General features: G+C 30.7%; 11 protein-coding genes and 1 non-coding gene across 13 annotated transcripts; 6 read left to right on the top strand and 6 right to left on the bottom strand.

The window, feature by feature from the left end:
* The first annotated feature begins 9,451 nt into the window (after positions 1 to 9,451).
* On the top strand, positions 9,452 to 14,615 carry LOC124925542 (pyruvate dehydrogenase E1 component subunit alpha-1, mitochondrial-like). The gene is made up of 8 exons (XM_047465577.1): positions 9,452 to 10,221; positions 10,303 to 10,382; positions 10,898 to 10,975; positions 13,241 to 13,336; positions 13,423 to 13,494; positions 13,966 to 14,019; positions 14,119 to 14,184; positions 14,269 to 14,615. The coding sequence occupies exons 1-8, from the start codon at positions 9,531 to 9,533 to the stop codon at positions 14,311 to 14,313; spliced, it is 1,182 nt and encodes a 393-aa protein (XP_047321533.1). The 5' UTR covers positions 9,452 to 9,530; the 3' UTR covers positions 14,314 to 14,615.
* A 6,624-nt stretch (positions 14,616 to 21,239) lies between these two features.
* On the top strand, positions 21,240 to 22,793 carry LOC124925909 (probable galacturonosyltransferase-like 9). Its single transcript, XM_047466036.1, has one exon. It carries the CDS (start codon positions 21,386 to 21,388, stop codon positions 22,523 to 22,525), a length of 1,140 nt encoding a protein of 379 aa, XP_047321992.1. The 5' UTR covers positions 21,240 to 21,385; the 3' UTR covers positions 22,526 to 22,793.
* A 2,657-nt stretch (positions 22,794 to 25,450) lies between these two features.
* TRNAR-ACG lies at positions 25,451 to 25,523 on the bottom strand. The gene has a single exon. It is a non-coding gene; the product is annotated as a tRNA-Arg (tRNA).
* A 9,532-nt stretch (positions 25,524 to 35,055) lies between these two features.
* On the top strand, positions 35,056 to 36,419 carry LOC124927155 (protein JINGUBANG). Its single transcript, XM_047467516.1, has one exon. It carries the CDS (start codon positions 35,091 to 35,093, stop codon positions 36,381 to 36,383), a length of 1,293 nt encoding a protein of 430 aa, XP_047323472.1. The 5' UTR covers positions 35,056 to 35,090; the 3' UTR covers positions 36,384 to 36,419.
* A 34-nt stretch (positions 36,420 to 36,453) lies between these two features.
* LOC124927156 (gibberellin-regulated protein 1-like) lies at positions 36,454 to 37,413 on the top strand. Its single transcript, XM_047467517.1, has 4 exons — positions 36,454 to 36,693; positions 36,774 to 36,830; positions 36,942 to 36,984; positions 37,065 to 37,413. Exons 1-4 carry the CDS (start codon positions 36,616 to 36,618, stop codon positions 37,250 to 37,252), a joined length of 366 nt encoding a protein of 121 aa, XP_047323473.1. The 5' UTR covers positions 36,454 to 36,615; the 3' UTR covers positions 37,253 to 37,413.
* Positions 37,414 to 38,021: 608 nt separating this feature from the next.
* On the top strand, positions 38,022 to 39,157 carry LOC124926631 (protein PLASTID REDOX INSENSITIVE 2, chloroplastic). Its single transcript, XM_047466895.1, has 3 exons — positions 38,022 to 38,415; positions 38,497 to 38,592; positions 38,668 to 39,157. The coding sequence occupies exons 1-3, from the start codon at positions 38,122 to 38,124 to the stop codon at positions 38,863 to 38,865; spliced, it is 588 nt and encodes a 195-aa protein (XP_047322851.1). The 5' UTR covers positions 38,022 to 38,121; the 3' UTR covers positions 38,866 to 39,157.
* Positions 39,158 to 41,355: 2,198 nt separating this feature from the next.
* LOC124926702 (uncharacterized protein YuxK) lies at positions 41,356 to 42,442 on the bottom strand. The gene is made up of 3 exons (XM_047466982.1): positions 42,099 to 42,442; positions 41,747 to 41,914; positions 41,356 to 41,668 (listed from the first exon to the last, which is right to left on the bottom strand). Exons 1-3 carry the CDS (start codon positions 42,358 to 42,360, stop codon positions 41,445 to 41,447), a joined length of 654 nt encoding a protein of 217 aa, XP_047322938.1. The 5' UTR covers positions 42,361 to 42,442; the 3' UTR covers positions 41,356 to 41,444.
* A 14,565-nt stretch (positions 42,443 to 57,007) lies between these two features.
* On the top strand, positions 57,008 to 61,314 carry LOC124927600 (cyclin-D1-1). Of its 2 annotated transcripts, XR_007098415.1 has the most exons (7): positions 57,009 to 57,485; positions 57,996 to 58,082; positions 59,483 to 59,581; positions 59,697 to 59,898; positions 59,996 to 60,126; positions 60,221 to 60,551; positions 60,601 to 61,314. XR_007098415.1 is itself a non-coding variant. In XM_047468042.1 (6 exons), exons 1-6 carry the CDS (start codon positions 57,231 to 57,233, stop codon positions 60,473 to 60,475), a joined length of 1,029 nt encoding a protein of 342 aa, XP_047323998.1. In that variant the 5' UTR covers positions 57,008 to 57,230; the 3' UTR covers positions 60,476 to 61,314. The 2 variants fall into 2 exon arrangements, 1 of the variants encoding a protein (XP_047323998.1); XM_047468042.1 differs by having other exon boundaries at positions 57,008 to 57,485; positions 60,221 to 61,314.
* Positions 61,315 to 67,006: 5,692 nt separating this feature from the next.
* Positions 67,007 to 73,359, bottom strand: LOC124926260 (AP-1 complex subunit gamma-2-like). Its single transcript, XM_047466455.1, has 18 exons — positions 73,139 to 73,359; positions 72,728 to 73,030; positions 72,473 to 72,614; positions 72,214 to 72,387; positions 71,889 to 72,068; positions 71,108 to 71,262; positions 70,208 to 70,298; positions 69,716 to 69,879; positions 69,571 to 69,625; positions 69,307 to 69,429; positions 68,893 to 68,988; positions 68,690 to 68,817; positions 68,505 to 68,609; positions 68,191 to 68,441; positions 67,896 to 68,057; positions 67,643 to 67,818; positions 67,458 to 67,556; positions 67,007 to 67,387 (listed from the first exon to the last, which is right to left on the bottom strand). The coding sequence occupies exons 1-18, from the start codon at positions 73,180 to 73,182 to the stop codon at positions 67,292 to 67,294; spliced, it is 2,544 nt and encodes an 847-aa protein (XP_047322411.1). The 5' UTR covers positions 73,183 to 73,359; the 3' UTR covers positions 67,007 to 67,291.
* A 432-nt stretch (positions 73,360 to 73,791) lies between these two features.
* On the bottom strand, positions 73,792 to 77,971 carry LOC124927057 (probable alpha,alpha-trehalose-phosphate synthase [UDP-forming] 8). Its single transcript, XM_047467398.1, has 4 exons — positions 77,815 to 77,971; positions 74,970 to 76,992; positions 74,344 to 74,617; positions 73,792 to 74,238 (listed from the first exon to the last, which is right to left on the bottom strand). Exons 2-4 carry the CDS (start codon positions 76,925 to 76,927, stop codon positions 73,912 to 73,914), a joined length of 2,559 nt encoding a protein of 852 aa, XP_047323354.1. The 5' UTR covers positions 76,928 to 76,992; positions 77,815 to 77,971; the 3' UTR covers positions 73,792 to 73,911.
* Positions 77,972 to 86,803: 8,832 nt separating this feature from the next.
* On the bottom strand, positions 86,804 to 88,482 carry LOC124926270 (glucan endo-1,3-beta-glucosidase 13-like). Its single transcript, XM_047466464.1, has 2 exons — positions 87,086 to 88,482; positions 86,804 to 87,004 (listed from the first exon to the last, which is right to left on the bottom strand). Exons 1-2 carry the CDS (start codon positions 88,458 to 88,460, stop codon positions 86,970 to 86,972), a joined length of 1,410 nt encoding a protein of 469 aa, XP_047322420.1. The 5' UTR covers positions 88,461 to 88,482; the 3' UTR covers positions 86,804 to 86,969.
* Positions 88,483 to 95,778: 7,296 nt separating this feature from the next.
* On the bottom strand, positions 95,779 to 99,522 carry LOC124925733 (potassium transporter 6-like). Its single transcript, XM_047465810.1, has 8 exons — positions 99,075 to 99,522; positions 98,514 to 98,997; positions 98,392 to 98,445; positions 97,718 to 97,978; positions 97,554 to 97,606; positions 97,298 to 97,421; positions 96,971 to 97,225; positions 95,779 to 96,892 (listed from the first exon to the last, which is right to left on the bottom strand). Exons 1-8 carry the CDS (start codon positions 99,111 to 99,113, stop codon positions 95,796 to 95,798), a joined length of 2,367 nt encoding a protein of 788 aa, XP_047321766.1. The 5' UTR covers positions 99,114 to 99,522; the 3' UTR covers positions 95,779 to 95,795.
* Between the last annotated feature and the right edge of the window lie 1,513 nt (positions 99,523 to 101,035).

The raw sequence follows: 101,035 nt of genomic DNA on the forward strand, positions 1-101,035 counted from the left end.
GCGTCAACTCGGATGCGTCAAGTAGGATGCGTCAACTCGGATGCGTCAACTCGGATGCGTCAACTCCGATGCGTCAACTCGGATGCGTCAAGTAGGAGACGATGCGTCACATTTATTTTTATTTTATATAAAAACCCAAATAAGCCTCGACCACTATTCATGCTCTCTCTCTCTCTCTCGCACCCGACGACGCACCTGCCTCGACGACGCACCTGCCTCGACGTCTCTTCCTGCTCGTCTTCGTCTTCATCTTCTCGTTCATTCATTGACTTCTTGAGGTTAGTTTTAGTTATGTTTGTTTATGTTCATGTTAGGTTTTAGGGTTGGTTGCTTCTTGTTTGCAAATGGTTCATTCATGGTTTATGTTAGGGTTTTAGGGTTGGTTGCTTCTTGCTTGCAAATGCTTCATGCATGTTTTATGTTATGTTTTTAGGGTTGCTTCTTGCTTTCAAAAAGTTCATGCATGTTTTATGTTAGGGTTTTAGGGTAGGTTGCTTCCTGCTTTCAAACGGTTCATGCATGTTTTATGTTAGGAATTAGGGTAGGATGCTTCTTGATTTCAAATGGTTCATGCACGGTTTATGGGTTGGGTTGCGTCAAGCAGCTGCGTCAAGCAGCTGCGTCAAGCAGCTGCGTCAAGCAGCTGCGTCAAGCAGCTGCGTCAAGCAGCTGCGTCAAGCAGCTGCGTCAAGCAGCTGCGTCAAGCAGCTGCGTCAAGCATCTGCGTCAAGCAGCTGCTTGACGCAGCTGCTTGACGCATCTGACAGTTGTTTCTAGCTATTTTGTCGGTTGCTTTTCTTCTCGTTTGTTTATATTTGTTGTGAAATGTTTTCTCAAACATTGTTGTTTTTCTTTTCCCTTTTGTAGATGGCAGACTTCACGGTTCATGATTTTCCTGGTAGGATTTCATTGAAATCTGTCCTAGCCTTGAAAAAAGTATCTGATAGGTTTGAAGCGCTGGGTCTTATGGAGAGGGCTCTAAATTCTCAATTTCAGTATTTATTGAGAGGAGTCCCAGACTTGTTGTTCTCAGGGACCATTTTACATCAGTTGCTGGTTCGGAAGGTGAAGGCCAATTTGAATAGGATGATTTTCAACTTTAATGGGGAGGAATATACTTTTGGTCTGAAAGAGTACGCATTGATTACAGGCCTCAACTTCGACAGATTGCCTGAATACAAAGATGAATGCCGAGGTTGTCCACCCTTGCTGATAAAATATTTCAAAAGGAATACGTCAATTCGAATGATGGATTTGGAATCTATATTCATGAAATGCACCGATAAGGAAGATGCATGGAAGATCGGGTTGATCTGCTTGATTAACCAGTACCTCTTCTCATATGACCCAAAACGGCTTTTAAATCTCAAAATCATCCATATGGTTGAAGATGTTGAAGACTTCCTCCGATTTCCATGGGGGAAGGTGTCCTTTAGATTCACCATGAGGGGTCTTGACCAGGACATGAAACACCACAGGTCCGTATATATGTCCAGGAAAGGGAGTGGAGTTACTAATTCCTTTGCTTATAACGTGTATGGGTTTGTACTAGCACTACAAGTGTGGAGTTATGAGATCATTCAAAACTTGGTCCCTAAATTCGCCACAAGGAAAGACGTTGATGGCCCTTTTCGCCCAAGGATACTGTTGTATCAATCGAAAAGGAAGAATACATTTCAGGAGATGCAATCTGCCTTTAACAGCGCTGTGTTTTCTAAGATGCAAGAGTCCTCCGAGGAGACGAGTTTGTACAGTGGGGAGGATTTTGAACACATTAACAATTCATACGATGATTTGTTTGAGGGAGTTACTAATGGGGGAAAAAAGAGAAAGGCTGATGAAGATGTTGCTGAAGATGATGATGATGAAGATGTTGATGAAGAACCTACTACTGTCCAACCTTCCAAGAGGAAGAGAAATGTTGAATATGATGATATATCCCCCCCCAGCAAAGCAGCCATCAAGCGTCGTAGCCTGCGTAACATGACTCCCCCATCCGCAACTTCAACACCTCCATCATCACCTCCACGTGAACCTGCACCGGCATCTCATGTTCAGATAAAGGATGCCGAAGTGATAAAGAAGGATGTCGAGGAGATAAAGAAAGATGTCGAAGAAATCAAGAGAGACATAAGAGACATCAAATTGAATCAACAAATCTACTTTACGAGGTTTGAAAAGATGATTCTCAGTTTAAGCAGCCAGTTCGCCAGCCATGTCACCAACCAGGTAATTCTGTTAGAGCTTTCTGTTTTTTACTACTTTATGTATTTGACGCGGCTGCTTGACGCAGCTGCTTGCTTGACGCAGCTGCTTGCTTGACGCAGCTGCTTGCTTGACGCAGTTGCTTGACGCAGCTGCTTGACGCAGCTGCTTGACGCAGCTGCTTGACGCATCCTTAATTTAAATTCTTTTCACTTTTGTAGCAGGAGCAGAAGGAGAATGACATCGGTCTGAATGACAATCGTGACAATGAAGAGGAAGAAAAGCAGAATCATATTCGTGTTGAAGAAGAGGAAGAAAAGCAGATTGACATTCGTGACGAAGAAGATGAGAATGCCATTGGTCTGAATGACATTCTCGATGAAGAAGAGGAGCAAAAGGAGAATGAGAAGGTTAATAATGTTGAATTGGAGCAAGACAATGTTGAATTACCAGGGGAGAAAGAGGATGTTGAGGCTGTTCAACCGATAGAGAATGTTGAGGCTGTTGTCGAGAAAGAGGCCGTTGTCGAGAAAGAGGTCGTTGTTGAAGAAGGGGAGAAGAAAGAAGAAGGGGAGATTGAAGAAGAAGGGGAGAAGAAAGAAGAAGTGGAGAAGAAAGAAGAAGGGGAGAAGAAAGAAGAAGGGGAGAAGAAAGAAGAAGTGAAGAGAAAACCGATTCAAAAGACTTTTAAGAAGAAGGTTGGGAAGAAGAAAGACCAAAATGACGAAGATGAACTGGAAATAGTGAATACTCCTCCTCCTCTTCCTAAGAAAGTCGTATTGGTCACGCGAAGGAATAGGAGGCCGAAGAATGATCCAGATTTCACCGACCCCAATCTGAAACAGCCCAAGTTGAAAGATCCTATCACCGTCAATCCACTTCTAAAATATGACGATCAACTTCTTCATCAATTGCAAACATGGCTTAAAGATCCAAACACTGACAACAACAAAATTGAGCTCCATACTATATTAGGTGATAAGGCATTATTTCGCAGAATGCTAAAAAGGTTCACCTGGCTGACTGATGATGTAAGTAATATTTATGTTAGAATAATTTTAGATTTGCAGATTGTATTTTAAATGTGTTTCTCTTGTGTAGGAAATCGATGCAGGTTGCTTCATTCTGAGAAGAAGAGCTTGGGTATATCCAAAGACATATAAGAAGAACTTCTTTATTGGAGATTGTTGGCTCCACACCAGGTTCACTGCTGAGTACGCTGCGTTTAACAAAAGTCGTATTGAGTTTGACATTGACAACTTTTTCGAATACTTCTTGGGCGATGAAAGCAAGTATAGGAATAGTTGGAAAGTATGCGATGATATATATATTCCTTTGAACATCAAAGACGTCCACTGGGTACTTTGTGTTGTCCGTCTACAGCAATGGCGCGTAGACGTATATGACTGCGATCCTGGATGTTATGCTAATCTTGATGAGTTTGTGCTACCGATGTGCCAAATGATTCCGGTTATATTTGACAAGGCATTGCCTCTTGAAGATAAACAACGATTTCCAATGCTCAACCCTGATTCCGTTTTGCCATACACAAGACGTCCAGAGTCAGAAGTTCCCAAAGCAACAAAGAGTGGAGATTGTGGTGTATTTGTACTTATGTATATTGAGTACTTGACTGCAGGTCTGAATCTATCAGAAGTGACCTCAAATGAGATGAAAGCTTGGAGAGAAAAGTGGGCAGTGAGGTTATTTCATGGTATTGTAGATCCATAGGTTATTTATGAAACTTTTGTACTGTACTGATATCAAATTTGGGGTTATTAATGTTAATCTCAAACCTTTGTAATATGGTTGATTTAATGATATAAAATGTTGTTTATGATATATATGTTATTGTAATTAATTAAATGCCTGAAGTACACAGTTATATAAATCATGTCTAATGTAATAGGTTCTGCACTAATGTAAACCATGTTTCGTCAAGCAGTTTCGTCAAGCAGCTGCGTCAAGCAGTTTCGTCAAGCAGCTGCGTCAAGCAGTTTCGTCAAGCAGCTGCGTCAAGCAGTTTCGTCAAGCAGCTGCGTCAAGCAGTTTCGTCAAGCAGCTGCGTCAAGCAGCTGCGTCAAGCAGCTGCGTCTAGAAAAACACTTGGTAGAAAAACCCTGTCCCTGTATTACATTCACCAGAAAATACCAGAAAACAACATTAACACCATTAACAATACAATACACTTTACTGAATCCTTGAATCTTGAATCCTTGATGCAAAAACAACATTAACACCTCCACACAAGACATTTGGTAATAAGTCTAGAAAAACAACATTAACACCACAACACAACACTAACAAGTTCATTCTAAGCTAATGGCTCGTAAGATTGAGTTGATGGCTCGTAGAGCTGAGATGAGGGCTCGTACAGTTGAGATGATGATGGCTCATTCTGCTGAGATGATGAGGGCACATGCTGCTGAGATGATGAGGGCTCATGCTGCTGAGATGATGCTCTTGCTCTTGCGGTAGACGGTGCAGGCATCACTGCTTTGCATGTTGCTCTATTATGTCCTAGACCTCCACATGAACTGCATCGTCTCGGGACCTTACGGACCTCACCTTGGGATGTCCTACGTTTAGTTTGTGGCCGACCTTTCTTAACCTTCACAGGTGGTTTTAGACACACGCGTTGTTTGATAATATCGGGAAGATCCCAATTCTCTTCATCACCAACCGGATAACATGTCTCCGCATATGCATTCAACCAAGATACAGTTGTATAATACCTATGAGAAGGAAAATAAAACGATTAAAAATAGGTTAAATAAATAAGTTCAAAACGATTAAATACCTTGAGCATAAGTCGTAAGGAACCACATTCCTGTGACGGGCAGCAGCCAGTGCATGTGTACAAGGAAGACCGGAGACTTCAAATACCCTACAAGTGCAGTCCTTGTCCTTCAAATTGACTTTATAATGTGCCTCATTATCATGCACATACAACTCAAATCGGTTAAGGGATGATACGGTATAGAATCTTGCTTTCTCAAAACCATCACATAATAACTTTTCATACGTTGGAGATAAAAATTCTTGGTGGTTGGACGCTTTTTCTCTTCTATCATTAAACCACCCTTGTAATGTTGTTCTTAAAAACTCAAGCATTGCTGAAATTGGATACTTTCTGGCTTCCCTGCACTGACTATTCAAACTCTCTGCATAATTGCTTGTGAGTTGATTGTATCGTTTACCGGGGAAATATGCTCTACTCCATCTTTGAAACCCAATCTCTTCCAAATAGGCAGCAATCCTATGATCTTTAACCCTGATCTTGTCAAAAAACCGATTAAATTGGGGGATAGTGTACGCACGAGAAGCCAAATCAAACTCGACATGACAATTATCAGTTTTGAATTTGGCATTAATATTCATCTTTATGTGATATGTGCACGCACCGTGGTCTGCTTCTGGAAAAACAGCACACAAGGCATTGGCTATACTTGGGTGTCTATCGGATACGAAGACGAGATCATCAACTAATCCAATTGCTTCTCTAAGTTTTTGCATGAAATAAGTCCACGAGTTATTATTCTCTGAATCAACAACGCCAAATGCAACAGGATACAGTTGCTCATTGGCATCCAATGCAACAGCCACCAATAGTTGACCTCCCACCTTGTGCTTGAGAAAACTTGCATCAACACACAATACGGGACGACAGAAGGCTTTGAAACCCCTAATTGAGAGGCCTAGAGACATGAACATATATTTGAAGTACCCGTGCTCGTCTGTCTGAATATCTGTTATGGTACCCGGATTATTCTTCTCCAACATGTATAGGTATGAAGGCAATTTTCCATAGGAATCCTCTACCGTTCCTCGCACCGCCGTTAAAGCCGTTTCCCTTGCCCTCCAAGCCTTATTATAAGTCAAAAACATCCCATAATCTGACTGCATGTCTTCAATTATTTTTTTAGGCAAGTGGTTATGATGATGGTCCATGTACTTACCCTTCATGCACTGCCCAATAACCCATGCCGGTGTTTGCATTTTTTTTTCCGGCCTCGACAAAACTGAGCATGAGTGTTGTCGATTGAATTTCCGAATCTCAAACATCTCGGAAAACTTACCTTTCACAGCACGTAAGCTCCACTTGCATGTCTCATCCATACATTTCACAAACCAAAGATGTTTTCGAGACTTTTTCACTTTGAATTCAAAATGATAAGTCATCGCATATTTATATAGCGTCAGTTGAAGTTCTTTTTTAGTATCAAATAACGTACCGACTTCCAATACGGTTTCACTAGTTAACGCCAATGCAAATGAAGGGTCTGTCGGTGATACGTCTGTAGGGTCTGTCGATGGTGTACCCATTGACGCTCTTGCACTAGATGGTGTACCCATTGACGCTCTTGCACTAGATGGTGTACCCATTGACGCTCTTGCACTAGATGGTGTACCCATTGACGCTCTTGCACTAGATGGTGTACCCATTGCTCTTGCACTAGATGGTGTACCCATTGGTGTAGGTATTGACCGGTGCGGCGTGCGTGCAACTGCTGATGCAGGACTAGTAGTAGCTTGGAAATCACTAACCCGTTCATAATTAAAGTCAATAACGCGTTCATGATTAATCAGTTCATGATGAGCCCGTTCATCTTCTTCTCCTCCTCCTTCATTATCACTTTCAAATAAAATCTGTTGAGAAACAACTCGAGAAACTACGCCGGGTATACTTTTTTGAGTAATGATTGGTAGTGTAGTATCCTGACTTGGGTACTTCTCTACTAATGAGACACAAAGTGGTGACGAAGACGACGAACTTCGACCCGATATCAACCGTGATAAATACATGCCCACATCTTTATCTCCCTCAATAACAACAGGGGGAAGTTTTGCAGAAGGATCATACATGACTTTAATCACTAAATCATATGCAGACTTTTGCACGTTAATCGTCTCATAGATTGTATCAACTAATTGAGCAAATGTAGTACATTGAGGTATATCCATGGTTTTGCATGATTGTGCGGAGAAAGACCTGGTACCATTGGCTGCAATTTGCCACTCTCCATTGTACACAACAAATACGTCAGCAAATACTTCAGCTGCAATTGAAAAAATTATAGTATCAATCGAGAGACACCGTAACAATGAAATGCAAGTAATAGTTATAAATGGTCTGGGGTGCGTTACGCAGATGCGTAACGCAACTACGTGACGCAACTGCGTTACGCAACTACGTGACGCAACTGCGTTACGCACCCGGTTTCCGCCGCGACGGTGGCATTCCACCTGCTCATTCCCTAATCACTACAACCTAACAACCAAAGCAATCCAAGCGATAAATGAAGAAGGAGAAGAATACCTGTAGCAGCAGAAAGAGACATGGTGAAGGAAGAGAGGATTCAGCCGTCGTCTTCGTCGGTCGGTGGTTGGGTTTTTTAGAGAGAAGGAGGAGAAGGGAAGTGAAGAAAGAGAAGAAGAAAGAAAGAATGAAAAGAACTGATATTTTTTTCCTTATATAGTAAGGGCATTGTGGACTTTTCACAATGCCCTCAGGTGCGTCACGCAACGGGAGGGTGCGTGACGCAACGGGGGTATTTTCGGCAGAAAAATGTTTGGGGGTCACCAGCGCTATAAAAATCTTGGGCCCGCACCATCGGCTATTTGACCCTATTTTGGGGTCATTTCCTCAAATTTCCCTAATCTATTAGCACAACAGTCCGGGATTAAATTAGTCCTTCAACTTATGAAATATTGTCAATTATCCCCTACAATTCTCAATTACCGAAATATCCAAATGAGTCTCCAACTTTAACCACATTTGACATAGAGACTTGCACATTTATTTTGAAATATCAAAATTTTGTTTACACAACATAAAACAACATAAAATGTATTTTTAAATAAAATTTTTGATATGCATGAGCATCAATGCTCTCATTATAAGGTTTATCTCAAAATAAATCCTTCAAAAATAAAAAAAAAAACGTTAACATCGGAGGATGTCTTGTTTTTATTTTCATCGCTCAGATTTGAGTTGGTGTTTTATTTTGTTCGATTTTACATCTTGTTTAGTCGGACCGGATTTTCATTCTGAATTTTTATAATCTGAATAATATTCTCAACGGTTGCTCATACGTTCCGATTGTCTTGGTAATCATTTATCGAGTATGTGTTTATCCCTTTTTTACCAACAAAGGATATGAAATTACCTGATTTTAAACTCTCTTACATGTATCTTTCTATTGTTTTTATGGGTTTCTCACTCTTTTGACCATATGACATAATTTTTTCGGCGTTATTTACCAATCCACAGTCAATGAAATTTTTTATTACCGTTCAAAAAATTTGGTAGAAATTATTCCGACATCGTTTGATTGATTAATTTGGTTTTCTCTATTTCATTACACTACAAATACTAGGAAGATCCCCGTGCGATGCATACGGATAAAAATATATTGTTACAACGTCCCGCGTTCATCAAATTTTGTGTTGAATTAAAAATATAAAGTGTTATTAGTCTAGTTGGTTAAAAAGTTATACTTGTTTTTGTTAGGTTGCGAGTTCGAAACATATATATAACATTTTTAATTTTATATTTGTAACTCTTTGTTTTAATTAATAAAAATTTATTTATTTTAAAAAAATAAAATAATATTCAATATTTAAGAGGTGAAATTGTCAAATTGAGATCATATTTTGAGTCAATTGAGATTTCGAACATTATTTTTCAACCCTAGAAATTTAGGAATTTGGGGATTGATATTGTTAAAATTATTCAAAATGATAATTTACATTAATTGTTTTAAATGACATTAACTTATTATCTCCATGATATTTATAAATAAATAAAATATCTATGTAACTAATTTAAATGTCGAATTTAACGTATTAAGAGTTTTTGACTAAAAAGATTTTAAAATTCGATAATCAAAACCACCTTTAATTTGCTGAAATTTAATAGTTAAATTAATAATATAAATATTTTATTTATTTATGAATGTTCCTTGTACCATTTTAATAATACAAAGTTTAACTTTTTCATGTTTGAAAAAAAAATATTTGAACTTTCAATTGACCAATAATTAATTTAATATGACAATTTGGCCCATCTTTAAGAAAAGATCATTGGGCAAAATAGTAGTTAACCTAAAAATAACCCAACTAGGCATCTACGATTACGATTGCGTTGTGCTGGTCCATAATTATCACCGTCGCGTCACTTTAATTTATCCCAATATGCCCTTGCCCCCTCGTGCTTTCATTTGGTCAGCTATACACTCTCACCAAACCCTTATACTTTTATAAGGAGACGCCAGTTTGGGAGAGATCAGAAAGAGAGGGTTTTTTACATCGATCCAACCAAAATGGCTCTCATGAATTACCGATCGGCGCTGATCAAGCCTATTGGTTCCTTGATTTCATACTCTTCGTCTCTCAGCCGACAATTTTCATCGGCTTCTGACGACACGATCATAATCGAGACGAGCATCCCCTTTACCAGCCACAAATGCGAGCCTCCGTCGCGCTCTGTCGAGACCTCACCGAAGGAGCTCATGAAATTCTTCCAGGATATGGCACTTATGCGTCGGATGGAGATAGCTGCCGATTCTCTATACAAAGGCAAGCTGATCCGTGGTTTCTGTCATCTCTACGACGGTCAGGAAGCTGTGGTTATTGGGATGGAAGCCGCGATTACTAAGAAGGATGCTATTATCACCTCATATCGTGATCATTGCATCTTCCTCAGCCGCGGAGGAACCTTACTGGAGGCATTTGCCGAGTTAATGGGACGACAAGGAGGTTGTTCCAAGGGAAAAGGTGGATCCATGCACTTTTACAAGAAGGAAAATGGCTTCTTTGGAGGACATGGAATTGTTGGGGCTCAGGTACCACTGGGATGTGGTCTGGCATTTGCTCAGAAATATCTCAAGGAAGGGACTGTGAGTTTTGCCATGTATGGTGATGGCGCGGCAAATCAAGGACAGTTGTTTGAGGCGCTTAACATATCCGCCCTTTTGGATTTGCCTGCAATTTTAGTTTGTGAAAACAATCACTGTAAGTGACTAGGAAATTAATTTTGTAGAGTATTCTATTTATTTTGTAATTCTTACAAACCTATCATGTATGCTATTGCAGATGGAATGGGGACAGCTGAATGGAGAGCTGCTAAGAGTCCGTCTTATTACAAGAGAGGTGATTATGTGCCTGGTTTAAAGGTGAGGACAATCCCTAAGTTTCTCAATGTCATTTCCTTTTCCTGTCAAGTTCGAAATTTAGGGATATTTGTTATATGCTGTCTACAAATAGTCAAAATTTTATGTTAGTTTTGGAGTGAAAAGTCCATTTGATTGGTGCCCATTGCTTCACTTTTATTATAATCAACCATATATCATTTTTGTCTGTACATGAGATGCAACTGCAATTGGTTGTTTATTTTTCCTGCCATGTCTAGTAATCCAAACATTTCTAAATCCACTAGCAAAACTCCTATGCCTTGATCCTGTAGATTCTTTTGAATTTGCTAGGGTGCTATGCATGTTGGCAGGTAGTGGGTAATTATTACTAGTGGTAAACCAATTCTTTTTTCTCCTATGCATTGTGGTAAACCAATTCTTTTTAAGGTTCCTTTTAAGGAGATGAGTATTTTCTGTGATATCATTTTCATGTACCCCTGTTGCTTTTCAGTGTTCCTTTCTATCTATCTTGTCATTTACAATCCATATTCAAACAGGTTGATGGTATGGATGCCCTTGCTGTGAAACAAGCTTGCAAGTTTGCAAAGGAGCATGCTTTGAAGAATGGACCCATTGTAAGTGCATTCATCTGCATCTGCTCAGTTTTTCTTGATTTGTTTCCAATAAACATTTCAAACCTTCCATACCTACTTGGCCTGTGGTCTAAAGTGTTAATTTGTTTGATTTATGGATTATGGTTATTTAGTTATCGGTGAAGTGCATTCAAGCATTCTGTTCTAGGGTAAAAACTTGTGGATATTGTTTATAATATTCTCCACTATGGCATTCTTCAAGTCATCTAAACTTTCAAATTTCTACTAATGGTATTCCATTGAGCATGGAAATCATATATTGAAATGTTATATACGAGGAAGTCAATCAACTTGTTATAAATAGTGCTTTACTAGGCTCTGCAACTTTGCCAGTAGCTATTGAGATGGATAGCCACTTATATGAAGAGCTTGTTTGAAGTAGTTTTTTATTATTATTTAAATAGATCGGTTTTTTGGGAGGAAAAATAAACTTGCTTTGATGACAAAGTGGATCATAAACATTTGGGTTAAATGACTAAAATATCTTTTTGTTTAATATTAAATGTTATAAGAAATGAAGTAAGGGTAAATTGATATTTTAGTTGATGATTTTATTAATGAAGTGATTGATGGATAAAGATGATTTGGGTGAAATCCAAATCATCCTTCATCAAACAGACTAAGTTGGAACATCTAGTAGATGAATTAATCATATATTTTTAGGTATTTGAGATCTTCTTCTTCTACAAGCATGTAACTTGTATATATAGAATATTGAACAAGGCTGAAATCTTTCTGTTTTTTCGTTCTTTGTTTTTACATTTGGTTAAATAATGTCATGTTGTTGTCGTTAGTTCAAAAAAGAAAAAGAGGAGATGAGTGTCGTGTCCCACTTGGGATCACTGTATGAAATACTGTAGTAATGATTAGTAGAATAGAAATTGGGGAGAGAAATAGCAGATAGACTGGGTTGAAAAGAAAGTCGGAGAAGAGAAAGTACCAGGAACCCTTTGGCTCTAGTGATCTTATTAGAAAGAGACGGAATATTGTTTTTTCACCAATCAAGCATCCCTAACTCATTATTCTCATGGTCTTTATATTCTAATCCCAAGAGAGATTACAACAGACTTAGTAACTGTACCTTTAACCGCTTACAACAGATTATAACATCTCCTTACTCAACCGTTATTCATTTGTTAACTGATATTTCTAAGATATGATTCGCTACTGCCCCCATCATTAGAACTCGGTTGACGACAATGAGATGAGATTAGACTTAGAGAATAAGTGATGATATAGAAGATAAGATAGACCACACCATCATTCTATGCATACTACATAATGTAAAGCTACCCTCCCTTTGAAGGCCTTGACATAACAACTTCTGCGTGCAGTTATCATTCTCATCACAACACTTGATCTACTTATGACAAGCATAACCATGGTTAAATTTGCTTCATGTTTCTTGCATTTGCATCTAAACAAAACAATTAGATTCTTGTTGTAGAATATTTCCTTGTAGATCAATGTTGATCGTTGTGTGCTGAATAATGCTTCAAAGTTCAGATACAATAGAAAGATAACCTTTGTGGACTTTGTTGCAGACTGAAATACTGAATATCTTTAGAAGATATATATGCCTTTGTGGACTTTGTAATTTGGCGTGTATTTCCCTTTTTCTGTAATACGAATATCCTTAATTTCTGAAAATAACTTGGTTTTTATCTAGTATTAATTTCATTTTCTTCTGAAGACTCCAATCATTGAAATGCACAAAAAGTGTATTTGCATGGAAGTTAAAGTAGTTTGTCATTGTTTTAACTATTATTTTCCATGTTGTTTGAATTATTACTATTACAAACATGGATATTAGTTACATAGCAAGGGAATAATGTATATGCATGGAAGTTAAAGTAGGTTGTCATGTTTTAACTATTATTATTATTATCCATGTTGTTTGAATCATTACTATAACAAACATGGATATTAGTCACATAGCAAGGGAATAATGAGCCAAAGATATGAAAGCAAAAAGCATATCCTTCTGTCTTAGGTCTTGAATCAACCAATGGATAGAAGTGAACTACACACCGTCCCTCTTCCCGAGCCTGAAAATAATTGTAATAATAATACAAACAGAGTTATACTAGAGTGCCTACATGGACTAAGGGTTTCTTATACTATGGGAATTGTATATTGTATCTAGTGGTGGTTGCTTTCAATTATTATTATCATTATTATTATCCTTATTTGTGTGTCTGACTTTGTCATCGTTATAACTAAGAAATGAATTGTCTTGGGTGTCAGATTCTTGAAATGGACACCTACAGGTACCATGGCCACTCTATGTCCGATCCTGGAAGCACATACCGTACGCGTGATGAGATTAGTGGTGTGAGACAGGTTGATAAATCGTTTGGTTCTGCAAATTTTGTTTAGTGTAACAGGAGTAGTTTGTATTGTATCTGATTTATATGCTGATTTTCTAGGAGCGTGACCCGATTGAACGAATAAGAAAACTGATATTGTCTCACGAGATCTCCACTGAAAAGGAGCTTAAGGTACATGATCAGTTCTACCTTTAGCCTTAAATAGTTTCTACAATGAGGAATATGTATAATTGTTATCATTCCCAAACTAGCCTTTCTGTGGATTTGACAGGAGATTTTGAAAGAGCTGGTTTGATGTTTGTTTTACTGGAGATTATAAATCCAATCTTCTATAATTAATTACATTGTTCAAATTATCAACCAAAATACCTTTACTTTTTTTTATTACATTTTAAAATATTGGATAGTAAAGATATTTCTGTGTCATTTTATCCTCTCTTTTTTTTAAATGGTACATGTATAATGGAAAATGATTATACTTGTTTCAGTAAAACGACACAAGCATAAGTTGGTCATTTTATCCTAATAATCTACTTTTATGTCAAACAATTTGTTTCCCCCAAATAACCCAAGATCAAACAAGGACCTAGGCTTTGATGCAGATTTATATAAACATTGAGTTTAAACTTTACTCTTTTGCAGGATATCGAGAAGGAAGTAAGGAAACAAGTGGACGAAGCCATTGCTCAGGCAAAGGTAGAAAAGCTGTCATGTTTTTTCTATCCTCATGGTTGTTGCATTGCAAGTGAAATTGAATAACCTTTGTATTAAAACAAAATTGTTTTCTTTGAACAGGAAAGCCCAATTCCTGAACCTTCTGCACTCTTTAGTGATATCTATGTTAAGGGCTTGGGAACTGAGGTAAAGAAATAGAGAATTATGATATTTTAAATAGATTTTTTTTTTCTACATATGATTCTTCAATTTGGATTATATTGTTGGCAGTCATTTGGAGCTGATAGGAAAGAGCTCAAAGCTGTGCTTCCATGAAGATATTGCGAGCCCCAACCAAATATATGATTGGCATTTACCTTATGTTCTTCATCGTGAAATAAAAGACTTGACCTTCTTCCATTTATAACCTCCTTGTTGAGGTTCTTTTTTGTTGATTACATCTGGAAGATGTAATATATTCTTTTGTGTAAGGGGGAGAGAAAAAGTGATAAATTTATTTGTGAATTTCCACCGCACAGGTTTATTCTGGGTTAAATGATTTTAGACGAAATGCTGATTGATTTCGTAATAATAATAATAATAACAGTAAATGATACTTTGGTATGTCATTATTTATCTATGGTTGTACTAAATCTAATGTTCTAATTAAGAAGAGAATAGTGAAGTAGAAAGAAATACCAAAAACAAATTTTAGAAATTACAAAATGGTCCCGAATCTTTTGTAATAAAATCGTGTCTGGGTCGGGTGCAGAAAAAAGGAGAAAACTCATTTAAATGCTTTCAACCACCACACTTAAAAACTTCTGCTGCTGCTGCACTTTTTCTTACCACTTTGTCTTGTAGTGTTTGTGGGTCGGTCTGTCTGTCTCCCTTTCATTCATTTCATTCATTTAAAGCTGTGTTTGGAATACAAAGCCTGTCTGTGTGTGGGCTTCATTTGATTTGATATCAATTCAATTACTCTTCTTCTGATCAATTGAACATGTAAATTGTCAGATACATATACATAATAATAATAATGTCACAGAAGCAACTTGCTAATTTATTTATGCAGAACCGAGGTCTTGATCAATTCGTAGTTGCATAGGAGAGAATCTCGATACATAGTAATAAATCTATTGATCTCATTTAAAGGTCAAATAATCAATACCCCTCCAATCCTAGTTATTTCTCTTTTTCACATTGGCTGGCTGGCTCATCAGTAGTCAGTCATGGCTGCTGCCTGTGGAAGAATAAATATGACTTTATTGCAATAAATTAAATTATATATATATATATATATATATATATATATATATATATATGTCTTCTCTGACACATATTACTCCAATTTCCACATAGAAATGGTAATTCCTAAACTTTACTGTGGTAATAAATGAAACCAAATTAATTGTGGTTGTTGAAAACTTCAAATGGATGGGAGGAGGGGATGCACGTGTTCACAACTCACATGTATAGAGGCCTGGCCACGATTGGAAGTTGGAATAGAATTATGAATTGACTTGTTACTATTTCAAATCTATTATTGTTTGAGTTTCAAATAAATCTTAATTATACAACAACATACTAGAAGATTTATTTCACTTCATTAATACTCCATCTGAATCTGAGTGAGTCTGAATGATAACTTATTGATAAGCAAATTAAATGAAAAATATATTTTAGACATAAATTCAAAATTTTAACTCAAATGAGTTTCAAAGTGTTTATTTTTGGGTCAATTTCAATATGTATTTTACTACAATAATTTGTTTGATTTTCAGTTTTTAGGCTTTTTATGTGTTTGTCTAAATATATTTGTTTGATAAAAAGTGGGTTCGGTTTGAGATTTGTTTAAGATAAATGATTAAATATAATATTTTGTATTTAAAATTTTAATTTAATAAAAATAAAGTAAGAGTATTTGAGATTTTTAGTTGATAATTTAAATAATTTAATAGTTAAAATGATATTGATGGGATATATATAGAAAGAATTTTGAACAAATTTAAAAAAATATTTAAGAAAAATAAAATAAAATCAAACAAGTTCAAAGATGTTTCATCCAAATTTGAGGAATAATCATTCTTTTTTTATGTTAACAAGTGAAAGTAAATATTATAATTATGAGTTCATCTTCATATTTAACTTATTTCAATTTATTTTATAAATGTAAACTAGTATTTATTAAATATATATAGAGAGCACACACAAAATTTAATCAAAAGATTAGAAATATATCTTTTTTTGAGTTGTTTTTTTAAAAGACTCGATATTACAGGTTCGATTATCATTTATAAAAATTTTGGTTAAAATTGAGGTCAATAAACACATAAAGTTTCTAAAAAACTGAAATTTCATCATTTTCAATTCATTGTTCTTATATGTTTTCACACCCCAACAAATGTACCAATTATTTATTTTAGGGACACGTTCAAGATTAGTCACTACAAAAAAAAAAAATTGCCTAAAAATGAGATATATTGACCCCAAGAAAACATCCATGTGCAAAAAAACAAATAATAATAATAATATTTATTGAGAAGAAGAAAAAAAGCAACTATTAATCATTTTTTTTTTGTTGCTTAACATTTCAAAATAAGATTATGTGGATGAAAACAGGCAAAATAAAATGATGTTCTAACAATCATCTCATTGTTTAATTTTTTTTTGTCAACTGTGCATAACAAAATGTGTTAGTTGAACACGTTTTGTATGCAAAAATTGATTTTTGAAAATTTTGAAGTCTATCTTTATTTTCTCTAAGTTTTGTATGCACAAATTGATTTTTGAAAATTTTGAAGTCTATCTTTATTTTCTCTAAGTTTTGTATGCACAAATTGATTTTTGAAAATTCTGAAGTCTATCTTTATTTTCTCTATCCTGTATTTGTAGAATAGCTTTGTTTTTTTTGTTGATAAAATTTAATTTCAAACAGCGACTTAGTTATTAGAATGGACTTTTAAATAAATAAATCGTTCCTTTGTGCTATTTTGTTAAATATAAAAAAGTGTTAGGGATTCATTTATTTTTTCTTTGATTTGATTTTGTATATAGATTGTCTTTCAAGAGAATAATGATTCATTTATCATTTTTTTCCTGTTTTATTAATATTTGTTCATCAAAATTAAAAACCTCCCGCTATGAGCTTGTTTGATGTTGGTTATTTAAAGTTTTATTCATCGTTTTATTTTAAATTTTATAAAAAAATGTTAATAAAATTTTAATTAATAAATTGATTGATTAATAACTAAAAATAAAAAAATATGATAAATAGATATTTATAAATAAATAAAAAAATCAAAAACCCAACATCAAACAAGCTCTTAGGATAGATGGCCATTATATGTATGAGCTCGTATCATATCTTAAGATTCTTTTGAGTTTATTTTTTAATTCTTTATATCATATCACATTATTATTTTATAAAACAAATCACTTAATTTATCAAAAATATATTTTTATTAAATTTTAATTTTAAATATAAATATATTTAATAATTTATCTTAAACAAATTTCAAATTAAACAAGATTTTTTTTAAAAAAAATTCAAAATCAAACAAGCTCTAAATGTTCTTATGCTAAAATCTCATGATCTCCATATCACTTTTATCATTATTGATGATGATAGAATTCATAATATCTTTAGTAATCTATTATTTGTTAATGGCTAGCTCTTAGACAGATTCTTAAACAGAAAATGGCAATCTTTTTAGACAAAAAAACTAAATACATTGACAGATTGACTTCCCTTTATTACTGGAAAATCTTAAACTAATTCTTGAAATTTATTAATGAGAATGCAATCCAAATTATAAAGATGGAAATGTAGCTAGGTTTATTTTCTTCTCTAAGGAAATCCTTATGGCTAAGTAAGCGTTACAATTTATAAGTTCAACATGCCATCATAGGATGATCCATTTGCTCTTCAAATCAGTTTTAAAAAACATAAAAAAAAAAAAAACTATTTTTAATTTATGGTAAATATCACAAACTAACCAAAAATAGTAATAATAATAAAACTAATAATACTATAGAGGTCTTGGGGTTATGTAACACTGGCATGAAAAATAAATGTTTATTCTCTGTCTTTTAGAATTTTAATGTATTTTTTTAAATGTTTATATATATTAAAAATGATAAAAATCGTTTAAGTATAACGACAAAACATGATATAAAATAAAAAACGTTACATAATAATTTATTGATCTCGTAAGTCCTCTAGAAGAAGATTAACTTCTCGATGAATTCTTCAATCTTCCTTTTCGGAACGAATCTCAGAAAACATCATAATAAAATGATTATGAATAATATGCATCGGACAACTACAATCATTGAAAGTTTGACGATTTCTCTTCAACTAGATAGTCCACCAAAAAATAATTTAGATGATAACCCAAATATGTAGGTCTGTCATATCAGGCACATCAATCCAAATTTTCCCAGCAACTACCCATAGACTTAAAAATCACTCAATGAATCTCAATAATACTCCACAAAATACTTCATATACTAGCAACCATTGAAAATATAAAATTCTACCGCGAATAATGTTACATCCAAAGAACGAGATTTTAGATGGAATATTTGACTTTCAAAATTTCTTCCAACAAAAATTATATGAAATCATCTTAGCAAACAACTTATAGCAATGTCTCACATGAAAACTATCAATATCTTGTCAACGCATAACGTCTTATTTAGACGTAAACACTTGTTTGCTATATCTAATTTGGCTAGTGAAACCACTAAACCGATAGCATATCCTTAATTGTTGTATTTTTACATATAACAATGGAAGCGAGCTCATGATACGTTGTAGCTAGACTTACACTATACCAAATATTGTCCCAAAAACTGATTGAATAATCATCCCCACAATAAATCTAGACTGTTCACGAAAACTTTTTTACATAGAATGAATTATTTTTTAATGCTACATACATTCAGTTGGATAATTGGAAATAAGATTTCAAATATTCAAAACTCCTAAATAATAATATTTTATTATATTTGTAATCTAGATATATTATAATATTTGTGAAATTAATTTTATTATATTTCATTCTTGATGTTATGTCTCTCTTTCTCATTCTTCATTATCTAAGGAAAGAAAAAATAATAATATCTTCTTCAAAGTTCTTAACAATAAATTCCCAAGATTGGAAATATATATGACTAGGCCTGTTTTAACATTAACCATTTATAGACTTATTAGCTGTTCCGTTAATAAAATTGTATTCAAAATATCAGCTAATATACTTATTAGCTGTGAATCTAATAAGGGAACAAATAATAATATTTCAATATTTGAGATGATAAAATTTAGAGAGATTATATTTTTTATGTCAAAATATATAAATGAAACAAAAATATTAATTATTATTTCGTTTCACTGTACATATTGGCCTTTTGCCCTTTTCTGATTAAAGTGAAGAACGACAAAAGGAAAAGAATATATACATATTATATATTTTTAAAGTAATACAGCTGGCAACACAACTGGAATTACACCACTGGAATAACCTCTTATATATATATATATATTTATTTAATTAATTAATTGTGAAATGTTACTACTTTTGTACTTTATTGATGATTAGACGGACCCATAGAGGCCTACTTTTACGTGGGGCAGCGTCACTTCTTTCGGAAACTCCATCAAATTCTTTTACACCTGCCATTTTTAATTAATCTAAAGAAATTTAGTATTAATATTGATCATCTCATTTAATTAATTAGTAGATAAAAATGATGTTTTCTTTTAAATGATTTAGTAAAGAAAAATCACACTCATGACTATATTCATAATTAGGTGGATACCAAAAACTATGTTAGTCTGTCTGATCTTAACCTTGTTTGATCTCATTTGATTTAAATGGTCATTTTTAAAATATCAACTTTAATTATTCCCTCGGAGGAACTAATGTGGTGAGTAATTGAGAAATATATGTATTTTTATGGGGGCATTATACTAGGATAAAATATCATAATTTGGTCACCTTCTTCGATGAGAGGAATAAGACCGTTACTGCTCACGTACGCTGAGAATGGTTCAAGAACCATATTTTGGTATGGCATTTAGATTAGGGACAGTTCTTTGTCATTACTATTCACCATGTTTAATCTTTATTTTAAATGTCAGAATGTGAATAGTGAATATTCAAACTTGTGCTCTTTACTACTGAGTTATGAGTTACACATTTACCATATTTAAATTATTGACTTAATATTATCGTACTTATTGAAAAAATGAAAATTCAAAGATTTTCTTTAACAGTCTATTACGACTTCAACAAAATCATGACCATTATGCATAGTGTTAGATTCAGATGGAATATTTACCGTTTTGCTTGGATTGAAACACAAGGTTAAAAGACAATTAATAATTGTTATGAGATTTGGAGTCGTGAAATACAAGTTTAAAGCCAAAAGATAAACATGCATATACCACAAGAAAAACATCATGTTCATTGAAAAATAGTGAGAATGGTCGAGATTATATTAATTTTTAGAATTCTAATTTGTTCTAAATGATCCACAAAATAATATTCAAGATTTAAAACCAATCATAAATTCAGCCACCAGTATACTTCGGTCAATTAAAATTGCAATACAAATCTATATTAATTTGTTTCACAAAATAATTAAATGAGACAATTAATCACACAAAAAATTATTTTTCAAACAACTCATTACTATTATTTATTTCGCATAATTATTAAACCATTTACCATAATGAGCACTGAAACCAAAAGTATCACATTCATATTCATGAATATTTTCTCAATGAATTATTAATATAAAAATGAGACAGGTCACCAACAACGGGTCAATTAATTAAAAAATTAAATTAGAGAAGGTATATATATATAAATACTTTCATAATTAAATCGTTATTGTTAAACGGAAAGCAACTAATGACTACCCAACCACATTAGGTATGTAATCATGCAATTTTATTAGTTTTTATGCTCTCTGAGTTGTCTTTATTCGGTTATTTATTTTATTATTTGTAATCCAATAAATAAATGTACAAAATCATTTCGTTATTCAGAAAAATCAATTATAATCCAACCAGAATTTTTAGTCAAATTGAAATCTACTGAATCTTAAAAAAGACATTATTAATATCCTAATAATCTAATTATAATTTTTAATTTTATTTTTTTATGGAATACCGCGTCATAAATTTACCAATTTTCAGACAAATACATATACGCGTTTGTTTATGTCCTTATCATCTCAGTTCTTGCTTTCTCTCTCTATAAGCATCCACGTCTCTTTCTTCTTCTTCTCTTCTTTCATTTTTCAATCACAATGCAATAGGTTTCAATCAATTACACTAACTGCCCGTAAGCGAGATCCAACAGATCGTCATTTTTCGAATCCAATAGAAGAAGCCGCCATGACCGGGCATCAATTGAAGCTCCGGTCAATTGCGGCCGTGACTTTGATCTGTTTTCTTGCTTTCTGGCCGATGATGAGTATCGGGATTCGCTTCTTCCCCAAATCTAGTTCCGATACGGATACGTATCTGACCCGGTTCAGAGAGGCGCCGGAGTACCGTAACGGAGGCGATTGTCCGGCGAGGTCTAACAATGAGCTGGTTTCTGGTTGCTATCCGAAACTTGTACACGTGGCGATGACCCTCGATTCAGAATATCTCCGGGGATCGGTGGCAGCAGTTCATTCCGTCCTCCGCCATGCGTCGTGCCCGGAAAATATATTCTTCCATTTTATTGCCGCCGAATTTGACTCTGAAAGTCCAAGGGATCTACACCGATTGGTTCAATCCACCTTCCCATCTCTGAATTTCAATGTGTACATTTTCCGGGAAGATACAGTAATCAACTTGATTTCAGCTTCGATTCGACAGGCATTGGAGAATCCGTTGAACTACGCTAGAAATTACCTCGGCGATATACTCGACCCGTGTGTGAAACGTGTAATTTATCTGGATTCCGATGTCGTCTTAGTTGACGACATTCATAAGCTATGGGAGATTAATTTAAGTGGGTCTCGAGTAATCGGAGCGCCGGAGTACTGTCACGCGAATTTCACAAAGTATTTCACGGATTCATTCTGGTCGGATCCAGATCTGTCGGATGTATTCGAGTCGCGGCAGCCTTGTTATTTCAACACGGGAGTGATGGTTATGGATCTGGATCGGTGGCGGGAGGGTAAACATCGGCGTAAGATAGAGAACTGGATGGAGATCCAACGGGGAAGAAGGATATACGAATTGGGTTCATTGCCTCCATTCCTTCTAGAGTTCGCCGGGGACGTGGAAGCGATAGACCACCGATGGAACCAGCACGGTCTTGGCGGCGATAACGTGCGTGGAAGTTGCCGGTCGCTTCATCCAGGTCCGGTGAGCTTGTTGCATTGGAGTGGAAAGGGGAAACCTTGGGTAAGGCTCGACGGTAAGAGACCTTGTCCGTTGGATTATCTCTGGCAGCCGTACGATCTTTACAAGGCTGATGATGATCATGATACTCATAAAGGGGGGAAGAGAAAGAATGTGGAATCGGCTTTGGATATGTAGAATCCGGTCCGGACCGGTCCGATCCGGTCCCGGGGTGTAACATTATTATTATTATTATTATTCAAATTCAATTTCCACCATGATGATCGGTATCTGATTCTTTGCAGCTTTGTACAGATTGAATTTGTTGTTTAAAATCCTCATAAAGAAACGAATATCTTTCCAAGTTCCTCTCTTGGAACAGTTTTGGGATATACACTTGATTAGAGTGTCGGTTGTTCATTCATTTTCAAAAATAATCTTTATTTATTTCATATATATTTATTGTGTTTTAATCATTCTTGCATTACTTAAATGGTTAGATACTTGTACACGAAATGTATTCATACCCATTTGAATTCATAATCAACTTAATTAGGACTTGAATTTATAATAATGCATATTGAAAGTAGTAAATATATATATTTTTTTTAGAATCTTCGAAGTACAATTAATAAACATATAACCCTCATATTTTCTCAATCAAATTAACCCGATAAATAAGAATTGTCGTTTTATGGATACGGAGGAATAAACATATAACCCGTCAATTTTCTCAATCAAATTAACCTGATAAATAAGAATTGTCGTTTTATAGACTCGAACTTAAGACTTTAGGAAAGGACGGAGATTAAAGAATTTACTTTTCTTTTACCAAGAGGAAAAATTAAAATAGTGATTTATAATAATAAAAGTTGTATTCAACTGTTTTAAAATAAAATAATAATATTGAATAAGACATTAATAATTAAAATAAATAAAAATATATACCAGCTAATTCCAGGCTTTATTTTCTTGTTCCTTAATTTGCAAGTTGTCTTCAACAAAGTAAGAGATGTATTAATTGGGATGTGGGGGTCGTGGATGGTGGACACGTGGAATTGTTATGAATAATATAAAAAAAAAATGAAGTGAAAAACTATGTGTCCTTGTTTGGTTGAGTTATTTGACATTAAATAATAATATCAATATTTTTCTAATTTTTTTCTTATATTCTTTTATTCAAATGATTTATAGCCAACACATGTATATGTAACGAATTTGTTAAATGTTAAATCCGTTTCAAATAAAAGAACTTGGTACTAAAAAGATTATTGCTTAAAAAAGATATGGAAAACAGCGGGGTTTGAGTTGAGAGTCACTTTTTAAAAAGGCAAATTAAAGCATATACACTTTTCATATCCCAAACCCATTTGTTAATTAATTGTTATTATAAATATATTTATCCACCGTCATTTAATTCAATGCTCTTTTCTGGTTGGTATGGCTCTATTGGTAAGTGGTAACAAAAGGTTCCTGTGAATCAAAGAAATGCAAGAAAAAGACTTGTGACCTAATATTTATCTTTCATCCCATGGACGGCGGCGAATATATATAGTGTTTTTCTCAATCTCCGGTCGGTAATAGTACTATATATAATTTATCTATAAGATAATTTAAAAAAAAATAAAAAAATTCTGAATACCAAACTGGCAATGGCAGGCATATTCCGCATCCACATAAAACCAAAATGTGGGTTGGCTCGCATGAGAAGACTATGAGAGAAGAAAGTGAGTGCCTTTTGGCTTTTACAACCAGCTGCTTTATTTTATCAACTTGTTTGGTCATTGGGTTCTTAGATTTAAAAAAAAAATACTTCAAATCTAACTAACATTAGAATCTTTAATCTAACTTTTTATTCTTTAAATAAGTAATCTTAATGCTTTAGGTAGATTAATTGTAGTTACGAAACATACTAACATTGTACCCTATTAAGTTAGCTAGGTGGTAAGAGTCGGATTAAGAAATCAAAAAGTTATAAGTTCGATTCCTTCTGAAAATGCAGGGACTATGATTCTGGTTGTCATACTAGTTCTCGTACCATATACAACTTTTCAGTATTTAAATTAATTATTTATCATGAATTATAAGCTTTTCTAAAGCTAAATACCTTTAACTAAATGGTCATATAATTAAGTAATCATACTTATGTACTAGATGAAACTACAGTTTGTTTCTAGTAAGACAATGTTAAATTTAAAAATATTTTTTTAAAGATTTCAAATAGTATAATATATTTCAAGATTTACATTGCAGTGTTTTTTATGCCCTTATAGTTATAAAATAACAAGCATGCATGCCTGCAATTGCATGTTGGTTTTTGGTGTTAATGGTAATTAATTAAGTAAAGTATAGTAGTAACCACGTTTGTTTGGTTGATTCAGTCAGGTTTTCAAATTTCAAAATTAGACTAGTCATGACGTGTATGAGTTTGTTTTTATTATTATTGTAAAAGAAGGTTTCTTTTATTTATAATTTATTTATTTTTTCAATAATATCTAAGGAATCAAATTAATATTTGGAAATATGAGCCAATACAATATAATATGTCATTGGATTCGGATTTACATCGATCATGGGTTACTTTGGGCAGGATAAACTAAAGAAGTAAACTGGACTGGAGGAACTTATTGACTGTCAGGCCCAATATCATTTAAGGTGTTTGTTTGATCAGTTTAATTTCTTTTACTATATTGCATTTACTGTTATTTATGTCTTACAAATTATTATCATATGAATAAATGAAAGAATCAATATGTTCATGAATATTGGATTATACTAAATGATGGTATTTACTTACCCCACCAAAAAAATTTAATACATTTCTCTAGATTATTGAGTAAGTACAGTCCAAAGTTTTTATAGATTTTGATGGCTTGTTATAATAATATCTTTGCATTTGAAAGTACAGTTATTCTATTTAGGTCGATATTATCAAAGCCAATAATTATAAGTTCATAATCCTCTTGTCTTGATGTTATCAATCAAATATATGTTAAAAACAGCTTCTTCGTGAATTATCAATTTCCTCCACTATAGTGAACTTTAAACACATTTTTATTGCATAAGATAATTACTAATAACCAAATGAAAATATCATGAGAAAAAAAAAATGAAAAATAAATACGACTCTGCTGGGGATCGAACCCAGAATCTCTGGTTTCGTAGACCAGCGCCTTATCCATTGGGCCACAGAGTCTTTTGTTCTTTGAATTTATAAATATTTTATATATAAAGAAGCATGTAAATTTTTATTTTTTAAAATTGTGTGTAAATATATATTTTTTAATTTGATATTTGAAGTTTAGCCTTCTCCAATCACAGTTTTATTATTATTATTATTATTATTATTTATTTCAAGTATACATTTTAATCAATTTGTTTTAATGAGAATCAAATTGAGATATTTGATTTACAATGTAAGATTTTTTTCAATTGAAATTTGTATATAAGAAAATTAATCAAGACAGCTCATGAAAGCATGCAAATGATAAACCAAAATGGATTAAAGATAAAAATATTACTTACTCAATGAATGAATGAATGAATGAATGCATCTTAATTAGTCAAGAAAAGAAGCCAAATTGTAATTAGATTGGCATGTTAATATTCAAGTAGGGATGAATATTATTATTAATTATTTCTTGGAGGTTAGGGTATTGTACTTGATCTTCATCCAATAGGCACTTGAGGAGGCACCTTCCTTGACCTTCTTCATGCTGGAGGAAGCCACCAACTTCGTCTTCTCGTATTTTTCGCTCAATTTCCTCGATAACTTCTTCTTCTCAGACGGTTTTCCCACCCCTTCTTCGACGCCCCATGGATTATATTGCTCCTCATCCTTAGTTGCTTCATTTGGCGCCATATATATTAATATTTAATATTCTTCTTCTCTAGCTAGCTAGCTATATATAACCTCCTCCGTCGCCCCCAAGAACAATTAATTAATTATAAATTAATGTTCTTGATCCTGTTGGATCGATCGAGAAAAGGAGAAAAGAGATTTATCGAGAAAATATTCTTGTAAATTTGGAACTAAAACAAGGGGTGGTATATATATTCCCATGCACGTTTTAAGGCTAAGAAAAAGTAAATGGTGCCATTTGCCTAATAATAGGCAGCCAGCCAAATAGATAGATTTTGGTTCTAAGATGTGAATGAATTGGTGGTCCTTATGTTGTTGGAGTTGGAGGAGGAATATTCTACTTTACTAAATTTTAATTACGTGCCTTAATAGTCTTTTCTATCACTTAATGTCTTAATTAATGGTGGGTACCTGGTTAGAGAGCCGTTTTTTATTTAATTTTCAATAAAATATTTACTTTCTAGCTATTTAAAATATGTTGTATTTACTTTCAACTAAATATATTATATATTTATTTAGTAAACTATTGGAGACATGGTTCTCACCTCAATTGAATCCAGAACCATTGAAACCAAAGCACGATTCTTTAAGTAATCAAATCACGATTCTTATCACTTAAATTAGTATCATAATTCGTAATACTGTAGGTTAAAATATTATGTTTGTATTTACAAATTTAACCAAATATGTAAGTAATAATTCTGTTGATAACCAATCTATTCAATTAACGAAAACAGTAATAACTCTGTTAATTTTTACACTACTTGAAAACAATTCATAAAATACAGCCAACCATCGATTGACCGCTACTGTTGATGAATATGAAAGATATCTATAGTTTCTTGAGTACAAAGATAAAATAATAGATAAGGTTGACTGATTCCAATAATATAAAATAACTTATATTTAAAACTATTTAAGTTAAATCTTAATTTGAATTAGATATTATGATATTGGGTTCAGCTAATTTCAACATTAACCAAAATAAAATAAAAATAAAATAATAAAAAGTCAAGAAGCTCAAACCCCAAAACTCTTTTTATGTTAAATAAGGACATGATTGTTTAATGGAAAAAAGAGTTTTGAGTTATCCTCGTTCCTGCTATAAAATTCGGAGAAAGTCGCTTTATCAAATCACATGTAAAATCATGTATTATACACTTGTAGAAATATATTGACATCTCTTCAATTATAGTAAAACTTCTTTAAATAGTCTGGACTTTTTATTATATAGTTGGAAACTCAGACAAATAACTCAACATGGCTTATCCCGTATATTTTTGATGGACTATTTATCTCGAAAAGAATGATAAAACGTTCAGTGATCGGGATCGACTAATGCATTTAATCCACAACGCGCGCTATTATTATGACGATATGAGAGATCTCTTTTAAAAACTGGTGGAGACGGTTGGTGAACTAATTTATATTCTTAAAAATTTTCGTGTTCTTTAAGGTTAGAGTTTATGTTTTGACTTTTTCGTTGGTGAACATTTTTTTTTTATGTTTTCATTGTATCTTAAATAGTTAATCTCGTTGTATTTTGGGTGTATTTGATGACTAGTTAAACACTCATTTTTATATTGTTTTTATCATTATGTTTAAACAACTATCATTTATATCATATTGAATTAACTTTTTCAAAAAATTAAATTAAAATAAGATAATTTTGTTGTTAGAAAATGATAATATTACATTGGAATTTTATCCCAAGGTTCAACTAGATTTTAAGACTATTTTTTTCAGGCCGTGAAATTCTCTTAGGCAAACTTATTCTCTTATAGCATTGAGATGTTTACTTACCGGATAAACAACTTGTCTTAAACAATTTGATAAAATAGTTAACATTGAGCAAAATTTATTATTCATGATATAACTATATTTTTTTCTGCTTGTGATATATATATATATATCAGTTATTTGTAAGATGATTGTGTTGAAGGAGACAAATTTTGAATTTTACAAATAATTTATTTGACTTGATCACCCAAATCACACCCAATTGTTGCCACTTTGAGATTTACTAGTATTAAAACAATTTGTCTGAAACGCAATAAATTAACCTTTTCCTGGCTTATTTGAGTAAAGGAAAGACAACACACAAAATGGTAATGTTTCAATACTAATTCTAGAGCCAATGTTGATGAGCCTTAATAAAAAAAATGTAACAACAAAATGAGACCACATGATAACTTGTATGAAGAATTGTGTGATCCTGGTAGTTCCATAGTTAATTTGGCAATGGTGTAATTAAGTGAAGAATTGCAGTTTAGTTTAATGATGATTATGATTGAAGTGAAGAAACTAAATATATATGACTGATCAATTACTTGAAGCCTGGAGATAAAAGTACTAATAATATTGCTATGGATCTTATAATTAAATTGTTGATGTTTGAAGCAGAAAAATGATTTTTTTAATGGTCTAACTTTTAAATAATCTACTGATCAAAATGTCTTTTGAATTTTTGAATTTGTAAGGTGGACAACTTGGAATATGAAACTCGTAAAATTTGAAACTAACATTGCAAAATAGAGGAGGAAAAAGCGAAAATGTTTATTGAAAATTAGTTATACCCGCACAAAGTTAATGTAAAAACGTCGCTTTATGTGGACAAATAGTTTGGCTTTTGTGTTCTACAAAGGGACAACAAAATAATTTTCTAGAAAGAATCATTGGAATATTAGAGAGAATTATATAACAAGTTGGGAGGATTTAAATTTAAATTTAAATTTTAATATATATATATATATATGGATATAGATGAATGATGATAATAACTTTACAGTTGTGGAAGCATGACTTTGGCCGATGTTGATTTTCATATGCCAAAGTATTAATTATGTAGTACTTTCTTCAATTCATTGTCGGTTTTACAGATATTTTTTCAATGGATGTGAAAATCTATCAAGAGAAGGGTGTAGGTTTTCATTATGAATTGGGACCAGATAGAGTTGATTTAATGTCCAAGGTAGAAAATAATAATGTAACATCTGAGTGTGACTATATATATATATATATATATATATATATATATATATATATATAAAGAATTTTCCAAGTTGACGTTAATGTCTAAAGCATATCACATAATTTCACATTCGGCCAGGGCAGCATAGTACCCCCAACCCAATTGTGGGTCTTTATTGTTTCTCCGCCAATTATTATTACTATTTTTTTACCATCACAAGAAAATCTTAATTATAAAAAAAATAACATATAAATAATATAATGAATTACAATAAATACAATAATATTATAAACACACAAAAATGGACAATGAAAAGTTAAATTATCACCACTTTTACATCATCTTCAAACATTTATTCATAAATACGTTTTTATTCTCTATGTGAGATATTTTGAACTTACCGTGATATTAAATAGTGACAAATTGTCTAATCTTGAATGTGTTATTTTCACTTGATGAGTTGTTATGTCTACCTGAGTTGCTTTGGTATTTATTTTTTGAATTGTTTAGTATGTTGAGCAAGGTGAGATTCATAGATTAGAATCACCAAAAATATAGTCACATTATCTTTGGAAAAATACATATTTATTAAATACTTAATTCAAGGTATCAAATTTTAAAATATTTTTATATAGTCACAAGATTTTTTTTAAATATCATACTTACATAGTAATTTATTAGCTTAGGTGTCAAATTTATTAAGTTAACAAAAAATAGTAACAAAATCATATATATAAATTAAAAAAAAAATTAATCTTATTAAAAAATTAAAAAATAAATCATTATTTAATTAACTTTAAATTAATTTCCATTAATTTTAAATTTTATAAATTAAAATTATTAATTATATTCAAAAATAATAAAAAAAACATTTTCAAATTATTTTATTTTATAATATAATAATTAAATTAAAATATTAAATATATATTAAAAACAATATTTTAATAAAAAAATATTAACTTTATTCAAAACCCTTAAGCTGGCTTGTTCAAAAATTATGAAAACTAACACATTTACTGTTCAAGTACATGTGACAAAAATAATTAGATGACAATTAAATTTTATAAATTGAACATATTCTTTCTGAATTTATATATGTATATATTGATCTTGATATATACATATCAGAAAACAAATTAAAAATATATATATGTGTAACATCTAAAAAATCTAAATAACAAATTACAAAAAAAAATCAGATGATAAATAATAATAAGAATAAGAATAATCACCAAAATTACATTTAAATCACATCATAATATATATACCTAATTAAATGCTCTGCATATGTAGGCAATTAGATGGTTCATGTATACGTACCTAATATTTAATTAGATTGGCCATAATAATTAGTACTCTTTAATGTCTTACTTCCAATCATATATATATATATATATATATATATATATATATATATATATATATATATATATACATGATTTTCATATGTGTACCACACATATAGCTTTACAAAGAAATAATAGATAGGGAAATTAAAAAGGAAATAAGAGAGGTATAATATGATGTAATTTGATTGGTTGAATATTATTTTATCTCATTTCTCTATTTTTTTCAAAAAAATCTTTTTTTCTTTTTTCATTTTATTTTCTTTTTTCGACTAATAACTTAATGTATATATAAATAAAGGCATTCTCTATAATACTTTATTACACAATAAATGTGATAAAGTTAAAGAAGAAAAACAGAAAAACCAGAAAAATTAGGAAGCAGAAAATAAAAAAAAAAGGAAACAGAGGAGACCAAACTCAAAGATCAATGTAGAAGAAAGTAAGAAAGATTCTAGGAAAAAGGAAGGAAATAAAATAAAAAGAAATCAAGGTGAAGAAGAAAAGAAAATTTTCTATAATACGAATGATCAAAATGGAAATGGAAGATGAACCTCAAGTTGTTGTTGATGAAACTCAAGAGGAAGACACCCACAATTTCAAAGCTGAAACAGAGAATTCAAAAGTCGATGAAGAAGATTCCAAAACCAATGTGGAGTCTGAAGCTGAAGCCGAAGATAAGGAAGACAAGAACACATAAATTTAAGTTGAAGATAACAAAGGTAAAAATTCTGAAATTCTCAGAAACACTTCTTTCTATCAAATCAGAACGGGCTCGTACAAAGAGATAATTCAAAATGAGAAACAACAATACTCATCATCCTCTTCAATACAATCTCCTTACATCGTCAGAGGAAGGGAAGAGGAAGAGGAAGAGGAAGGGGAAGAGGAAGAGGAAGGGAAAGAAGATATCTCAATTAAGATAGATGGCATGCGAAAATCCCAGACTGGGATAGTTAGATTTAAATGTAGTCTTTTCTATTTGTAATCTCTGTTTTTTTAGAATGTATGAATGCTACTAATCAGTTTTTTTATGATCTTTTAATTGTCATCCTTAATCATAGTTAGGGTTTGTCTAGTTTTGATTTTTGACCCTCCAATTTTTGAGATTTTAATGAAATGGTTTAACCGTTTACTCCAAAAAATAAAGGCATGCATATGTAATTGTTAGTATTATTGCATTTAAATTACATAAATATATATAAAAAATACAATATTACAAATAAATGAAATAAACTAAATGTACAAAGAACGAAATCCCTGATTTAAGAAGTTGATACGATGCATGTACGTGTCAAATACATTTCTTATAAAATAATTTATCGTCTGTGTTGAAGTTTATTGCAGATAACTGTCTCTCATGATATAACGTAGTGATTATGCCTTATAATCACTACGTATTGAACTTGACAATGTATTTAAACTATTACCAAGTTTAAAAGAAAGTGTAGAGATAATGATCATTTAAAGAGAAAATGATATAAATGATGTGGTAGATGGTGAAATGAATCCATGACAAAATTAGATAATTAAAGAGATTAGGATTTCAGATGACAACCAAGAATAAACAAAAATTATTAAATTAGCACTAATTTCCTATTTACAACTTCAACATTAAAAAAAAATACATCGGTGATCTTGTTATGGATCAAAACATCTTTTTTGATACATCCATTTCAAAAAAATCCACAAAATAATGATGAGAATTTTGAATGAACCTTTAATAACCCGGCCACAACACTCCAAAGAACCTAATATATAGTCTTTGGCATGACATGACCAGATGATCCCTCACAAAGGAGCAGCGAAGGAGCAGACCCATTTTTTTCTGTCTAGCTAGAAAGAATGACAAATTAAATTCACACCTGCGAACAATAATAAAATTAATTAATTGGTGTCTTTTGAATATATGATTCATGAGTTAAACCATGAACCATTTGCCAACATAGAAACATGCGGTAGGTTTGTTGTCATGGGTGCTAGTATTGACCGATTGATGTTCAAATTTATACATGTTGATTGATTACTCTAAATGTTACTGTATATGTTTATTAATATATAATAATAATAATAATAATAATATTCGTCATGTCATGTCCTACTGTCAAACAATCAAAAAAAAAAAAATCTGTGTGGAAGGCGCGTTTTAGACCGTCGGAGTTGGAATCGTGCGATTTTGGGTCCACAGTTATAGCCAAGCAAGCAGCTCATTCTTATTGTAGTGTTTTTATTATTAATACATTTCAACACTGCTACTTATGGGCCCATTTACTCCAAAGTCCAAACCACTTTTCCTCTACACCAACGATTGTTTTTTTTTTTCTACAAAGAAAATTAAAGAAAAAATATTATTTATATAAAATGTAAAAAAAAAAAAAAAACCATCCTATATTTATACTATTTAATATTATAATATTATAAAGTTTTAAAAAAATAATTCATCCCATATTTATATGATTTAATATTATAAAGTGTTACAAAAATAACCCATCCCATATTTATACTATTTAATATTATAATTTTATAAAGTGTTACAAAAATAACCCATCCCATATGTATAATATTTAATATTATAGTGTTACAAAAATAACCCATCCCATATATATACTATTTAATATTATAAAAAAATAAATGTAAGTAAATTTAAAATTCTTGTAGCTTCTTTGATGTGTGTTTTTTTAGATTTTTTTCCCTCATTTTATAAGGTCTTTTACAAATTATCTATGACATTATTATTATTATTATCATTATTATTATTATTGATAATTAAAATATTCTGACTTTATCTTTATAAAATGACTTATTTAGAAACATATATTATAATAAGTTGAGTTTGAATGAACCATGGTGGTTAAAATAACGTATAGTCAATGCATTGGTACGAATAATGATATAAAAATTAAAAAAAAAATCACGTTAAAAATGTGACTTTATAATTTAATTCAATATTTTTTTTATCTAATTATTAAAAAATATGACAAAACTTGCATTTATTCACTCATTTTATTTAAAATTATTTTGTTATTTTTTTAAACCTACCCAAAATCATAAAAATTGAAAACATTCCTTATATGAAAATAAAAGTAGTTTCAATAAAACAAATTTTTAAACATTAAATTTTAGATCAAATTACCAATCAAATATAAAGTTCTAATGAGTCTAATACTACTTATTATTATATCATAAATCCTAATATTGTTTTACTCTAAGCCAACATTTTCATTTCCGTTTCAACGGTTCACGCACTCACATATAATAATTACTTCTTTTTGTAGAGATTCAAACCCTAGTCACCAGTATGAAATGTTAACACTTTAACAGCTAAACCACTTATTATTGTTGAAATAATTTTATAATTTTATAATTTTGTGTAGGTATATATATTTTGTAAATTAAATTTTGAATAATTATATAAATTATCTACTGGAGTCTAATATTATTTATTACTAGGAAGATTCACGTGCGATGGACTCAGATAAAAATATAAATAAAATAAATTTAATAAAATAATAATAATATGTATTCAATGTTTAAAATTTTAATAAATCACGAGTAATATATTAATATAAAAAATAGAATGCTCTCATTCCACATTTTATTCATTTCGGTAAAACAATTTATCTTCTCACATATCTCATCACATATTTTTTCCTAATGAACCTCTCATCTCGTAACCTTACACTTTCACTTTGATCAATCAAATATTTGATTCATATTTTTTAATATTTAACATCGTGACCTCAAACTTTGGTAAATCAAATATTTGATTCATATTTTCTTAACCACTTTTAATTGTTACCAGTCTATTATGTCTCGACAAACCACATCACAATCACATTTGGTTTGTCCCGCGTTCGTCTAATTTGATGTTGAATTTAAAATATAAAGAGTTATTAGCCTAGTTAGTTAAGGATTGTACTTGTTTTTGTTAGGCTGCAAGTTCGACTTAAGTATCTATTTACTCTCACATATATATTCAAATTAACCACAACTCTCGACTCTTTTTTCTGGGAACATGGTTAACAATAAATTATTTAGTGAGCGATTCTTCATCTACCGATCCAGAAAATGCTCAAGTTTTCCATTCTCATATGAGGCCGGAAAGTTTATTGGCAAGAGGTCGGCACGAAGTAATTCGTCATGCTCAAACATGAGCCGATCGTTCGTTAAGGACGGTTTATAGATCATCAAATTCCCACAAATGGAATGAAAAGTGGGTCCATGTAAATGATCGAGACCTCGCAAACAACAACGCTCGACAATCCAAACACTTTAAAAAATAAGCACCATTATATATATGGTTAATATATACAAAATTAAAATATATTTTATTATTTAATTTAAATTAATATTCTAATAAAATATTTTTTTAAAATAATTATGAGCTTTATATATATTAATGTTTGAAAATTTCCAAATATTTTTTTTAAAATTATTTTCATTCCCCTTCCCCTCTGGATATGACGTCATGATGATATCATCTCATCATCCTCTATATTTTGAAGCTTGAACCCTTAAATCTAATGCAAAGTCGCAAGCAATTAAGCACCCACCATCATCTCCTCCATAGAGAATAAGAACAATATGGGTTTCCTGCCTTCTCCGTTTCCATCCCAGAAGTTATCACACGAAGATGATTCTGAATATGGATTCCAATCTAATCATTCTAATCCCAAACACTCAGATTCATCATCATCATCCACATCTTCAACTTATAATTCCTCTCTGCACTCTCAACCGAGCCTTCCTTCGGTTCCATCCCTTTCCCAACCTAATCCTCCATCCGCCGCTGCCCACCACAGCTGCATCGCCACCCTCAAAGGTCATACCTCTTACATCTTTTCTCTAACTATAGCCGACGACAAACATCTCTATAGTGGCTCATCCGAAGGAGAAATCCGTTTATGGTCCCGTCACAATACCAATGGAATCCACGACCCGATTCAAAACATCGAATCCCCCAGAAATGGCTCCGTGAAATCGCTGGCGGTCTCCGGAGGCAAGGTCTTCAGCGCCCACCATGACAGCAAGATCCGGGTTTGGAAAATGAAAAACGAAACAGGGGTTAATCGAAATTTCGAATGCGTTGCTACATTGCCGACTTTGAGCGACCGATTCTGCAGAATATTCTCATCAAAGAATTACGTGCAAGTCCGGCGACACCGAAAGTCGACATGGGTCCACCACGTGGACGCCGTCTCCGCCCTTACAATCTCACATGATGGCTCTCTACTTTACTCTGCCTCGTGGGACCGGACATTCAAAGTATGGCAGACCTCTGATTTCAGGTGTTTGGATTCGGTGTTGAACGCTCACGATGATGCAATAAATGCAATTGTAGTATCAGTTGATGGGTTCGTATACACTGGATCAGCCGACAAGAAAATCAAAGCGTGGAGATTTAAGAAAGAACAAAGTCAGCACGAGCTCGTAGCCACACTAGAGAAACACAAATCCGCAATCAACGCTCTTGCTTTAAGTACGGATGGGTCAATCCTATACTCCGGTGCCTGCGACCGTTCTATCATCGTATGGGAAAAAGACATGAACAAAACCGCTGATAACCACATGGTCGTAGCCGGGGCTTTGAGGGGACACACAAGGGCCATACTCTGTCTGTCTACGGTGGGATCCACCGATTTAGTATTTAGTGGGTCGGCTGATAAGACTATACGGATATGGAGGCGGGGTCTTTGGAGGGATTATTCTTGTGTGGCGGTTATGGCCGGTCATGGTGGTCCGGTTAAGTGTTTGGCGGCGTGCAAAGACAGCCTCCGGAGTAATAGTACTATTAGTGGTGGTGATAATTATGTGGTGTATAGTGGCAGCTTGGATTGTGATATTCGAGAGTGGAAAATTTGGCTACCCGTTATTTAATAATAATTAATTGTAATTGATTATTTATCTTTTAATGAAACGGCTTGGACCATCTTTTTAATAAAAGAAAAAGAAGGGCGGCGGTCAGGAAGACAGCTTGCAAAGATATAGATGAGTATAATAGTAGGTGTCGCCTGGGCATGTAGTGCCCTAGCAAGCAAAGGACACGTGTTCCCTAGCCTTAGCTTATAACCCAACAAACCCTAATTTGGATTTCTTGTAGATGTAAAAAATGGTAGGAAGAAGATTAATAACGGCGTTATGTTCATTTGCTATGGTGATGCTTTTGGTCTTCTCCCTTGCCCACCAGGTAGGTATATTCGATGATGATGATGATGCATATATGTTCTTCGATTAGTTTGTATTATGCCTAATTTATTCATGTTTCAGGTATCATCATCCGATGATCAGAAGAAGGTTGATAATGGAAATCAATATGCCACCCAGGTTCTAATTATAAATCCACTTCTTTTTCTTCTAATAATTAATTGTGTTAGCAATTGGGTCGATCGATCTTCTTTTCTAATTGATTGACAAGTCCTGTTTATTATTAATCAGGTCAATATTGGTGGAACCAACCGAAAGCTTCTGCCTTTACAGAGTATGTATATATTGTCTATTGTGTTTTGAAAAAGGTAATTAATTAGAAGAATATGAGTAATTAATGGTGGATGATTGCAGGTTCATGTGAAAGTCTCTGCGAGGTTCGATGCAGTTTGCATTCAAGACCAAACTTGTGCAAACGAGCTTGTGGAACGTGCTGTTACCGGTGTAAGTGCGTGCCTCCTGGAACCTATGGGAACAGGGAGATGTGCGGCAAGTGTTACACCGACATGAAAACCCATGGAAACAAGAACAAGTGTCCTTGATGAAACAAACCCTCATCATCTTATCTCATCCCATCCCATCCTGGATTCTGCATCATCAGTCCATCCATCCACTTATACTCTACTTAATAATAATAATGTAATAAAATCCCCTAGCCAGGACCCTGCCAATATCACCAGCATGCATACATATATATTATCAAATAAACTGTTTTTGACTTTCTTTTCTTTAAAAGAAGTTGGGTGTTAAAGAATTTTAGATTATATCCAAATATATATAGATGTGACATATATCTATAATAATCAGTCTGCAGATAGATGAGTTGCACCGACTCTTCCTCTTAACATTATTTAAGATTGTTAATTATATTTGTCTAATTAGATGACCTTTGGCTCCTCCAACCCTAAACAACCGCATTGAACATATTCACTTAATCCTTCTACTTCCACATCTATTATTAATTAATTATGAGATTGTCTCATTATTTTTATCACTAATTTCTTTTTATTAAACAAGCTTCACTAGCTTTGATTAGATAACTAAAATATTATTTGCGTTTATTATTTTAAATTATTTAATTAATATATAATAAGATAGATTATAATTTATGACCATTAGGGTTACATCTGTATTCGAACATCGTCGTATTATTATTTATTAATGATACACGTACGGATTTATCATCAAGACCTATTAGAGATTATTTAGTTGGGGATTATTTAAAAAATAAAAAAAATATATATATATATTTTAGTCGATATAATATAATAAATGGTGGAAATAGAAAAGAAATAATAAATAGAAATTCCGATTCAAGATTTATCGCATTATCGCTCTGTTCTCTGCAAGTTGTGCTGAGGAAGGGAGGAGGGTTTTGGTTGTGTGCCTCCACCGTGATAGAGAGAAAGAGATGGCCGCCACAATTGTGTCTTCGTTTCCATTTCACGCCTTTGTCTGCTGTTCTTCTTCCGCAGATGCTAGGGTTTCAGCTAATCCTCCCTACAGAATTAGTAACCGCCATTCGAGCAGGGGCAGCAGCAGAAGCAGCAGTACAAGTATCATCAGGTTCAGACCAAACTTAATAAACCCTTTGATGGGTAAGAAGAAGGCTAGCCTCTACCCATCTCGTCCCGACCCTTCTTCCAACATTTGCAGAGCAGCAGAATACAAGTTTCCGGACCCCATCCCTGAATTTGCTGTTCAAGTAAGTAGTATAAACCCTTTCTTCTCTACCCATCTATCTGGGAATCAACCACTCACTCTTTCCTTCTTCTTTCTTGCTTAGGAAACAGACAAGTTCAAGAATCATTTGGTAAACAAACTGTCAAAGAAAGATATTTTTGAGGATTCACTCGATGAAGTCTTAGGAATTTGTATTGAGGTAAATCATTAATCTCTTTCCTTGAATTTGTATTTAGGTTTATTTATTTACCTATGACACAGTAATTAATGGCAGATTTTCAGTACCTTCTTGCATAGTCATTACGGGGGTCCAGGGACTCTTCTGGTTCTACCATTTATTGACATGGCCGATGCTATCAACGAGAGGGGCTTGCCCGGAGGTCCACAAGCCGCTCGTGCAGCTGTCAAATGGGCAACAGATCATGTTGACAAGGATTGGAAAGAATGGAACAACAACAACAAGAAGAAATGATCAAATATTATTAAGGTTTGATACAAAAATCACTCATGACGATTGCAATGACATGAGTGAGTGTAGTAGATTGATTGGTAGTAGGAGGTGAGATCAAACAGTTTTGTTCTGAATTTACTTTGAAACTATATAAAAAAAGGATATTCTATGTTTAGAAATTTATGTTGTTTGCTGGCTGTGGCTAAACACAACAAATCCATTCAGCTGGAGTCTCAATTATGAAAAACTGAAATTGTATTTCTAATTGATTTTTGGTTGAAATGATGTACAAGCTTTAGTGTCAGCTTAAGCAAGCATACAACAGTAAAACAACAAGTGTGTTTTCAATTGATTCCATTTGTTGCTTTAAAACCTTAGACCCTGTTCTCATTGTTCAAAAGATCCTGAAATCTCATAAAGGAAGACAATAAGCATTTTGACCATCTTGGAATAATCATTACACCATTGGATATGCCTCTGAGGTTTTGAATTGAATAAGATTTGGCCGATGATTTATGAAAATGGAGCCTTTCTTTCAAAGGGGAAAGAAACAGATTCTCTGAATTTGACCATAATATGTTTTGTATTAATTCAGACTGATTTAACATCAGCTCATCTTGTGTTGTATCTTCTGGCCATTTCCTCTTTTAAATTAGGATTTAGTGGTATTGGGGTTTAGGGTTTTTCTTAAATTCTAAATTATCAATTTTTATTGGTTTTGTTTAGTTTATTTAACTTAAACCCTAAACACATAACTATCTTCACTTACTTAGGTTCTTACTTCTTACATCCATCCCCCTCCCATGACTTCCTCTTTGAATTAGGGTTCAAGTGATTTTGTTGTCAGTTAGGCTTTCTTCAATTCTTCTCATTGATTTAAAAGATTGACTTATTCAAAATTATATGAGTGAAATATTTTAAACGTTGCAACCAAAAAAAATTTAAAAATATATTAATTACGGTTAAAAATTGAGCTTATTTAAATTATTTATTTTATATTTGTTATAATATTTAAATATATTATTTTTTTCAAATATTAACCACTTTAATTTTTTAAACATTTTTTATAAATCATCAATAATAAATAATTTATTATTCAATTTTGTTTTTGTTATTTTAATAATTTTTACTCAAAATAATTTAAATTTTTTATTAATTTAATTTTAAATATTAATAGCTTACTTAAATTAAAAAATCATTTATGTTAAAATAAAATATATGGATATAATGGTTTTTATTAATTTTATTAAAATAAAAAATGTAATATATGGAGAGAAAAAAGTTTAAACACCAGTAGCAAAAGAATTGTAATTAAAACGAAATAATATGTTTTTTATTTTTATTTAAAAAGAAATCATATATATTAAAAATGATTTGAACCTCCGACAAAATATAACTAAATAATTGTGATTATTAAATTAGATAGATTAGTGTTGGTTTTCTAAACTTAAATATAAAATGAATAGGTTACTCCAAACTTTTTCTCTTTTAGAACCCTAAATCTCCCACGATTCGATTCTCATACTTTCCCTTCTTTCTTCATTATACAAGATGTCTAGAATCGCTATGATTGAGGAGATGGTGAAACTATTAGATGATTTTAACATGGATTTTCATTTTGGTGATGATGATGATTCTCCTCTTGAATATGATGGCCCTCCTGCCTATTTGGACTTCGACTCTGCTGCCATTATCTTGAAAGTGATGAATCTCATTAAGGTAGATAATAATCATAGTAAGGATCTTGAACTAATAATTATGTTTGGACACACCCGAGGTTTTGGATTGAAGAATACTAATTGGGGAATGATTTATGACACGACAAACCCTCAAGGGAGGAAGCGTCTGAGTGAAGCTATTGATTCCTTAGGGGTTTTAATTGGTAAGCAGCAGAATAGAAAAGATGCTCTGACTGTTCGTAGGCTGATGCTATCATTCCCTAAGGTATCTTGGAATATCCACTGCACCCTTCTGAAATCGGGTAAGGATAAAAAGTGGGTTCACTACAGCGGACCTCTGCCATCGTGCCTTTGCTATGTTGGTTCTCCAACGATCATGTCTTCTGAGGTATGGGACATGTATTCTACTGACTACTGTCATTTTACTAGGTTGTGTTTTCGGTCTCAAAGTATACAACTCATTAACAAGTTTGCCAAGCTGGAATACGAATCAACTGCTCTACCGTCAGCTCACAGGGTAACCTTGGCAATGGTTGAGGCCATGGAAAAGGAGATTATTGCACTCAATGCTCCTAAATACTCCACACAAGATCATACTACCCCTGACAATAGAGAGGATTAGAGATTGTTGTTGAGACAGACTTAATGGTTTTGTCATTTCTCTTTTGGATCTATCCATTTGAACTTAGTTTTTGTTGCATTCCAGTATACGTAATGACCTCAAAAACCCCTTTTGAATAGACCAGTTTGCTCTTTGGGTTTGATTCTATAGTTCTGTATTGTAAGTTGTAACACAATTGGATCAATTTAGTTGGCATCCTTTTCTTTAAAAGCAAATGCTGTCAATCTAGAATCCAAGTCCATGAATATTTACATATAGTAAGTAATATGTTTCAAAGTATGTTAATAGAACAAAAACATTCACAATTTCTTCCTACTTTTCTCCAAGATTTCATCCCTATCTATGAATCGATCAAGCAAGTCCTGTTCTCGTAGAACCATACATTCTTTCTCCCTTCCAAACCACTTGTAACGCCTCTTGGCTACATAATCATAGGCCGCATCCCTCAATGGTCTTGGAACAATCATCATACTGCTCATTGTGGAGTATGGGAAAGGCAGATAAGAAAATACTCTCAATGCAGCTGCAGCACCCAAACAAAATACATATGTTAATCATAAAATGACATAAAACAAAAGAATCAAATAATTCTAATTCTGACCAGTAGAACCTTGGTGATATACACCCAGGCCTTCAATGAATATGAAACGGCGAAGAACATCCTCTCTGTCAACACCACACGCACTCATGTATGGCTCAGCAGCCTTTGATTGAACACAACAGAATTTTATCTTCTTGTATTTGTCTGCCCTAATCACCCATTTTACACCTGATACCGATTTCACCATAATATATATATTAACAAATCTCAAGTATGGAGAAGAAAATACAAACAACTCGGATCGCTCACAATCAGCAAAATATATTCGAAAAGAAACAAAGCATATTCACAAAAACCTAATTTTGTCAAAAACGCATTTTTTGAAATATGCATTTCTACGACACACCACCACCTGTATGGCAAAGAGGACAAACTCCATCATAAACGACGACGCGAGGCTGAAGCAAAGAAGGAATGGAGGCTATGGTGGACGGAGGCGCTTGTTCCAGAAACAGATCCTCTCCAATAACATCGGCGGAGGTACTATTCGCCGCCACAATCCCAAACCTATGTGAAGCTGATGAAGATGATCGGAACGATTCGATCGGCGGCGAGAAGGCTCTGGTCCTGTCTCCCGCCGCATTCACCGTCCGACCAACGAATCTTCTCAACATTACTATTATTTGGAAGCGAGAATTCGCCGGAGTATTGTTCGAAGAAGAATCGTTTTGTCAAAACCTTAACCAACTTCTTGTCGGTTTCAATGGTGTGAATGAATCTTATTGATCACGTCAAGTTGGTTAGAACGAGGCCCAAGGCCCATATGTTAAAAGACTACCTTATTAAGCCCATGAATACATTAAAACATTAAATCTAGTAATAATTAAAAAGCCCAATGAGTAATTGGGCCAATAAATATTAATGTTGTGAGATTTGAAAAGAATTTAATTATTAAGAAGAAATATCGTTTTCAAATAATCACGTGGTGTGGAGACGAGACAATTGAGTGTGGATACAAAGAAAAAAACAACGTAGAGAAAGCGATATGAACCTAACAGAAAAAATAAAATAAAATAAAAATAAATTATAAATAAGAGATTGGGGAAGAAACAACTGGCAATAAGGAGCGGATTAAAGGGCCCATTAAGCCCATCAATTTGCGTCAAACTTAATTGTATGGGGTCATCTCTTATTCTAACTCCCCCTTAAGCTTTAGGTTAATAATCCCCATTGATTTAAGATTTAAATTGTATTTATTTATTTGTTTAAGATATTTATTTTCTGACGACGCATTTATATGAGATGAGACGTTAGACACTTGGGTCAATCTTCTTTAAGCTTCTCTTCATTTATTATCAGTGATGGTGGTGGTAGTGGTAGTGGTAGGAAGTTATTTCCTTACCAATCCCAATCTAATAATTATAACTATTTTTCTATAGTACAAATGGTTGTGACCTAACAACTGCATTATGTATTTCACTAATAAAAATATCCATAATATCTTTAAACTCACTATTAACTCAAAAGGGATTTATTTTTATTTAAAAGGATCTAAACCCTCCTATTCAAATTTTACTAAGTTGAGGTGGAGTTGCATGATGGTAACTGATATAAAAAGAAAAAAAAGAAAAAAAGGATGCGCTAATGTGTCAATGATTTATGACCAGTTCAAGTTAGGTGCATATAAAGAAAATAGAAGAGACTAGATCGATAGAATGGTTAGTTATATTATTTTGGCCAACTAACTTTATATTATTTATTTATTGTCACAATAGATAAGTACTAAGCTATATTCAAAGAAGATAATTAATTTGAGTGTCATTATTTTATTTGCGAAAATTGCCCACATGACTCCTTACGAAATAAGTTGTGGGATTTCAAATTTTATTCAAAAATTTCGTTTTTTCAATGGAGTGTCATGAATAGAAATATCTTGATGAATGAAAAAACGATGCATTATAATTAGTCGTTGTAGAATGTGTTGCGAAGATGTAGATATCGCACCTCGTTTGTTTTTGCATTGTAAAGGAGTGAACTGCGGATTGTAGTATATTTTGGAACATGAGTGATATTGAGTGACTGACATTTCAGTCAATCGTCGGTTGTTGGAATGTTTTGATAAAAATCGTGAGTTTGGTTGGATTGAGTCGATGGGTCTTTATCCCGATTATTTTTTGGTGGACTACTTGGCTCGAAAGAAACCGTAGGACGTTCATTGATCGTAGTCGACTAATGTGTTTACTACACAACACTATTATTATGACGATATGGAAGATCTCTTCTGGAAAATCGGTAGAGAAGGTCGGTGAACTCATTAATCTTTTCTTGAGGATCTTCGAGCTCATTAATGATAGATTTTATGTTATGTTATGTTTGTTTATATTATTATTATTGTTCTCAAATGATTATTCTCGTTGTGTTTTGGGTGTATTTGTCGTGTTTTTGTATTGTTTTTATCGTTATGTTTAAATAATTTTCATTTATATTATAATTAAACAATCAATTTGAGTATTTGCTTGATTAGAGAAAATGAAAAATTATTTGAAAAAAGACAATGTGAAAGGGGTATAAACTTCCCAACAATCAAAAACTCAGCCGTTTTGTCATTTGTATCAACTATAAGCCATAGTTATTCTCTTCATTTAGTCATAATATATATTTGGTCTGCTTTAAGAATTTGAAAGTCTTTTTATTAAGATTGAAGATTATGACCCACATATTGAAATGCCAATAGCTAGCTCTTAATTAATTAATATTATAAGAACACGATGTTGATATGACAATCATAGAATAATTTATTTTTGACTAAATACAAGAAACTTAATTACTTGTATTTCAAAATTCAACAAGTCTCAAAAGTTATTAACTGTCAATAAATAATACGACTATGAGTTGATCTGCTTGTCATAATTAACTTAGTTAATTATATTGATGATGATTGATTGTCTAATTGATTTATGTTCTCCTCATTCAATATATTGTGATTGATGAGATTTTGATGTAACTTGTATTTTTTTACTGTTAAAATAATCAAATTTCGTCGGTCAAAATTAAATTACAGTCAACAATTAACTGTACTTTAATAGTCAATTATCACAAACGTAAAAAACATTGAATAAATAAATTTTAATTAAGAAGGATAGTTACAATAAATATAGTTTAAGTAAATAAGGACAAAACATTATAAACATCTGACAATGAATGAAGCACAATTGAAAATAAAATAACATAAAATATTACCAACATCCCCATGAAAATAAACCCAGACACCAACAAAATAAAATAAAATAATATATATATATATATATAACATCACAAAGAGTTTCAAATATTTTATGGACGGTTGCATCTTTTTTTTTTTTACTTATTTTGATTTGTTTTTTATTCATTTAATTAAACTTTTTTTTGTAAATAGTTATTTGTTCAAATTTTTTTATTAATTTACTTAAAAAAATATTTAATCTCAAATGTTATGGAACTGTTTTCAAAATTTAATCCAAAAATAAGAATTTCATAGAATAAGAAAAAAAATTAGTTATGTAATTTAAAAAAAAAAACATTTAAATTGAGACATTGCATTTGATTTCATAAAATACTGATCCTGAATATATCTATATATTCTCAAGTTCTATGGACAAACCAATTCGACCCATTTGTCATATATCGTGTTTGTTTCATATAAATAAATAATAAATTTATATGAAACTCTAAATTAAGATATACTAACTACATTATTAGTATAGGCCCAAAAACAATCAAATGCACGTTAATTAACAATTGTTCTTACTAAACATCAAAACACAAGTTCTTATAGATATATTACAATTTAAATTTTATATGAGTTTTCATTATTTTAATTATATATAGATAGCTAGTCATCCATTGATAATGTTATTTCAATTACATTGTTACGAATTTAAATTCAAAATAAAATAATTTTATAGTATTGAATATTTTCATTGAGTTTTCAATTTTGTATGATTGTTCTATTTAGGATTTGGATTCTTGTTTGACTATTTAGACTTATTTATAAATTGTTTTTATGGTGTAACATTTTATTTGGATTGAATGATTTTTTGTAACATATGAATTAATTAGAGTATCCATTTCTAGCAGCTATACAAGTCAGGTAGATATTTGACCCGTTGGTGTTTTTTAGTGTTCCATAAACCTTGTTTTTTCCCTTAATTTATTTTGCTTGGATTATAATTAATTAAATGAAACAAACATCCAGTCAATAGAACAAGAAATCCATTGATCATTTTATTTATTTATTTTTGTGAATATAATAAAGTGACAAGCAAGAAGATCACAAATAAAACTAAAACTAAAAAACCAAAATGGTTAGAATACATTTGTTTCCAGCCATGGCGGCCGAAAGGTTGGAGTCTCTATCCAACTTGTTCTTTGTTTTAAAGTTTTTCTAACATTTTTTTAAAACATTTAAATTAACAAAAAAATGATTTAGTCTATTTGATTTGTTATCTTATTTATATGTTAGATTAATTACCACCAAAATAAATAAATAAAACATCTACATTGAAAAACTTGGTCGAACAAAGTGAAAATGATCATATCCAACTCTAAACAAAAAACAAGAAACTAATAATCCAACAAAAATCTCGAATTCCTAACACTCTATTGCTACACTTCCTTTAAGATGCAAAGATTATGATAGGATCCAAATGACAACTACTCTTTAGATTATAATTCAAAAGTTGAGAAATTTGTGACAAACTTGGTTTAATTCTTATATCATGAATACACAAGAAGAAGGTTACTTCTATTGTGTGATATTTGCAAATAAACTTCACATGTCCTGAAAGTGGACATGGGTATTCAATTTCATTTTTAAATTATTTATGGTACACAAATAAGGTAACAATTTCATGTAACAAGTGACAGTTCTAATATAACAATTTAAACCTCTTGTAAACTTTTTTTTTTATTTTTATGAAAGGCAATTTAATGAATTATAAATTTATAATATTTTTTGGGACAACGGAGTAAATATGTAGCCCGCAAACACACTTAACAATTTAACCAGACGCAGAACTTGTCATCTGACGGACTCGAACCTAAGAATTTATGATTTGTATTCCTCTCTTATTGTCGTTGACAAGAAGAATGGATATAAATTTATAATTTTATACCTTGTTAACAAGATAGATTGAAAGATCATATATATTAAGCTAGAGAAGTAAAAGAAATGAATAATTAAGTTTTGTAAGCTAAAAAATTCTCAATGTGTCAAAGTTACATATATTAATCATAATAATACAAGTTATAATATTATATATTATAAATTAATCAATATATATAATACACTTTTTTCTTTAATTAACACATAACTTTAACTTCAATTTAAAACATTTTAAGTTAAAATGTTTTTTTAATATTTTAGACATTTACAACTCTTATCCTTTCAACCACCTTATTAACCTAAATTAACAAAAAATACAATCAATAAAAAAAATTCTTAAAATATGCAAAACAAACCTCTGAGAATGTTCTAAATGGATATTATAAATTGACCAATTGGACTTAAATTTAATTTATGTGTGGTTCTTTATAAATAATTTTTAAAATAATTAAATATTATTTTATTCTCTTTTTATATATCATATCATTTAATTAATTAATTAAAATACTAAAATATTCTTTATTTTAAAATATTTTTGTTATTTATTTAAAAAAAACACTTACTTAAAATTACCACTCTTTTTATAATTCACAAAATATTTAAATAACTCATTGTGATTAGATAAAGCTAAACTGACCTATCATGGATATTTTTAAGCACTTTGTCATCCTTTTGTTGTTAAAAATATGATTTAAACTTTGAACTCAAACATGCAAACACACTGTCTTGAATAATTTTTGCTGAGGTGTTTTAAATAAAATTCAAACGTCAGATATTAATATTTCATGTCCAAGCACTTTCGACTTGAGCTGAAATGATGGTGGATAAAGTAAAATTTAAATTATTTGTAACGTTTTTATATATAGAAATGTCTATGAAATATTAAAAAAATAAAAATAGAGAAAAATAAGACAGTACGTCACGAACACCAAAACATTAACTTGCACTATGGTATTCAAAAAAGGTCAACGAGATTTCAGAACGAATTAACTTACACAATTGTATTCAAAAAGGGCGATGCAACGAGATTTGAAAACGAATTTAAGATAATGTCACAATAATTATGTTATGCATTATATGCATTTATCGAATACAATCACTTGATGTACGACGATTTTTTCCAGTCAAATTTATTGCTGTCATTTATTTTCATAAAGATTCATTAACTTCATTTTTTTTAATTAAATTTATAATAAATTAAATCTTTCATTCATCAATATCCTTTCTTGTTTCTGTTCTATCAAAACAGACACGGCGTCATGGACATGATAGTATCAAATCTTTATTGTATATATATTATCTGGCAAAATATTATATCTAGTGAAATAATATATATATATATATAATTATTTCTATCTCTTCTTCTTCGTATATCGACATTATTTGCAATAAATTGATTAATAAAAATATAATTATTCTTAAACTCAAAGAAATAAAAGAAACTAACTCCAAATAATATTTATAAATAAGCCATTAATTAATTACTCTATTATGGTTGGTTCACATAATCAATAAAAAAAGAGTCTTCAATGGGTCCTATACATTTATAACGTTAAGAATTGAACAAGCTAAAATAAAAAAATAAAAAATCGAATAGACGAAAGCTACCGGAATTACAAAATTCAAAGGTTTTGACTATCAAGTCTATAATTTATATTTTAACTTGCTTGTTATAAATTAATTGATTTTTTATCAACAAAGTACGATACTCACGTCTAATACTACTACACTTTCGCATCCATTTGTTTCTTCTCAATATAAAATTTTATTACCACCTGCCACAACTTTCTGATGTCAAAAACAAAAAAAAAAATAATTTTGCAAATATTTAATGTTAATTATATATTCTTATATAGGTAAATGGGAAAAAAATAAATAGATGGATATATATCTTAATTCGTAAATGGTAATGAATTAAATTTCAACTACTCAAAGAGTACTTGCTCTGCCAAACTTTATATATGGAACAACTTTATTAATTTCTTTGTCGCCTTACATTGCAATATTTACTAGCTACTTACTATCTAGTACTTTGGCTACATTTAAAAAATATATATATTTGTACGTCAAGTGTGGTTTAATTTTATTTATATATAATTTAATTATTAAAAGAAAAAAATATAATGCATGCAACTCGATCTATCTCACTTCTAAGTAGGGTTAGTTAATTAATATATATGTGCTAGCTGTGTATAGGTGTAACGACAAATATAGCAGGACAAACCACGAAACTTCGGATCATGATTATATATGTGTCTTTATATATATATATATATATATATATATATATATATATATATATATATTATATATTAAGTTGATCAGTTTGTAGAAAAATATCACATTTGTGTTTTTGTTAGGCTAGAATCAATAAAGTGCAATATCACTGAAAACGATTTGTAACTTGTGCCATATATCTATGTATATAATATTAATAAGATGTTTCAAATTGGTAAAATTTTATATCAAAATCTTAATTATTATATTTTGTTTTAAATCTTTAAGTGGCAAAGTATGTGCCTAAAAGAACAAGTATTATGTACATATTTAATTTTTACTTAAAATGTTTTAAATTAAGTGGAGCCAAGAGTAAAGTTTTTAAATATTATTTTGATTTTGCATTACATTAATAAAGAGGAATAGAGTAAAAATAATTAGATACTGATCTAAAGTAATCTTGTGCAATCAAGCAAAGTTAAAATGGTAATTAATCAATTTTTTCAATTAAAATAACATTTAATACTTTATTTTATATTTCCTTCCTAATTGATTTTCTAATTTGTATGATCTATATTTTTTTAAATATTACAAATTCTTATTTTAACACTGTTTATTGTCAAAGCCTGAATTTATAATCAAATACATGTACCATAACAAAGTCCAAAAGTAAAAACCCAAACTACCAAATCGAAGTTTAGAACCACTTGAACAACTACCAAAAAAAAGTCTCAAAAACATCTTTATTTTTTTTTATATGTATATATATATATATATATATATATATATATATATATTTTGTTTGTTTCAAATCATATTAAATGTGTTCGACTTATATTATATTGCGTACAAATTTCACCTAAATTAATATTTAAATTTTTAATAATAATAGAGGTTTAAAGGATTTTCAACTGATTGACTTTTACCAAAGTAAATAGTACGTGTAAAACCTTTGATCATTAAGTAGTGATTTTTAGAAAAAAGGATTGTATTAAAATTGCTTTTTAAATAAATTTGTTTATCATAACAAATATATATTTTTAGATCTTTTGATAAATCTGGATATCATATCTTCAAAAACAAATAGGTAAGTTAATAGTGAATTAGTATCACAATAATAATGTAGTATTTTTAATTATATTTATATTAATTTAAAATGAAAGATTTGAAAATAATAATAATAATAGTAATGAAGAAGAATGGTCAAGGATTGAAGAAAAAATCAATGCGACAATGGATGCAGTGGCCCCCTGGAAGGACAGTATCGAGTGGCAGAAGAAACATTATTATTATTTTTTTTATTATTATTATTTAATTAAATAGAGTAGGAAGCATCCCAACTCCAACACATCCCCCATTTCTCATCCTCGGGATGGGTTTCTTTGCCCCTTACTCTCTCTCCATAACATCTATATTCTTCACCATAATACATTATTTATTTATATATATATATATATATGATCATCCAATGCCAAATCACTACACATTTTCCAACAAATCCCACAATTACCTTGTCGATACAAAATATAAAAATTCAGATTAACTTGTTGATTCAATAACCTTCTTTTCTTTTGGTAAATTTAATTAATCGATTTCTTACAGTTAGTAATTAAATTAAGATTTTAATAAACGGGTAAACTTACCCTCGTTAACCTGACTAAAGCTGATAAGAGACATGCACAAAGATTGATGAGAGCGGTTTGCCGTGTGAAAATTAGGAAAGTAATGGGCAGATATTTGGGATGATGCCAATTATTTTATAAATGAAAAATGAAGAGGTGTTAATTATAAGAAAGTGTGATTTTTTTAATAAAAATACTTTAAAATATTAATAAATGATAATAAAATATAATATTTATTTTTAAATAAAAAATATTTTAATTAATAAACTAAATGATATAATGTAAGAGGGGTGTTAAATAATATTTAATTATATTAAAATTATTTAATTTCAACCTAACACTATATGCTTATTCGTACATTTTTTAATGAAAGTGAAAATTCAGTTATCCTGGCCTTAATTACAAAGCAAATGGTTCCAAAAAATACAGCCAATTATCCATTAATAATTCTAAGATTAATTGTGCGGATTTGTTACCCAAAGGTTCAACCAAATCTTGGCTTACCCCACTAATTTTGAAATATCTAATCACCCCCTCATCATTCATTACTGTTCTATCATCTCATTTCTTTTAAGTTTAACTAAAAAACAAAATCATGCACAAATCCACTTCCCTTTTTCATCTTTATTGTTATTTTTCTATTTTGTCCATAATTATTTCATTAGTACATATTTTTGCTGATAATTAATTGCAAAATTACTGTGAAAACTACACAACTCAAAAAATATTTATAATTTAACTATTCACGACGGTTATTTGCCATGAGTTATGATTTTTTTTCAAAATGCAATAAGGACATTAAACTTTCTGCCGAAGTAGGAGGGCACTTTCAATATCGTCACCACCCCACTTTCAATTTACTCTCCGACATCTTCTAAGACTATATCTTGAAGTGATGGACGTGCACCAAACTGCTTGTTATAAAATTTTATTCTAAATATTTTGTCCATATTTAAAAAAATTAAAATATTTAATATTATAATTAATAAATGATGTGATTTGTAGTTTAAAAAAAATAAGTAAAATATTTGTCTACTCTAATGTTTCCCATTTTTTAAGCAAGCTATATATTAAGATAAATTTGATATTTGGCTTTGACCAAAAAAAAAAAAAAAAAGTTATTTTTTATATTTTGTCGCATTAATTATATTCGCCCCCATTTTTTTTTTCTATATATTCAAGCACAACCTTGTCTGATTTTTACCCATAGACCATTATTGAAACCATTTGATTTTGCCTTGAACAAATAGATCATATCCTCATATGCTGTCATCCGATTTTTGAAATGCTAACTAGACACAAACTTGACCACGTAGCACTTGTACGACGTCATCAATTAGTGATCATGTGATCAATCAAATTCATTATTCAAATAAACTATTCCATTTCCTATATACACTCATTTCTAGACCTTTATCGTGATTTTAAATAATTTCAACATTAAGACTGAATTTATATGAAAATATCCACAAAGTTTTTTTATATTAGTTATTTAAAAAGACAGGGAAATTGCATTGCATAGGCAAGAGCTTCCACAAGAATGTAGTAAAATTTATTCCGTAAATCCAATGGTCATTTGCAACTTAACACTTTTTAATGACCAAACACCAATATTGTCTTTCCAGCTACTGCCACTTGGTGCATTCCGGAACCTTTGGATCGCGACGCCAATCTAATGACCCAGAGACGCGATCCGTGTGAAATATTGTTATTCAATGAGAAGGGCCAAGTGGCACCAAACCCAAATTTCTTCCGCAAAATATGTAATCTTGTTGTTTTGGTTGATGTTATTGTTGAACAGGGATTAGGAAGGATCCCGGATTTGAGGTTGGGGTGAACTTGAATTTTTTTTGAAAGTTTATGAATGAAATGGGTAAATTAACTAATGTTTTTACCTATTTTTAAGAAATGGAAAAAAATAATAAATTAAATTTTATAAAATCAAAAGATTACGGGGTTAAGTCACATTTTTAGTATATTTCGGGGTGGGCTTGAATCCACCTCAGTCTAACATAGTTCCGCCCCAAATAGAGATCATTCTCTTAACACATCGTCACCTCCTCCAATTGACCAGAGATAATTAGGATCCCATGAGTGATGAGACCCCAAAAGCATATCATAGGCTTTCTAAATTGGTAACCCCAAGTCATTACCAAAGGAAAAGAAGATCAATAGAGGCGACAATTTTCATGAATTTCCCCTAGGTAAAATACTATACCGTGACTATATATATAACTTAGGCAAAGTTAAAAAAAAATCTTTATTAGGTTATTTGAAAATAACATTGTTTGGTGCACGTACATCTAATTAATTATTTGGTATTCTTTATATCAAATGACCTCCTCAATATTTATATTATTACAAAATTAGAGTACTTATAAGGATAAGTGAGCCCTTAAAAGGCCCTACAGAGAAAATAATTAATAATTTTAGTAAAGAATTGATGATGTAATATTGAGTTATTTGATATTAATTTCAAATAAGGCCATATTAACTAAATTAACGATCTACAATAATACTATAAAACTTAAAATTAGTAATAATGTATTAGGAAGCATAGTTTTTTACCTAGCTCTGCTAATCAAAGGATTTTCATTGTTGGAGAGTCTTGACCAAAATTGAAAATTGAGTTTGAGAAATTGCTTACTAAAATTATAATATATTAGAATGACGTATTGGTGACGGCAGAGTTAGATCAAAATAGGTTACTGGATGAATAAGTGGTGAAAAAAGAGTAGTTATATATATATATATATATATATATATATATATATATATATATATATATATATATATATATATATATATATATATATATATATATATAATTATTAATTTATTGAAAGAAAGAAATGAAGGGAAAGCTGTGTACCTAGTCCCTACAGGCAACATGTACAGGAGGGAGCATTGTCTTCGTGGCCTGGTTAAGGATACATTTATACTCCACTTTAGTAGCTGTAATTCGCTTGGCTGGTTGGAAGGGCACATGTGTCTTCTTTCTACTTTCCCACTCAATAATAATTCTAATTAGCCCTATTCTTAAAAACAAACATTTCATTAATCATCACCATTAATAGAAAGGGACACTATTTTTGATCAAGATTCTCCTAAAAGACTTCCAACGACAATTCGCAACTCTCGAACAAGAAAACACGATATAGACACCGACATGGGGAGATGTAGATCGACCCGAGATGTCATGGTCATAGGGTATAAATACATATATAGTTTCTCCATGACCATGAGTGACCCTGTAATTGGATGACCATTTAAAAATATAAGAGGGTGTTTATAAGGTTGCAATTGAAAAAATGAGGGTGAAAATTGAAGAGAGCTTCTTATCTATCTATTGAAGTCTTGAAGATAAACAAAATTGAAAAATACTCTCAACTAATCTTCATATCCTTCTTTTTTATATATACTCAATTGGGAAAGGGTACTATAATGTTACAAATTTTGATAAATAATAATTATGTAAAATGTTATACCCTTATACAATTTAAACATGATATATACCATGTCAATATGAAACTTTTCTTATAACTTCATTTTTATTTTCAAATTATACATTTTATTAATATTATTAATATCTTAATAACTTATTTTATAATAAATAATATATTACATTCACTATATTTATCATTTTTATACTAATTTAAAATTTATTTTTATTGCAATATAATTACATAATATAATTTTACTATAGTATTAATATAATTTTATTATTAATAAAATAATACATATAAAAGACTGATCATTTAGCTTAATTGTGACAAAAAAAAACAATAATACATGTATTTAGTAGTGTACGTACAGATATTGATATACTATTGTTATTTTATGAAAAATATTATTAATAATCAATTAATAATATTTAACAAAATGAAGATAAATATACAAATATATTATACTATTAACTTTTATATATTAAATTAAAATCTAATTAATTATTTAAAATATAATAATCAAGAATATTAAATAATGATAACACATATATAAATACTTTCATTTAGAAATATTTTAAATAATAAAACAATCACTTATTAACAATCAATTTAAATGAAAGGTCAATTAATAATAATATTTTTATACCTGCAAAAAAACAAAATAATAATAATAATATTTTATCTTTTTATCTTATACAAAATATATTTGTTATTATATTTGAAAACAATAATAATATATATATATTTTGATTTTTTATTATAATTTACAATATTATAAATTTTAATTATGACTATAGTCTTATTAACTTAATGAAATAAACTTTAATTTAGAAAACTATTATAAATTTTATATCTTATATAACTCCTGATTTTTTAGACTATTTACTTGTTATCACTTTTAACAAAGAACAAACACATGCATGAGAGATTTTGACCAAAGTGAACTTGCATTCTGTCGATGACACACGGATTTCTAGTATAATTTACTTTTGAGAATTTGTTGAAGGGTTTAAATTTGTTTACTTTTAGCATAACCTTTAACTTTGGCTAGGTACATATTACATGCATGGTAAGGCTTTCCCTTTATATATTTTTAATCATCTCTCCTTTCTAGACGAACTTGTTTTTAATATACATTTAATGATATTTTTTTTCTTTTAAAAACAAATCTATATAATTGACTGAAACTCATTTTAAAATAATTTATTGATCTAGATTGAATTTATTAAGTTAATTTAAGTGATAATAATAGATATCTATCCGACTAATTAAAAATCACGTGTTTGATTCTTATTTAAAATAATTTAAGTTGAAATGAAAATTAAGAAGGTAAATACTAATTTTTGAAACTTCAATTTATTATTTTGCACATCTTTCAAACTTCAATTAACACATTATTTGACTAGGGTTATAAGAGATTATTTTTAAATATCTAATTATTCATTTTTGTTTAATCAAACTCATTAATTATTCAATCTATAAATAAATTTAATTTCATATCATTCGAACTATTAACTAAATTATTTTGTTTACAATATTTTAAAATATTAAAAAGTAATAACATATTGATTATTTTATTAATGTATAACTTATTTCTTGAAAACCAGTAAGTTATTCAAATAACCAAGATCAAACAAAGCCTAGGGCATATAGGTCTAATGGACACTGACACCGACGTTTTGATTCATCATCACTCTGAATTTTGAAATGATGGGTTGATAATTCACTTGTGATTGAAGTATATATTTATATATATGAGGCTATGGGCATATGAAAAGGCAAAATAAGTATGTTGGGATATAATTACATATATATAGTTGGGGGAAGGACATTATCATTCCCACTATTATGCTGTAAAAAAAAGTTAATACCTATTCAAATGTTTATATAAGAATGAACTAGTGGGTAAGAATTATCATCTTCTCATACCTAATCAGAATTGCAACCATTGGATCTTTGATTCAAATTAAACCTTAACGAATAGTTTATTACAAAAAAAAAAAAAATCAACATGTAATAAATAAATTAGATAATTTTGAACAAATAAAAAGAAAGTTGAAACGATTAATGGTATTAAACAAATTTAATATTAATATTTTGACTAAGTTGAATACTATTGTATCTATCTCAATGTTTATCAAAAAAGCAAATATGAGTGAGATTAAAAAGAATATATAAGTGAGGTCATATTTAGTGCAAATTTTGTTTTCATAAATGCTGTTGTGGTGGAATTTAGAATAGTACATCAAAGTTGGGGGGAGTTTGACAACTTTACACATATATCTCTTTACATTATCATTCTATTTCTACCCACTGCCACTGGCCACTTCTCCTTATAATAATGTGGATGACATGTATACATAAAGTTTATACTATTTGATATCCATACAATAATTCAAGTTGCTGGAAAAAAAAAAATACAAAATCGAAGATCCCAAATAAAAAACACATATAACAAATTTTATAATTGATTTTTAATAATGAGAAAATAGTAGGTGATTAAGAATTTTGAAGATGTAATGATTCTTCATAAACCTCCAAATGTGTTAGTGGGGAATGAAACAAAGGAAAACATCCAAATACACTTGTATGATGTATAATAATACAAATGGTCACAAAAAATAAAATAATATTTATTATTTACCCATCTCTCCCTTAAGGCCTAATAGTAGTAAATGAATTAAAGAGATTCCCGCCCAATTGAATTTTGACCCGATTAAAAGCCTAGTCATGTCACGTGCCCCAAAATTACTAACCTAATTAGATGGAGCCGGTCATGTGACAACCTCTGGCATACTTTAAACAGCTTTGGCATCTACTCGTTAGAAATTACTGATATATTAAAAGAGGATCATCAAAAATTTAATAAAAAGAAAGAGAGAGAAAAATACAGAACAATACACATGCTCTTCAGTCTCTCTCCCCCCCAGTCGGTACTCATTTATATATCCAGCCAACTGATAGGAACTCACATCTATAATTCTCCTTCTCTCTCTCTATTAACCTCCGTTCACATTTTCCGTTCAGTCTGATTTCCGGCGAAAATTAATCACATCCGTGTGACTGATTCAATCAAAGAGATGGAGAAGCATGAGGATTGACAATCGAAGGGAATCATGGAGGTCACTTGCTTGGATTGTTTCTCCGATGACTTTCTTTGTTGTGAGGAGGATTCCAGTGGTGTGCTATCAGTAGAACTGACGGATTCTTCTTCGGATATCGATTATCCCGCTGGACTCGAGGAATCAGTAGCCGAACTCATTGAAGAAGAGAGGAAATTCGTGCCTGGAGAAGACTACGTTGAGAGGTTTCAATCTCGCTCTCTGGATCATGCATCTTCTCGAGAAGAATCCGTCGCTTGGATTCTCAAGGTATTCATCCGCCTTCTATTCTATTCTCAAATCTCAATCAGTACAATATATCGTCATCCTCTGTATATTTTATTTTTTTGCGTAAATCTTCATCAGTGCGAATCGAGATAGTTAGCAACAGAGATGTAGAGAGATCGATAGGTTAAGCTTCCATTATTGGTTGATTGGAGTTAATTTTCAGAAATACACTTGTCTTAATGGCGACTGCTGAAAACTACTTATTCTGTTTTTCTCTCTCTGATCACGTTGCTACCGACTGTTCAATTGGAAAATTGAACATATCATTTCTGCAACTCTGTTTGTTGCACTTTAGCACTTTCTAGACGGTTATGAATTTGCAAGGTGGGGGGATTTGTTACGTAAGCCGTTGGATCATCAACTCGTTGCACTTAGAAATCATCCAATATATAGATTTTACAGATCGAATATGGTTATTCTGTTACTATGATAAAGTCACATGTAGGTGACAAAATGAGTTAATGCTTTCTGTCTCTCTCTTTTGATGTGTAGGTACACTCTTTCTACGGTTTCCTGCCTTTAACCGCCTATCTCACCGTCAACTATTTCGACCGATTCCTCTACGCTCGTAACTTGCCGGTAAATTTTGACGCTCAGCTGAATCTGAAGGACTAGTATATATTTTTCCTTGAATAAATGCAGTAGCCACTATTGCACTATTATACATTTTTTACTATTTTCTTAAGAAATTAAAACTCTAGTCAAAAGGCTTTTGAAATAATAAATATATATTATTATGATATTTTTTTAATAAATAAAATGGAAAATACTTTTTATATTACTCATGAAGCTTTTGCTTATTAGAATTAATAGCATATATACAGTACATAGCTTCTAATGAAAATACTTTTTCTTGATGGTGATTATATTTGGAAAACTGAATTTATGTGACATACTTAAAGAATTATGTGTGGACAATTTCTAATCCTTATTTGAATCAAAATAAGGAAACAAAATGGAAATGAAAAGCTTGTGTGGAAAAGTTAGCAAAATGATATGTGAATTACACGTGCACACCCACCCATATATATGTATTAACAAAATGTGCAATAATATATATAGGTAGTGATGAAATGTAGTTAAAGTAGAAATAGTCTTAAGCTCTTATGTTCAATTTCTTTTTGGTTTAAAAAAAAAAAGATTAGTGCTTATAAGATAAGTAATTTTAGTTTTTATACCAATTATTTGTGGTGATTCTCAAATAGAGTCGACCTCTTTAGAAGTAGTGTATAAGTTGAGAAAATTGTAATATCCTGCATTGAGGAGTTACAAGAAGTAGCTGTTTATAAATGTTAAACTATTTGTTATAATCATGGTTAAGTGGTTAACTATTGATCTTAAGATGGGTGACCCAAATTTATAACAATTTCCAAGTTGACAATAGTACTAGCTTTAAAAGCTTAGTGTGACAATAATCAATTGTTGACTTGTCTAATTTCTTGAAAGGGACCTCAGTACCTCACACATGACTTATTGCCCAAAGTACTTATAAATAATTCAGTCATTGATCTATATACAATACTTGTTTGAATAACTTTATATTTTGCTGTAAGGGCACTTGATTATTTATTTGGAATATTTTCATTGGCATATGACATAATTGGTATTAATCAAGGAAGTTGGTCATAAAAATTAACAAGATTTTTAAAAAAGAAGAAAAAGAAAGATGAATTAATAAGGGGGGAAATAGGAACCAAAGAAAGGTCAAGTATGCTATGATTAACTTTTATAAGTTTGTTTGGTTTTCTGTAAACTATAGGAATAGTACAGTTAATCGATCGCATTCTGTTGGCCTACATGCGTATAAAATGTCAAGTATTTCTCTGTACTGATGAAATGTTAGGTGGTCCTTTTTCTAATTAGAATCCTGTTCATTTAATAATTATTTATTTTGGCATCAGAATTAATTATTGTTATTCAAATTTCTTTGGTGATTGACACTATGTGTAGAAATTGATAAAATATCATTTATATTTCAGGAAAGAAATGGGTGGCCGTTGCAACTCTTATCTATTGCTTGCTTGTCCCTTGCAGCAAAAATGGAGGAACCACTTGTTCCTTCTCTCCTGGATCTGCAGGTACAATAATTGCATGTCCAATGAGGTTTACTTTTTTATTTATTTATTTATTTGTATCTTTTCTAGCCTTAAATTAACCTTAATGGAAATATATATCATGATGCACAAAAAGCAGATTGAAGGTACAAAATATATATTTGAACCAAGGACGATTCAGAGGATGGAATTTCTTGTACTTGGTGTGTTGGATTGGAGGCTAAGATCCATCACACCATTCACCTTTCTCAGCTACTTTGCTTACAAACTGGATCCTGCTGGAGCTTATACTGGTTTTCTAATCTCAAAGGCCACTCAAATCATCATGTCTAATATCAAAGGTGGTGAATCATTAAACACATTTACTTACGTTGCAATAATTTCCATTTTTTTTTTGTTTTGTATTATTAAGCAGCATTATTATTGATTTTGGAACAGAGGTTAGTTTGCTCGAGTATCGCCCGTCATGCATTGCTGCAGCAACGATGCTATCTGCAGCACAGTGCATTCCAAACCTCTCTGTTGTCAGTCCAGACGAAGCTGAATCCTGGTGCGATGGACTGGTCAAAGTAAGAAACAGTAGTCTGGTTTGGTTTGGTTCTGGGGTATGGTGTGAAACGTGAATGAAACAGTAGTATTGAATATAATAATATATTTGTGCAGGAGAAAATAAGTGGTTGTTATCGGTTGATTGAAGAATGGTCAAGTAGTGTTGGTAAAAGATCACCAGTAAGGAATATAAATTATCCCCCGAAAGTGTTGCCAAAGGTCCGAGTGATGAGTCGGGCCTGGGTTGGATCAGGTGAGTCATCTTCGTCATCTTCTTCGTTTTCCTCCATTAAAAGGAGGAAATTAAACAACAGCTTGTGGGTAGATGAGGACAAAACGAACTCTGATTCAGAGGAAAAAGAGTTATAAAGAAAAGGTATAAAAAAAAAGAAATGAAATGGTGTGGTGTACGTGGTATGGTGGTGGTGGTCCCTGGCGCATATGGGAGGTGAGATGGTTTTGAGGAAAGGAAATTGACTTGTTGATGAGATTGAGAAGTGGTCGGTCAGTATATATATAATTATTATGGTACGCATGGGGGGTTAATTAAATCTCTTATTTCATATATATTAATTTCCTCCAATTGTGAGTGGGCATAGAGATCCATTCATGGTTGGGTATGCAGATTCCCAATGGAGGGGAATCCGGTACATTATTATTACATAGATATAGAATATATATATATATATATATTAATTGAAGCGTGAGTGATGGATGATGATAAGGAAGAGAGAAGACATGGGGGATTGGAGTATTTTATTTATTGAATTTGTGGGGCAGAGAGAAAAGGAGGAAGATGAAGTAATAACATATATAGTGGTGATGAACTGAAGATGATGAGAAACTGAAGAATAATTAAGAATGGCTAGCTGATGCTGCTCCTGTAATATATATATGTCATCAATGCTGAGTGATGATGTGTGTGTAGTAGGCAATACTTCGCACGTGTGACTGTGTGTTTTTTTTTGGCGGGAATTTCCCTACTTTGTCCTAACTAAACTGGACTTTCTTGTTTTGTTTTGGTTTCACTCCACGCGGGTAAGGAATCACGTGTGGGATTTTTTTAATTTTTATTTATTGTTAGGGTTTTTACCCATGTAGTAGCTCTTTAAGAAAAGGGCTCATATTGGGCCTAACCATACAAAGGTCTATGGGGCCTTTATGCGTGTCTGTATTTGATACAAAATAATCATAAAAATGTTTCTCAACTTTCTCTCTCTTTATATATATACAATATATTATTGAACAATGTCACGTGAATGACAAGGAGGGATTTTGTAGGTTTGCTCCTTGTTTTATTTCAACGTGAAACAACTTTGTGGAATTCCCTGAGGGATTGTTTGTAGTGAAAAGACTCATCTGGTCCACAGCTCAACTAAAATTAACAACAAAAATCAAATTAATTAATACTAATTATTAATAGGGGAGTACTCATGTGAATGCTGTTTGATTCAATTGAATGGACCTCCCATGTTTTATTTCCTTTCCTAGTCTCGTTGTTTCATTTTAGTCCTCTAAATTAATTTTCATCCTTATATCTTATGCGTACATATCAATTCCTTTTGATGTATTAATCTAGATATATATATATATACTAATGGACCACCAGCCACGACTTAATTGAATATATACCAATAAAGTAGTTTACAATTTTCACTTTTTTCTCTCGTTGCTCTCGTTTGATGTAGCGGTTTTATAAGATTTATTTTTATTTTACTTAACTTTTTACATATTTTCTCTTCACATCATTATTAATATCATTCTAATAATTCTATCACTCGTTTTATTAACTTAAATATTAAAATACTCTTACTTTATCTTTAAAAAAATAATTTTTAAATATAAAATAACATTCTAATAATTTAACAAAATAAAAATTTTAAAATCTACTTAATTCATGATCAAACCCTTAAATAACCAAAGTGTTAGGAGCACTTGACATATTTAGATTATCAAATTTATTTATTTCTTTTTCATTCTTTTGGAAAATTAAGGCCACTATTGTTTGAGGTTTTAGGACCACAATGTATATTAATATTATTATTCCGCCTAACTCCGTATGGAGGGGCCTATTTGGTAAAAGTTATGGGAATAATGGATAGATATTTGGAGTTTAATTAATAGAGAAATATAAAAAATATTACTCCAGAAATGTGTAGCAGGTAGTCCCATCACACTAGCTAGACGTGGCACTTGCTGATTAGTCAGTCAGTGGGAGCCATGAATTAAACTGAAAGTTTTGTTCTATTATAAAAAAAGAAGAAGCATAATTAATTGAATTGATATATATATGGTTGCTATCACACACACAAACACTCCCACCCAACCCATAAAGGTGGTGTTTGATTATAACAAAGTATGTTCCTTTGTTGATCAACAACTGATTATATATCCAAACGTAATTAATTAAATCTCATATTTAATAATTAGTTAGTTAGCTATTAATTGGTTTTGGTTGGGTCCATACATAGCTAGCTAGACTGAGTTGATGATGGCCACCCCATTGGATGGATCATATGATGAAATCTATGAACATTTGGCAGTATGCCACCAAATAGGCTCCATCATACATTATTGAAAAGTTTCCACCAAAATATTCATCATTTATATATATGATACAAAAACATATATATATCTACTCATCTCTTCTTCCATTTACTTTTAATTATTATCACCATCCACCACTGGTAAAATCATTGTATGCAAAGCTAGCTAGTTGCAGTTATGTTAAAAATAAATTGCAATTTTTTTAATCTTTTTGTTATTACTAAAATGTATATATGTAACTCTTTTTTCTTCTTCTTTATAAGTATAAGTATTTATATACACTAGCTAGTGCTTGCATATCACATGGTATGCACCTATTTGTGGGATTTCATTTGAAATAGTTGCACACTTTAAAAGAAATGTTCTTTTTGGGTTGTTGGAGTGTCATTATAATACAAGGTGATTTTTACTAAGATGAAGAGTTAATAAATACCGCATTAATTTGTCATTACACCTAATCTGAATCTCTTTCTCATTTTTTTTTTTTGTATTGGTCTATGTTCTTTAACAAAATATCATTAGTATTGACAAATAATTCTTTGACTATGACTTCCTTGACTATGTCTGCCGGGTTTTGGGGAGGCTTGAGTCAGGTGGTGCAATGTGACCTCTATTGAGTCAAAATTGATTTTGATATCAAATGTTGTGTGGTCAACGCTATGGTTGGAAGTTGGAACGAGATCATGTAACTTTTCAAAATAATTAAATCTCGGCATGTTTACCTTATAATGAGGTTCAGTGGTACTTCATTGGCTGATGCTTGATCGAGTTTAGTTAGGATCAGGCTTGACCGAGTTTAGGTAGGATCAGTTGGAGACATTGGAGATTTTTCATATTGCATTACTTAATTAGTCATTTAACTAGCAGTATCATTTGCTCTTATTAGACTTTATCTACATTTCTACATTTTATTCATAAGGGCTTCTAACATTGTTTTTTGTTCGAGAATAATCAATATATATATATAATGAGAAATGAATGAGAGTTAAGTAACATAAACATGATTCTTAATATAATTTTAAATTGACTCTTTGTAAAGAAAGAAAAGTATCTTTTTTTTTTCTTTATTAAAAGCTACTAACTCTAAAGTACTACTCTCATCTTTAATATTTTCTCCATCTTTATCTTTTTTTAAAGGGTGAATCTTTTCAACAATCCATCATAACGTGATAGTCTCACCACTTTGGTAAATTATCCAATTTCCTTTTATTTTTTAAATCCATGCATAAAATACAAAAAAAAAAAAAATCAAACAAAATAATTAATATGCTAGAGGACATATCATATATCATCCAAATATATCAACAAAATCAGTATAATTAACATTATAGACAAGAAGATTGTTATGTTCGAAAGAGCTTAATATAGATTTTCCTTAATCAAATTCTTTTACCATTTGTTCTGTTAATCTAATAGTTGACACAAAAATGAAATTTTCATTTCTCTCAATCTCCCAAGAAAGAAAGTTATTTCTCAATTCATTTTTATTCATATTGCCTTCTTGATCTTCATGAATTTTATAGACTATCACGATGATTTTATAAGCATCAATATTTTCAAAGAATCAAACGACGATAACTCTGACCAGGGTGAGATTTTCTTCACTATGCAGGCGGTTTATCTCCATCACTTCAAGAGCTAGAGGGGTTGTAAAGCTCCATTAATATTATTAGTTTTATTTATGATAATTAGAAAATGAGTATGATGACAAAGCCATGAAAATTTAGTTAGGATGATAATTACCTTCTTTAGGACAATTTATTATGTGGATCTGATAAGTGGTCATTGAATTTTTGTTCATAGCCTCTGATTTATTTACTTGTTCATTACTTATTGTGTTTTTTTAGAGATGATTTTTCTTAATGTCCCATTTTTTTAATTATATTTTTGTTTGGGATAGAATCTCTCTCTTTTTGAAGGGTTTTTTAAAAAAAATAAAAAATTTGTTTCTTACCTGCATATATCCCTTAGTAGGCCTGAGAAAACAATGATCTTTAAATTAAAGTAGGAATCCAAAGTATATATATATATGTATAAATAGCCCACAAAAAGAGTAGTGCTCTTTTCATATATAAATCCTAATTGTGTAGCTATAGCACTTTGCCCCATTCTCCTTTAAAGAGGACCCTCATAAAAAAAAATATTCAGCTTTATTATTAATGTTGCTTTTGATTTTTGAAGCCTTTATCTTTTGGTATTGATAAAAAAAAAAAACATTTATTTCAGTGAAAAGATGATTACTCATGCAAGTAAGGTTCTCCTTTTTGGACCTGCAAAGAATTCAAAAGCCAAAATGATTCCATAGAGATGTGGTTTAAGATTTTGATGGCAAATTCATGAAGACATGATCCCTTATAGCCACATTCTCTATTGGGGGACTCTATATCTTTTGTCCCTTTCACCCTCAAAACTCTGCAAAGATGGCAATAAAAGTGAAAGTGATGAAAAAGAGAATTCTTTTTGCACCACCTTACACTTTTTTGTATTATCTAAACTAACTAGCTCGTGCACCAACATACATGTATATAATATATACTATATATCATGATGTGCGAATTTAATTTCATTTAGTACAATACAAGTCTTAAATAAATCGTCTTATTACCCAACAGAGTTGTACGGTGGAAAAAGTCGACCTAAGAAAGGAGTTTGATTTTCACCGAAAACACTTTGATTGAAAGCGTAATTTCATGTCTGTGGGCCTTATTAGAATGAATTAAGAACAAACTATAATTGTCCATTGTTATTAATTATGAGGTTTTTTCCTAGCTTATTATTTGTGAAGTGCATGCATAAGGAATTACAATGAGTTTGTAGTTAAGTTTATATATAATAATAATAGAGATGATTAAGATGTGATGATAAATAGATGAATGGAAGTGGGTAGGAGCCCATTTATTGGCTTTCCAACTCATAAGTCACAATTAGTAATATTCAATATCTTTGGATGCCATCAAGAAAAATATATTTATGTAAGATTTGATTGAATGGATCGAGGGAGCGTAGTTGTCTGGGATTGTAGATAGATGTTGTTTTCCATCTCTTTATTTATTTATTTATTCATTTGCTTTATTTATTTCGACCCATATATATATATATATATGGACTTTCATCTTAAATAAATAAATAAAGAGTGGAGACAAAAGACTCATCTCTTTCCCTTCCCCCACATAATCATCCATCTATATATCATCTTCTGCATGCATGTCATTGTCACGAACAATAAATTAATCTTTATACATTACTAAAAAGACAAATATTTTTTTAATCTTATAATACAATACAAAAAAAATGCATACAACTAATTGTCATATGTATATATTTGCTTTCATTCGTGACAACTAAAATATCATTAATGGACGTGCATTCAGTGGATCAATGAGAGAGATGATCTGATCATCCACCACTTCTTTCTTTTTTTTTTCTTTCTTCACTTATTATTATTATTATTATTATTATTATTATTATTATTATTATTATATATGGGGTCATGAAACGGAAAGGATTTGTATATATGTATATACTATATGCTTGTTAATTAGTAATTATGGAATTCAATTAAATAAGTGTCATTCCTTTATTGGAAAAGATCGTGTGTGTCTAAATGCTTACCAAAATAACTGAGGATAAATGTACACGGAAGAGCTTGCAATATGATAATGAATTTAATATAAGAAAAAAAAAACATGTATTTGAAAAAATTCAAACCAAAGACAATGTAACTATCTTTGTAGTTATTTTAAAACCACTGTTATAATTATTAAAAGAATGAGATACTAAATGTTTGATAGATAACAAATTTATTTTTTTGGACTAGGTTTAACCTATTACAACACATACATATATAAATTTGTCTTTGGTGACATGTATTACAAGCATATATAATGTTGTGATAAATATTTTGAGTCTTTTATAAAATTTTACTTGAATCCAATGAATTAAGTAAGAAATTGTGGATAATTATTGAGAGATTTGTATTGAGGTGACTAAAAGAACTAGACTAAAATAATAATTTTTTTATTCATATTATTTGTTGGTCATCGAAAAAGAATATTTAACCAGCACAAAAATCTGGTTTGTGTAGGACCTCGTTATTTTGAATTATTTATTGTTTTAACTTTTGCTGAAAATGTTATGTTTTTATCTCTTTGTACTATTTCTATTTAATTAATAATTTAGTTATTATGTATATATATTTTTATTTTTATAACTTTTGCTGAAAATGTCCGTGTTATTGAGAAATTTTGCACATAACTAGTAAAGGGGGTTTAATCTAGCTTAGCTAGCTAGATAGTTAGGTCCAATCCAATATGAGAAATTAAGAAATGTGATCCATTTTGGATCCAAAGCCCAAACGTATCCATATTTATTATATAAATTCATGGACCATACAAAATAGGAGATGACCACCATACAATTCAGTTTGACACAAATTGTTATTATAATCTATAATCTATCATCTATCTACATTCTTCTACACTGACGACAACAGGACCAAAACTGGCAATCTCCTCTCCCCCAAGAAACTCCCTATTCCTACATCTACCAATTATGAACCAAATCATAACTAGGGTTAGAGGACAAACAAACAAACAAATAAAGAATGTAAGAAAGAATCAAAATATCACTTAAACTTCACTATAGTCCACGTGGGAAATTGCTGATCTCTCCTTCCTCCAACATGTCTTTGTTATTAGACTTGTAAGCTATCCTTATCCTCATCACAATTGATTTCTAAAACAATAATTAATTAATCAATCAACAAACAAACAAAATAAATATCAAGATAAAACCGTAACACTACCTTCCCATATTGGCTGTTTGTTACTTGTAAATTCTGCGTGATTGAACCATTGCCTGGTAGAGAATTACTGTTGGCTGGCTCTAGGTGTAAATGAAGGAACTGCCATTACATTATGTTATTATAATTATTAAACAAGAACAAATCAAATTGGAAGTTTACTGGATTTTCAAGTATGCCTTAACTACCTTTGGAACAGCTGCCTGGAAAATGAAATCTGTGTATGAGTTTGATGTTTTATTAGTAAATGTAGCCACCATGTCCGTTATTTGAGGATTCCCATGCGGCTTTGAAAAGTTCAACTTTAATCTCAATGAGCTGCTCTCAAATCCAACAATTGGCGCATGACCAGTACCATTGTCCTCTGTTCAGAAATCAAAAGGACTGCTTAGTGAGATCTGTAACTATGAAAAATAAATAAATAAATAAATAAAAATGTACCAGATCTTGCAGGGCTGGGAGAAAAGCCATCAAATATATCCACCGTAGAAGCTTGACCGAGGGAAAAGATGTCAGGTGTATTTGAGCTGCCTTGAACAGGAGTCCCAATAGACAAAAGATCCATTAGAACATCAGAGCCATTTTTCTGGGACTGGCTATTACCTGGAGATAAAGAACAGATAGATATGATATTTGATTCGAATAAGAGTTGATGAAGAAAAAAGAGTTACTGTTTTTCATGCTTTCAGGAGGTCATCATTTCCTGGCATACAAACAAACAAACAAACAATCTAACCTGACTGGGACACAGATGATGATAAATCAAGACCAAGAACGTTCTGAAGAAGATCAAGACCAGATGCGCTAGGGACTTGAGCATCATCCGAGCTGAGGTCAAGCAAATCAACAAGAGGAGCAGCAGAACTGGGTTTTGCACTCCCATTTGGGAGTTTTACAACTCCTACCTGTTGAACAGAAACTGGCACTGTTCGTCTTCTACAATAAGTTGCTTCGTCCAGAACTGGCATCCTCTCAGCCAGCATAGACCTGCCAACAACAATCATATTAGCAGCTTTGTGAGTCCAAATGACATCAAAAGATAACACAAACCTGATATTTTGATGCTTCGCAATGATAGAATCAAACTCAATTGCTCTTTGCTGCAATTCAAGCACTAGGCTTCCCTTACATTGATTGATGATGTTCTTAATCCTCCTAGAAAATATAATCACAATTAAGTTGTCTTCTCCCCTAACGGCTTTTTACGAGAATAAAATGAAGAAAAAAACATATACTGTGAACAAGCAGGGAAGCGGCAAGATAGCTTTAACAAAGAAATCAAACACATTTCTTTGGTGGCCAGATCTGAGGAATGATGTTTTGTGACATTTTCTATGACATCTACAGCATCAGACTCTGTTATCTGCATAAGTGAGTGATCAATTTAGATTTGTCATGCATATAATAGGAAATAGTGACACTGCCACTAGTTACTTACAGTTACCGGTTCTTCAGAGTCGAGCATTCCTATATTGTTGACCAATATTTCTCCATATTCGCCAATGCACCAAACTGCCACTCGAACAAGAGTTGCCTGATTAATAAATAAAACAAAACTATACTCCAATTAGATAGGTGGCCAAGTAAAAGTACTCCAATTTACAAATTATAAGTTTAGTTAGTTAACAATAAACTGTTGTAAATGTAATCAATCATAAGATCCCTTCCCCAGAGAAACCAAATGGTTGTTTCATTTAGATTATCAATAGAGTTTTAATTGATTTAAAGTATATATAAAATATTAATAACAAAACAAAAATATAATCTTGTAATAATATGTGCTTTTCGAACCATAGGTTTTATAATCAATAATAAATATAAGTGATTTCTAACTGCTTTTTAATACAAGTACCTGTTCATAAGAAGATTTAATTGCTCTATATAGAGCTCGCACTGTATACCCATGGAGATTAGAAGCATTGCCTATAACAACAATTAGGGCATACCATACTTCATCCTTTACAAAATTTCCTGCCTGGAGAAAATCGATGCAATGAATTATGTGCGTATTCTTAATGAGGTATGAGTACTGGATAATGTTGTATATTAAATACTTAGAAACTCAAAACATATAGATGTGTTAATAGTCAAAATCCAAAAGGATTTTATGTAATACCTCAGAGAGAACCCTCAGCATCTGATCAATGTACCATATTTTTTCAGTTGAGAAACTATATAAGATAAGAAAATAGATAAGAGTCAAAATTGAACTTATCAACAAAAAAATCGCACAACTCTAAAATTTTATCAAAACAACTTACTTGTCCACAATGCTGCAAATTTTAGCAGTAAGATCCCCTTTAAACTCTTGATCACTCAATGTCAGATACTCAATAAGCTCTTTCGTCAAAGGTTTTACATTGCTTTCGTTAACGAGAAGACACACAATCTCGAGAGCCCTTTTCCTGATGGAAATATCTGAATCCTGAAAATAATTGAGATTTAGGGCACAAGGTTTCTTTAAAAAAAAATTGAGAAAGGAACAAAATACCTTTTTGTTAATTGGGCACAAGCTTCAGAATTTGTACTTTGAGGTGTAATACCGATTAATAAGCACAAGAGTACATTGAAAACAATAAATTCATAAACTTACCAAGGCATGCAATTTTCAAAAATGTAGATCACATGGTTTCATCATGGACTACTATCCTAGTCCCTCAAGAATCTCCTCTATTCTTAAAGAAACCTATCATATTTGTAATGAAATAAAGTTGCATGCTCATCAAAGTAAATAATGAAATGCTAAAGACTACCTTCACACATTCCAAGATTGTAACACGGTGCCTCTGCACCGCTTGTGAATCTACAGTAATAGCTTTCATCAGCATGTTCAAAGCAACATATCTGTCAAACAAAAATCAAAACCAACATCACTTACGCTTGCATGGATGTGTACTATAATTTCATAGAAAGGTTTACTCATTGAGAAAGCATACTTATGGAGTCTTTTTTTTTTTTAAATGGAGTGTTTTACCTGGCGGAATTCTTATCCATGACACGCTGAAGAGCAAGGATTACTCTATTGCTAGTAGATATTGCATATGTCTATCCAGTGAAGAATTAAATGACCACCTACTTCATTCTCCTTTTGTTAATTAATTTTAGGAACTGTTTTGTGTGTTCTTAGTCTTAACTGGTTCATGGATTATTAATATTGGTTGAGTTTTGGGAGTTCTGGACTGACTAGAGTAGCAGAGTTGCCTTGAAATTGGAGTGGTACACCATCCCTATCATTATTGGTGGGTTATTTGAACTGAGAAGAACAAAAGATGTTTTGAAGGAAAATACAGAACGGCTTCAAGACTGAGAAGTTCTTTTCTAAGCATCTCACTTCAATTGATAAAGGTTCTCCAACATCCTCGGTATAGGGATTTATTGGATTTACTAGACAGTCTTAGGAGTGTGGCTTTTGATTTTGCTTTGATTTGGTCTTTGTGTTGTTGGTGTCTCTTGTCCTTTAGTTGCATAGTAACTTCTTCTTTTTTTCCCTTTTGTGTTTCTTTGTCTTTGATTTTTTGCCACCTTCGAGGCGTCATTTATAGAATTGATCTTTATACAAAAAATGAGAATGCTACTTATGAACTTTTAACTAAGAATAGAATTTTACTAGACATTAACATATCTAAGATTAGAACAAATGGACAAATGTGTACCTGATATTATTATCACGGTTTGACAAGAATTTCCCCAAGATATTAATAGCAAGCACCCGTAGGCCACCACTATCTTCAATGCTCATAATTGTTCCAACGCATTCATAAAGGATGGCATTCCCTACAACTTTGTTCGACTCAATTTTTGTTGCAACCTGGACAAAGACTGCAACATGAGCAATGTATACATACATGTTATACCTTTTATAGTTAAAACTCTTACACAAGGAAAGTAGTAGTTGGACAAGATGCTTACTCTGCGTTGAATTGGCCAATTCAACGTATTCTTACAAAATTCTTTCGAAATGCAGAATTCAATAGAACAGGTCAGGATACATTGGAGAATGTTTCTCACCAATTACAAAGGTTATTGATCCAATATAGTTTTCTTTGAAGGTAAGTCGCGAAGAAGAGCCATCAATAGTCATAAAAAAGCTTATTGAAGTAGGTTAACAGAATAGAGAAGGAGAAAAAAGAAATCAATGTTTAAACTGAAAAATGCTCTACATAAATTTCATGGGACTATGTTGCATTTTGAATTTAAATAGTCCATTCAAAATCTCGTTCTGAAGGAGCGAGATCGGGATGTGAAGATCTTGTTTGGCATCCATATGATATTGATGTCTCTTTCCTTTCCCTTCTTCATTTTCTTTGCATTTTATTTTATTTTAATTTGTATTGAAAGAAGGCACTTTAACGAGATGTGCAATTCACAGAACTTTATTAATAACAATTTGAACTAATGAAATGGAGGTAAGGGAGATGTTATATAACATGTAACCTGTGCAAGAATGTCATTCATCGAATCACTGGCATCAGCATCTCCTTGGCCTAGTACATGAAGAAATCTGAGTAATCTGATTTGAAGGAAAGGATCTGCAATCCCAGAAATATCGTACTCAGGTCCATATCGACTGTTGACAACATCCTTTAGTGTCCTCACCACCACATCTATACACATCTGTAATCACAGGTAAGTATGGATCCTGTCAAAATAAGATTTGATTGGAGACCCAACAAAACGATAAACACTCATGTCTTTTGATATGAACACGTTGAAACATTCATAACAAAATCCTCAGAAAGCAATTTCCAGGAAAAAAAACCTTTCTAAAATATTCTAGGGCTTCTGCTCTGGCTGTACATAGATCTATGCAGAGCTGGATCCCAGTTATTAGAGATCCATGGTGCTTCTCTTTAAGTAAGGAAGCTGCAGTATTTACAAAATTCTCTGCTAATTCTGGAACTTTTCTGATAATTCGAATAGAGCATAATGCTGCCTGTAGAATGGAAACACGAGAATAATAAGCAGAAACAAAATCAGGAAATGCTAACAAAGTTCCATATTGTGGCAAATGAGCTTACCTTTTTTCGGATATTTGGATCTCTGAACTGTAAAAGTCTTTCAACTTCAGGTGCAAGATCGCGTGCCATTTCTGCAGAGCATATATTTCCCAAAGCACAAAGAGCTAGTCCCACTATATATTGGTTTGAGTGATTAAGATCTCTATCATTCATAAGGTTAAGTTTATTCTAAATAAATATATTCTCAATGCACATTGATAACAGACATTAGAGTAAACTTGTTAAAATAAAATGAAAATCGATCACACTGGATACTGCTTTATTGAATTTGTGACCAGCATCAAAACCTCCTGTCTTTCATCAAGAAGCAACATAAGGCCAAGATAACCTATTCGCTTGTCTGGGAATCCAGTAGATACAATTAACTTCAAACACTCCATTTGACCAAAGTGAGTGGGATAACCTAGCATATGTATAAACATAAGCTTTGCAAGATTACGGTGCCTATAATCTGGATCATTTTCCCCAATGGATGCACGGATGGAAGCACATTCTTTTCGTATAACAGACCTCTCCTCTGCCGCAGTTTTGCATGCTCGTATAGCCCTAATCATGTCCCTGCATCAGAGAGCATTTAAGTTAATTTCTGATGCCCAGCTGATCGTTTGAGCAGCACTCTCAGTTTTAAAAATTAAGCGAAGAATCAGAGAAAGATTGTTATACAACCTCAGACGCGTGCCAGACGAGAATGGATTCATAATAGGGTCCATCGTTAGAGTCCGTGGAAACTCGAGCAGATCCAGCTGCGATGCTAGAGATATAGGAATCCGAGTTACACTACAGAGTTACCGGTAACCGGCTGCTGAAATTGAGATCTGGGCAGCGGAATTTGACGATCTAAAAGAGGAATTTCAGCAGAGTTCATCAAGAGAAAGAGAGAGAGAGAATAAACTGACAATGAATTCCTCCTACGTAACATAACAGATATATATATGATTACGTTTAGAAATTATGGTTATTAACCGACAATAAGGTCGTTATTACTTTAATGAACCATTTAAAACAATATTTTTTTATAAGACATTTTCTTTTTGTCATGTCCAAAAAATAATGGGTTAATGTTTCTTTTTCTTTTATGTGTGTACAATCTATTAAGAGATAAAATAATAATCATTATCATAACTTGTTTATAACTTATTATGTATTTATCTCTGAAAAACGTTATTTGAAAACAGCTTCTTTTTACATGTTTATGATAAGTACAACCTCTTTCATAATTTGGACAAAAGGAAAAATGGTTTGAAATTTGTAATTCATAGGTCATTGAGCATATAATCAAACTCACTATGAATGTATAAAATACAAGATATTTGAAATTAAGATATACAGAGATGATCGTTTAAGTCACTTTTTTTCTAGGTCTATTCACCCATAAACAGCCATTACATAACCAGGAACATACTTCCTGGTCATCAAAACTGTAACACAAAAAGACATGATCAATATGCATTATCGAATAAAACCCGGAAGTGTTGTGTGGTTTGGATGGGTTTTGGACTTGAGGCATTAGCAAGCCCTCTAAGCATACGAATCACATCAGTAGCATCATCAAGGTAATACTTAGCCTTGCTTGGTTTTCGACCAACTGTGCACGCAAATATCTCCGGTGGAGTTGGAAACAATGGGCCAGAAACTGTATTAAGTATTCTAGCAAACATGTCTTCATCTGATCGATCATCTCCAATGCACATTACAAAGTCTGGTGGCGTCAGCCTGTCAACCATAGTTGACAGAACCTTCTCTGCAACCAATCCTTTGCTCACTCCCTGCAACATACATTAATCATTATCATGAAAAAAAATCATTACATGGTAAATTTTCTCTAGGTATTGGTTCGGTCTGTCAGATAAGAAGAGAAAAAGAAATCTTACTTGTGGTTTGACTTCAACAATATTTTGTCCCCTATTGACACTTGCAGGTTCATTTGCAAGTACATTTTCCAATTGATTCGTCAATTCTTTGGCTTGGCATGTTCCAAAATCAGGATCCGCATCTTGGTGGTGCCATACTAATGCAGTCTCTTTCGACTCTATGCTAGATCCATCTGTAGCCTCTGTGTATGATTTCATCACTGGTTCTACAAGCTCTTTCCACTCGAAGTCAGTTGAAGACGGACTGCATTCCCACTCACAGTTCTTATTCCACCTGCCAATTCAAGGAAACATCATTAAGTCAGTATTTTGTAACACAACTTATCACTTGTTAATCCAATTATCAACTCAAATTAATTCATCAAACTATAAAATGACTGAACTTGGTAATATAAGTCAAAAACGTACAAAACACAACTGATAAACTGTTCAAAATTATGTTACTACAAGGGGTAAAATAGTTTTTAAGTACTCTCCCGACATTAATTCCATATTTTATTCATATCAAGTTATATTGTACATTAGGTTTATTCAACTCTTAATTTTCAGTTTGATCAAAGACACCCTAAGCAGGGCAACTGCAAAAGAAGGAAAAAAGAGAGCAAAATGGTGGTGCGGTGACATACCTCATGAAATAACCATGCTCGGCAGCAATGCCAAGCTTCTCGCAAGGGGAAAGCCACTCACTCAACGAACTTCTTCCCCTTCCACTAACAATAAACACAGTGTTCATAGGATCATTGCTGAGAGTACTCAAGGCACTAATTACTTCAGGACTTGGACTCTTATTAATAGAGCTTTCAGGAACAATGGTACCATCATAGTCCAAAAATATTGCCCTTCTTTTGGTCTTTGTATATGTAGAGACAATGAGATCAATAGACAACTTCCTAAAGTTAGGCGAAAGAGCAATAACTCTAAAGCCAAGGCCAAGGCCGATTCCCCAGCACCGCTTTGTATAGTGTTCTTGGCATGCTCTCGTTAAATCTTGCATAAAGCTACGAGTCCAGTAAGCAACATCATGAGTAGTAATATAGTGATAATGTTTCTCATGCCGCAAGTGCTTTTCAGAATCTGGCATGGAGATTGCAGACTTCAAAGCCTCGGCCACTGAATCAATGTCCCACGGGTTAACCCTGATTGCTCCACTCAAAGATGGCGAACAACCGATGAACTCGGACACAACAAGCATACTAGTACGAGGAGAATCAGCCGATTTTATATTACCTTGGGATCCCTGTCTGCACACAGTATACTTGTACGGAACGAGGTTCAGACCATCTCTAACTGCATTGACGATACAGCAATCTGCCATGGCATAATAGGCGGTTTTCTCATAACGAGGAACATGACGGTCAATGAGAACTACTGGCTCGTAATCGGGGGAACCATAAATCTCATTGATCCTCTTCACTGCTGAATATGTCTCCTTTTTAGCTTCCTGGACGTCTTTCCCTGAACTTCTTGCAGGATTTACAATCTGAACCAAGACCAATTGGCCTTGTAAATGTGGATGCTGGTGTAAGAGATGTTCAAAGGCTAGAAGTTTTAAACTGATTCCCTTGAAGATATCCATGTCATCGACGCCAATAATCATTTTTTTTCCTTTGTACCGCTCAGTAATTTCTTTCACAGTTGCGGATGTAGAAGGAAGATTCATCACAGTTTCGAGTTGACCCATATGAATACCAACAGGTAGGATTTTAATGTAAACAGTACGACCGAAATAGTCAAGACCGATATGTCCTCGTTTGGATTCATAGTTGAGGCCCAACATCCTACTGCAGCATGACAGGAAGTGACGTGCGTAATCAAACGTTTGAAACCCAATTAGATCGCAATTCAGCAATCCTTTCAGAACTTCATCGCGGACAGGTAAGGTGCGGTATATCTCAGATGAAGGGAAAGGACTGTGAAGGAAGAAACCAATCTTAACACGATGGTAGCTCTTACGCAGGAATGTAGGAAGAACCATAAGGTGATAATCTTGAAGCCAAACGTAATCATCTTCTGGGTTAATAATTTCCATAACTTTGTCTGCAAATATTTTATTAGCAGATACATAAGCTTGCCAATGTTGACGGTTAAAGCGTTCGCCGTGATCTGGACACATGGGCAGCATGTAATGAAATAGAGGCCATAGCTGCTGTTTGCAGAAACCGTGATAGAACTTTTTATAAAGGTCGTGAGGAAGGAAAGTTGGCACACAATTGAAATTGTCTAGAAGTATCTGAGCAACTTCGTCGTGTTCACTTGCATCTACTTCTACCTTGAGAGAACCTACGTATATGACCTCAGTCCCAGGTGGAAAACCATCCTTCATTTGTAACAGAAGAGAGTCTTCATCCCAACTGAAATACCATTTGGAAGTTTCAACATCTTTGTGTACTTGCAAAGGCAGCATATTTCCCACAATAATCTTTCGCTCGCGGCATGATGACATTGTGGTGTCTGAATCGTCCTCTAGATCAGAGATGATGCCAGGAACAGTCATCACCTTAGGAAGAGTTCGAGGAGTCTGGGGAACATTCATGAGATCCTTACAAGCCAACTCTAGGAAACTTGTGGATGATCTAAATGTCATGGCTTTTTTACTAAAGATACAACAAAGAACTACAAGAAAGACCTTGATGTATATTTATACTGCAACTGAAATAGATTCAAATCAGAAAGACAAAACGTTAGTAACATCAATCAGAAAAAGAATACACAAAAGAGGTCATTGTGCTTATCAAAAACAAAAAACTGCAGGTGACTTGATCCCAAAGAGAACACATCAATTAATTTGGCAAATTTGCTGAAATAGATGACAGTTTCATTTGGAAAATGAACTGATGATTATAGTTGTGACCAGACCCAATGAAAAACCATTAATTTATAAATACACATTTTCACTTGGTCAAAAAATGTGGCAAGATGACGTCACAATTGAATTTGACAAATAAAATGGTGGCTGGATAAGATCATAAACTGGATTATAGATTGGATCAAGCCTGACTTGCATTCAAGTGGTCTTCATTTCAACAAAAGCTGAAAAAAATATCAAATTCATTTTGGGAAGAATCAATCTAAAACAAATTTTACTGAAATCTCGGTTTAATACATTCATGCCTGTTTCTATCTATCCTTTCTACTCAAAGTCAAACTTATTGAAAATTTAGGTCCTAAAGCAGGCTTGTTCAAAAGGTGAGATTGGAACTGAAAGCTCCAGATCTAAAAATATGAACAAACACTAAACACCCATTACAGGAATTGATAATGATATCTTGAAAAAATCGAAAACCCAAAATTAATTAATCTCTAGTTCAATAGAATCACTACATCTTCATCCTCCCTCTGTACTTGACCAGAACATGTAAACAAAAAGGATGAACAGATAACTGGTCTTTCCAACAACAATAGTTGAGAGCAGAAAGAAGAGAAAAACAATTGTAAGATCAAATCAACAGGAAACACCTCGGTTGAACTCACCATAAATGGCTGATTTGGTCTGTTTCAACGAGATGAACGGTGATGATAATGACGATGAAAGCTTTCGTATTTCTGCAATTGCAACGGATGCGGAAAATGGTAAGAGGAACAAGATCAAAGCATACTATAAAGATGTTTGGATATAGTGAGAGAAGAAGAAGAAGACGAATCTCACTGTGTTAATAATAATAATAATTTTAACCCTTGGATGTATATTATCCAAATTACCCTCCCACTTTTAGATAATATATTTTTTCACTTTTTTTTAAATGACAATGTAAATGTTAGTCCAAATATAGAAAGATAATTTTATTCCTTTATTAACAACACATTCCTATTTTTCTTAGTATATTTTATTTATTTTATCCAAATCTTGAACTATCTGTTCCAAGTGCATGTAAGGACAAGAATGTAAATTTAATAGGTTGTATGACCGAAATCATGACTAGTGTTCACATAGACAGCTAATTGGTGGTGTTGTTGGTGTGGTGGATAAAAGATAAGAATTGATTTAGTCTTATTAAAATATATTATCCACTAAATATTAATTTAATTATCCTCTCTTTTATTTATTTATTTATTAAGGTTTAGTTAACCAGTAGTAGATAAAGTTTGGACAAGTAATTTTTTATTTCTTAAAAATCCCATGCCACTTTAGTTATTGAAATCTATAGACTACCAATTATATAAGTAAGAATTGTTGTTTTTCTAGATTTTGCTAATCAAGTATTAAAATTAAATATATATTTTTTTTTGTAATATTTGAAATAATCACTGTTAATCTCAATTATTTATAATTTATTTTTATATAAAATGAAATAGAGAACATCAAAATAATAAAAAGGATTAAATTTATAGGGGGCAGAGAACACGGGGACGGGATTACGGCGTATGCGATGTGGTCCCCACATCACCTCTTTCCTACCTGGCAAGCTCTTTCGGATAAGATTTCCCACGTTCCTATTTTTATATTTTTAATTTTACTAGACTTTCATAGCTATATGCATATTTGCCCCTATATGTAATAAAATATGATGTTTAATAATATCTTTATTAATTTGAATCTAACTAGCTGTTTTTTTATTAAATATAAATTTATGCATATCTTAATTTCATATCATAATTGTGGTCCCTTAATAGAGCTGGTTTGATTTTAGATGATTTGATTATTTATTTATTTTTATTAAATTACTTATCATTTTAATTATCAAAACACTAAATAATCCATTAGATTACTAAAATAATGATGAAAATGATATTTTAAATATAAAAATATATTTAAAAAATGTAATTTTGGGTTTAAGTTTTGCATTGAATCCAATAAAATGTTATTATCTTAACCTTCTATTATGTTTAATTATAGAATGTCATTACTCGATATATTTGTACAAAATTAACTTTTTTATTGTTCTAATTTTATATTTTTATAGTTATGTTTAAAATATTATCTATTTCATTACTATTTTTAAGTATTTTTAAGTTGGTAATTTTAATATATATATATATATATTAATTTAATCAGAATAGTTTCAAATAATTTTTTATTTTTTAACAAAATTTTGAATTTTTACTTTATTTATTTTTAAATAACAAAAGATGAAACAAATTATTGGTAAAGACAAATTTATTTATTTAAAGTGATGTGTAGCTTAAATATAAGATTAAGGATAAGATAAAATAGTTTGGTTTCTTTTTTAAATAAAAAAATAGTTTGGTTTTGGGTTATTTAAATAACTTTAAAAAATAACATCATTTTATTTTCTTTCTCATTTATCAAATCATTTAATTTAAGACAAATTTATTTATTTAAAGTGATGTGTAGCTTAAATGTAAGATTAAGGATAAGAAAAAATAGTTTGTTTGTTTTTTTTAAATAAAAAATAGTTTGGTTTTGAGTTATTTAAATAACTCAAAAAAATAACATTATTTTATTTTCTCTCATTCATCAAATTATTTAATTTATTAACTAAAATATTATTATTTATCTTATTTATAAATATTAATAATTTTAAAATCTTTTTAAAATAAAAAAATTCTCTCATTCTCAAAATCATCATTTTTTTATCTTCAATTTATTTCATCGAGCCTTGAGGTCATTCTCAATACAAATAAATTTATTTACAAATGAAAAGAAGAAAAAAAGTAACGTGGCATTTATTACTAGTATGGATATAATTATAAAGTAGACAATAATATCCAAGAGGAGAGGGACGGGGGGACCTTTTTGGATTTTGTCTCCATTCTTCTCTACTTTTTTCCACGTCCCACCCAACTCCGAGGCCACGTGTCAATAGCAGAGCACCAGTCGGTCCATTTGACCCATCTTGACCGACATTCTAGGACCTTCTTCTACTACTCCCATTTATGTGGGCAATCTCTATATTTAGTTTTAAAAAACAGGGGATTTTGAGAAAATTAAAAGGTAATTTATATTTAATTTTTATAGCGGTTATGGCTAAAAATCATGCTACATTTGGTTGGTGTGACGAGTATAGGGGTATTATGGGTTTATAATAATTGATAGGATGAGGCGCGGCGGAAAGGGGGGACAAGAATTTTGTGGGACCGGATTTTATCCATTCGCCGCGTTTTACGGCTGTTTCTCAAAGAAGGCGGTTAGAATTTGGAGGCTTCGTCCCTATCCACAACCTCCTAATGGGTCCCGCTTCTATTTATCTTTTCTAAATTATGTCACCTATTCTGGAATGTTCCAAATTCACCCCTTCATCTCTCTTACGTAACATTACCACGCCTTTTCTTTTTCTTATCCTTTTATATTTAAGTCGGAATAATAATATAAATTGTGTTTAATTTAAACTGATTTGTTTGTTTCTATTTAATAATTATAATGAAATTGAATGTGTGTGTGTTTTGTTTTTTTTCGATTTCATCTTCCTAAATCGAAATAAAATTTCATGATTCTTCAAACATGATAATTTAATTCCTATAACTATAATTATACACATCCAGACAGATTTCTAATCAAAATGTTATGACTTGGAATAACGTACATTAAGAAAGAACAAGGGTTATTTTGTACCTAGCTAGGGTTAAATATTCCATTTGTTTTGCACTGAAATTTCATAAAGAAACAATGAGAAAGAAGGAAAGAGGTGCATTAATTTATATTTATTTATAATTGGTTATTGTTGTCTTCAATAATATGATACCACTTAACTATTCATACAATTTTATAAAAAAAAAAAATGAAATTTGGTCAAGATGGGAGATCAATCATTTTCTCATGGTTCAAATAGAGGAAAAAAAACATAAATTTATCTTCTCGGACTAAGCGTCTTCATGATATCAGGTGATCAAGGGTTTTAGACATTTATTTAAAAGAATAATTAATTAGTCTTATATATAATTTTCAATAAAAATATTGATTTTTTATTTTATTTATTTTGATAAAGAGTTAGTTCAAATTAATAAAAAAAAAAAAAAGTTAGATATCCAAAATTAATTGGTAATAATCGGTCCCGAGATTTGGGCTGTCCTAGCCTCGGTAGAAAAATTTTGATATACTTTTTGTTGCCCTAAGTCTAGTTTTAAAAATTATTAAAAAAAAAAATAATTTTTGGTGAAATTTGAATCATAACCACATTAAAACTTTAAATACATATTTTGAACCACCAAGCTACAACCATTTATATTTAAAATTTCAATAAATATAACTAAATATTTTAATATTTTTAACAAATGGACTGCCTTAGCCCGAGTCCGATAGCCCGAGTCCGAGTGCTTGCCGGCTTACCCAGGGCCGACCCTGGTAATAATACACTATAACATATACATAATATAAATAATTAAATAAGGAGACGCGAAATCGATAACTCTTGGACAATGTTCTTCTAGTTGGTTGAATTTGACGTAAATACAATAACTGATGTCATATTCTCTAAGCATTTTTTTATATTTGTAATGACATTTTTGGTTAATTTATAAAATAATTTATCTTTATAAAAAAATAATAATTTAGATATTAAATAATATATTAAATTTTTAAAAATTATAATTACAGTAAAGATGATCCAACAATGTTGCATTTTTTTAACCTAACTTCAAAGAGGACTCGTTTAAATTCCCATAAGGATGAGTGATGAAGCACGGAGATAAGTCGAACAAATCAATTAAACGATATACGAAAAATCTCAATCAAATATTTTAGACAGTAGTGAAAATTGTCTTCGCCCGTGAGTTGGTAAGCAACGGTGAAAAAAATTATATCAAGTATAACTAATCATTTACAATTATGGTCAAAATAATGAGAATTCAATTAAACAGATGAGAAATAACTTCAGATCTAAAAGTTGCATTCAATCTTTTTTTCTAAGAATACGATGGACACATACTTGAAAAAAAATCACTAGAACAATCCACAAATATAAGTAGCAAACGATCCACCAAAAGTTAATAATATTATTCGAATAACGACAAATCCATTGCGGTTAAACATAATACCAAATTGAACATAATATAATGTTAACTCAAATCTAAGTAAAAATAAAATGAGACAACCTTTGTTTTTTTTTGTTTGAAAGAAAGAAAGAATGATACTTAACCAAATGTAGAAATTATGGGATTGCTTTTATATAAAATAGATTTTAGCATAGATGCTGTCTCTCTCTCTCTATACACATATTTCATCAATAAAAAAATTTATTTATTTGGTTGTAATTTTTTTTTCTTAATGTTATTAATTATTTGTCTTAATTCTATTGTATTTTTTAAAAAGAATTTTTTAAAATATGTGCTTTTTGATTTGTTAGTTTCTGGTAACCTAATATTAGGGTGGTAAACGAGCCGAGTTGAGTTGAACAGTTTCAAACTCGAGCTCGACTCGTGTAGCTCGATTAAAACTTTTATATTAAAGCTCGAGCTCGACCAATTATGTATTTAATTGGGTTCACGAATTGTTCGAACTCGGTTCATTTACGACCTAGAAGAAGACTTTACGTTAGTTGAAGAACACTACATTTTTTAGAGTTATTAAATAATAATTTATTAATAAATATTAAACGATGTTTTAAACGAAACTTTTAAACGAATATATTTATGAGTCCATAAATGAGTCACCAAACGAAAATATTCGTGAGCCCAATAACGAGTCTCTAAATTCAAATAGTCAAAATCGAAAATTTACTTAAAATCGATTGTAGTCGTAAACTTATAAAATTGAGAATTTACTTACCATCGTAAGAATTTAATTAAAAAATGTTAGTTATATATTATTATTATTTATATATAATTAGGAATTTTATATATTGACAATTTTATTAATATATATCTAAATATAAAATTAATTAAAATATAATAATAAGTAAATTACATCCTAACATAACATTAATGTTATATTTACAAAATTAATTATATTAATTTATTTATTTGAATAAATAATATTTTTTTCATTTTATTTTTCATGTAATATCGTATAAAATCGTAATTATTTAAAAACACATAAAATCGTGAACTTAAAATTAACGAACAAGTTCAAACAAATTTTTTATTATGCCTAAATATAAACGAGCAACTCTACTCCTTTACTCATTTGTATTCCTCCCTAAAATATACCTAACTCACTTTTTACATAATACATATATTAATTACTTCGGTCCTTAATTATGATATGATATTGTAGTTGCCATATGCAATCTGCAGTTACACATGGCAAACAAATTATAAGGATACCTTCTTCTACAAGTAAAGTAAATGAATTAATAGTACCTACTTTAATTAATTAGTGTGTTTCACATATTTGTCACGTTCACTACCTAATTTTTCTGCCGGGCCATGCCGTTTCTATATTTATTACCTAGTGAAAATGAGCTGTAATCATATTGGAATGGATTCGATCCAAAGGCTAGGATGGGTCACCGGGGGTGTACCAATACAAATTTATTGTTTTCTAAAATGGTAAATAATTTGTTTGTATGTTTTTTTTTTTATAATGTACAGATAATATTAACATAAAAAAATGTTGGTCAAAGTAGAAATTTAAGGTTAAAGTAGGGATTTAGGGTTAAAATTTTATTGGACTAGAAACTGACAATAAAAAATAGTGAATGATGGGCGCACTCAAATAATATGGTTTAGGGTTAAAAGATTGAAAAACTGTGAAATATAATTAAGAAAAATGATAAACTTAGCGAAAATTTCAAAAAAAATAAGTACACAAATCGACGCGGCATGCCATGTGGGTAGGATATAAAATTTTAAAAATGTCCCGAAATACCCGTGAATATGGGAGAGAAAATTAAAAATGTCTCGAAACGCTAATTTTGTGTCCCGAAACGCACGTGGATAGAGGAGAGAAAATAAAAATGTTCTGAAACGGCCATTTCGGGATATAAAATATATATATATGTCCCGAAATTACCGTTTTGGGACCCAAAATGAGCGTTTCGGGACTTGGGGGCAACATGACAGGCCATGTCGGATTCGTGGACTTATTTTCGCTGAGTTTATAATCATTCTTCTATAATTAATTAATTATATAACTAATATTTATATATATAAAATATAAAATATAAATAGTTAATATATTATAATAAAGAAGAAAAAAATAAAATATATATATATATATATTATATATAATATATAATATATAATATATATTTAATATAATATAATATATAATTAACAATACTATTATATATTAAAAAAAAAGGACAACTGAAACTTAGGTTGCCTTAACACATTACCTCCTGCCTACATATGTCAACTGAATTCCTTTTTTTGTGGAGTCTTTGAAGACATAAGATAAAAGTGAGATTAACCTTTAAAAAAACAAAGATATTTGTCATGAGTCTCATGACTCATCATTTTAATACAATCAATAATATAAGAAGAGACTTGTTTTATTCAGAGACGGGCTGTGGGGTTAAAGCCCAGCCCAGTCAATTTTTTATTTTTTATAATATATATTCAGGGACCTTATAGTCAATTAATTGCCATAATTTTGAACAATGTAACAACATCTTCAATACTTTGTAACAAAGGTATTAAATATTGTGTTGATTTTGGTTCATGTAGTGTGAATCTTGGGTGAACTATATTTTCCTCACTTTGGTAATTTGAAACTTATAACAAGTAATGTCCTAATTTTTTTGTAATGATTTGGTTATTCACCTAGATCTTCTAAATATTGAGACTAATGAAATAATTTATTCTTTCAAAAATAGAACATCCTCAATTTCTTCTTATTTGATACTCCAAAATTTAATAAAACATGATATTTGACTTTTGTGAGAGTGATATGATAAAATATAAATAGCTAGTCGATTGATTGGGCTTAATGTTTTCCTTACCTAAACTACCAAACCCAAATAATAGAAAGACATGACCATCAAAATAAAATCAAATATATTTGTCTGTTTCCTTTTTTTTAAACCAACAGGCTTATATTTATTTATTTAGTTGTTTACCAAGAGACAGTTGAGAAAAAAAAAATGAAAAAAGGAAGTCCTAGGAGGTAGTTGAGAAAAGAAAAGATGAAAAATTAGTATTGGCGAGCGACCTCATCTTTATTATATTATTTATTTATATAATTTTGTTATAATTTAATATATTATTTATTTCAATACCTTATAACAGTAACTCTGGCAAAAGAAATCAAGCCAAACAAAGTTAGAAATCCGATAAAATATAACTTGATAAAAATAAACCCAAAACTTCCTTATATTCAAATTTTATTGTAAATTCAAGTCAATCATAAAACTTCCTTATTTATATTTCACAAAATATATTATATTATATTATATTATATTATATTATATTATGAGTTTAATAATATAATATAATATAATATAATATATATGGACCTTTTTTAAAAAATATATATAATATATTAATATTTAAATATTTACAATAGATGAAAAGTAATAATTTTAAATTCATCAATTAATAAAGATTTTCAAATTAGATAGTCTTCTCTCTTTTTTATTTGGTATATGTCATTTGCCATAAGAAGGCCTTATTTATTTATATAATGTTGTTACAATTTAATATATTATTTATTTCAATAAATTGTAATAAAGTAATAAAATAAATGAAGACAAAATTATCATAAAAATTAGTATAGAAAGTTCCCAACTCCAACTCTAAATTTCAAAATGTCTTATGAGGTTTGCATGCATGTACTGTGTAAGTTTTTGGTTTTTGCTCATTTCAAAATTTCACACTTTTAATTGGCATAACTAAGGGAGTCTTCAGATGTATGCATGGATGAACCTTATTTTTTTTTTTCAACTTACAACCAATTTCATGAATTATTTGATCAAAAATTGATACTATGTGAATGAAGTAAAGATGAATTGTAACCGTCCATAAAACGAGACATAACAAACCAGAAACTCTTACATATATAAAAAGAAACTTGTGAATCAACAACAAAAACATCAAATTAGTCATCAAAAAGAAAACCAAAAAGGTCACCTCACAACACCAAAGAAGTGAATTCTTTCCGGCCATCACAATTTATTCCACAATGAAATTTTTACATAGTACTTATAACTTGTCTCTTCTTTTGTGAAAGTATTCTGTAAACATCACGACTTGTCTCTTGTTTTGTGCATGCATGCATGTCTTTTTTTACTTCTTTTCTCTCAACGTTCTAAAAAGTATTTCCGATGAACAACATTATGGACATTAGTGAATCATATCCGTCTCTTCATTTCATGAAATGAACATCTCATCATGGACCATGGTGTGAACAATTCTCCCTTTTCATATGGCATATTTTCAGAAGTTATTTAGATGACTTTGTCTTCCTCATGAATAGGATTGTCACCACCAGTTTATCAAATATTATTTTCATTCACATTTGATACATTTTCATTTTTCTATTATATATAAATTAAATAATATATTGCAACTCATGGATAATAGCGGTTGAAGAGTTCATATGGACCATAAATATCAAAACATATGGATAAAGTGGGTGGGTGCAATAATATGAAACAGAGTAGGTAAGAAAAATAAAAATTCCAATTTGTAATAATCATACCTAGCTATCAATATCATCATCTACTGATTATAATAATGCTACGTCTCTCTTTCGAAATTATAAAATAACAATAATAGTATGAATATGAAAATGAATAACCAATATTAAAATAGAAATATCCATGTCCTTTAACTTCTTGCATCATCAATTATCAGTATCTGGTTGGGAATTCGCATTTTCCAAACCCTGTTAAGACAACATAACATATTTATTAATATTAATAATAATAATAATAATAAAAAGGAGAAAATGATGACGGTTACTTACTTGGAGGTTGGGTGACCAAGTAACCTGCCCCACCAAAATCACACGTGCCAGTGGCACGTGACTTAAGCTGATAGTAGCTATTGAAGGCATAGGAAGCGTGGGCCTCAGTTGTATTAGGATTAAAACAAGCAGCTCCTTCCTCGATCACACTACAGTCTGCACCCCCTTCACCACAAGCGTAATCTAGCGCCTCCTGCAACTTCTTTTCACCCACGTTCACGTTAGCAACGCACCACGTTTCACCCGATGATGTCGGCGCAGCCGCAGGTGCCGGAATCTGTGTCTTTGACGTCGTGCTTCCGTTTGCATTACTCTGTCCCTTCAACTCAGCCAATGTCAGAGGCACATCGTACACTCTTTCTTTGTTCGGATAAAACAGCCCATAATTACGCTCAGAAATCGGACCGTTCTTCTGATCCTCGTTGAACAAAGCAAACAAATACACGTTCAACGGCTCGTTAGGCCTCCGGGGACTCCCTCCTCCGGTCAGGACGCGACGTACGAGATTTCCAATATATGCAGCCGCGTTTTCTTTCCCTGCCCCTGTCTCGTTCTCGTCTCCCTTCGAAGGCCATCCTGTTTCGGAGACAACAATCTTTACGTCGTTGAACTGGAGAGCATCCATGGCGGCGTATACTGCGTCGATTTGGGCGTCGAACAGACTCTTGTAACGTAGGCCGTTGCCGGAGTCTACGACTCCGGCGTTATCCTTAAACAGGGCGTAATCGAGAGAGATGGTGTTGGAATTGTCTTTATACGCAAAGAAAGGATAGACATTAACCATGAGGGATGAATTTGTTTGTTTGAGGAAACTGAGCATGGGTTTGATAACCGATTCGATGAGTTCGGGTTTGAATGAACCGGAAGAGGATGGGTATGAGCTGGCGAGGGCGGAGAGAGCGATGGGAGAAGAGATCTTGATGGAAGTATCGAGACCGAGTTTAACAAGAGAAGAATGGATGTTATTCATGGCGGGAACTAGGAATTGAGTTGTGTTTTGTGGATCGACAAAGACTTCATTACCGACTGCGATTGCTTCTATGATTTGTTTGTAGGGAAGGATGTTGGATTGAACCCAGTTGTCGGTGAATGAAGTGTTGGGTGCGGCTGCGGAGGAGAGAAGCTGGTTGGGAAGACTGACGACGAAAGAGATACCGGCGGTTGAGAAGGCGGAGAGAACGCTGGAGTCTGTGTCAAAGAGTTTGGCTTTGGTGAGGCCATGAGATTTGAGAAGCTGGGCAACTTGAGATGGGGGAGGTAGATTGTCGGCTATTCGGCCGTAGTTGACAGCGACGGAGGCGGCGACGGAGTCGGAAAGAGCTAGCCGGAAACAGATGAAAAGAAGAACAAGGGAGAATCTAAGAGAGGTTGCCATGGTTGATCAAAATACAGAGAAGATGGAAGATGGAAGATGGAAATCTCTAACCAACCATATACAATATATAGACAAAAATTTGTGTAAATATTTATTTTTGTAAAAATATTATGTCGTGGGAAAAGGGGATTAAAAATGGGGCTTGTGGGAATTGGGCCGTGAGGTGTGGGTTAGTGGGTGGACGAACATAGCGGAGTGGTTGACCTTCTCTCCTCTATTTTTTTCATATGTAATTAATTTTCATTAAATTCAATTGAAATATAATAATATAAAATAAGATAAGATATACTCAAATCAAATTAATATAACCCACATAATCCATTCCAAATTGCATTTTTTATTTTATTTTATATTATATTTTTATTTTATTTTTGGTCTTATCTATTACTATATTTAAACATATTTAGATCCGGTATTTTTACTATTTTTCCGACTTTTACCCTATGATAGTGCTATTCAAAATGAGTTATCATAAAATATATTTATGGTATAAGAATTATATATCTTTTAATATGAGTCTAATATGGATACAAAATACCAATAAATGTATTTGTTATTCTTTTACTTAATTAATAAGTAATTTAGCACCATTCTATTTAAAAAATATTATATATCATTATTATTATTATTATTTTATTTTAAGGATATTCATGTTATTATAATCGGTTTAATATAGAGTATATTATTTAATATAGAGTATATTATACATTATAATCGGTTTAATATAGAGTATATTATAATATTTCAGAAATGATATAATTATGAAAGGACGCATGTGAACAATAAGAGCTGCATAATGTGAACATTTTTATATGGTTAAAGTTTCAGTTAATTTTGTTATTTTATTTGTTATTTTAAGGGTGCAAGTTATTGTTTTTTATATTTGTAAATTTGATTGTTTGTCAATAAATGATAAGTTGTGTAAAACTTTGAATTTTGGAAACTAATACGTAGCGTGTAACTCCCACTAGTAATATATAAAAATCCAAGAAAAAAATTACGGTTAAAAATATAACTTTATAATTTAATTTAATATTTTTTTATTTAATAATTAAGAAAATAAAAATATTAAAAAAATTATCAAACCAATTCATTTAAGTTTTTTATATTTCTTTTTATATATAATAATTTTGATTATTTAATAACCAAATTCGATGATGTATTTTAAACATTCGATAACATTTTTAGGCATAAACCCTTAAGTATCATCAAAGTTTGTGTTACTCAAGTCAACATTCCCTCCATTGACAAACCTTAGTTTTTATCACCAATATTTGCATTAGTCAAGCCAACATTTTCTCCATAAACAAACTTTTAGGTTTTTTTCACCAATGTTTGCGTTACTCAAGCTAACATTCTCACTTTCGTTTCAACTACCAAGGTCCGCGCACTCACATACAATAATTACTTCTTTTGTAAGGGTCTTTAGTCACTAGTATGAAATGTTAACACTTTAACCGCTAGACCACTTATGATTGTTAAAATAATTTTATAATTTTGTGTATACAAATATATTTTGACCACTTTCAATTGATACCGGTCTATTATCTATCGGAAAAACACATCTTAATTACACTTTAAAAAATTAAGCATCAATATATATATATATATATATATATATATATATAGTTAGTTAGTTAAAAAATTGAACTTATATGGTTAAAATGTTCTGCGTTCATCTAATTTGGTGTTGAATTTAAAATATAAAGTGTTATTAGCTTAGTTGGTTAAATGGTTATATTTATTTGTTTGGTTGCAATTTCGAAACATACTTATAACATTTTTAGTTTTATTTTTAACCATTTTAAGTTTATGGGCGGGTCAACCCACAATCCGACCCAAGTATCTATTTACTCTCACATATATATCCAAATTAACCACAGTTCTCGACCCGACAATCCGACACTTTAAAAATTAAACATTATATATATATATAGATTTTACAACACTTTTACTTTAATTTAATTTAAAGTGTTTTAAATGAAAATAAAACTCGTAAATTTTAATATTTTAGTAGACACGATTCTCTCATTTGAATTACTTATAATTTATTTATTTTATAAAAAAAATATTATTTTAAGAAAAATATAATATTATATCATAAATTCTTACCATAAGTGACAAGTTACCTAATATTTTTTTAATTTAAAAGACAAACCTACCCTTAAGCCCACCTAAATTGTAAATTGTATTAGGGTAAATAGCCACTTTGAGCACATTTTATTTAAAAAAAAATTATCATTAAAAAAAAATCATATATGATTTGGAAATTTTTTAATTGTTTAGATAGATATTACATAAATAATTTTATCTTTTTGATAAATAATAAAATTATTTAAATAAGGGATAATTTAATATTTCATTTAATAAATATAATAATTTGATTAGTTATAAAAAAAGAGCTGCCATAGTTATATTTTGGGTAAAATCCCAAAATAATTTATGAACAAGTCATTTATCACTTCATACATTTAATAATTCTTTTTATATTTTTATTTATTTATTTAAAATGAATTTATCATGATATGATATGATAGAGATAGAGAAAAGATTAGGGGTATTTTTATCCTTAGGCGAATAGAAAGAAAAAAAACTAATTCTTTTAAAAATCTAATCAAACAAGTGTTTTTATAGAAAAGATCAGTAAAAACTAAAAAATTAGAGATCAAACGAGCTCATGTATCATTATCATTATACGATTATGTAAGTTTAGTTTGATCCGTAAAGACAGTAACTATTGGGTGTTTGATTCAACTTGTTTATTTTTATATTATTTATTTGTTTATTTATAATAATATTTAATATTATATTTTTATATGATGTTATTTATTTTGTATTAACTTAATTTCAAAATTAATAAATTATTTAAATTATTTTTTTTTTAAAATAATTACATGAATATATTATTTTTTTATAAGTTTTATTAATATATATTTTTAATTTTTTTTTAAATCCTTATTAAACAAAAATAGTATGTTTAAAAATTATTAAATAAAATTAAAAAAATTACGTATAAAAATTTATTTAGTACTGTTTGCTTTTTAAGATTTTGTTTAATAATATATGTTATTTGTATTTTATTTATTTATTTACTTAAATATCTCTTTTTATTTAAATTTTAAATTTAATAAAAATAAAGAAGTTTAGTAATTTAATTGATTAATTAATAGATTTAAAATGTGATAATATATATATATATATATATAAGTTTGAAAATAGTTTTACATTTTTATTATCATTTATTTATATTCATTTTTAAAATAAACAAATTAAATTATTTATTTACTTTTTAGTATTTTTTATATACTGGACTTGTCTATTTTATATTTAATTTATTTATTAAAAAAATTATAAAATTTAATCAATTAATATATAATACTTAGAAAGTTTAAATTGGGATCATTTGAATTTTGAATATCTTCTTTTAAAATATAATATAGACAACTTACTTTTAAATTTATAAACAAACATAATTATCTTTTAACGTTAATTTAATATCTAAGTGATATCATTATAAATGAAAAATAAAAAAAATACAAATAACTAATTTCAGTATTTTTTAAACATATATGAAAGAAAACAGTTGCGGTATATAATATATATCATACTCTCCTCTGTCAAGTTGAGAGCATATGAATGTGATATGCTTGAATTGAATGTATTTTTGCAACATAGTTTTCCAAATAAAATGACTCACGGTTCAATCTTGGGTTAGAGCAGAAGAGATTTGGCTTTTGGGTTAAAGTGTTATCTTCAATTATCTTTCCCTTCACTGCATTCTTGATAACATTATCGACTGAACAATTCTCTGTAGTTCTTTTCCCATCTTTTTGTCTATTTTTTTCCTTCAAATCTTCTAGCTTTCGTCTAGTTCATGTCTATATTGTCAGATTCATCGATAAATGATTGTAGAGACATCGAGTTCTTTGGCGATTGAAAATTTGGTTCAGGCTGAGAATTGTGTTCTCTGTCGCTCAAAATAGATTCCTCCGTTATAGTTTTGGAAGAAGTTTGGTAATCTTGCTTTTAATTTCTTCATCAGCTACTATATGAGGAGAAGAATAATAATCTTTGTTTATATGCTCTCTCATTGATGGTCTGATTACTCTTATTAAACCCACCAAAAATTTGAATCCTTAATTAGTTACCTCATGCCTAAACAAAGAATACTAAAATTGTACCTCTGAAAATCCTCACCCTAAAATCCCCAAACTATTTTGGATCAAATTTTAGAGAAAAAAAAATTATGGTGGGAACTTGTCCCAATTACATTATACTCAGAGTTAGAATGCTAAAATTATATCAGTTGCAATTTGCAAACACGAGTTTAATATAAAAAAAAAAATACTTTTATGTATTTTAATATATGTTTATAAAACTTTTTTAAATGAACTTCAATATATATAATCTTCAGAATATATATATATATTACATTTCAACTTATCAACCCAAAACTTTATTACTCTCTTATTCTTTCACTTTTTAGGAAATTACAAATTCTAATATCTAGTTTTACATTTGAATTTATAAATATTGATTTCAAATCCAATATTTATTATTAATAGTTTCACAAATTAATAATAACCCAATTGTTTAGCTTTAATTTGATTATAATTTAAGAATTAAGATAATAATTATATTAGTTCGTTCCTAACAGCGAGCTGATGATTGAGTCCACTATATCAAGATGTTTTAGTTTTGGTTGTGTAAGATTAAAAAACATTTAATATATAATAATTTTCATTAATAAAGATATATTACATATAAATTTTCTTAAGTAAATATATATTAATTATTATTAATTACTGCTAATATATAATTACATAATATTATAAATTACCTTTACTAATACATATTAATATATATTAATTGATGTTAATATATAATTACATAATAGTATAAGATACTACCTGACATATTCAACAATTATTAAAAAAAACATAGTTAATATTAAGAAAAATATTTTAACAATTATATATAATCAGAAATAATAAAAATAACAGTTTATTTTTAAATTATTTTATAAGACATTGAAAAATAAACATAAACATTAAATTTAAGTAGAAGTTATGATGGACAAAATAATACTAGATTAAAAATATATATATTCAAAAATGGCACAACCACAATAAAAGTTCAAAGCTACTAGTCAATTATGCCAATATTTGTTTTATTAACACTAGCACAACAACAGGAGTACTAGTTGTATGTGTGATGTATCACGATTATATTTATTTTCCCTTTCAAATAACTAAGTTTAATTTAATAATAAAATTAAATAACTTTTCTAAAAGTTATAAAATTTTATATTAATAATCAAATATTCACTTATAATATAATATTAAATATATATAATTTAAACTATTTTGAAATAAATATACTTATTTGATCTTATATTTTAAATTTGACTTGTTATTAAAATTTTTACTAAAAAATTATAATTATTGTATTTTTCTTTAAAGGGTTTTAGGGTGACACTATAAACACATGAGATTATGTGGTTTGTTTGCAAACGTGAAGTTTACGCGTTATAATGACTAAGTTTATTTCAGTTATACATATACTTAATTAATATATATTACATACAACTTGTCAAATCAAAAGACTATATATTGGATGTAAAATTAAAATGAAAAAATATATTTAATATATTAAAAATTGAAACCCTAACAAAATTTAATAATAAAAAAATCAAAACATAAAATATTATAACTTAGAAAAAAATACTATAACAAATACACATTATTATTACTTCGAAGATAATTTTTTATAAAGTCTTAACTAATTAAAATATTATTTATTCGTATAAATACATAAAATATAATATTCACTAAATATTAATATATATTAATATTTAAATAAAAAAATATTTATAATTTTATTTTAATATTTTTAAACATTTAATAATATTTATTATTTTAATTTTATATATGGTTTAACAAAATATTATAATATTATGTTATTATTACTTAATAAAAATGATAATTAATATTATTATTTAAAATATATATATTATATTTAATTTTATGTATTAATTTTAAAAATTAATATATATTTCAACATAATTATTAGTATATAAAACAAATTAATATTAACATTGTCATTTCGTTTAAGTTAGAGTTTGGCTATCAGATTAATCAATAAAATAAAATATAAATTATTTTTTAATTTAAATATATATATGTATATATATATTATTTTGTAAATTATTGTGTTAAGATGAAAATTAATTCTAAACATATTAATTAATTTATTAAATTAAATATTTAAATAAATTATAATAAAGTTTCTAAAATAAAAAACAATTATATTAAAAAAATTCCAATAATTTAAAAAAAAGTTAAGATATTTAATTATTAAAATATACACATTTTAAATAATTTTAAATTTTATTTTACAAAAATAAAAAGTGTAATTAAATAATTTATAAATTTTGTCTATTAAGTAAGTTTTTAATTAATTTATATATATATTGTTGGGATGTATCATTTAATAAAATAAAAAAATATCCCAAATGTATTAAAACATAAAATGATTTAGGAAAAGATTATTACGGACAAGAACAAGTGATTGACTCTCAAAGAATTATTCCTAAAAACATATCATAAATATTTTTTTTACAAATTTATCAATACAATAATAACAATTCAAATAGCTAACAAGGATCACTAAAATATTAGTTGAATGTGAACAATTTGTTCTTCTACATTAATCTTTTGATGGTAAGAGAGAAAAGAAAATACCATGTGCACTTAGAAAAAAGAAATGTTTGAGAAAAAGATTTTAGGATTTCTATAATATATATTTTCATATATAAAACATATATTATAAATATTATAAAGGGAGGAGCTCAAACTGAAAATATAAAACTCGAGTTTATTACAAAATCAAATTCGGTCAAGACTAAGTTACTTGTTTAGACATTTATGTTAGACTAATCCCTTTTCTAACTCTAACTTTGAATCTCATTTGAATTTTAGTATATAAAGAAACTTAAAATAATATATATATTTTTTAAAACAATAGTTTATCTATCACACAAAATAATATATTCTAAATTTCATGACATATGCCAATATATTGAAATTATGTATTACTTGTACACTATTTCCAATACTTAACTTTATAACAAAAAAAATAAATAAAGAATGATATTAACAATTAATTAAAAATGTAATTATTCAAAAATTAATTAAAACAGCAAATTCATTGGAAAAGAAGATTTTAGTATCACTAACATATTTTTTCTTTTTATAGTGTGGTTCAAAACTCCTTAATATACCATACCATAACATATAAAGGAAAAAACAAGGAAAACCCTAAAGTAAAAGAAATTTATACATGATACACCATTCCAACTTCCAAGGTAGATGCATGAGGTAAAGTTAATGCATATGAAGGTGCCCTACAGTTTCTTCTTAAGAGATCATATCCATAATTTATAACCATTTTTTTTAAAAACCCAGATCCTTTCTTTGCCCTAACATAAGAATGCCCCAATATATATGCCACCCCGGCTTCTCTTGCTTCAGATAGATCATGCAACTCCTTTTGCGTCCCATTATCAATTTTCGGGCTCTCGGGTATCATAAACCTCACCCTCTTTCTCGGCTGCTGCTTCGGCATAATTGTCGTTGTCGATTCTATTTCCTTACTAAATCCGCCACAAGATGATGATGACGAAGACTCATCTTTCGTCTCCACTTCCTCCCTCATTTGGATTATTTCCAATTGGTTTCCTGTTGAAGCCGTCCCTACAACCATCATCCTCTTCTCATCTTGCTTCTCGTTGTTTATGTCCTCTTGATCATCCATCCTGCCAGCACCAGATCTTATGAACTCGGCTATACTGCAAACCAGGTCCGTCTCGAACTCGACATCATCCTTTCGAATATCGCGATAACCGTATCTAACATTGCACCGATAAATCCTGAATTCTCTAGGCCCAATACGGCCCACAAGAAAACGTTCTTCGTTTTTTACACGAGGAACCGGAACATACTTTATGCAAATGAATACTAGAACCTGATGGAAAGCCGGAAGGTTGGTAACGAAATGGGAGAAAATATTTGGGATCCCCGATACTAGTTCAGTGTGAATGAGGCCAATTCCTCGCACTCTTATGATACCGAGGCTGGGGCCTATGCCGAGGAGCCAGTCGACTGAGACCCGATTTTGGACGTCACATTCATACTTTTTCAACGTTCCGTAGTGCCAAACGTACATGACGAACATGAATATGAAAGCGAGTATGATTGGGACCCATGCACCTTCTAGAAACTTTATGAGGGATGCCGAGAAATAGAGAGCTTCGATCGTTCCGAAAAAGAACACAAAAGCTATCGCGAGGAAGACACTCTGGTTCCAACATAAAACAATGACGAGAGACATCAAGCATGTGGTCACCAACATGACCGTTATAACTGCCAAGCCTGATGGATAAATGGAAATTTCAATAACATGAAGAAAAAACTAGAAAAAATGATTTCATCATCTAAAAATATATATACCTGAAGCATTGCCCATACTCTTTATGTCTCTGAAACCAATAGTTACAGCCAAACACAATATCATTAAGATCCAGTTGATCTCGGGGATGTATATCTGTCCATGAACTTTGGATGAGGTATGAACAACTTTTACTCTTGGGAAGCAGCCTAGAGAAGAACATTGTTTGATTATTGAAAATGTTCCTGTAATAATGGCTTGACCCCCCACCACTGCAGCAAATATTGCTATAACAAGAACTGGCAATCTTAATTTATCTGCCACAATATTAATTTGTTAGTTCTGTTTTTCGCTACTTTTAAATAAACTGCAACTCAATTTAGCTATACCTGGAACAGAGACGTAAAATCCCACTTGATAGTCATTGTCATCAAAGTGATGTTTAGAAAGATATGCAGCTTGTCCCATATAAGCAAGAACAAGAGATGGATAAACCACGCATGTGAAAGCTAGCTGCAGAAACAAAATGTGTATACGATAGATACCCACAATTTGATTAGACATGGGAAATGCAAAAATGAGCTCTAAATTGTCAACTAACAGCTAACCATACTTCAAAATGAAAAGGGGGTTATGATAAAGCACCTTGATTGACGACTGTGAGAAATGTCCTAAATCAGCAAACATTGCCTCTGAGCCTGATATAATAGAATGAACATTAAAAGAATGGAAATTTAAAGAAGCTTGCATATAATATATTGAACTCCATATTTGGAGTGTCAATCAAAGACTATATTTGTTGTACTTACCAGTAATACATAAAAGGATCCCACCAAGGGACATCCAACCATTTCTTTGGGTTTTTCTCAAAAAAGTATACATGTAATAAGGAGAGATTGCCTTATAGACTTGAGGGTTCCAATAAAAGATGTTATATATTCCAATACCACTGATGCACACGAGCCATATTATGACCACGGGTGCAAACAGAAATCCGACCTTGTGAGTCCCATAATGTTGAAGGGAAAATAAGGCAATCAGTATGACACATGCAATTGGTACTTCTATATCTGCAACATAAAAGTTTTATGATCAAACCGTGCTGAATTTGAATCTCAATGCATCCTAGGAGTCAACCTTCCAAAGGATGATTACATAAAAGTAGACAGAAATTGTTTTAAAACGATGGCAAAAATAACTATCAAACATGCAATTATGAATTATGTCTTCTTAGACTGGTGTTGATGCTGCATATGAAATATACTAAGGTTGTGTTTCGATGATGAGAATCGTAATTAGAATTGAAGGAACTGGCATTGAATCCCAATTCAATTCTTATGTTTGGAGAAATGATGGAGCTGAAACTTATGAAATCATTTACAGTCAATTATTTCAGTTCTTTATTTGAAGAAATCAAACAAACAAAGGATTTGGAATTGGGATTGGGATTCAAATCCTGCTGAACTAATATCAAACATCTTACATTTGTGATGTTCTTTTGCCACAGCAAATTCCACTCCAGAAACAGCAGAGAAAACTGCAGCATAAATCAAACAACCATCGTCATCATCAATTGATATGAAGAAGTAAAAGAGAATAGCAAACCTGATATAGCGGGTGTAAGAACACCATCACCAATGACCATACAAGCACCAGTCAAGGCCAAAACAAGCAAGCATTTTTGCAGAACCCTATACTTCTCCAGTGTAATCTTCAACCTTGATCCAAACGAACTTGGGTCAAGGTGAGTTATGTTCTTATAGTCAGACAAATCCTCATCGGCTAACTGGCAATTTGGGAGTGAGTTGACTCTGGCATGTCTACACAACAACGAGTATAGAGCAAAAGTCCCCCCTTCACCATTATCATCGGCTTTAAGGACAATGAATACATACTTAAGAAGAGGGACCAAAGTGAGAGTCCAGAAAATGAAAGATAAAACCCCAAAAATCTCTTCATTTGTCTCTGAATGTTCGATGTCTTCAGAAAATGTGTTCCTAAAAACATACAGCGGGGACGTGCTTAGGTCTCCGTATACAACTCCAAGGCTCTGGTAAGCCAAAGTCAAAACAGTCTTCCATGATTCTTTCTACAACAAGAAGAAGAAGAATGATCAGAAACAAAAAGCATAAACAAGATCTAATTAAAGCATTGCCTCCATCTAACCTTCACTCGTTTTTTGGAAATCCCACTTTCGATTTCCATGGTTTTCAGTTCCGTCTCAGAAATTCAGATACAACCTCTTTAGAGTCAATTGAGGAGATCGAACCATGACACCGCACTGAAAACACCGTCCCCAGTAAACAACTTCAATATCAAAATTTGGCAAACCCACGAAGAAAAGAGAATAATGGGTCAATTATATCTGCTCAATAGAAACTATCGATGTGCTTCAGAGTGACAAAAGATGGAGTCTTGAATCAGTATAGAGAGAGACGAGTAGGGGTTTGTTCTGAAGTTGGTGAGAGCTTTAAAGTTTCTTTTATGTTTGGCATTTAGGGAGAAGTGGGTGAAAATTGAATAAAATAATGTTTATAATTGGGGATGATGATCTCAGTCCAGATGGGGAAATCTTAGAGACACATAAAAAGTCGTGGCGAGCAGGGCTGTGAGATCTATAGGAGACGGGGAAGAAGGAGACGACCTATATCTTTTTCTAAACCCTTTTTTTTTCACAACCCCAATTTTAAAGAGAATCAATTTATCACGGTGTAACGGAGAATCTTAAATTTCTTTATTCATTTTTTACTATGCTCTTTTTTATTTATTTATTTATTAAAGAATGTACAAATTCTTAAAAGTTTTTCTGATTTATTGCCTATTAAAGATTATTCTAATTCAATTTTACTTTATATTACATTCTTGTATAATTAATAACTCAATATGAATAACTGACATGTGAAATTATCTCAGGTTCTTATCGACGTCTGTCTAAATCTTATTTACCCATTATATTTTCAGTAATATCTGTTTCTACTGTCGAATTGTCAGAGTTCGGAGTTGGAACCAAATCAGTCGGTCTGTAACTATTTGCACCTCAGTTTAAAGCCCTGTTGGCACAGGTTGTGTACAAGTCTTTCTGTCGGTTTTCTTTTGTCCTAAAATTTGTAAATTTACTATGTTTAGAAAATTTAAAAGATTTGTGTCTACTAAAAGCTTTGAGCATTGTTATTTGTGGGGGTGGGGTGTTTAGAATTTTATTTTTAAGATTTTTACCTAAAATGTAATAATCCCATCATTTATTTAATCATTCTTTTTATTTAAAAATTCCTCAGACAAATTCTAATGGAACATTATTTAGGTTATTAAATAAATATATTCACAAATTCTGTAGATTTCAATTACACTAATAATTTATTAAAAATTAACATTACAATATTTTATTTTAATAATTTATTAAAAATAAACATTACAATATTTTTATTTTACCAAAACTAGTTAGCTTAGTTTAGAGTAAACAACTTTTTCGTTATTTTATTTTTAATTACATTCTTTTATATTATTATTACATATCACAATCTCAAAATTATAAACTAAAATCAGTATTTAATTCCTTTGTTACTACAAAAGTTACATAAGTTAAGTGTATTATCTATCTTATATTGTTTTTTCCTTTTTCACTTCTGATATTTTGTTTTAATGAAATATGTTATTATTTTTTTGAAGAATGGCTTTTTATTAGTTACAATAATCTCATTTTAGATTAAGGTCAAATATCACTATAATCCTTCTTTTTGCATTCAATAAAATATTTGTTTAATTTTTTATTAAACAAATTTCATTTAAATTGTAACTTAAATTATTTATTATCAATCCCATGATGCATAAATTGTGAATTAATTGATATGATATTTGTGTTATTAATTCTTAATTTTTATAATTGTATCTAATCTTATCAAATAAGTTCACTAATATTTTATAGGTTCACCTAATAATGTTTTTACTAATACATATTTAATTTAGTTTGGTTTGTATGCTTTAACTTAATTTGTTTTAGAATCACAAACTTATCAATTTAATATTGACATTAACTATCTTAATAAAAAAAATTATCAATAAATAATTCTAACAAGTTTTCTAATAATGAGTTTAACCAGGTTTATGTACACTTATACTTAAAATGTTCA

The sequence above is a fragment of the Impatiens glandulifera genome, chromosome 2 (assembly GCF_907164915.1).
Source record: "Impatiens glandulifera chromosome 2, dImpGla2.1, whole genome shotgun sequence".
NCBI classification, from domain to species: domain Eukaryota; kingdom Viridiplantae; phylum Streptophyta; class Magnoliopsida; order Ericales; family Balsaminaceae; genus Impatiens; species Impatiens glandulifera.

What these genes read in the sequence shown, in the direction of transcription:
- LOC124926270 (XM_047466464.1), bottom strand. Translation starts at nt 88,460, where the DNA reads ATGGCAACCTCTCTTAGATTCTCCCTTGTTCTTCTTTTCATCTGTTTC. An exon ending in CTTGGTCACCCAACCTCCAA is followed by an intron (nt 87,005 to 87,085) that starts GTAAGTAACCGT and finishes TTGTCTTAACAG; the next exon opens with GGTTTGGAAAATGCGAATTC.
- LOC124927155 (XM_047467516.1), top strand. Translation starts at nt 35,091, where the DNA reads ATGGGTTTCCTGCCTTCTCCGTTTCCATCCCAGAAGTTATCACACGAA.
- LOC124926631 (XM_047466895.1), top strand. Translation starts at nt 38,122, where the DNA reads ATGGCCGCCACAATTGTGTCTTCGTTTCCATTTCACGCCTTTGTCTGC. An exon ending in TCCCTGAATTTGCTGTTCAA is followed by an intron (nt 38,416 to 38,496) that starts GTAAGTAGTATA and finishes TTTCTTGCTTAG; the next exon opens with GAAACAGACAAGTTCAAGAA. An exon ending in TCTTAGGAATTTGTATTGAG is followed by an intron (nt 38,593 to 38,667) that starts GTAAATCATTAA and finishes AATTAATGGCAG; the next exon opens with ATTTTCAGTACCTTCTTGCA.
- LOC124926702 (XM_047466982.1), bottom strand. Translation starts at nt 42,360, where the DNA reads ATGTTGAGAAGATTCGTTGGTCGGACGGTGAATGCGGCGGGAGACAGG. An exon ending in TTGTCCTCTTTGCCATACAG is followed by an intron (nt 41,915 to 42,098) that starts GTGGTGGTGTGT and finishes AATCGGTATCAG; the next exon opens with GTGTAAAATGGGTGATTAGG. An exon ending in ATATCACCAAGGTTCTACTG is followed by an intron (nt 41,669 to 41,746) that starts GTCAGAATTAGA and finishes TGGGTGCTGCAG; the next exon opens with CTGCATTGAGAGTATTTTCT.
- LOC124927057 (XM_047467398.1), bottom strand. Translation starts at nt 76,927, where the DNA reads ATGACATTTAGATCATCCACAAGTTTCCTAGAGTTGGCTTGTAAGGAT. An exon ending in GAGCATGGTTATTTCATGAG is followed by an intron (nt 74,618 to 74,969) that starts GTATGTCACCGC and finishes TTGAATTGGCAG; the next exon opens with GTGGAATAAGAACTGTGAGT. An exon ending in TTGTTGAAGTCAAACCACAA is followed by an intron (nt 74,239 to 74,343) that starts GTAAGATTTCTT and finishes TGTATGTTGCAG; the next exon opens with GGAGTGAGCAAAGGATTGGT.
- LOC124927600 (XM_047468042.1), top strand. Translation starts at nt 57,231, where the DNA reads ATGGAGGTCACTTGCTTGGATTGTTTCTCCGATGACTTTCTTTGTTGT. An exon ending in CTTCTCTCCTGGATCTGCAG is followed by an intron (nt 59,582 to 59,696) that starts GTACAATAATTG and finishes CACAAAAAGCAG; the next exon opens with ATTGAAGGTACAAAATATAT. An exon ending in CATCATGTCTAATATCAAAG is followed by an intron (nt 59,899 to 59,995) that starts GTGGTGAATCAT and finishes ATTTTGGAACAG; the next exon opens with AGGTTAGTTTGCTCGAGTAT.
- LOC124925733 (XM_047465810.1), bottom strand. Translation starts at nt 99,113, where the DNA reads ATGGAAATCGAAAGTGGGATTTCCAAAAAACGAGTGAAG. An exon ending in GGCAAAAGAACATCACAAAT is followed by an intron (nt 97,979 to 98,391) that starts GTAAGATGTTTG and finishes TTTATGTTGCAG; the next exon opens with ATATAGAAGTACCAATTGCA. An exon ending in GAGTATGGGCAATGCTTCAG is followed by an intron (nt 96,893 to 96,970) that starts GTATATATATTT and finishes TTTATCCATCAG; the next exon opens with GCTTGGCAGTTATAACGGTC.
- LOC124926260 (XM_047466455.1), bottom strand. Translation starts at nt 73,182, where the DNA reads ATGGACCCTATTATGAATCCATTCTCGTCTGGCACGCGTCTGAG. An exon ending in ATCCAAATATCCGAAAAAAG is followed by an intron (nt 72,388 to 72,472) that starts GTAAGCTCATTT and finishes TCCATTCTACAG; the next exon opens with GCAGCATTATGCTCTATTCG. An exon ending in TGCTGAGGGTTCTCTCTGAG is followed by an intron (nt 69,430 to 69,570) that starts GTATTACATAAA and finishes GATTTTCTCCAG; the next exon opens with GCAGGAAATTTTGTAAAGGA.
- LOC124925909 (XM_047466036.1), top strand. Translation starts at nt 21,386, where the DNA reads ATGACCGGGCATCAATTGAAGCTCCGGTCAATTGCGGCCGTGACTTTG.
- LOC124925542 (XM_047465577.1), top strand. Translation starts at nt 9,531, where the DNA reads ATGGCTCTCATGAATTACCGATCGGCGCTGATCAAGCCTATTGGTTCC. An exon ending in AGTTTGTGAAAACAATCACT is followed by an intron (nt 10,222 to 10,302) that starts GTAAGTGACTAG and finishes ATGCTATTGCAG; the next exon opens with ATGGAATGGGGACAGCTGAA. An exon ending in CTTTGAAGAATGGACCCATT is followed by an intron (nt 10,976 to 13,240) that starts GTAAGTGCATTC and finishes CTTGGGTGTCAG; the next exon opens with ATTCTTGAAATGGACACCTA.
- LOC124927156 (XM_047467517.1), top strand. Translation starts at nt 36,616, where the DNA reads ATGGTAGGAAGAAGATTAATAACGGCGTTATGTTCATTTGCTATGGTG. An exon ending in TCTTCTCCCTTGCCCACCAG is followed by an intron (nt 36,694 to 36,773) that starts GTAGGTATATTC and finishes TTCATGTTTCAG; the next exon opens with GTATCATCATCCGATGATCA. An exon ending in GAAATCAATATGCCACCCAG is followed by an intron (nt 36,831 to 36,941) that starts GTTCTAATTATA and finishes ATTATTAATCAG; the next exon opens with GTCAATATTGGTGGAACCAA.